General features: G+C 46.2%; 6 protein-coding genes, 1 long non-coding RNA gene and 2 pseudogenes across 10 annotated transcripts; all 9 read right to left on the bottom strand.

Moving 5' to 3' along the window:
• Nucleotides 1–6,024: 6,024 nt before the first annotated feature.
• On the bottom strand, nucleotides 6,025–7,990 carry LOC120655073. The gene is made up of 2 exons (XR_005667290.1): nucleotides 6,837–7,990; nucleotides 6,025–6,282 (listed from the first exon to the last, which is right to left on the bottom strand). It is a non-coding gene; the product is annotated as an uncharacterized LOC120655073 (long non-coding RNA).
• A 50,239-nt stretch (nucleotides 7,991–58,229) lies between these two features.
• On the bottom strand, nucleotides 58,230–62,253 carry LOC120653938 (ABC transporter A family member 12-like). The gene is made up of 13 exons (XM_039931599.1): nucleotides 62,103–62,253; nucleotides 61,829–61,991; nucleotides 61,431–61,556; nucleotides 61,257–61,340; nucleotides 60,897–61,150; nucleotides 60,788–60,863; nucleotides 60,301–60,503; nucleotides 59,931–60,040; nucleotides 59,704–59,788; nucleotides 59,219–59,347; nucleotides 58,993–59,098; nucleotides 58,799–58,887; nucleotides 58,230–58,692 (listed from the first exon to the last, which is right to left on the bottom strand). Exons 1-13 carry the CDS (start codon nucleotides 62,217–62,219, stop codon nucleotides 58,399–58,401), a joined length of 1,836 nt encoding a protein of 611 aa, XP_039787533.1. The 5' UTR covers nucleotides 62,220–62,253; the 3' UTR covers nucleotides 58,230–58,398.
• A 14,398-nt stretch (nucleotides 62,254–76,651) lies between these two features.
• On the bottom strand, nucleotides 76,652–77,427 carry LOC120655072 (ABC transporter A family member 12-like). The gene has a single exon (XM_039932800.1). The coding sequence runs from the start codon at nucleotides 77,342–77,344 to the stop codon at nucleotides 77,036–77,038; it is 309 nt and encodes a 102-aa protein (XP_039788734.1). The 5' UTR covers nucleotides 77,345–77,427; the 3' UTR covers nucleotides 76,652–77,035.
• On the bottom strand, nucleotides 77,376–86,851 carry LOC120653278 (ABC transporter A family member 7-like). Its single transcript, XM_039931048.1, has 9 exons — nucleotides 86,315–86,851; nucleotides 85,915–86,243; nucleotides 85,247–85,447; nucleotides 84,781–84,890; nucleotides 84,542–84,626; nucleotides 77,990–78,118; nucleotides 77,655–77,760; nucleotides 77,438–77,526; nucleotides 77,376–77,393 (listed from the first exon to the last, which is right to left on the bottom strand). Exons 1-9 carry the CDS (start codon nucleotides 86,550–86,552, stop codon nucleotides 77,376–77,378), a joined length of 1,305 nt encoding a protein of 434 aa, XP_039786982.1. The 5' UTR covers nucleotides 86,553–86,851.
• A 2,486-nt stretch (nucleotides 86,852–89,337) lies between these two features.
• On the bottom strand, nucleotides 89,338–101,636 carry LOC120655071 (ABC transporter A family member 10-like). The gene is made up of 18 exons (XM_039932799.1): nucleotides 101,504–101,636; nucleotides 100,910–101,276; nucleotides 100,684–100,769; nucleotides 100,069–100,177; nucleotides 99,677–99,796; nucleotides 99,428–99,591; nucleotides 99,029–99,187; nucleotides 98,720–98,882; nucleotides 97,645–97,770; nucleotides 97,472–97,555; nucleotides 96,996–97,363; nucleotides 96,445–96,645; nucleotides 96,115–96,224; nucleotides 95,923–96,007; nucleotides 90,428–90,556; nucleotides 90,229–90,334; nucleotides 89,902–89,990; nucleotides 89,338–89,819 (listed from the first exon to the last, which is right to left on the bottom strand). The coding sequence occupies exons 1-18, from the start codon at nucleotides 101,561–101,563 to the stop codon at nucleotides 89,523–89,525; spliced, it is 2,823 nt and encodes a 940-aa protein (XP_039788733.1). The 5' UTR covers nucleotides 101,564–101,636; the 3' UTR covers nucleotides 89,338–89,522.
• A 7,116-nt stretch (nucleotides 101,637–108,752) lies between these two features.
• On the bottom strand, nucleotides 108,753–109,517 carry LOC120655070. Its single transcript, XM_039932798.1, has one exon. The coding sequence runs from the start codon at nucleotides 109,251–109,253 to the stop codon at nucleotides 108,861–108,863; it is 393 nt and encodes a 130-aa protein (XP_039788732.1). The 5' UTR covers nucleotides 109,254–109,517; the 3' UTR covers nucleotides 108,753–108,860.
• Nucleotides 109,518–109,817: 300 nt separating this feature from the next.
• On the bottom strand, nucleotides 109,818–115,118 carry LOC120655069 (sterol 3-beta-glucosyltransferase UGT80B1-like). 4 transcript variants are annotated; one of them, XM_039932794.1, is made up of 15 exons: nucleotides 114,960–115,118; nucleotides 114,744–114,815; nucleotides 114,573–114,666; nucleotides 114,331–114,488; nucleotides 114,014–114,084; nucleotides 113,773–113,854; nucleotides 113,132–113,233; nucleotides 112,963–113,018; nucleotides 112,699–112,733; nucleotides 112,380–112,590; nucleotides 111,547–111,768; nucleotides 111,415–111,474; nucleotides 111,267–111,306; nucleotides 110,246–110,467; nucleotides 109,818–110,120 (listed from the first exon to the last, which is right to left on the bottom strand). In XM_039932794.1, exons 1-15 carry the CDS (start codon nucleotides 115,038–115,040, stop codon nucleotides 110,052–110,054), a joined length of 1,575 nt encoding a protein of 524 aa, XP_039788728.1. In that variant the 5' UTR covers nucleotides 115,041–115,118; the 3' UTR covers nucleotides 109,818–110,051. The 4 variants fall into 4 exon arrangements, with proteins under 4 accessions (XP_039788728.1, XP_039788729.1, XP_039788730.1 ...); XM_039932795.1 differs by having other exon boundaries at nucleotides 112,380–112,539; XM_039932796.1 differs by lacking the exon at nucleotides 113,132–113,233.
• Nucleotides 115,119–115,146: 28 nt separating this feature from the next.
• Nucleotides 115,147–122,827, bottom strand: LOC120653277 (annotated as a pseudogene).
• Nucleotides 122,828–124,576: 1,749 nt separating this feature from the next.
• On the bottom strand, nucleotides 124,577–131,063 carry LOC120653276 (annotated as a pseudogene).
• Between the last annotated feature and the right edge of the window lie 12,354 nt (nucleotides 131,064–143,417).

The raw sequence follows: 143,417 nt of genomic DNA, 5'->3' as shown, positions 1-143,417 counted from the left end.
AGATGCATCTGCATCCATCAGCTTCCTTTCCTCCTCAGTCAGTCACACTTGCTCTGACCTGAATCAGCAGGGTAAACTTCTTGTCAGTAATTGCCACTCCAAATAATACTGTACATGTTGGGCAACGTACTAATGAATGTGTTTGTGAACTCTCTTTCTACTGCAGACTGATTTGATTTGCAGTTGCAAAATCCATCATCGCCGGCTGAAGAAGGAGCGAGATCGAAGAGATCATCAGGGAGGGAGAATGAGCAGCGAGAAGACGTCGTGGCCGGAGGTGGTGGGGTGGCCGGCGTCGGCGGCGGTGACGCAGATCAACAGCGACAGGCCCGACGTGGCGATCGAGGTGGTCCCGGCGGGCACCAACGTGGCGCCGGGGTACAAGGCCAACCGCGTCCGCGTCTACTTCGACGCCGGCGACGCCACCGGGCCCGTCCTCTACACCCCATTCATCGGCTAAACTCTATCGGGGAAGGCGTAGAGCAGCAACCTTGCATGCATGTATGCCAGTTTTTGAATAATGTGTCGTTGTTCCGGACGTTTTTTTAAATTGCCGCATGCAACAGTGCAACAATGAAACAGTGCAACTGTATCGATGTTTTCCTTGAGGTTAAAAAACAGTGCAAGTTCCCCAAATAGACTTTGGATGCAGAATAATTAGTGATCTATCAGCACTAGCAGCTGCTAAACATGCATGCGTCAGCTAGCTAACAGCCATATTAGGATTATTAGCCGCACTACCGACGCCAGGGTTTGCTAGAAATTGACGTTGGAAATAATCCTCTGGCTTATGGTCAGGTAATCTTTTGTTGGCCATGATGGATCCCAAAAAAAAAAGTCTGGCTTGTTTCCGGCAGAAAATATTCGGGCCCATGCCATGGTTCCATGGGCATTGTTGGCCCCTTTTTCTTGCTGGGCTAGGACTTTCCGTTCTTTTCCAATGGGAAAATTTAATGAAATAATATTTTGGGATGAGCCCAGCCCAGCACGATTTTTTTCTCCGACCAGGCTTCCTCTGACAAAGTCCAGTCCTACAAGAGCCACAGCACACATGCCTGGGTAAGTGAAAGGATCGTGGCCCAAGAAGGTGTGGTTGAATTGGGACTTTTTTAATTTTCTACCATCCTTAATCTAGACTAGTGTTGCCCAAACCTACAAGTTTGATTCTATCAACTAGAGCACACTATCATCATCAAACTAGGTAGGATAGCACACTAACATTTCATCATCCTTAAGAAAGATCACACTAACAAGTATGCTACCTAGTCAAGAGAGCAAACTAGCAAGTAGTAAATCTAGGCAATGAGAAACCAAACAAGCACAAGAGCAAGCTTTAAAGATATGAAATGCTAGTAATGGAAATGAGAAGGACACGGGACAACCGGATTTTTTCTGTGGTATCGAGGAGTTGACGCTCCCCCCTAATCCACGTTGGAGCACCCACTAAGGGTATCGCTCCCTTGCATCACCAAGAAGCAAGTCTTCACTAAGAATGCTCTTTCTCCATCTCCGGAATGGCGAGCTTCACACCATGTGCATTTACCTTCTCTTGGAGCTCCCACAATCTCCAAGAGCTCACCAAGAGACACCCGATCACCAAAATCGTCTAGGTGCCGTCAAACACCAAGAGTAACAAGCTCTCAAGGCTTCACTTGACCCTCACTGAGATGGCCCTAAGCACTAGCACACTTGCTACTCAAGGAATGATTAATTTCTTCAAGTTGGATCGCTTGCAATCACTAGATCTTCATTCAATGGCTCCAAACACTTCTCTCTTCTTCTCTAGGGTGGCCTCAGGTATTTAATGCATCAAAGGCATAATAAATGAGCCAGGGGGTCAACTTATATAGAGTGGAGAAGCTCCCCTAGTCGCTGGAAACAAACTGCTCAGAAAGTCGTAGCCACCGGATAGACCGAAGGCATAACACCGGTGCATCCGGTCACACTAAACCCAAATAGTAGCCGTTGACAATCTGACACTGTGGCAGTCTGACAATATTGCACCGGTGCATGCTTTCGAGAGGCACCGGTGTAACCGGTGCTGAAGGATTTCTTTCTCTAGCCATTACAGAGCCTCTGAGTAATGCCACTGTGATTGCACCGATGGTCCAAAAACAAGGCACCGGAGTATCCGGTGTAGTAGAAGAGTTCCTGACCCCAAATACATGCTCTCTGAGTAATGACTATGTGTATAGACCGGTGCTGGTCCAAGGAGCACCGGTGTAACCGGTGACACTGTGTTTTTCTTCACCCGACCCTGCTGAACTATCCAGATGCACAGGAGGCATGGCACCGGTGTAACCGGTTGCCATCGGATGGACCAGTGCATGGGCACCGTTGTATCCGGTGCAACTATTTCTGCCTGTTTTCAGCTGAGTTGATTTGGAGTTGATTCTAACTTCTAGCTTTTGTTCTTCCAACTGTTTTGTTGTGTTCTTTTGAGCTGTCTTGGACTGAGTTGAACAAGTGTGCATCGTTTCTAAGGCCATATCAAATTGAGTCAAGATACTAACCTGAGAACCCCTCTTAATAGTACGATCACTAACTTACATCTATAAAAATCAAACTAAATCAAGTGTCCTTCATCTCCTTGTAACACTTGAATCTAGAATGGTCTTTATTCTTGAAAAAAGAGTCCGTGAATCGTTTGATCATGATTTTGAGAGGTCTCCTTTCACATTTCATATGAGACTTAACTTGCAAAGATTATTTCCTTCAAAACACACGTTAGTCGCATACGGTCATCATTAATCACCGAAACTAACCGATTGCATCTACGGGCCTAGATGCGCTTCAATCTCCCCCTTTTTGGTGATTGATGACAACACAAAGTAGAGATAACATAATATGAAATTGAAAGCGCTACAACACATGCAAGAAACGAGATAAGCAGGGAACTAAACAAGCATGCGATTACTAAAATAAAAGCACATATAGAGACATGTCAACACGAGAGCATACACAATATCCAAACGACATGTCTGATACATCCAAAACCATGAAGAGTCCAAAAACACGCCATAATCCCCCTGCTCCCCCTATCTCTACTCCCCCTATCTATCTCCCCCTTTGGCAACAAAACACCAAAAAGCGCGACGATGAAGCGGTCGGGGTCGGGGTCGGCATCCGAGTCGTCAGTGGAGACGGTAGGCGAGATGGTAGTCGTCGTCGGAGGAGCCGAAGATGTGGGTGGAGCTGAAGACGTGGCCGCCTCCGTGACGACACTGGTGGCGTCCGTCAAAGGTGCTGACGAGACGGGAAGGGTGTCCGCCGAAGAAGGACGAACAGCTGTCGGACGGATTGGCTCGAACGTGAGAGTAGTGACTGGCAGAGACTGAGTAGACGGGTGCTGAGGGCCGTGAAGGAACTGCTGCTGTGACTGAAAGAGGGTCCGCTGCTCCTCGGTCATCCCAAACTGCTGTTGTCCTGGAGCTGGAGCTGGGGAAGCAAACACCCCGGTCTGAAGTAGTGGTGACATCGGGTACGAGGCCAAGGGTGTCTGCACGAACCCGCCGATCGGAGGAGGAGGGCCAGACGGGTCGAACTGGAGCTGCTGTGAAGTAGGAAACTGAGGCTCTGGCAGACCTAGGTGGCGGTAAAGTGTCCCAAAGCAGCCAGAGAAGAATGTGGACGACTGCTGCTGCTGCTGGGACTGAAGAAGTAGCTGCTGCCTCAACTCCTGGAAAATAAGCATCTGAGCCTCCGCCTGGCGTGCCTGCTCTGCTAGCAACTGATTCTGTATCTCCCTCTGAGAGCGCTGCTCCTCTGTAACTGCCTGGAGGAGAGCTGCAAGTGTATCTGGCTGAGACACCTGAGTGGCTGAAACTGGTGGAGCAGGAGCTAGACCACGGGAAGTGCCTGCCTCGTCGTCGTGAGCAGCTCGGGGGACGGAAATAGTCGGAGTGTAGTCCTCGTCGTCCTCCGAGTCGTCTGTGTCCACAGCCAAGAACCCGGGCAACTGTGCCTCTGCCTCATCAAAAGCGGCGTCCTCGGCAGTCCTCTCCGCATCTCGAACTCTGCCCTCGGCCACGGCACGCTCGTCCAGAGTCCGCTGTGCCAGACGCTGGCCCCTCGGGCCACATCTGCCGTCTCGAGGTGTAGGTGGTGAGTACTCCTTGAAGCTCGTCCTCGAGTGCTGCAGTTCATCCATATAGGCGTTCTCCCCAAGCTGAGCTAGGATCCAGCTGATCCAGTGTGCGAACTGCTGCTGACGGTGAGCTGTCATCCCGTCATAGATCACCTCCTCTAACTCACAGATAAACAGATCTACAATATCGAACTCTTTGCCTGTCAAGATGTGTATAAGAAGCCACTGCTGCAGAGCTGTGATCCTCTCGTTGTACCCTATCCTGTAAAGCAGACTCCGCCGTAGAGCTAGGTGAATCGACTTGGCGAGTGGCGTGAGTCTGTCTGGTACTCTCGGTGTCCCGGGCAGAAACGGCTTTACGAACAGTCTGCTGGCCTCCTCATTTGGAGGTGGGTACGGCTGGTGAGGGCGACGTGGAGGGTCAATGTCACCGTAAGTCAGGTGGTGTAGAGAGTGGGGCTCGTCGGTGTGTGGCACTCCAAGTAAAGTAGCCAACATCTATCGTGTCAGTGTGCAGTACCTCCCCTGGAACATAAACTCAATGAACTGACGGTCCTCGTCAACAAACAAGGTGGCGTAGAAAATCCGGATCCACTCACGAACATATCTGTCCCTGTCGCTGACTAGTGCTCGCAGTCCAGGATATGCCTCAAAGAACGGGAGTATAGGGACTCCCCCTGCTGACACTCTAAGAGAAACCCAGTGGAGTTTTCTATGCTCGCTGAGCCTGACACCCAACTGACAGTAGGCGTAGTAGAACGCCATCTGTAGCCGTGTGTAGAACCGGCTGTCAACATGCTCCTCTCTCTGCGCTGGAAAAACCAGACCTGACAAGTGACAAAATGAAATCGCCGGATATTGTGCGACGGCGTCCCTCTGAGGTCAATGATATCAATCCAGTAGGACTCTGAGGAGCTATCACCTCCGGGCTGATCCCCAGTATGTGTGTCACCCTGTATCTTTGTGTCACCCTCAGACTACTGCTCGGGCTGATGCTGTGGCTGTGTGCGAGTCCCTCGCCTCTGAGCTGCACCCCCTCGGGTCCGTGGACCACCACGAGGAGGCGGTGAGGGCTGAGCTGTCTCTGTGGGGCGAGTACGCGCTGAGCGGTGTAGCTGTGGTGTGCCCTATGGCTCCCCCTGCCTCTCTGCCTCTGAGTCCCTGATCCGGACTGAGCGCTGCGGCCGATCTGCTGCACCAGCTGCTGCAAGTGCTCGGTCCCACTCGCATTCATCGCGAGATCGCTTCTTCTTTGCCTCAACAACTGCCTTGCCCTTGCCTTTCTTATCTCCTGCCATCTGTCAGAGAATCGATGGAAGATAATAGATTAAGGCGAGAAGTATATAACAATACTAGATCAATACACTACGTGAGAACCTCAAATTTGTAACGGACACGGATGGCCCTTTGGTAACGGGCATAGCACCCATTACCATTATCGCGTTACTAATGACCCATCATCGGTAACGGGCATTTTGCCCGTTACCAATAACAATCATTTGTAATGGGCATTAAGTCAATGCCCATTACCTATAACAGATTATTGGTAACAGACATCAATTACGCCCGTTACCAATAACAGAATATCAGTAACGGACATCAATATGCCCGTTACCAATAACAGTTATAGGTAACGGGCATTATGGTAATGCCCGTTACCTATGTGGAATTAAAAAATAAAAAAAAGAAATCAAAATTTCTTCTATTCTTTTATTACATCCATACATAGTTACATCCAATTACATCCATAGTAACAATTACATCCATACACAGATATATGCAATGTAAATTTACGAAATGATTACACTCAGTCCAGACTTATAATGCAATTATTCCAACAGGAGCAAGAACATAGGTTCTGAAGAGTTTATAATCAAGATAGGTTTACATGACAGAACTAATCATCTCAAAACATGCTTATTTTAAACACATTATTGCAGATAATAAACAAATCTTAGCCAATAAGCATTGATAGCAACAAAAATGTATGACAAATGTAGATAACCATAACTGACCTAACCAAATCAAACAATTCAGAGAAAGTTGAACAGAGACAAGTTTAACTTGCTGCAGAACAGAGCTAAGCCAGCAAGCAACCCAAGTTATAGATATTGCACTGATTGTACTTTTAGCAAACCTCAAGCTAATCTGTAGAATATCAGTTTAACAGTGCAGGGCCTTTCCTTCTTCGGGGCCTGCAACAAGACACGCGAGCACATGAGACACCAGAGCAGATTCCATCAGGTCTTGGGCAAATATGGGGGGAAACTTGGTATGCAGAGAGAGAGAGAGAGAGAGAGAGAGAGAGAGAGAGAGAGAGAGAGAGAGAGAGAGAGAGAGAGAGAGAGAGAGCAGCAAGATTTAACAATCTAAAATACTTATCACTTACCGAAAATGGCCAAACAAAAAGAATTAACAAACTAATGCTCAGGTGAGTACAATCTAAAATACTTAATATCAGGAAAGTTGATTTGATAGCATCGACAAAAAGCATCCAACTATCAATTAACAAACTAATGCTCAGGTGAGTAATGTCGATATTATTAAGAATGTAAGAGTGGAACAACTTTGCCATTAGAATAAAAAGCATCCAACAAGTTCAAATATCAAGTGCAGATTATGAATTTGCTAGGCCAAATATCAATTTACTAGGCTAAATTCAGCAGGTCATGCATACCTCCATGAAATTATGAAATTGGGTGAACATCTTAAACATGAGCTTTACAACGAGTCACTATAGAAAACTAACCTTCCTTAGTCTAGGTGCAGCTTCTCAAGCTCCTTGGCTCTAGCTTCCACCTCCTCACATCTTTCTGCAAGCCACAGCTAGCCAATGATATATAATCAACACATGAAAATAACACAAATTCACTTTAGCAACAAGCAGTTAGATACACATTCATTTTGTCTCTCTTCTCCTCCACCTCTGCTCACCTCAGTGACAAGTCTGCACTCGCCACCACAAAGCTGCATGACAAAAATTTTAGAAACTAGTAAAAGAAAGGCAAATAAAAAAGAATAATCATAATAGTTCCTACAGCACACAAAGACCAAAATGACTATAACTAGACTAAGATCTATAACTATAGCAAGTATAGCACTCAAAGGCACTGACTATAACTATAGCAAGTCCTAACTCGTAACAGCAAGTATATGCCCAGCACAGAAAAAATTCTTTTCCTAACATGATTTTACTTGTAAAAATCGCCACGTGTTGTTGGCAAAAAAGAAGAGAAAAGACATTCTTCAAAGTATTTTCAACATTCTGCTACCAGCTGAATGTGTAAAAGTGAAAAGTGAGGGCAGAGCAGAGATGGATGGCAAGAACAACGATGGATCTGGTCGAGGAAGAAGACGACCTAGGAGCGCGACACGGTGGCGGGCCTTGGCACGGCAGTGTAGAAGGCCATGACGAGCTAGAAGGCTACGCAGAGGCCGTTAGCGTAGACGAGGTACTTGAAGCCGCCGAGGTCGGAGTAGGCGACGGCCATGGCGACGACGTACAACCCCAGAGGCGCCACGCGCAGCAGCTTCTCCACGGGCTGCACCCGCACCGCCGCCGCCTCACCCACCACCAGCTGTTGCTGCTGCACCGCGTCCGCCGCCCCGGCCGCCTTCTCCTCCGCCATCTTAGACATCTATGCCCGACCATCTCTCTCTCACTCTCTCGGCCAAGAGCCCGGTGGCGGCGCCTGAGACCGGCCGGCCCGAGATCCGGCAGTGGCTTGCCGCCCCAGGCCGGCCGCCCCCAGATCCGCCGGCAGACTGCCCGTGTGGCCCCAGATCCGGTGGGGAGGCAGGGCGGGGGAGGGAGGGGGCGGTCGAAGGGGGGAGGAGGATGCCGGCGGAGGCCGCCTTGCAGCGGAAGGGAGGGGGATGCCGGCGGAAGCAGAGGGGAGGGGGCGAGGGTCACGAGGGAGCGAGAGGGAAAGGAAGGTGGAGGGGAATGGTGGGGGGGTGGGGCGCGGATGCGGACAGTCGGAGTAAACTGGAATGAAGTAAATTTTCGGGTCCGGACTACCATCCAGGTAACGGGCTTTTTACGTGGTCCATTACCACTATTATTGGTAACGGACATCGTTAATAACCGTTACTAGTGAGCTCACAATGGTAACGGGCTTTTAATGTGGCCCGTTACCACTGTTACAGTGGTTAGGTTGGGTATGATCTGCTGGGCTTATTTGTAACGTGCATTTACTAAGGTCCGTTACTATTGACAAAGCTTGTAACAGGTTATATGGGCCCGTTACCAATCCTGTGTTAACTATTTTGAGTTTTCACGTAGTGATATCTATGTTGACGGCCCTTAAGTCAGAAATAAAACCGTCAACTCCTGCATCTTTTCATAACTTTCAAACACCAAAAGTAGTTATAGGGCTTAATGCTAACCATTTCCACAAGTTTTGGTGATTCTTGGATTACAGGCACCCACACCCAGAAAAGGGCCAAAACAGATGAAAAACGCAACATAGATGCACAGAATATCCGACGCTGCGTCATACCAACAAGGAGGGCCCACAAACCAGACCAAACCGACCAATCCAGCCCCGGCACCGACCTATCTGACATCAGGACCCACCAAGCAGAGACCCAGCAGAAGGCGGTGGCCAAAGGCAGCCAAGGGGGTTTGGCCGACCCCACATGGCAGTGGACCAGGCTGGGATTTGGTGGGAAGCATGATCTTATCCTCCAGAAGGCGGTTATCCATGTTCCCATATCTGTTGGTGGCGGGAACCGACCTTTGGAGGTATAAAATAAGCCCCACACACCCACTCAAGTTATTCACTCATTCCATCATCATCCATCACTCCATTCACTAGTTGGAGAAGTAGTAGTAGGTCTCCACTTGTATTAGTAGAGTAGAGGGAGTGTGCGGGAGAAGGATCGGAGAAGAGCCGGGCGTGTCGGCCTCTCTTCGTCTTGTACCTCGGCGGGTACGAATCATTTGAGTAAGTATCTGAAGTTCATCTTTTTTTAAGTTCTTGGTCTAGTATTCTTAAGTTACGGGATCATCGTCCGTTCTCGTAACGGTTGCTCTAGTAGAGGGCCCCTGATAAAGACGGGTAACCCTGCGCAATGCTAGAGTAAGTAGTCAAAGGCTTAAGCGTGGTGCTTAGGTCCTAGATTACCTTTCTTTGCCTCGTGCTCCACAGTATTGCGGGGTAGACCGCAGGTGGTGACAGCCCTGTCGGTCCACTACAAAGCTGCTTCGTGGTTAGTGTACTCCCCCCTGTCCGAGTACGGCGTAGAGCCACAAGCCGGAGGACCCTAACAGTACCTGGGTCAGACTGGTGCCCGAAGTAAACAAGTGACAAGCCTAAGTTTACCTTGCCTTGATCTTTAACCTTAGATAAACTACACTACCTGAAGCTTGCCTACCTCTTCTTCTCCTAGGTTAAACTAGCCAGAAGGTCGTTACACATCCGTTCCCTGTGAAATCTCGATACCCTGAATACTCTTCGGCTGAAGTGCTACAACGGTATCTTCCGTGTGCTTGCGGATTACTCTGTGATCGTTAAGAAATACCAACAAGCATTTCTGGCGCCGTTGCCGGGGAACGGTTGCTGTAGTTATCTTCGAACCTAGTTGACCGTGTATCTTTTCTTTTACCTTTTCTTTTATCATATTCTTTTACCATGGAAAACCTTTCTATCCAAAACCTTTCTGCCCCCAAGGGCGAGTTCGTAGAGCCACCACAATCGTCAAAGCCAATCACAGCTTCTAGCTTCGAACTCCGTCCTGGTTTTATAGCCATGGTTCGGGAAAAAACATTCTCAGGAAATGATAACAAAAATCCCTACCACCACCTACGAGAGTTTGAGCAGTTATGCTCATGCTTGTCAATCGCAGGCATGGCACCAGAAACACTTCGGTGGAAGTTGTTTCCCTTCTCTCTCAGTGAGAGGGCGAGGCAATGGTACGCCCATAATGTAGGAAAGGTAAACGGAGAGTGGGAAGAACTACGAGATAGATTCTGTCTTGCGTTCTTTCCCATTTCTCGCATCGCTTCCCTACGAAAAGAAATCCTTGACTTTCGTCAGGATGAGAAGGAATCTTTAGGTGCAGCCTGGGCCAGGTTCTCACAGCTTACACATGCTGGCCCAGACTTATCAATTCCTGACCACGTGTTGCTCCAATACTTTTGGTTAGGGCTTAGCAAGGAATCTGCCCTACAGCTTGACATCTCTGCCGGCGGGTCGTTCACCCATAAAACCACAGCAGAAGGAGAAGCTCTCCTGGATCGTATCCTAGAGAACACATCCTTCACAGAAACCCTTCCGGCAGCGGAATCCTCAAGCCATGAGGAAGTTCCGTTGGTTGATTCCACAAGCCCACCATTAGATCCCATAGGACCAACCACCGAATTTTCCCCTGAACTAGAAACAAAGGAGGAAGAAGAAATTCAACCTCCAGAGTTTCCCTTAAACATCGAGGAAGACGTTTTCTAAAACTTTGGAAATACCTCGATGTATCCACGTGAAAAGAGACCTCTAGTTCCCAGGGACCCAGTAACCCCTATAGACAAAGCTTCTCTACAAGAAGCCATTAAGGGGGTGACAGCTGTCATGAACAGTGAATGGGTACATGAAGGGGAGATGTCAACCAAAGCAATTCGATTACAAACCCCCTTATATACCCTTTCTTGTTTCATCCAAGGAACTACTGTCTCAGCTCATTACAGTCCCACGGTTGGAGCAAACATCATGTCAGCATCCTTTGCGCTTAGCTACCTACTCTGGAGTGGACCTCGCTCCACCATGGAAGGGATCGGAATATTGCACGACGTACCGATCTGGTACGATCAAACAGAGCTTGCCCTAGACTTTCATATTTTCGAAGTCCAAGACTTTGACATTCTGATTGGGCATCCCGTCGAGAAGATGTTCTAAAACATTTCTCCCTTAGGAACACTCGACGTAAAACTTGGGGGTAAGGACATTAGCTTGCCAATCCTCTAGTCAAAAGATTCCATGACCGAACCTACGCCCCAGGAAGAAATAGTTGACAAGGTTGAAGCCATTCTTCCCATAGAAACTCCTGAATCGTCCTTAGAAAACGATGCCGAACTCTTTACTGAAGAAGAGGACGATCAGGATGAAACAATTGAGTTACCCACTCATGAAGAACCGCCTCGTCAACCCATAGAACTAAAACCTCTTCCTTCCGGACTCCACTATGCTTTTCTAAATAACAACACTGAAACCCCTGTCATCATTAGCGACAAGCTATCCGACGAGGAGACGGCAAAATTAATTGCTGTTTTGGAAAAGCATAAGGCCGTGTTCGGCTACTCACTCCAAGACCTTAAGGGGATCAGCCCTGCCCTTTGCACACATCGTATTCCGACAGATTCCACAAAATCACCTTCCCGAGAGCCTCAGCGTAGGCTCAACCATACGATGCGAGAGGTTGTCAAGAAAGAGGTCCTGAAACTCTTGCATGCCGGGATAATCTATTTCGTGCCACACAGTGAGTGGGTTAGCCCAGTCCAGGTAGTACCAAAGAAGGGAGGTATGACGGTCGTTGAAAATAATAAAAACGAGCTAATCCCTCAACGAATCGTCACGGGATGGAGGATGTGCATAGACTACCGAAAACTCAACGCAGCCACAAAGAAGGATCACTTCCCGCTTCCATTCATTGACAAAATATTATAACGGCTAGCAAAGCATTCCTTCTTTTGTTTTCTCGATGGGTATTCGGGTTATCATCAAATTCCCATCCATCCCGACGACTAGAGAAAAACCATGTTTACATGCCCCTACGGAACCTATGCCTATCGTAGGATGTTGTTTGGGCAATGTAACGCTCCTGCATCATTCCAAAGATGCATGATGTCTATCTTTTCAGACATGATTGAGAAAATCATGGAAGTTTTCATGGACGATTTCTCCGTCTATGGAAAAACTTTTGATCATTGTCTTGAAAACTTAGACAGGGTCTTACAAAGATGCCAAGAGAAGGACCTGGTTCTCAATTGGGAGAAATGCCATTTCATGGTCCGTGAAGGCATCGTCCTCGGACACCTAGTGTCCGAAAGAGGAATAGAGGTGGATAAAGCCAAAATTGAATAGCTTCCACCTCCAGTGAATGTTAAGGGCATTCATAGCTTCCTAGGTCATGCGGGGTTCTACAGAAGATTCATTAAGGATTTTTCACAAACTACTAGACCCCTCACAAGCCTGTTAGCTAAAGACGCACCTTTCGAGTTCACCGACGAGTGCTTGAAAGCCTTTAAAACTCTGAAAAAGGCACTCGTCTCGGCTCCGATCATCCAACCTCCAGATTGGAGCCTCCCCTTCGAGATAATGTGTGATGCCAGTGACTTTGCTGTTGGGGCGGTCTTAGGCCAAACCAAAGATAAAAAGCATCACACAATCGCTTATGCAAGCAAGACACTAACAGAAGCCCAACTTAATTATGCAACCACCAAGAAGGAACTCCTGGCAGTTGTCTTTGCTATAGACAAGTTTAGATCTTATTTGGTTGGAGCAAAAGTTATTGTTTATTCTGATCATGCAGTTTTAAAGTACCTGCTCACCAAGAAAGATGCTAAACCACGCTTAATAAGATGGATTCTCTTACTCCAAGAATTTGACCTTGAAATAAAACATAAAAAAAGAGTAGAGAATACTGTTGCAGATCATCTATCGCGTATGCAGGTTACTAACTTGCAGGAACCACCGATAAACGAATTTCTACGCGATGACATGCTACTGAAGGTGACAGACTCTACCCCGTGGTATGCAAATATTGTGAACTTTATGGTTGCAGGATATGTGCCACCAGGGGAGAATAAGAAGAAGCTGATCTACGAGAGCCGTCGACACCTTTGGGATGATCCATACCTATACAGGGTATGCTCAGATGGTCTGCTGAGACGATGCATACCTGTAGCAGAAGCCATACAAATCATCGAGAAATGCCACACTGCAGCATATGGAGGCCACTATGGAGCATTCAGGACGCAAGCAAAAATCTGGCAAAGTGGTTTCTTCTGGCCGACAATGTATGAAGACACAAGATAGTTCATTCGAAGGTGTCGCAGATGCTAGATGCATGGTGGCATAACAACTCGCAATGCAATGCCCCTCACAAATAATCTTCAAGTCGAACTTTTCGATGTGTGGGGTATTGACTTCATGGGACCATTCCCAAAGTCCCAGGATTGCTAGTACATACTGGTGGCAGTAGAGTATGTATCCAAGTGGGTGGAAGCATTACCATGCAGAGCTGCTGACGCCAAACACGCCCGAAAGATGTTCCAAGAAGTCATCTTCCCACGGTTTGGAACTTCGAGAATGGTCATAAGTGACGGAGGGTCACACTTCATTGACAAGACCTTTCGAAACTACCTCAGGGAGTTAGGGGCCAAGCACAACATTGCCACTCCATACCACCCACAAACCAACGGTCAAGCAGAAACATCCAATAAACAAATCAAAAATATCCTGCAAAAGACCGTCAACGAGATGGGGAAGGGTTGGAAGAGTAAGCTGCCTGATGCACTCTGGGCATACAGGACAGCATACAAGTCCCCTATCGGAATGTGCCCATTTCAGCTTGTCTATGGCAAAACATGCCATCTACCAGTGGAACTAGAGCACACAGCCCACTGGGCCATCCGGCAATGGAACATGGATTTAAAGCAAGCCGGAAAGAACCGTCAGATCCAATTGGCAGAGTTGGAAGAATGGAGAGAGAAGGCTTACCATAGTGCCAAGATTTACAAAGACTGAACAAAACGATGGCACGACAAGAGGATCAAGCCGAAGGAATTCAAACCCGGAGATAAGGTACTACTGTTTAATTCAAGGGTTAAGCTCTTCGGCGAAGGAAAACTCCGAAGCAAGTGGAAGGGGCCATACCATCGTCAATGCATCATCACATGGAGCCGTCACACTCCAAGACGACAAAGGTATGTTGTTCAAGGTAAATGGCCAATGCTTAAAAGTTTTTCATACGCCATATAACTCCAGTGACGAGTTTGATGTTATAAATTTAGTAGAATTTGACACATATCAAACTACTCAGCCCCAAAATAAAACCCAAAACCACTTGCATGGGGCCCACCTTGTGCCCCCTGGCCCATGAGACAAAATTGAGAGCCAGAGGGGCCCAAGTGGGGCCGGCCGAACCCCTGGGTCGGCCGACCCCACCTGGCAGCGAAACACTTTCAAATTTCGTATTTGAATCCCCTCAAACGGCAATTTCTCGTTTCCATACGTGCCAGGCTGCAAAAAGGAAATTCTCCTGGTTTTGGCTTTAAAATGACCCTCTCCTTCTCCTTTATTCATCACCTCCTTCTTGATCTTCTTGCTCTCATCCCCTCTACAACTCTGATCATTCCCCATGGCCGGCAAGGCAATCATTCCGTTCAACGAAGCTTCGTCCACATTCGCCCTTGAGGGAGAGCCCTCGCCGGCAAACCTTGCCCTTGCTGTGATGGAAGTCGACCAGGAGGCCGAGCACATTGCCAAGACGCCATTGGCGATCATCCCTGTGCCAGCACCAAAGGGGGAAGCGAGGGGCGCCGACAAGGGGCCGGCCGAACCCCTGGTTCGGCCGAACCAAGCCTGCGACCCCTCGGCCTCCCGTTCGACGCCGCGCACCATCAGGAAGATCTCCGCCAAGAGGGGCAGGTGCCCAGGCTCAGGAGGTTCTGCACGTCCGACGACAGGGATGCTCGCGCCGAAGGACGTCTCCAAGCGCCTCTTCACCGACTCCACCGATGCCGATAGAGGAGGGACAAGAGCACGTTTACTCGCTGTACACTAAGAGTGGGGATGTCATTAGTCATAACTATGTAACTACACCCACGCGCACCACCACGACACCCTCACCCCCACAGCGTTTTCACGTTGTGGGCATTCATACCCCAGGCAGTGGGTACGGGAAGGGGTTGATGCCCGGACTCTCTCCTAAGGATAAAGGAGAGGCTGAGTCCGTAGCATCCTCCCCTAAGGGTGCCAAGTGCGTCGAGACACATCCCCCCTCCTCCGATTACGCGTCCCGGTGGGCAGTATGAGAGCAAGGATGAGTAGGTCCTCAAGGGATCTAAGGTCGCCCAGCTCCTCCGCACAATGATCAAACTGCGTGATGGGAATAAGGAGCTTAGCGACCGCGTGGTGGAGCTCACTTTAGAGCTCAAGTCCATCAAGGACGACTACGACACGCTCCACCGCGGTCTAGGCGTTAAAATAGAACGCCTGGAAAAGCGAGTTGAGAAGGGCAACCTCTAGATTGCACATCACCCTTCACAGTATCCTTTGGGCACATTACCACTTTACTTTCCAGCATTTATTTTCATATATTTCCCTTCGTATGTAATGTGCCCCCAAATTTGACAATTCAATGAAAGATGAACTCCCTGGTTTTCAAACCGGCAGAGTTTTGTTTCCATGTGTTTTTGAATAAGATCGCAGGCAAAAGATTAGTGTGGGGGAGCAGCACGCATCTAACTCAGCACACAACACCGAGACTGGACACACACAAAGAGATCAAGGCCAGAGGAGTCAACCTTGGGCCGGCCGACCCATGGGTTCGGCCGAGCCCAAGGAGGGCCCACCTCGGCCTAGCTTTCTCCTGGACTTCGGTTTGCATCTCTAATCCTGTTTCCCCTATGTTCCAAAATGAAAATCCTGCACAAATAAATATTAAAAAGAACCATGCACTTCATGATAAAATTTGCATACTCTTTATTCCTTGTGTTTACCTCATTCTTGTGAACCAATTCATGATAGGGACCCCATGCTAATATAGTAATTGACTTTTGCGAGATGGTTAAAATCAATGGAACCTAAGTTCTCCCTTGCAAAGTACTTAGAGTTTTCTTTTAAAAATAAAATTCTAATAGCATGGCTCCTCATTTGTTTATAAAATTCCTATCCAAGACCGTATATTTAAAAAACCTTCTACATATACAACCTGTTATCTCTTTGAGCTTTGTCAAATTGTTATGACCCTTTTGAGAGATGCATTTCATATTCCATGATCAAGATCACGTACACTCCACATATTTTACCAACTTCTACACTAGAAGTTGAGCATCTATTCCACAAAATAAAAACTCCATGTTATTCATGGCTTTTCTCTCCAAGATTGAAAGGACATGGGCTGTTAAAAAAAAGAGAAAAAAATGGACGCATGAAGGTCCAAAGTATTCAAAAAAAAAGTGGACACACGAAGGTCCAATGTGTTTCAAAAGAAAGTTAGCCCATGTCCAAAAGAAAGTAAGAGAGAAATAGCTCATGAAAGGAGTTCATATATCCTCCACAAGTTCCACACACTTGCACATCTTGATCAAGGTTTATGACTTGTTTCTCCTCAAGGATCCGGTCTTTGACTTAGCAACACCAGAGGAACAGGTATGTTTTCAACTTTTCCCTACCCTGAGCTCCACATAAGCCTTTTTAGAGGTAGGAAGAAAAGAAGGCATGATCTAACTTGGTGAGGAATCCAAAAAAGAAAAAGAAAAAGAGGGATCCGAGAGTACAAACTAAGGAGCTAAGCTATGTTTTGGTTTTGAAAATATTCAAAAAAAATAACCTAAGTACCTAAGCTTGGGAGAATAAGGAACCTGAAGCTTAAACCGTTCCAAGATTCAATTATCAAGGTAAGCATGGTAGACACTTAAAAAGTTCACAAGTCTGGGAGAAAAACTTGGAATAACTTGTATGCAGGTTTCTTCCAAGGAGTTGCATCCACCTTAGTCTTTGCCTCTTTACTAGAGGAAAGAAGTCCTAAGCAAACCAATGATTTGATTGAGCCTAAATATGTGCTTCTAGGGGATGACATGTGTCACAAAATAATTTGCAAGATAATTTGGACACAAGTGTGAGAGCAAAGTGAGATAGGTGCACTAGAATACCTATGTGTGAGCAAAGTAGGCATATGTGATAAAGGTGAATGTGTGTGCACTAAGAGTGTAGCATGTGTATGTAAAAGATAGATGATTAAGTGTATGACACATGCTAGACATCCATACCATTGCAGATTTGGAAGAAATCGAAGCAATAACAAAGGAATTGCCCTCCAGGCAATAGATCGAACACGTGGTGTGCGCAGATCGGAGTGGAAGAGGAGTGGTGCACGAGCTCAAGCCTGGAACGTCCTGGACGTGTGGAGCGGCGGTTTGTGCGCGGCGGCACTGGAAAGCGGTGGTGGCGCAGTGGAAACGGCGGCGCGCGGCGGAGCAGGGCAGTGCTAGGGTTTGCCGGCGGCGTGGCCTGGGCGGCCAAGTGATGCGAGGCAGCGCTGCGGAGTGGCGGCAGAGGCGCAGTGGTGCGGCGGCACGGCGGAGCGGCGGCGCGTGGGCGAGCGGTGGCATGGTGGAGAAACGGCGGCGGGTGCACGGGTGGCACTCGGGCGGTGGAAAGGAGAAAGCGAACTGGAAATCGTGACTGACGTGCGTGCCCCACGGGAAGAATAAGAGAGACTGGACATGTGGGCCTGCAAAACTTAGGAGCACCGGATGCACCGGTGGGGCAGAAGTGCGAAGCACCGATGCATATGTGACTGGATTTGAATGGATTTGAATCGAGTCAGCACAGAGTGGCACCGGATGAACCGGTCAGGAGGCACTGGTCTATCCGGTGGTCATCGGTGCATCCGTCGGAGTTGTGTACAGAGGCGATGTTTCGGGACTTTTGACAAGACAGTGGCTCTGATTGAACCACAGGCCTGGAGTCGTTGCATCCGAGAGGCACCGGACAGACCAGTGGTTTGTCTGCGGTTTAACTGGTGATACAGGAATTTTCAGCTGAACTGAAAACTCTACTTTTGATCCAATTTCCGAAGAACCAAAGCAATAAACACTTAAATTGGACCATTTTCGAGAGACATCTTCACCCCTCAACCACTCATACTTATAGATGCTCGCAAGCTTTTACATAACATAGGCAAATTAAGAACCAAGCGAGGATAAACACAAGATCCAAGAAATGTATGAGCCATATTGCCTATGAACTTAGAGATTGAGACTTTAAGTTCGCTAGGACATGACTCAATAGGCATGAAAGTGCAACATTGATCTTATCACTCTTATGGAGTTGATATATCATATATGACATGAATATCATTCTCAAAGTGTGATTTGCTCCCTTGTGATGCTACTAGCGTGATGCAATGCAAATGCAAAGCGGGAATTTAAATATGAATGCATGCTATATGACAAGAAGAAGAATGCATTGCATAAATTTAAATCTATCTTGTCAAGTTTGAACCCTCGGCAAGCTTCTTCATGATGAACCTTTCTACATGCCATGAGCGAAACAAGGAACCACCGGCTCATGCAAGACCCATGTTCATCACTATCTTGACAAGGTTAGACAAGCCCCTAGTATGTACATATGAAATGCATCTATATGACAAGGCAATTACATGACGTTAGAAGCATCTAGCACGTTAAGCTCACTTCGCAACCTACAAAAGGTGCTCTCATCTAGAGGTTTTGTGAAGATATCCGCCAATTGATCTTCGGAACGAACACCACAAAGTGTGATATCATTCCTTGCCATGTGATCTCTTAGAAAGTGATGGTGAATATCTATGTGCTTTGTGTGAGAGTGTTGAATCGGGTTATTAGCAATTTTTATGGCACTCTCGTTATCACAAAGGAGCGGGATCCTATCTAATACCACACCATAGTCCAAGAGGCTTTGGTTCATGTAGAGAATTTGAGCACAACAAGCCCCGCGCGGCAATGTATTCCGCCTGTGCGGTTGACAAGGCCACGGAATTTTGTTTCTTTGAAGACCAAGAGACCAAGGAACGCCCTAGCAAGTGGCACCCACCCGATGTGCTCTTGCGATCCACACGACATCCGACAAAGTCCAAATCCGAGTATCCCAAGAGTGTAAAACTAGCGCCTTTGGGATACCACAAGTCTATGCCAGGTGTATGTTTGAGATATCTAAGGATCCGCTTAACGGCACTAAGGTGTGACTCCTTAGGATTTGCTTGAAAGTGAGCGCACATACATACACTAAATATGATATCGGGCCTAGATGCGGTTAGGCAAAGAAGTGACCCAATCATAGAACGATAAAGAGTTTGGTCAACCGATTTACCTCCCTCATCTAAGTCAAGATGTCCATTGGTTGGCATTGGAGTCTTGATCGGCTTGTAATCATCCATCTTGAATTTCTTGAGGATATCTCTTGTATATTTTTCTTGATGGATGAAGGTCCCTTCCTTTAATTGCTTGATTTGAAACCCAATGAAGAAGTTGAGCTCACCGATCATGGACATCTCGAATTCCCTAGCCATCATTTCTCTAAATTCTTTGCAAAGAGTAGGGTTAGTTGAACCAAAAATGATATCATCGACATAAATTTGACATACGAATAGTTCCTCATTGATGATTCTTGTGAACAATGTAGTATCCACCCTCCCGATCTTGAAGCCCTTGCTGAGGAGGAAGTCACGAAGGCGTTCATACCAAGCCCTTGGCGCTTGCTTGAGCCCGTAGAGTGCCTTGTGCAACCTATAAACATGAATAGGATATCTAGGGTCCTCAAACCCGGGAGGTTGTTCAACAAACACTAACTTATTAATAAAGCCATTTAAGAAAGCACTCTTCACATCCATTTGAAAGAGTTTCATATTATGATGTGAAGCATATGCTAAGAGGATATGAATGGCTTCAAGTCTTGCAACGGAGGCAAATATTTCACCAAAGTCCAACCCTTCAACTTGTGCAAAGCCCTTAGCCACAAGTCTTGCCTTGTTTCGAACCACCACACCATGCTCATCTTGTTTGTTGCGGAAGACCCACTTGGTGTCAATGATGTTCTTGCCTTGAGGACGCTCTTCAAGAACCCGGGTGAAGTTGTTGAGCTCTTCTTGCATTGCCATTACCCAATCCGGGTCCTCAAGTGCTTCATCTATATTTGTGGGTTCCAAGCAAGAAACAAACGAGTAATGTTCACAAAAATAGGCATGTTGATGTCTACAAGTTCTTACTCCACCGGAAGGGTCACCCACGACCATGTCAATGGGATGGTTTTTTGAAGTTCTTGTTGGCCTCTCTTGTGATTGAGATGAAGGATCTTCTAGTGGTTCTTGAGCTTGATCTTGGGCTTGTTCACTTGTGATGTGGGTGTCATCAAATGGAAGTTGTTCTTGAACCACTTGTTCATCTTGGACATTTTGAGGAGGATGAGAAGCATCATCTTCTTCATCAGATGACTCATCATGATGATTTGTTGGTGTAGTTACTTCTTCAACCTTGGAGTCATCCTTGGAAGAGGTTTCTACTTGAGTTGATGGATTTGCATTTTCTTCTTCCTCCTCCTTTGGCTTGATTTGTCCAATGGCAATGTTCTTCATAACTTCTCGTAGTGGTTCATCACCTACATCATCACAAGAGAAACCTTCCCCTTGGGAGCCATTAGTCTCATCAAACTCCACATCACAATTTTCTTCAATCATGCGGGTGGCATTATTGAATACTCGATATGCCTTGGAGTTTGATGAATAACCAACAAGAAAATCAACATCACATCTACTTTCAACCTTGCCTAGGTGCTTCCTTTTCTTGAAGATGTAGCATTTGCAACCGAAGACCCGGAAGTAGGAGATGTTGGGCTTTCTCCCAATGAGAAGCTCATAGGGTGTCTTCTTTAGGAAGCGGTGGAGATAAACCCGGTTGGATGCATGGCATGCGGTGTTGATGGCTTCTACCCAAAATCTTTGTGAGATGCTATAGTCATCCAACATTTCTCTTGCAAGAGTGATCAATGTCTTGTTCTTCCTCTCCACCACTCCATTTTGTTGGGGTGTGTATGTTGATGAAAACTCATTTTTGATGCCCAAGTCATTGCAAAGCTCTTCAACAAGTGTATTCCTAAACTCCGTGCCATTGCCACTCCGGACCTTCACAACGCTTGATTCAAATTCATTTTGAGCTTGCTATACAAAAATCTTGAAGATCCCCACCGTCTTGCTTTTGTCCTCTAAAAAGAAAGTCCAAGTATATCTAGAATAATCATCAACAATTACAAGACAATAGAGATTACCGCCAAGACTTTTGTAGGTGGTTGGTCCAAAGAGATCCATGTGTAGTAGCTTCAAGCTTCTTGATGTTGACAAGTATGCCTTCATGGGATGTGATGATGCAAATTGCTTCCCGGCTTGACAAGCACTACACAATTTGTTTTTGTCAAATATAACATCTTTAACACAAACCACCATACCTCGTTTGAAGGCCTTCTTGAGTTGGCTCATCCCAATATGAGCAATGCGGCGATGCCAAAGCCAACCCAAAGAGTTCTTGGTGAAGAGACACGTCGCCAAGCTTGCATCATTAGATGAGAAGTCAACAAGGTAAATGTTACCATGTCGAAATCCTTTGAAGATTAAGATCTTGTCCTTTTTACTTGTCACTACAATCTCTTGATCACTAAAGGTGCATATTAGTCCTAAATCACAAAGTTAAGCTATAGAAAGCAAGTTAAAACTAACCGATTCCACAAGCAAAACATTAGAGATTGATAAATCCTTTGTTATGGCCACCTTACCCAAACCTACCACCTTTTCTTTAGAGTTATCACCAAAGGTGACACGTTCATGATCGCTCACATCTTCATCTAGTGAGGTGAACATCTTTACATAGCCGGTCATATATTGTGTACATCCGCTATCAAGCACCCAATGCTTTCCACTGGCTTTGTAGTTCACCTACACACTAGTGAATCACTTTTGAGGTTTGTGAACCCAAGTAACTTTGGGTCCTTGACATGAGTTACTAAAGCTTTAGGAACCCATATTTGGCGTGGAAGCCTTTTCTTTTCTTGGGTACCAATGAATTTTACCTTAACATTGCCACTTTTAAGTTTTCTTAACAAGAAATGATTATCATTGAATTGTGACTTGTAGTTAGGAGGCAAGGTTGGACGAGGACGATTAGGAATTGGACACTCCCTTGTATGATGCCCGGTAACTTGACAATATTGACAATAGGAGTTAACTTCCTTGGTGAAGCATGCTTTGAGCTCCGGCGACTTTGGACCATTCTCCGGAGGCTTGGGGAAGGATCCAAGTCCATTTGTCCCAAAGTGCCTTGCATTGTGGAAGAGAATTTCCTCGTGCAAGTTTGCTCCCTTTGTCATATTGTACATGCACTTGGTCATACTTTGAAGTTCATTCTCAAGTTCTTTCTCCCTATCATGGTTAGTCTTTGAACAAGTAGGAGAAGTATGATCACAAGTACTAGGGTGAGAGACTACTACAACATCATCACAAGAAGTAGTCATGTTTTCCTTAATGCCATTCTCTTTAATTGCATTTAGTTCTTCATCCATGGCATCAAAGGCAAGGTCAAGTTCTTGATATTTCATGTTCAAATTAGCATAATCAAGCTTAAGTTTCTTGTTTCTTGAGACAAGTGACTTATTAAGCACAACTACTTCATCATGTTTAACAACTAATTCATTGTGCGTAGCAAGTAAGTTTTCATGCTCCTCTATAAGTTGCTTGCTAGAAACAATGCATGTGTCATGAGTTTCAACTACCTCTTTGTTTCTAATAAGCAACTCTTCATGTGAGGCCTTAAGCTTAGCATATTGAATTTCAAGAACTTTGCATTTAGATTTATACTTCTTGATCACTTGTTGGTGCTCATCTAGGATGAATTGCAAGTCATTAGGTGATAGACCATTTTCACTTTCATCACTAGAGGAGTACTCATCATCGCTCACCTTGTTGTTACCTCTTGCCATGAAGCATATGGGTGGTGGAGGTAGAGGTGGCTCATCATCATCATGCATGGTGATTCCCACAATTGTCTTCTTTGGCTCATCATCATTAGAGTCATCACATGAGGTTTCGCCATCGGTCACCCATTCTCCAAGGAAGGCCGTGATATTCTCTTTTCTCTTGAAAGACCTCTTCTTGCTTATGTCTTTCTTCTCATGGATCTTCCTTGAATGCTTGTGTTGATTGCCCTCATCTTCTTGCTTCTTGTTGGGCTTGATTGGTTCGGGGCAATCATAAGAGAGGGGCCCATACTTCCCACAATTATAGCACATCTTGTTGGTGTTGTCTTGATTTCTCCGGATACGGAATTTATTCTTCTTGGGATCATAGTTGTACCCTTTCTTGTTTAGCCTTGACATCATCTTAGTTGTCTTCCTCATGAGAAGAGCTAACTCAATGTCTCTATCCACATCACTTGATTCTTCACTAGCGTCATCATCACTTGAGCTTGGTGAAGGAACCTTGCCCTTGTTCTTCTTCTTTGACTTGTGCTCACTCTTAGCTTTGAGTGCAAGGTCCTTCTTGGCTTGTGGAGGATCAATCTCGCCCAAGAGAAACATCTCATGAGACCGAATCTTGCCAACAACTTCACTCACTTCCAATGTTGAAAGATCCTTCTCATAGAGCAAAGATGTGACAATGTTGTACTTGGGCTTGTGTAATGAGTGGAGGATCTTCCGGATGATGTCACTAGTGGATAAAGGAGAAATTTCAAGAGCGTTAATGTCCTCAACAAGTACATTCAACATAGCATACATTTGTTCAACTAATTCACTAGGAAGCATTTTGAACTCATTGAGCTTCTCTTTAAGCACTTGGTATTTTTCTTCACGGAGCTTTTTAGACCCCACATGAATGGTCTCAAGCTCTTTCCAAACTTCTTGGATGGTTTTCTTGCTATGCACCCTAGCAAAGATTTCTTCACTAATAGCATCAAACAAAGCATTCTTAGCTCTAGCATTGTATTTTGTTTGGTCATCATTCATAACACTAGCAACGGCTTTGTCGGTGACCTCCCAAGCAAGAGGATTAAGAGCCTCAAGGTAACCCGCCATGCGAGCTTTCCAATAGCTATATGTTCTCCCATCGAGCTTGGGTGGTCCACTATTCCCTGGGGCCATTCTCTAGGTTTTTAAGCCTATTAAAAGAGAGCCTAAGCTCTGATACTAAATTGAAAGGATCGTGGCCCAAGAAGGGGGGGTTGAATTGGGACTTTTTCAATTTTCTACCGAGTCCTTAACCTAGACTAGTGTTACCCAAACCTTCAAGTTTGATTCTATCAACTAGAGCACACTATCATCATCAAACTAGGTAGGATAGCACACTAATATATTCATCATCCTTAAGAAAGATCACACTAACAAGTATGCTACCTAGTCAAGAGAGCAAACTAGCAAGTAGTAAATCTAGGCAATGAGAAACCAAACAAGCACAAGAGCAAGCTTTAAAGATATGAAATGCTTGTAATGGAAATGAGAAGGACACGGGCCAACCAGATTTTTTTCCGTGGTATCGAGGAGTTGACGCTCCCCCCTAATCCACGTTGGAGCACCCACTAAGGGTATCGCTCCCTTGCATCACCAAGAAGTAAGTGTTCACTAAGAATGCTCTTTCTCCATCTACGGAATGGCGAGCTTCACACCATGTACAATCACCTTCTCTTGGGGCTCCCACAATCTCCAAGAGCTCACCAAGAGACACCCGATCACCAATATCGTCTAGGTCCCGTCAAACACCAAGAGTAACAAGCTCTCAAGGCTTCACTTGACCCTCACTGAGATGGCCCTAAGCACTAGCACACTTGCTACTCAAGGAATGGTTGATTTCTTCAAGTTGGATCACTTGCAATCACTAGATCTTCATTCAATGACTCCAAACACTTCTCTCTTCTTCTCTAGGGTGGCCTCAGGTATTCAATGCATCAAAGGAATCATAAATGAGTCATGGGGTCGACTTATATAGAGTGGAGAAGCTCCCCTAGCCGTTGGAAACAAACTGCCCAGAAAGTCATAGCCACCTGATAGACCGAAGGCATAACACCGGTGCATCCGGTCACACTAAACCCAAATAGTAGCCGTTGACAATCTGACACTGTGGCAGTCTGACAATATTGCACTGGTGCATGCTTTCGAGAGGCACCAGTGTAACCGGTGCTGAAGGATTTCTTTCTCAAGCCATTACAGAGCCTCTGAGTAATGCCATTGTGATTGCACCGGTGGTACAAAAACAAGGCACCGGTGTATCCGGTGCAGTAGAAGAGTTCCTAACCCCAAATACATCCTCTCTGAGTAATGATTATGTGTATAGACCGGTGCTGGTCCAAGGAGCACCGGTGTAACCGGTGATAGTGTGTTTTTCTTCACCCGACCCTGCTGAATTGTCCGGATGCACCGGAGGCATGGGCACCGGTGTATCCGGTGCAACTATTTCTGCCTGTTTTCAGCTGAGTTGATTTGGAGTTGATTCTAACTTCTAGCTTTTGTTCTTCCAACTATTTTGTTGTGTTCTTTTGAGCTGTCTTGGACTAAGTTGAGCAAGTGTGCATCGTTTCTAAAGCCATATCAACTTGGGTCAAGCTACTAACCCGAGAACCCCTCTTAATAGTACGATCACTAACTTAAATCTATAAAAATCAAACTAAATCAAGTGTCCTTCATCTCCTTGTAACACTTGAATCTTGAATGGTCCTTATTCTTGAAAAAAGGGTCCGTGAATCGTTTGATCATGATTTTTGAGGGGTCTCCTTTCACATTTCATATGAGACTTGACTTGCAAAGATTATTTCTTTCAAAACACACGTTAGTCGCATACGGTCGTCATTAATTACCGAAACTTACCGATTGCATCTACGGGCATAGATGCGGTTTAGTAAGCCCGTAAATAATTCAGATCGCGCGTAGGACCTTGAGGCAGGGGCGGATCCAACGTGGGGGCAGGGGGGCTAGAGCCCCCCTCCCCCATGGATCCAATGGAGCCCCCCAAAGCCCCCCCAAGAATTTTCAACCATGAATGAAGAGGAGGAAGAAGAAAAGAAGGAGGAGGAAGAAGAAAAAGTGAGGAGGGAAGAAGAAGAAGGGAATATTAGCCCCCCTAGATTGAGATTCTAGATCCACCACTGCCTAGAGGTGACATATCGCAGAAAGTTTCCTCCTGCCCTTTCTTCTTTTCTTTTACATCTTTTACCTCTTTCAGCTCATGATTAGCCCAGTAACCTATATACGTGCACATAGTTCGCGCATGTATAGAACTAGGATAGTGGGCGCGCTACGCAGCGCCAAGGGAACGCGCCAGTACACTGGCGAAGCAGCTAGTTTTTAATGTCGGCTTCTATCTTTAGCAGCGAATCAAACAGGAAGCGGTATATATAGTGGAAATCGCAATCAGTGCAAGGGTAGGTTGTACTGTCATGCCAATCCAGGCACGTGCAATATACATTTTACATATGGGAGAACAATTGTCATCAGACAATTGTAGTGAGGCTGTGAGGCACAAATTTGGACATTTGGTGATGGAGTTGCCGCTTAGTCTGATGGAGAAAGGATCGCAAGTTCCATTACATAGCAAGACTTGACACATTAATTTGCATATAGCTTCAATAAATTAGATTTGTTCCGATAACTTAGTTATGTAAAAATGACATAACCCCGTCAGGTGGTCTTACCCTGTTTAGATCACCTAAAACTAAAGTTCAGTCCGGAGTAACTTTAGGTGACTAAACATTAGGTAACTAAACTTCAGTCGATGCTTATTTGGATCCATGCACTAAACTTTAGGTGGGAAACCATCTAAAACACAAAAATAGATGAAACTAAACTTTACTCTGAATTAGATGGGTTCTATGGGCTAATAGACTAAAAAATTTAGTTGGGATGAAACTGATCTTTAGTCCATCTGTCCAGGTTTTTAAGGCGTCGCCCAGTCGTCCAGGCAGGAAAAACTCGTGGTGTCCAAGGCGCCATGATTCCTGTGCGTATGGCGTCCAGAGTCGTCGCCTAGGCGGGTATGGCGTCGATTTTCAGCAAGTCGAGCGCCGCACAGCGATTTGACGAGGGGGGGTGCGCGGAAGAGATTGGCGCGTGCGGGAATCGCGCGAAAGAGATTGGCGCGCGCGGGAATCGCGCGGAAGCTGCGCGCGGGGCAGGGGAATCCGCGCGCCTAACTTCCCGCTGCGACACATCTGGTTGAGGGCGGCGCGGATTCAGAACAAGAGAAGGAAAGAGAGAGGGTGCAGTCCGCCGGCGCTTGGAACAGAGTGGAAGGGTGGATTCAGAGAGAGGGAAGGAGAAACTGAAGGAGAAGAGAGTGGCGGCGCTTGGAATCCTCACCGGCGGCAGGGGCCTCAGCCCAGGGCGCCCTCACCTTGGAATCCCTTCCGCTGCAACCAATCCAGTCCGCCCACATCTAATCCAGGCGCTCATAGGCTTGTTCCCCTTCTGCTCTGTCCTCCACTCCACCTCGTCCTCCCTGTCTGCTCGCTCTTCCTCTGCTCTATTCTTCCTCTGCTCTATGCCTTATGCTTGGTTAGCTTGGACATCGATATACTCTGCTCTGCTGTGCTTCCTGTGGTAGTAGGCAAATAGCACGGGCTGCTCTGCTCCACTGCATGTATTATATAACAAGGTAGCTTTGTGTGACTGTGTGCCTGATGACTGATTCATGTGATTGCACCTTATTGCATTTTGCTTAGTTTTGCTACTTGGTACTCTCAGCTTCAAAATTGACAGTAACAAGGTATGTTTATGCTGCTTCATCCTAGATTAGGATATGAGTATGGCGTCGCCTCGCCACGCGCCTTACTTGCCTAGGCGTCCGGAAGGGGGTGGCTCGCCACGCCTCGCCTTACTGCCTTAAAAACCATGCCATCTGTTTGACTAATGGACAACTTTATATCTAAGTTTTAATTTAGTTCATAGATCCAAACAGGACCAAGACTTTGTATAAACCACATGTCTGCAGCTAGATCTGGATAGTCTTTAGCTAGATAGTTAGTTTTTAGCACCAAAGAAAGAAAAAAGACATTTGAGTTGGCTGCAGTTTGGAAGTCGCAATATTTTGTGGTGGCCTTGGGCCGCAACATGCTGGATTAGCTAGTCCTCCGACACCCCTAATAATGCAGAAAAGAAAGTCTCAAAGCAGATAGAGATTTGCGGGGTGTCATAGCAGGCATTGTATGGAAAAGCAAACGTATGGAATAACAACCTCAAGAAGTTCAGGATTGGCATACCATCAGCACTGTATAGATCCTCTCAGTCTCAACAATATTTTTGCATAGATGTGGAAACAAGAACAAACATGATAGATCCATTACATTTGTGTTCGAGTAGATGTACCTCTGAGACTAATATATCTACCTAGGTATTATTTAGAATCATATATTTAATTCATATGTGGTGCGGATGCATGGGGAAGGATAGAATTTTGCCTTCTTGTAATAATGCCTTCCTCTCACCAATCCCTCACAGGCAGACAACACGCTGAAGATACAACAATGACAAAAGAGAATGCTCATGGAAAGAAAAGAAAATCCGCCCTTAACAGACTTGTAAGAGTGCAAGGTTGTGAAACAATTCTTCCATTTTTTTTTTGCAGTGCCATTCAGCAAAAATAGACAGACTGTTAAATTCTTATCAGCTGAAAAAGCTGAAGCAAATTAAGTCATGAACATAAACCGTTATAATATACACTGAAAAAGAAGGTGCAACGAATTTATTAGCTTGAACGGGCATTTCATCAAATAGCTAAAGTGCAATCGCTAGCCGCAGGTGAAAGACCGGATTGGGTGCTTTAGCCTAAGAGGGGGAGGGGGTGAATTAGGCAACTTAAAAACTTAACCTATGGCTCCAACTAAATTGCATAATATTAAACTAAAACATGCTATCTATATGTGCAACTAAGGTTGTTTTAGTGTGAAACCCCTATCCCAAAAGAGTTTAGCAACCTATAGTCTTTCCTATTAAGAAGCTACTCTATGAAAGTAAAGGCATACAAGAATTGCTAGTATGAAATGCGGAAACATAAAGAGCGGGATAGAGGGAAGCAAACTCTTGACGCGGGTGTTTATCCCGTGGTTCGGTTAGCCACAAAGGCACACCTACATCCACGTTGTTGAAGCACTCACTAAGAGTATCGCTTCTCGGCAATCAAGTCTCTCCCGTGAACTCAATCACGGTCACCTTGATCCCGAAATCCACTAAGGAGCTTCTCCACAAAGGATGGGGGTCTCCACGTCCCCCGCACAAAGATGTCGACGCCGCTCCACACCAAATCGGAGGGTCGTTACGTGCCGGCGAGCCAGCAATGCTCCAAGGGGCCGGCGCACCGAAATCTTCTTTTGGTTCACTAAAGAACCACAACACAAAGGCACAAAGCCTTGGTTGTTCACTCTTTAAAGAGCTAACCTAGCACTAACACTCTCAAATGTGTGCTAAGAACTAAAGATATGGTCAATAAACACTTGGATGGCTTGGAGATGTTCTTGGGTGCGTTTGAGGCTTGTAGCAACTCCAGCAATCTTCAAATGACCAGGAGATCACATATATATAGGCCTCCAAGACCATAGAGCCGTTGCCCACTTTTCTGCGAGGGCACCGGATAGACCGGTGGTAGGGCACCGGTGTATCCGGTCACTCACAGCTCTGCACTATCCGTTGGCCTTCTGACAGCTGACGTGGCTATCACCGGTTAGACCGGTGCCTTGTCTCCGGTTCAACCGGTGCTGCTTCTCTCCCTTGCAACTGTCACGGCATTGCACCGGTGCCTGGCTCCGGTGACCACCGGTGTAACCGGTGCTGAAGAACTTCTCCTCGGCTGCTTGACATGCTCTCTGGTACGTAGCATGGTGCTTGCACCGGTGGTCCAACATGACACCACCGGTGCATCCAGTGCCACTTGATTTGCTGGCACCAGCACTGCACAGTGCTCCGGTGATAGGGCACCGGTGCGTCCGATGCCAACCGGTTAGACCGGTGCAGCATCACCGGTGTATCCGGTGCAACTGAATTCTGTAGAACTCGTCCATTTCTTCATTTCTTTGAGTTCTTTCTTCGTGTTTTGCTTTGCTTGGCCTTTTTACTTCATCCCTGGGATCTATAAATATTTACTTGACAAAACTATTAGTCCCATTGATTGTGTTGTTACTCAATCACCAAAATCACAAAACAATGGCCTAATGGGGCCATTTTCCTTACAGCAGGCAAGGTTACCTCAGACCTGGCAAGAGTGGCCATCTACGGGTCGCGGGTGCAAGGATGGAGCAGGAAGCAGGGCAGTGGCAATTTGCAACTTCATGCTAGCACGACGACAACCTCGATGGCAGCCCAGCGGATGTCGTTTGAGTGGTGACCATCGCCACGTCTAGATAGAACTCGTGTTTGTCCTCGTACGTGGCCTGGCAAGCGTGGGGGGTCAACACGGAGGAAGCTGGATGTGCGGACGGGCGCATAGGAGGGGCATCCCCATGGTCACACTGTAAGCGAGAGGAGGGGGTGCAGCTAGAGCTAGGCGATGGCCAGTGGACGCGCTGGAACTGGCTGGTTCCTCACCGGCGAGCTTCAAAATGCCAGCTTGAGGAATGCACCGCTTGGGAAGCTATTGCAGGTGCCTTTTGCCCATCCACGAATAGGCGTACTAGCCGGTAAACTGGCTGTAACTGCATTGGAGTAGTGTGGCCGCCGAGAGAAGCGCACAAGGAGTTGGTGGCGGGCGGTGGATGTTGTTAGTGTGGGCATGGGGCGAGCACTGAGCAGCGCTCGATTTTTTTGGGAGTGAAGAACGACAGCTGTCGTCATGTCCATTTTGCACCGCGTCAGGCACACGTATCAAGGATGAACCCCTGGACAATGTCAGTTTCACACCGCGTGAAAAAAACGCAAGATCGGCGGGAGGCATGACATATGACAGGTGCTAGGCATTCATTCGTGAACAGTAGCATAGGCCTCCTCATGCTTGGAAAACTTTCAACGATATAGATCTACATATTATGTGCAAATAACCAGATGTCCAAATTAAAATCCGAGTGCACTGTTAACTTTTTTACAACGAGATCTTGAAAATAAGGCCACGCTCGACCATATTTTGGTAAAAAAATTTGGAACTTTTTTTGAAGCGGAACAATTTATTTATTAGGTTGAAACAATTGTTCCCATATCATAATAAATTTATTCTACATTCATAGAAAAACAATGTTCTACCAAGAAAACCATTAAAACATATTCAAGTTTGATCTTATTTCAAGATCTTATCATAAGATACACAATAGTACAATCAGATTTTAATTTGCATATTATTCAAAAAAAATATGGCTTTTTAATGTATGTACATAGATTTTCCCTTATCTTGAGCCGCGTGGGCAGCCCACTTATTCATCTTGTAACTGGATGAATTGTGGTCGCGCGTGTTACTTCCAGTAGCTCCGGTAAGCCGGCTGGTACAAAAATGCTTAGGTCTAGGATTTCCTTAGCTCAACTTAGAAGTTAGAACCAATGGTGGTCAACTCTGGATGATGAGTGATTAACAACGTTGTGTAAATTTGATGTCTCTTGGATCGTGATGTGTAGTCGCAGAATGCGATGTGGCGATCAAACTGATGTGGTGAAGGTCAAACAAAAGGTTCGTGCTGATGAACCAAGGACGGTGAAAGAACGCGTGAGAAGACTTGGACTGAGGGCCACGAGAGTTCGAGTGGAGTCACGGGCGATCCACGTGGTGCACTAAGAGCAAGAGTACATGGACGGATGAAGACGGTGTCGATTGAGTCAAGCGGGATGGAGCCGTCAGAGGCTTGACGGAGACTGGACACACGTCAAAATCGAGGAGGTTGCGTGGCAGCCAAGCGGAGATGGATGGTTTGGGTGGTTTGGGCCTCAAAACCACCAAGCAGACAGGTTTCCCGGTTTGGGTTTCAAAACCGGCGGCGCGTCCGGTGCGGCCGGATGGTGGAGATGCATGGCACGTGGCGCCATTGCGAAGCTTCTGTCGAGGTGAAGTAAAGTCGGGAAGGTGGCGTGTCCGTCTGATGCTTCTACAAAAATTTGGACCATTTTTCCTCTACGTGGGAGTGTATCGTAGTTATTAGCGTAGGGGTATTTTCGTCTTTCGTTAGAGAGCTTATAAAAATATGTATGGCTAGTTGGAGGGTTAATCCTAGTTTCATTTTCTTTTCTCATATTTTCATTATTTTTGAATTAGAGTTTGTGGAGATTTTTTTAGGAATAGAGGTTCTAAACTCCTTGTACTCTTTGAGCTTTGAGATTCAAGCTCTTGCCTTGTGATTTTTGTGTGCCTCTTTTCTTATTCCCGTGTGTTTTCTTTTTACGTATTTTCGGAATATTTTTGGTGCAATTCAGAGTTCTACTCAATTGTTTCATAAAATTCTTCTTGAATCTGATATGTTTGGTAATTGCGAATCCTTTCTTCACTATGTGCCTAACGTTCCGGGGCCTTAGGCTGTATGCACTCGTTATACTCAAAATACATCCTTAAAAAAATATTCCTATCTGGTCATCGAGATTCTCTCCTCTATAGCCAGTTTCTCCACACACATCTATATTCTATATCTCTACTCTATCCGAACAACCAGGATGTGGAGCAAACTTATCAGAATTACTTTATTTTCCTCTCCCCCCTTCTTCCTTTATCCATCCCCCTCCTCCCCTCCCGTCATTCTCTCTCTCCCTCTCTCCCACCTCTCCGCCCTCTCTCCCTCGCTAGTCTCCATGCTCCCCACGGCTTGACATGCCGCTGCCGCCCTCCCTGCTCCCCTCCTCGCGAGCTCACCCGGCCTCCATCCCTCCATGTGCCATCATAGGCCCTGGCGCCCTCCCTCCTCTCTCCTCGGCTCGATGGCGGCGGTGTCCGGATTCGGCCAGAACGGAGCTCGAGCGCAGTGCAGCACCGACTGCGGCTCCATCCGCTCGCGCGCACCAGCCGCCACAGCGGAGGTCGAGCTCGCGCGTGCCGGCCGCGGCGGAGGTTGAGCTCACGCGTCCCGGCCACGGCTCCCTCCGCTCGCGCGTGCGCTAGCCGCGACGGAGGATGTTGAGCTCACGCACGCCGATCGCGGTGGAGAGGTCGAGCTCGCGCACTCCGGCCACGGCTCCCTCCACTCGCGGGCACACCGGCCACGGGGGCGGAGGTCGAGCTTGTGCGCACCAACCGCGGCTCCCTCCGCTCGCGCGCACACCGGCCATGGCGGCGGAGGTCGAGCTTGCGCGCACTGGCCGCGGCTCCCTCCGCTCCGGCATGGATCTAGCCTGATCCATGGCTGCGGCGGCGGTGCTCACCCCACTCCCTTCCTCTTCGGTGTGGATCTAGCCAGCACGACGGCGTGCAAGAGCTCTGACACAGGTCCATGGCCTCCCTCCTCCTCCTTCTCCTCTGTTCACCTCCCTTGCTGGCACGCCCTCCTCCGGCCACGCACGGGCGCCAACTCGCCTTGCCGCCGCGGCGGGAGCTTGCATGTGCTCCGGGCCGAGGGGTAGTGGCGGGGGCGAGGGACCTCTCCCTCCTCCTTCCTACTCGCCGGTGGCCGTCCTGGTGCCGCTCTGGTCCGGTTCCGAGCATGGGCGGGAGAGCCGGGGGTGGTTGGCACTATCGGCCTCGGGATGCGGTAGCGGGTGCCTCGCTCTCCCTTGGGAATAGCGGACGACAGCTCATCCGCAATGATAACGGATGGGCTCCCAGTACCTTCTACGGGCTTTTTTCCAGTAAAGCTGTACTGAAGGACGACGTAGCGTTTCCTTTACCGTGCCCACTGTGGACAGCCTTAGGCGCATGAGCGCCCACCTGCTCAGGCTGTCCGTACTGGTGTTCCTCTATTTCTCTCCTCTAAAAGGAATATTCTTGTCTCGTTATCGAGATTCTCTACTCTATCCCCATTTCTCCTGCACTCGTTCATCCTCTATATCTCTCCTCTATATCCCAGTCATCAACATTTTTTACTCAAATCTAATCTACCCACCTTTTCTATAGTCACTAACGAGTGGGACCCACCCCATCCACTCCATCCCCCAAGTCCACCTCTCTCCTCCCCTGTTTTTCCTCTGTTGGCGAGCGGCCCGATCTCCCTCTCCCGTGCCGTCCTTCCCGGTGGCTCTCCCTGCGCCGGACCTTCCCCGGCGGCCAAGCTTGCCACCGACACCCACGCTCCTCGCCTCCGTGGCCAATCTCGCCACCGCCGCCGCGCTCCATCCTCGCTCGAGCCGCCGTGTCCATGGCCGGCTCGAGGCGACGGCCTGCTCCCGACCTTCCCCGGCGGCCGAGCTCGCCGACTCCGTGGCCGAGCCCTCCGCGGCCGGCGGTGCACAACGCGGATGGCGGCGTGCGCTCGCTCTATGCCCCATCTCTGCTGCCTCCCTGCTCCTCCTCGCCGTGGAGGCCACGAGGTAGCGTGTGGAGGGGGCGCTCTCCCTTCCCTCTCCCGCGCTGGGCCGCGACGGCGCGCACTGGCTGGGCCACGGGAGGAACGCAGTGGCGCACGGCGGCCGGGCACGCGGTGGCACGACGGGCCTTTCCCGCACCCCTCCATCTCCCTTCCCTCTGCGGCGGGCAGCAGGGCAGCAGCCGCGGTGCGACGGCCGGGCCATGACGGCACGTGGTGGCCTGGTCGCGAGACCCGAGGTCTCTTGGCCACACGAGGCGCCACCGAGCAAGGCGGAGGCGCGGCGCATAGCGGCCGGGCGCACGCGGGTGAGGCCGAGGTGGTCGGAGGCAGGCATGGAGGTGGAGGTGCGGCGGATGTCTGGCACTAGCGCGGCTGCGGAGCTCGAGCGAGCGCGGCGACGGCGCGACCAGGCCTGCGTGACACGGTGGCGGCGCCTCCCTCCGTCCCTTCCTCCTCTCTCTGTTGTGTGGTCGAACTCAGATGGTAGCGGAGGCCATGGATATCCCAAAAAGGGACGGAGATGAGCCACTCACACTGGCCGGGAGGCTTCGTAAAGCCCCAGGAGCCTTCGAGAGGTTTGTCTCCCACATTTGCCGCCAGTACATAGGTCACGTACTTGGGTTGGTGAAATCTTATTGGCCAACCACTCGTCTAGACGCTCTTGGACAAGGAGCCAAGGCTGACTGCACGGATGATCAGTTCCGTCAGTATTTGGCGGAAACTTCCAGGGTGGCTGATCAAATTGTAGAGTCCTTGAGTAGGGCTGAATCTCCTTGAACTTTTCTTGTAATTGAGTAAGCGTGTAAGCCAAAAGTACTTCTTGAACAAATGTTGAATATTTGTTGTAAAGTTAAGTACTTGTTAGGATTTATGAAATCCCTTGATGTATCGAGTAATTGTACTCGAGGGTCCTGAGTGTAGGCAGCATCGCGCCACTCAGTTATAATAGTAGATACGATGCATTGTATCCGTAAGTGCCTTGGGAGGCATAGTATTCTCGAATAGGATCGAGTTTGTATGGTTCTGATTTAAAACCATGGTGCTGACCGGTTAGGATTGAATTCCTCAGGATTAACCAAGTGAGAATAGCACTATAGAGGTGTAAAAAGCCATGGCTTTAGTGTAGATTTCCTTTTTGAGGGAAATTCTTTATGAGCACGTAGCTATTATGGACTTTGTTGCCCAATCGGGGGTAGAACTCTTATTGAGTATATAGGAGGTATAAGAAGTTTCTTGATAGATGAGAAGACAAGTAGCTCTCGACAACTACTCAGAGTACTAAGGGAAGACAGGAGTTCTTTTTGCATCTCAAGCAAGCGAGTAGTACCTGCCAAGTACTCGAGGAAAAAAGATTCTGTAACGGAGATTCCCATAGTAAACTAAGCAAGCGGGAAACTTGTGTCAACTTATTTTAGAGTATCAAGAACTTATCTGTACTCCTTAAGGGGTTTTCGTAGTTGACCATTTAGGATAGACCTTGTTTGGTTACCCAAATAGTATGCAGCTGTTTACGAAAATGGCCCAAACTACTCGATCGTATCGAGTAGTACATCCTATTAATGGACTGGATTGATTTCTAGAATAGGACTGCTAGGATTGAACTCCGTCGAGTTAACCAAGACGTGAATATTCTAGAAAACATCCCAAACTTACTCGAGCAGAGCGAGTAAGGTGTCCTATCTGAGGACTGGAGTAACTCTAAGGCAAATCTGTTAGGTACTAACCCCGTCGAGTTGTCCAAGACGAAGGTGCCGAAAGAGTATCCAAGACCTACTCGAGCCAGCGAGTAGGGTGTCCTTTAACCAAGGATTGGAGTAATCCTTAAGACAGAATTGTTAGGTACGAACCCCGTCGGGTTGCCCAAGACGTAAATGTCGAAGGGATATCCAAAGCTTACTCGAGCAATGTGAGTAAGGTGTCCCTTTAACTGGGGACTGGAGTAATCTTTAAGACAGAACTGTTAGGTATGAATCCCGTCGGGTTGCCCAAGACGTAAATGTCAGAAAGATATCCAAAACTTACTCGAGCAAGGCGAGTAAGGTGTCCTTTTAACCAAGGACTGGAGTAACTCTTGGGCAAGTCTGTAAGGTACTAACCCCGTCGGGTTGCCCAGGATGAAGGTGCCAAAAGAGTATCCAAGACCTACTCGAGCAGGGCGAGTAGGGTGTCCTACCGGAGGAATAGAGTGTCTTTTAGGACCGAACTGTTAGGTACGAACCCCGTCGGGTTGCCCAAGACATAAATGTCCAAAAAGCACTCGAGTAAGAACCATAAAAACTACTCGATAGCTGCTATAATACTGAGCAAGACTTTTGAGATGGAGTATTGGTCGTGTGAGCGAGAGCCAAGTAGTCGATATAGGAGAAATCAACTTTATTTGGATTTGTCGAAATTACAATAACTGTAAAGTGACAGACTTTTGACTCTTAAGACCTACCCCTTGCTCGTTGGACGTGAGCAATGGTTTACATGACTGAATAAAACTTATTCAAAGATGGAACTAGTCGATTATGGGGGTCGACTAGATTTGTGGGAGGGTATCCTTTAGGGGAGGTGCCCCAAGGGCCTTGCGGAGTGAGTCACACTGGAAGATCGTGTGAGAACTCTTTGGGTGGATAAAGCACTTGCGTAGCAGTACTTTGTTGATCCTGTTGCCACCCTGAGATGATTCACCCTAGTGTGGGGTACGTGGTTTACCCTAAGGACGGGTACTGGTGGTTGCCGGCTTGTGCTTCTTGAAAGATGCGGAAGCCTTAGGCGGGATGCGGTAATTGGAAGAAGGGTTGTATGCCTCGACTTCCTCTCGTTCCTTTCTCCTTGAGATGATGATATTGCGTGCGTCGCGTCCCACGTTGATCACGCTGCGGAGGTCGCAGTTGGAATAGTCGTAGTTGTCACCTTGTTGTTCTTGTAGGGTGTTAGTGAGGCACTGACGCCTAAACGCCCTCTTCTGGTTGAGCTGGCGACGACGTTCGTAGAGATCTTCTGCTGAATGCTGCTCGTCCAGCTGCACGGTGACGGTCACTGCTGGAGGAGGAGCAGGTAGATCCCCCTTAGTACTAGCTTGGGCTTCTGTGATTGTAGGAGGAGTAGATTCCATGTTGTCGGAAAGGTACTCGTTGTAATCATCAGAATTGCAATCGTCGAGATTGAGACGCTCCGTGGGATCGCCCTCAGGTTCTTCGGCGATACGAACCATGAGGATTTCCCGACAGAGGTCTTGAACTTCTTGGTTTTGTTTCCTTGAGGACGGGTCTAAGGGAGTGCTCTGCTGGTAGGGCAGATCCGCTGGCTGTGAGGCGGAAGCATTGAGATCTTCTACCTTCTTAAGATGCACTGTCCGTCCTTGTGGCGTTGCATATATAACCAAGTTAGGGAGGGAGTCCTGATCGGACTTGAGATTCTTAGCCGAGTTGGACTCGACTTGTTTACTGTACTGGATTAGGTTACCCAGCTGGTCCTCCGGATCGGAAGAGTACTCAGATTCGGAGTCGGTTAGCCCACCGATTTTAGAGTATGTGTGCTTTGGGTGAGCGAGAAGCGGGACGCCCATCTCTACATGGAGGGCGTTCTCGTTCATCCAGTGTAGCCATGATTGAGTAGGAGTCAGCCCCTCAGGCTCCTTGATCCAGGGTTTGTCGTAGATTGAATCACTGGATTATTCTGGAGCTTTGGCTTTTCCCTTTTTAAGCTTGGCCAGTTTCCAAAGAGCATCAGCATGCTTGGTTGGTTTAGCCATAGCAACATGAACAGCTCGACATTGTCTGACCAATCTTCGATATCGTCGAATGGTTCAAAATTCTGGAGACCGTTCATGAAACGATCGAAGTCCTGATCGAATTGTGACTCGACTGGTTTCGGAGTCCGAGTGTGAGCAGGTTTCGGTGAAGGGCTCTGAGGTATCTTGGAGATAGACGGTCCCATCCGAACAAGACCGGGATTTGTCTCACCAGCTCCCCCGCAGATTCCCCCTCCCGCTTTCTGCTCTTTGTTTTGCAGAGTGCTTTCAGCCACCCTAATGCAATCGGAAAGCTTCAAATTCACCCAATCAATCCCTGAGAGCATATCACCCATCCTCTTCTGTGGTGGGTTTAATGCTTCAGGGACCTGCTGCGATGTATATGAGCCAAGAGCAGTTTCTGCAAGTTTGATGCAGCCCTCAATTGACCATGAAACTTGATCTACTCCAGTGAGTAGTCCCGAGTTTTTGATCTTAGGGCATTTGATCGTTTTGAGATGAGTCAAGTATTTTCCAAGAGTTTTGGAAAGATGAGGTTTTTTGGAGTCAGAGTTTGTGTCGAACTTGTCTGAACCAAGAGTTCGGATCGAAGTTGACACATTTTCTGGATTATCCGAGTCGAGTTCGGGTAGAACTCACTTTTCGTCGAGATCCGCAGACTCGCGGATGCCGTCGAGCTGGGAATAGGTTCTTGGCTTAGGCGAATTGGGCGTGACAAGGTGGCTGGAGAAGCCTCCCGTTCCGTCAGCCGTGCATGCCCAGGAACCAAAAATGAGGGTTGTGCCTTCCGGCACGTTGTTGGCGTTGCTTGATCCGGCCATCGAATTTGCTAGTGAACTCACCGAATCCCCTACCTGGCGCGCCAGCTATCGGTGTTTACCGCCAAGCCTGCTCAGGGATACCCTTAGCAGTAAGGTTTGTAGGTAGGGATCGACGGCTCTAGAACTCAATGGTGCAAGGAACACAAAGATTTAGATAGGTTCGGGCCGCGAGTTACGTAATACCCTACGTCTTGTGTGGTGGTTTGTATTGCCTTAGGTGTTGATGATTTGGAGGGGGTCCCTGTCCGCCCTTATATATCTGGGGGAACAGGGTTACATGGAAAGTCCTAGCCGAGTACAGTTGGAGTCCTACTACAACACAATCGGGTAATTTCCTTTGTACTACAGCTAGTTCTACTCCTGTTCGGGTAGTTTTATAAGAGAGGTAAGGTACATCCATGAGCTATCTCTTACTCTATAACATTCTATGCCTATAAGCAGTCCCACTGCCCCGGGTCTGACATCATCCTCATTAGGCTTCTGGCCCTTAAGTGTGTGACCCAATGGGCTCACGCGTGAATAGACATGGCCCAGTACTCCTACTCGCCAATAGTTGATAGCGGTCTCTAGCAAGACGTGTCAACTCCTAAGCACGCGCGAATCATATCTGTCGAGCCGTCACAATCTTATACATGTTGTTCCCTTTGTCTCATGATATTTGGTCTAACTTGAAGCCGACCACTCTTTCTCGATCCTGTGATTCGGAATCCTTGGTTAACTCTTAACCCTAGCATTGCCATGCATTTCTTGATCCGAATCACTCGAGGGGCCCAGAGATATCTCTCTCTCTTGTAGAGAGGGGCAAATCCCATCTTGACCGACTATGTCTCACAACATGCTTCTTGACAGACCCGAAAACCACCTTTATAACTACCCAGTTACGCTGTAGCGTTTGATGGTTCCTAAGTAAGTCGGTTCACATCTTGAGTACATACGACGATCTCAGGTCTTAGGACACAGCCTACATATTGTGTATTGAGAAGTCATCATCTCGTGTTGGGTCAGTTCTGTCTCATGTCTCACATGAACCCACATTATTAGTTTGACATCCCCATGTCCATGACTTGTGAAACGTAGTCAATCAACTAATACATATGCTAGTCTAATATTCATGTGTGTCCTCACATGAACTCCGACTAGGAACATTTTAGAATATCCGTACAAGTAAAGAGTTTCACAAATATTTCACATAAGCGTTAATCAATACAAGTTGTCATCCATGGATATTCAAGGAACACTTTATTAATCATGAATACAAGGAAATATGATTGTCTCTAGGGCATATTTTCAACAGTCTCCCACTTGCACTAGAGTCAATCTAGAATGTATCTAATACCCATTGCTCTTGTGTGCCTCTTATGCTTGGGCTGTGGAAGGGGTTTTGTCAACAGATCTGAAATGTTCAGATCCGTGTGTATTTTGCATATCTTGATCTCACCACGATCGATGAACTCTCGAATGAGATGAAATCGCCACAAAACATGTTTGCTCTTCTGGTGATTCCTTGGCTCCTTGACTTATGCAATAGCTCCACTGTTGTCACAGTAGAGATCCAGCGGGTTAGAGGCATTAGGGAACACACCAAGCTCAATAAGAAACTTCCTTAGCCAAACACCTTCCTTAGCAGCTTCCGAAGTTGCGATGTACTCGGTTTCTGTTGTAGAATCGGCCACTGTCTCCTGCTTGGAACTCTTCCAGCTAACTGCACCACCATTTACTTTGAACACGAAGCCAGACTGAGACTTTGAATCGTCTTTGTCGGTTTGGAAGCTAGCATTAGTGTAACTAGTTACAATGAGATCCTACTCACCTCCATAGACTAGGAACACATCTTTAGTTCTTCTCAAGTACTTGAGGATGTTTTTCATAGCTGTCCAGTGACTCTCACCTGGATCTGACTGGTGCCTGCTCGTAACACTTAGAGCATAAGAAACATCTGCGCATGTACTTATCATTGCATACATGATAGATCCAATTGCTGAGGCATATGGAACTTTGCTCATGTGCTCTCGCTCATCAGTCGTTGTAGGACACTGAGTCTTGCTAAGATGTATGCCATGTGACATAGGTAAGAACCCTTTCTTTGCCTCTTCCATGTTGAACCTCTTCAACACTTTGTCAATGTAAGTATCTTGGCTTAATCATATAAGCCTCTTTGATCTATCTCTATAGATCTTGATGCCCAGTATGTATGCTACTTCTCCTAAATCCTTCATCGAAAAACTATTTTTCAGTGAAGTCTTTACGGACTCAAGCATAGGAATATCATTTCTAATCAATAGTATGTCATTTACATACAGGATTAGAAATGCAACAGAGCTCCCACTTTCCTTCTTGTAAACACAAGCTTCTTCTTCGTTCTTAATGAAGCCAAACCCTTTGACTACTTCATCAAAACGAATATTCCAACTCCGAGATGCTTGCTTTAATCCATAAATGGATTTTTGAAGCTTGTATATCTTTCCAGCATTGGTCGGATCGACAAAACTCTCGGGCTGCATCATATACACGTCCTCGGTCAAATTTCCATTAAGGAAAGTTGTTTTGACATCCATCTGCCATATATTTCATAATCGAAATATGCAACAATAACGAGAATAATCCAAACAGATTCAAGGATCGCTACTGGCGAGAAGGTCTCGTCGTAGTCAACTCCTTGAACTTGTCGAAAACCTTTTGCGACAAGTCGAGCTTTATAGATGTGAACATTTCCATCCATATCTTTCTTCTTCTTATAGATCCATTTGCTCTCTATGGTTCTCACACCATCAGACGAGTCTATCAAGTTCCAAACTTGATTTTCCTTCATGGATTCTATTTCAGATTTCATGGCATCTTGCCATCTCTCAGAGTCAGGGTCTGCCATCGCCTCTGCATATGTCGTAGGCTCATCATTGTCTAACAATAATAATTCCCGTGCTGCGCGGTGCCTTGCTTACCTTCATGGTTGCGGAGGTGCTTCTATTGCCATAGGCATCTCAACTTGTTCAGCTACATTAGCGTCACTTGTAGAGTCTTGACCTATTGGCTCATCTCGAACTTCTTCGAGTTGCACCGTTCTTCCACTTTTCTCTCCTTTGAGAAACTCTTTCTCTAGGAAAACTCGGTTTAGACAAACACTTTGCCCTCAGATCGATTGTAGAAGTAATACCCTAAGGTCTCCTTTGGGTATCCCACGAATATGCACTTATCCAATTTGGGTGCAAGCTTGTCATACTGGAGTCATTTGACAAATGCTTAACAACCCCAAATTTTTAAAAAAGACAAACTGGGAGTCTTGCCAGTCCATATCTAATATGGTGTCTTGTCTACAAATTTTGACGGCACCCTGTTTAGTGTGAAAGCTGCTGTTTCTAGAGCGTAACCCCAAAATGACAATGGTAGGTCTGATTGGCTCATCATTGATCGAACCATGTCCGACAGAGTTCGATTATGTCGCTCGGAAACCCTGTTCCTTTGAGGTGTTCCAGGCGGCATAAGTTGTGGAACAATTCCGCAACTCTTCAAATGATCGCTAAATTCATGACTCAGATATTTGCCCCCACGATCAGATCGCAAGGCTTTAATCTTCTTGCCACGCTAATTTTCAACTTTATTCTGAAATTCTTTGAACTTTTTAAAGGTTTCAGACTTATGCTTCATCAAGTAGACATAACCATATCTACTCAAATTATCAGTAAATGTTATGAAGCATTGGAATCCTCCTCTAGCAGTCGAGCTCATTGGTCCACACACATCAGTATGTATGAGTTCCAGCAAATCCGATGCTCTCTCTGGAAAACCTGTGAACGGCGTCTTGATCATCTTGCCTAGCAAACAAGCTTCGCATGTCTCGTATGATTCAAAATCAAACGAACTTAGAAGTCCATCCTCATGGAGCTTCTTCATGCGTTTCTCGCTTATATGACCGAGATGACAATGCCACATGTAGGTAGGATTCAAATCATATAGCCGAGGCCTTTTAGCACTTATATTATAGACGGGAGAATCATCAAGATTTAAAATAAATAGCCCATTCCTGATGGACGCCAAAGCCACAAACATATTATTCTTAGAGATCACACAACCATTGTTTTCACTCGCAAAAGAATAACCATCCTTCATCAAACATAAAGGAGACACAATGTTTCGACTCAAACTAGGAACAAAATAACAACTATTAAGCTCCAAGACAAATCCTGACGGTAGGTGTAGTTGCATCGTCCTGACGGCCAAAGAAGCAACTCTTGCATTATTGCCGACGCGGAAGTCAACTTTTCCTCTTTCAACGCTTCTACTCTTTGTCATTCCCTGCATCAAATTGCGTATATGAGCAACCGATCCTGTATCAAATACCCAAGAATTAACATAAGAGTCAGCGAGAAATATTTCTGTAATATGAACGACAAGCGTTCCTGAGATGGAAGAACGATTCTTCGGTTTGGCTAGGTACAGCTTGCAGTTCCTCTTCCAGTGTCCTGGCTGGTGACAATGAAAGCACTCCTTGTCTGCAGCTGGTCCAGGTTTCGCATTGGGTGTAGGGTTTGGCTTGGGGTTCGCAACCTTAGCCTTGCCCTTCTTCTTCTTCTTCTTCTTCCAAGAAGAACCTTTCTTCTTGAAAGTAGGCTTATTCTGGACAGCCATCACATGCCCTCCACCTGTGCTTTTCTTGATGTCACTCTCCGCCGTCTTGAGCATGCCGCACAGCTCATTCAAGCCTTTCTCAGCCCCTTGCATGTGGTAGTTCGAGACGAAGTTTCCATAGCTCGGAGCTAAAGAGACAAGAATGAAATCAGTGGCCAACTCTTGGCCAAGTGGGAAGCCCAGCTTCTCCAACCTCTATGTGTAACCAACCATCTTGATTACATGCGGCCCTACTGATGCTCCTTCTGCTAGCTTAGTCTCAGCAAAGGCATTGGACACATTGAACCTTTCAGTCCTGGCCTGAGTCTGGAACATGTCCTGTAGCGCCACGATCATATCGTGCGCCGCATGGTTATTCTCGAACTGCATTTGCAGCTCGGGTTCCATGCAAGCTAGCATGGGACAGCTCACTTCACGGTCGTTATCAACCGCTCTCCTGTAAGCATTCCTCTCAGCAGCAGAGGCATTTGCAGCAGGCTCTTCTAGCAGTGGGTTATCTAGAACATCTTCCTTGTTAGCTGCCCTGAGAACAACTCTCAGGTTGCGGATCCAATCCTCGTAGTTTGTCTCATTCAATTTGTTGCTCTCAAGTACGGAACGTAAAGCAAAAGGTTGGCTTTGATCCATTGATCTACAACAAAATAAATGCAAAATACTAAGACAAAAATATTCATGATGGAGTAAAAGAAACATAATTTACTCCCACTAAAATCAATATCCCTCTTTTGATTCTTAGTGATTCAAGACTCACAACTAACACGTCCACTAGTGAGTTTTTGCATCACCGCTAGAAGACGAGATAGATCGGTAAGCAACTCTTGCTAATCATATCTCATATGACTCTTGTTGTTGGCTGGCATCTCCATGTCTCGCTCCCAACCTTTATGCCCCAAGGTCCTTAACCGTTAAGATGACCTTGTCAAGATAATCAACCCTTTATGCATGCATGTATTCGATACAACCTGTCTAGTCAAGGAAAACCAGTGGCGCCCTAATTTCATAGACTCACCACCAATCGTACAAGACATGGGACAGTGCAAGGTTTAGTTGGTAGGGCATAATTGCTCAAAATTAATGAGGGATTGTTCTACTTCGACTATGACGCACGTAGTAGTAAAACGTCAAGAACGGTAAGCATATAATTGTGAATCAGTATGGCCCTTATTCTCATGGTGATCTCCATCTCCATAGAACTTGTTCGCCATGTAGATCTCCATCTTCATGGAACTTGTTCACCATGTTGATCTCCATCTCCATGTACATGTGCACCATCCTTCATGTGATGAAAACTCCAAGAACTAGAACTTGCTATTACACCTAATAGCTAGTAAATAAAATTACATTCACGACTTGGATCATCATAGGTTGGCACGCAGGACATTACATCAAAAGCAACAATTCATATGGCTCCGACTGAATTGTCATAATCACGACACGCAGGTCACGAAATAATTACACACATGCATCACATACACATAGGTTAAAACACCAAAAACTCTATCTTCCTGGCCGAATTTCGCAAATCTAAATTTCGCGAAAATAGAAAGACTGTTTTGAACCAAGTCTAACTTTTCTGTAGATACAAATCAATATAAAATTCACCTCAATCCGAGTTCGTATGCAAACGTTATGACTGTTTTACTGTAAAACATGCTTTTACAACACAACGGAATTCGCAGTAGATCCAATCTACTGCCCTATGCATCTCATGCATTAGGCTTATGCCCTAAATTTTGATTCGACCAATCACATTGATCTCCAACCGCAGCGACCAGGTTTATGTGTATCACTTAACTCTGATGGCGGAAAACCAACCGGTAGGAGTATGTCGTTGCACAACCTTCGCAACAAGTTTATGAAATTAGGTCATAGATCGATCTGAAACTACGCATATCTCCATATGCATATATCCTAATCTATAACGAGACACCCTGGCTCTGATACCACTGTAGGAATATGGGGTAACAAAAACAAAAATTTCTACCGCATAAACCAGGATTACTACAGTCATAGATCACATGATTACCACTAGACGCGCGGTTGCGGAACTTCTGTAGCGCGTCGGTGTAGTGCAGATGGAAGCCGGCAGTGTAGTTGCATAAACCACCTCACAAACGGCTCGTCCTTGTGCAGCAAGCATAGCACCTCCACAAAATCCACATGTACGAGAAGCGTCGCACTCCGAATTGCTAGATCTGCGAGAACAACTAGGGCTTGATGCACGGAAGAGAGGGCGGCGGCCAGCAAAGGGGGCTAGGGTGGGGGATGGCACCCCCCACTTGCTTATATAGGCCTGGTGGGCGCCCCCTAGATGGGCTCTAGTGGGCCCCACCTTGGGCGCCCTAGGTGGGCTACCCTTGCCCCCACCTTGGCCCCCCCCCCTTGGTGGGTTGCTATGGGCCCCACCGAGGGTCCAACCTTATGGGCCTCTCAAGGCCCATTAGTGCATCAAAGCCCAGTCTAATTTGGATCTCATTCTCATTAGGCATCTGGCCCTTAATTGTGTGACCCTATGGGCTCACGCGTGAATAGACATGGCCCAGTACTCCTACTCGCCAATAGTTGATAGTGGTCTCTAGCAAGACGTGTCAACTCCTAAACACGCGTGAATCATATCTGTCGAGCCATCACAATCTTATACATGTTGTTCCCTTTGCCTCACGATATTTGGTCTAGCTTGAAGCCGACTACTCTTTCTCGATCCTGTGATTCGGAATCCTTGGTTAACTCTTAACCCTAGCATGGCCATGCATTTCTTGATCCGAATCACTCGAGGGGCCTAGAGATATCTCTCTCTTGTAGAGAGGGGCAAATCCCATCTTGACTGACTATGTCTCACAGCATGCTTCTTGACAGACCCGAAAATCATCTTTATAACTACCCAGTTACGGTGTAGCGTTTGAGGGCTCCTAAGTAAGTCGGTTCACATCTTGAGTACATACGACGATCTCAGGTTTTAGGACACAGCGTACATATTGTGTAATGAGAAGTCATCATCTCGTGTTGGGTCAGTTCTGTCTCATGTCTCACATGAATCCGCATTATTAGTTTGACATCCCCATGTCCATGACTTGTGAAACATAGTCAATCAACTAATACATGTGTTAGTCTAATATTTATGTGTGTCCTCACATGAACTCCGATTAGGAACATTTTAGAATATCTATACAAGTAAAGAGTTTCACAAATACTTCGCATAAGCATTAATCAATACAAGTTGTCATCCATAGATATTCAAGGAACACTTTATTAATCATGAATACAAGGAAATATGATTGTCTCTAGGGCACATTTCCAACAGTTTAGCCTCTCTTTCAGTGTAAGTTTTTTTTTGCCGTGCTTTCTGTGTTACTTCCGCTGTGTGTCAAGAATTCCTAATCATTTCTAGGATGAGCGTGTCACCAGTTGACTCGTGTCATCTTGGCAATTAGAAGAGAGGTGGTTTGAGCTGTGAATTGTAGTTAGCTTTTCAAAGAAAAAATTGGGAAGGCTCCCATTCACCCGGTCAAAACTGATGCTGGTGCACTCAACATGCAGTTAAGGACCAGTCAAAGATGGCCCAGCAGTAACAGGGCATGATTCGGATGAGAGGATGATGTCATTAAAAGATCTATGAGTTAGATTGCTTTGAGATATCTTGTAAATATAGTAGATTTAGATATTTCTTTTCCATCAAGTTTGTAAAAGTCGTGTTAAGTTAGGAGTTCTAGCTCAGGTTATAAATAGTAGACTGTAAGGTTTTTGTAAAAAAATAATCAGACAATCAATACAACCTCTTTACAGCGTCACGCCAAACCCTAGGAGTAGGAGTAGAGTAGATGCCGATGTATTCTTCAATGAGCAGGGTTGGACCAGTTAGGTCCGACCTCCTGTTGGCTCGTAAGTCGTAAGTATCATCTTTACCAAATCAAATTAAGCTCTAATTATGGGCTATCGCTGTAGTTTCATTTAGTTTATCTACCGGTTATCGAATTCTTGTAATTGCTTATAGGACTTCTCGGTTAGGTCCGATCTTCTATGAGTTTTTACTATATTTCACTAGTTATCAACATTGACTAGGGATTTATCGACTGCTATCAAACCGCTCCTTTTGCAGATTCAAAATAGCAGATAAATTCATTGATCTTCATTATATATTCATTGATCGGATCATATACCTGGTTGCAGTAGATTATACCGGCCGATTCGTGTAGCTTGGTTTTATCATTTCAGAATGTCTCGGTTAGGTCCGATCTTTGAGTGGTACGATTGAGTTAGATTTGTTAGTGCGATTAGACCTGCTATGGCTTCAGTTTTCAATTGGCTATAATGGCCGATAACAGTCATGAGTTGATAATAGGTTCTTTGTAATTAAATTCATTTGAAAAATTTATTTAGTTTACCATCTGACTATTAGCGCTATCTCGGTTAGGTCCAATCTGATTAATGGTGATGGTAGATTGAGTTTAATGAGTTAGATGGATTTATTTATCATTGAGTTTATTATTAATTCCAGCTATTGGATGAGATTCGGCTTGCTAGCCGATGACCTCCTTGCGTATCGTGCTACTTAGCCAATGCCATTTTAATGGAACTATTCGGGATATCAGCGGATATGTTCACTGTTGGTTACTGATTAAATTTCTTTCCTTTACAGGTCAAATTGACTGGCACACCACGAACCTGAAGAGCAGGATGTGTACTGGAGATACTTAGAGCTCCCAGGCCTTAGCGTATCGTGCTATGCAAGATTCATCTCTCCGAATTTTGTGGTAACACGAACTGACCTTGCTCAGCCAATACGATTCCTTACGTGGAACCTACAAAACCGGTCGAGTCCTTGACTCCTCTTGAGTGCCCGCATTTTTCAAAAATCAATCAAGGAATTAATGGATCTATTATTTTGATGGTAGGCGAAAGGCTCCTTGATAGCAAGGTGGCGTTCAACAGTAAGGTGCTCATGATGACTATGTTAATCTTAAGATTTTCTGACTCAATCTTTCGGAGGTGTCATAGGAAAGTGAGTGTACTGGTAGAGGTGAGTATGTATGTGTGATATAAAGCATACGTAGAACATAATATTAACTAAAGCTAGCAACACCCAAATAAAAATTAGATCCCCCACGTTAATCAAAACCAAAAGATAAACATACTCTTAGCAAAAGTATACTTCAAGAACATATGGTTTATTTGATCTGAGGGAAACAAAGAGATAACATATAATCTAATCTTAACAAATATAATAAATTCATACAACATTAAACAATTCATTTCACCTGGGACGTGCCTTGGACCTACAAACAAAACAAAACAAATTCTTCCATTAATTTGATCATAGCAAAAATACCAATTGTTGGCAGCCAAAATTGGCACTGCCGAAGGCCGACCGGTCTGACCGGTCGGGCCAACTAGTTAGACCGGTCTGGTCCTGTGTAATCCGAATTAGGTTAGATCTGTGTTGTAGAGTCTGAATGTAATCCGATTTGGAAGGGATACGTCCTCCCCGGCCTATAAATATAAAGGCCATGGCCGATTGAGGTCCTTCTACCCAATCAAATCAATCAATCTATTATTTTTCTATTTTTCTCCAAACCCTAGCTTTTCCAACCTTGTGTTGTTCTTTGCTAGTCTCGATGGTGTTCAAGGGAATCTTGGGTGGCCTACCGACCCCAAGACAACCCTAGATCTTCGAGCTCTAACGGGGTCCCTCCCGAGCTTGAGGTTCTAGGTCTCGCGGTGTTTTCTGCGTCCAACCGATCTGACTGGTTGGAGCGACTGGTCTGACCGGTCACCGGAGTTCATCGATGGTGATTTGATCGTTGCGATCCGCGCATTCTAGTGCTTGTGTGTTGACCAGAACTGTGTCAACATACTTTTTGGCGACTCCGCTGGGGACAGATCTGAGTTCATCGGACGCAATGGCCGGTGAGAAGGTTGACCCCATGGTAGATTCAACTCCCATTGACATCAAGTACGAAGACATACCTGAGGAGACCCGCAAGCAATTTGAGGCTGTGTTCCAGAAGGAACATGAGGAAGCCAAGAAGAGATTTCTTGCATGCTTTGGGAAGACTCGGCAAGGCGTGTTTGAGAAGGAGAAGTTCATCATGCCCACATTCGCACCGCCACCGCCGAACCCATCTACTACGGCTACAGCTGCTGCTTCATCTGCTTCCACTCCAAGCGAGGTAAGTTTTACCTTCGATTCCATTAAGCAGTTTGCTGACGCCTTTTTGAGTAGATTCGAACAGTCCCAAAAGCTTACACAAGATATACTTACGGACTTGAGTCTATAGAATAAGGGTAAGAAAATCATTAATGATTATTCCAATTTTACCCTTAATCCTGGTTCTTCAGCCGCACCAACAGAAAATTTTCAGTATGGTATGCGCTGAATTTCTTCGCGGCACAAACACCGCCGCCTGGCTCAGTTCAGCCGTCCAGGGCCGAACCAGTCAGATCGGTCGCTCCAACCGGTCAGACCGGTGCCTCGGCGGGCGGACCGGTCAGACCGATCACTCAGACCAGTCAGAACGGTGCCATGGTGCTCGGTTCTACATCACAGCCACAACTCGCGCCTCTTCCTACTTCGGCTTATTATAGCTTGGAGCAAGAATTGGCGGATTTTGTGCCGCCGTATACTACGAAGTCATACGGTGAACCCCTGTTTCCTCCACCATTGCCCAAAGATGTTTGGGATGATTGGCTTAAGGCCAATCCACAATATGCCGCACAAACGATGTCTACTACTGATTCTGCGACACATCATTTCAGCCAAACATCTACCGGCAACTATGAGGCCGATCTTGCTAGGATGAAGGAAGATCTAGCTGATATGCTTAAAGAAAAACTTGGGTTTGTTGCGGGTATGAGTCGGCTATATCGTAGGCTGTACGTTGATGCTTTTGATTTAATTCCTTATCCCACTGGTTGGCGTGTTGCCGATTTTGTCAAGTTTAGCGGTGATGATAACCGGTCCACTTGGGAGCATATTAGCCAATATATTGCTCAACTTGGGGAAGTTGGTTCTAGCAAGTCTTTGCACATTCGCATGTTTTCTTTGTCTTTGACTGGAACGGCTTTCTCTTGGTTTTCGTCATTAGCCCCTAACTCGATTCGTTCTTGGGACGAATTAGAGCAAAAATTCCACGATCACTTTAATAGTGGGGATAACAAAACTAAGTTGACGATTTTGACATCAGTTAGATAGGGTAGAGATGAATCTATCCATGAGTACTTTAAAAGATTTAAAGATATTAAAAACCGATGCTTTAATTTGTCGCTTTTTGAAAAAGATTTGGTCGATTTGGCTCTTGCGGGTTTACGTTCTAGTTATAGAGAAAAGCTTGATGGTTTGAGTTTTTATTCTATAAATCAACATCAGGCAAGGGCTTTAAATCAAGAAACAAAATTTAAAAAGGAAAATGATACTTACAAGTCCCATCGTTCAAACACTCATATTGTTGAATATGATTCCGATTCATCGGACGATGAGGATAAAGAAGTATATGCCGCTGAGTTTGTTTGGCCCACCTCGGCCAAACCAACTACTTGCACATCTCTCAAGCCGACTCAAAGGAATCGGCAAGAGGAGATGAAATTTACCTTTGATGTGTCCAAGTGCGATCGTATTTTTGATGAATTATTACGACTTGGACATTTAAAGATTACTCATATTATACCGCCGCTTGAGGAGCTAAAGAGGCATGCTTATTTTAAATTTCATAATTCTTCATCTCATGCAACTAATGATTGTAATGTGTTTTGTCAACAGGTACAATCGGCCATAAATGAAGGACGATTGGCCTTTCCGGAGATGAAGATAGATAAAGCTCCGTTCCCAGTTCACACAATTGATCTCAACAATGCAAAGGTGCTAATTCGGCCGGATCAAGCCAAAAGAGCAAAGGGCAAGAATGTGATCATTGGTGATGATAAGCCGTTGACTGTGGATAACAAGATTCTGGCCAGAGAGGTGATTCAGGAGAAGACTCCTGATGGGAAGAAGAACCTGAGGATCGTACTTAAGCCTCGCACGCTCGGAGGGCATGGGGACTCTTCTTCAGGCGACCGGTCTGCTGCTCAGCCGAGACCGGTCAGACCGGTTTCTCCGACCGGTCAGACCAGTCAGACCGGTCCTAGTGGCCAGTCAGACTGCCCTGGTGGTCAGACTGCCCTGGTGGTCAGCCCCGGACGTTCAAGCCTAAACGTCCGGAAGTGGGTACATGGAAGACTAATCAGCCAAAGGTGCAGGGCAAGCTCGCAAATCAGAAGCCTACCATTGGCCAACTGTTAAACAGGTACTCAAAGGCCGTTCGAAACGATCGGCCCCTAAAAAAGAGATCGAGGTCACCTCCGCGTCAAGGCGCACCTTCATCTCCTACGGGAGAATTGAGCAAGCGCAGGGGTGATGTGGTTACCTTGTTCCCTCCTCAGCAGATGCAGCCGATGTATGCTACAATGCCATGGGCTCCACCGGCGTCGGATTCTCAGTTTCCCACATGGGAGAACGAGGGGTTTTGGATGCAATGCTATCCGATGCCGTATCCACCACACTTCCAGGGGGAGGGAAGTTCCAGAGGATCTGTATTTGACAGGTTGAGGCAGTTGATTCACGACCGATTGGGACGGCACCAATCTGGTCAGGGGCAGAACCCCGGACCGGTCAGACTGGTCTACCCCGATCGGTCAGACCGGTCTCAGCAGAGACTGGTCCAATTTCATCATGTGCGCCAAGAGTACCGCATTAAGGAGAAGAAGGACGAACCCGAGCCAATGCAAGTTGATTCTGAGAAGGCTCCAGCTGCTGATGTGGTGCAAGCTAAAGATGGCAAAGATAAAATTCAAGATGTACAAAATGGGCCGATGACCGTTAAGAAATCGGTCAATTCTTCTCAGAAGCTTGTGTTGGCCAATGATCATGAGGCCAGCAGCAGCAACCTCAAGGACCAGGACAAGGAGAAGTACTTCCAGCATAGGTGGTGCCCACTGGGGTTGACACACACAGAAAAGAGGAGGTTGCAGCATCTTCACCGCCAAGAACAGAATGAAAAAGAGGCGGAGAAAATGAGGGATGAGCAGTTCGACAAGTATAGACCAAGGATCCCTCAAGGCAAGGTGTGGCAGGTCAAGGCAGCTGACCAGCCCATAGGACCGGTCGGACCGCTCTAGCCGACCGGTCTGACCGGTGTCCCGGACCGGTCTCACTGCTCGGAGCAACCGTCAGACCGGTTGATCCTGAGCCTGAGCAGAAGGCCGAAGAAAGTGTTCCTACTTCGGCTCCTGGTGCATCAGAGATTCTAGCAACTCCTTCTACAGCAGTGGACGAGGAGTTGGTGGATTATGAGGCTTCTCTGGAATGCACAAGCATGGAGATCATTGTTGTGCGCTTTTCTGACAACTATTGGGCGATTCCGGAGGAGGAAACTGCACATCTGGACTATGAGCCCCGTGAAGCTATATTTCAGAAGCCCAAGGATTCAGATAATCACTTGAAGGCTCTCTACGTGAGGGGGCACATTAACGGGAAGCCAGTTTCTCGTATGCTCGTGGATAGTGGGGCAATTGTGAACTTGATGCCCTATTCATTTTACAAGAAGTTTGGCGGAACAGACGAAGAGCTAATCAAGACGAACGTGACGGTTAGCGGCGTTGGAGGAGGTGATCCCATTGGCGCCAAGGGGGGTGCTTCGATGGAGTTGACCGTCGGCAGCAAGACGGTTGCAACGGCATTCTTCGTCTCCGAGGTGCAAGGTAATTTCAACCTCATACTTGGACGTGATTGGATTCATGCCAATCAGTGTGTACCATCTTCCTTGCACCAATATCTTATTCAATGGATCGGCGATGAAGTCGAGGTTGTGCTTGGTGATACATCCTCTTTCATTGGTGCCGCCGATTCTGAGCTTATTGGTGCGCATGATCACATCAAGTGCTTATCGGGCCTGGACTTGACCGATTATGACTTGATCAGTTGCACCAAAGAAGGTTTTGCGTCTGCAGTCCTAAAGCCGATGGAGAATCGGCTACATTTACTTCTATGATGTAGCAGGGCATCAATACAGAGCCGACCGGTCAGACCGTTACCTCTGACCGGTCAGACCGGCCGACCGGTCAGACCGGCGCATCAGACCAGTCAGACCGGTCCAGCACAAAGTGGCTGCAGCAATGCATTGAGCACTATCGGGACAAGGCGAACGATATGTGCGAGGCTATTGAGGACTTGGGTGACTTAGATAAGTTAGGCCAAGGTTTTACATGGGCTGATCCTTTGGAAAAGGTAGATATTGGAGATGGTTCTATTCCTAGGCTGACTTTTGTAAATGCAAACTTATCGGATGGTTGTAAAGCCGATTTAATAGAGTAATTGAAAGAATATGTCGATTGTTTTGCATGGGAATATTCTGAGATGCCTGGTTTGAGTCGTGATTTGGTTGAGCATCGGCTACCGATTAAGGGTGGTTTTAGACCTTATAAACAACCTTCTAGGTGTTTTAATCCCGTTATGTATGACCGAATAAAAGAAGAAATTAATCTCTTATTAGATGCTGGATTTATTCGGTCTTGTCGTTATGCGGAGTGGATCTCTAATATTGTGCCCTTCGAAAAGAAGGATTCGGGCAAGATTAGAGTATACATTGATTTTAGAGATCTTAATAAAGCTACTCCTAAATATGAATATCCTATGCCTATAGCCGATATGTTGATCAATGAGGCTTCTAGACATCGTGTTATCAGTTTTCTTGATGGTAATGCGGGTTACAATCAAATATTTATTGCAGAAGAAGATACGTCTAAAATGGCCTTTAGATGTCCTGGTTTCGTTGGTTTATTTGAGTGGGTTGTCATGACTTTTGGTTTGAAGAATACTGGTGCTACTTATCAAAGGGCTATAAATTTGATCTTCCATGATTTAATTGGCATTATATTGGAGGTCTATATTGATGATATTGTAATTAAATCGGCCGGCTTGAGTCATCATTTGGCTGATTTAAGACTTGCTCTGGAGAGGATGCATCAATATGGATTGAAGATGAACCCGCTCAAATGTACTTTTGGTGTATCGGCTGGGAAGTTCTTGGATTTCATTATTCATGAGAAGGGCATAGAGATTGATCCAAAAAAAATTGAAGCCATGATGAAAGTGGAGGCTCCTACTTGCAAAGTAAATTACTTGAGAAGGTTTATATCTAATTTGTCTGGAAAGATAGATGCTTTTACTCCTGTTTTTCGGTTAAAAGATGAAGTTGGATTTACTTGGGGGGCAGGACAGCAAGAGGCTTTTGAGAAAATCAAGAAATACTTGTCTTCACCACCGGTTCTTAAGGCGCCTAAGAGAGGTACTCCTTTTAGGCTTTATGTGGCTGTGGAAGACAAGGTTATTGGTGTTGTTTTGACTCAAGAAACCGAAAGAAGAGAGTATATCATCACATATGTTGGCCAACGGCTTATTGATGCGGAAACAAGGTATATATTTATTGAAAAATTATGCTTATCATTATATTATGCTTGTACCAAGTTGAGGCATTATCTTTTATCAAGTACTTGCATAGTTACTTGTCAAGCCGATGTTATTAAGCATATGCTACAAAAGCCGATTTTAAGTGGTAGAATCGGAAAGTGGGCTTATGCGCTTGTTGAGTATGACTTGGCCTATGAGTCTTTGAGAGCTGTTAGAGGCCAAATTGTAGCGGATTTCATTGTTGAACATCAGATTAATGATGAGCATGATTTGGAAGTGGGCAATGTTACTTGAACACCATGAAAGTTGTTCTTTGATGGATTGGCTTGTGATGATGGTCAAGGAATTTGTGTCGTTCTAATCTCTCCGAGTGGTACTATTTTTGAGTTCTCAAATCGATTGGAAGAAGAACGCACAAATAACCAAGTTGAATATGAAGCACTTCTATTTGGCTTGGAATTCTTGGAATCAATGGGCGTTAAACATGTGGAAGTTTAAGGTGATTCACTTCTGGTGGTGCAGCAAGTATCCAAGGTATGCCAATGCTATAATGGATCTTTAAATGCATATGCCTTGATATTATCTCTTGCTTTGATGAATTTGTAATCCGACATATTCCAAGAGATAGTAATAAGAAGGCAAATGCTCTGGCTCAGCAAGCATCTGGCTATGATGTTACTAAAAAATATTTTAACATGAGAAAGTCGATGCGAGGAACAGCCGAGTTACTAGTTCTGGACGAACTGGTCTGACCGGTCAGACTGCTGAAAACAGCGAGTCGGCCGCTACTTCCAATTCTAAAGGGGGAGGCCGAGGTTGCTGATTGGAGGGTGCCTATTGTGACATATTTAAAGGACCCTGGTCATGGCGCGGAGAGGAATATTCGGCATTTGGCATTTAAATACGTTTTGATCGACGATGAGCTTTATCGTCGAACCGCCAAAGAATTACTTCTCAAGTGCTTAGATTCTGATCAGTCCCGTGTTGCTATGGGGGAAGTTCATGAAGGCATCTGTGGTACACATCAATCGGCTCCTAAAATGAAGTGGTTGCTTAGGAGAGCTGGTTTTTATTGGCCAACTATGATGGCAGATTGTTTCAGATACTACAAAGGGTGTGAAGAATGTCAGCGGTTTGGTAACGTTCAGTTGGTACCTGCTGCGTTGTTACATCCTATTATCAAGCCATGGCCGTTCAGAGGTTGGGGATTGGATTTCATTGGTCAGATTAATCCCCCTTCTTCAAAGGAACATCGCTTCGTGTTGGTGGGTACGAATTACTTTACTAAGTGGACTGAAGTAGTTCCTTCGAAGAATATGACACATCGGAAGGTAATTGAGTTTATTACAGAGCATATTATTCATAGATTCGGCATTCCTCAAACTTTGACAATGGATCAAGGTTCATCTTTTATTTCAAAGGAGGTACGTGATTTTGCCTAATCTTAAAAGATTAAGATACTCAATTCATCTCCATACTATGCTCAAGCCAATGGTCAGGCCGAGTCTAGTAATAAGATCTTGATAAAGCTCATCAAGAAGAAAATAGAGGAGAATCTCAGGAGGTGGCATGAGGTTCTATCTGAGGCATTGTGGGCTCATCGTATATCTAGGCATGGTGTTACTAAAATTCCTCCTTTTGAGCTTGTATATGGTCAAGAGCCCATTTTGCCCATTGAGGTAAATCTAGACGCTTATAGATTAGCTTAACAAAATGACCTTTTCGCTGTTGATTACTATAATTTGATGATGAACAATATTGATGAAATAAGTGACAAGCGGTTGCAAGGTTTGAAGGAAATTGGGGTGGCTAGAGCTTATAATAAGAAGGTAAGAGCCAAATCTTTTCAGGTTGGTGAGCTAGTTTGGAAGACAATATTGCCTCTTGGGATAAAGAACAACAAGTTCGGCAAGTGGTCGCCAAGTTGGGAAGGACCGTACAAGATCATCAGGGTTATCTTCAGGAATTCTTATATAGTGGAGACGATGCAAGGTGAGGGTCTTCCAAGGGCTCTTAATGGAAGATACTTGAAGAAATACTACCCCAGTGTGTGGCAAGACGCATGAAGATGAATACGGCCGGTATAAAGTATCGCCCTTAGCGGTATTTTTAGCCTTGAAATTTTTGTGCAAATTTATGTAACTAGGCTACTTCTGGTACTTGCTTTTTAGTTTGCAAAGCTCACTAAAAAGCAGGAGGGGCATATGTTGGCAGTCAAAATTGGCACTGCCGAAGGCCGACCGGTCAGACCGGTCTGGTCCTGTGTAATCCGAATCAGGTTAGATCTGAGTTGTAGAGTCTGTTTGTAACCCGATTTGGAAGGGGTACGTCCTCCCCGGCCTATAAATATAAAGGCCACGGCCGATTGAGGTCCTTCTACCCAATCGAATCAATCAATCTATTATTTTCCTATTTTTCTTCAAACCCTAGCTTTTCCAACCTCGTGATGTTCTTTGCTCGTCTCGACGGTGTTCAAGGACGTCTTGGGTGGCCTGCCGACCCCAAGACAACCCTAGATCTTCGAGCTCCGACGGGGTCCCTCCCGAGCTTGAGGTTCTAGGTCTCGCGGCGTTTTCTGCGTCCAACCGGTCTGACCGGTTGGCGCGACCGGTCTGACCGGTCGCCGGAGTTCATCGCTGGTGATTTGATCGTTGCGATCCGTGCGTTCTAGCGCTTGTGTGTTGACCAGAACTGCATTAACACCAATATATAAACAATAAATTAAAAATATATTCGACTACATCCAACACAAGTATTTTACAAATAGAACAAGTAACAAAATGTACATTTATAGAATTCCTAGATGCCATGTGAAGTAGAGGCGAGAAACAATGGCTTGATATAAGTGGCACTCAACATATTTTTTTAGAGTGACTATAACATCATTTAGTTGTTTTATTTATCAAACATATCTTAGACTTACAAAACATTACACATTGTTCCACTACTTTATTTTGATATGAATGAAGTGATTGCACCATGTGAAACAAAAAAAATAATTAGTATTTGATGTCACAGAAATATCAGAGTCATACTATCAGTTTTTGCATGTCCACTCACGGCCGCGTAAAGAATAATGCTTCAAGGGAACAAAGAGAAGAAAAGAGAGAAATGGCAATGAACACACATGCTAGTCCGAATATCAAAGCGCAGATAAAAACTAAATACAATAAAAATTGAACTTCATGAGTTCACCCTAACAAACTAGGCGCATGTAATGTTTGGATCATTTTATCATATCCAGATCAAACTAACCCGTTGGTTTTGAAAAAAAAAAAACACTGAGTTGTATCACCCGCAACAGCCGTATGCATGGTTAGTTGCTCATAGACCAACCTGGAAATTCTATGTCGGCAAAACCTGGAAATTCCGATGCAATATAAAACATTCGTTCCAAATTTGCACTCCTTATGGAGCATCTCTCCCTGATTGGAATTTCCAACACAGGGCCTCTACACAGAAGTCGAAATATACCCAATGCAATCCAACAAAGTCGAAACTAAATTCATATCAAAGTGTCCACGGACGGTCGAAGTCCGGATAACACCTCTACACAGAGGATATGTCACTTTCTTTGGCAACTTTGACGAAGACATCCTCAAGGGTTGCATCAGAGAGGCCCCAGGCAGCTATATTCAGCCAGCTCTTAGCATGCTCCATAGCCTGAAACACCTGGCTGATCCTCAAACCCTGCTTCGGCATCTCAAACTTCTGTGTCCCCGAGATGTGGTACACTCTGTTCGCCGCAGGGCAGAGTGACCGGACCAGCTGCTCCACCACCTCCTCCTTGCCCGCCGCAGTTGTTACGGTGAGCACATATGTGCCGCCATACTTGGATCTCATCTGGGAAAGCCATGTTGTTGTGGAATAAAATTTAGCACCTACTATAGAGATCAGTGGTCATGTCTGAAAAACAGACTCAAGTGACATGTATACATACAAGGTTTACCTCTTTTGAGTTCCCAATGCACTGGAGGCTCCCGTTTACCATGATTCCTATCCTGTCGCATAGAGCTTCGGCCTCTTCCATCGAATGCACTGAGATTTGAAGGATAGTTATGTCATGTGAAGTTCAAGACGTTAGCTGATGAAAATGCTGCGACTAGGTAAGTGGTGTCTGAAAATATAGGTGGAATGTGATACTTGTGAGAATGATGGCCCTGTTCTGTTTGGCAGACATCACAGCATTCCACAGTGCTCTCCTTGATGATGGATCCAGTCCAGAACTTGGTTCGTCCATGTAAACAACCTAAAAAATGCTCCAAATACATAACCTTTTTCATGAATTCAGAAAAGTACTAATGTTTCTAACTGTACAAGAAACGCACTCTATTTCCTGAATTCTGGTCAGGTGGGTAAATACAAGTACCTTAGGATCACCAATTAGGGATATAGCAACGCTGAGACGACGCTTCATGCCACCACTGTATTCTGCCACACGCTTATCAGCGGCACCACCATCAAATAAGCGTACACTTTTCAGAGATTGTTCTACAGCCTAGAGGGAAGGAATAGTAAGTTCTCTCGAATGCAGGAATAGTAAGATTTGATTTAATTGATATATCGGGCATAAATATAAATGCAATTGATATTATAGCAATGCGAATAGGGGGAACAAAATAGGTCTATCAGAAAAATTTAGAATTGAGATATCCCAAGTGTGGGTGAGCTCAGGACAGACCAATTCTAAAATATACAGATCCTGTAAGACTTTAAACAAGTAATATGAGGAAATGGTAATATGTTGCCTCAGCTTGAAGGGAGTGAATAGCAATGGCAGTAGAATTTATCAACTTCGTCCAAGGAATGTCAAAAACTAAATCAGCATAAAATGAACCTGTTGGCAGACATTACCCTATCTAATGCTGCACATCTCAAATTCTTAAGCCTGCCGTAAAACATCAAATGCTCTCGACCTGTCAGTGTTTCCCATAGCAAGCTGCATGGAGATGATCAACGGAAAGTAGTTATTCACCTTAAACTATACCAGAATATATTTGTTTCAAATCAAAATCATGAAAGTCGTTTTTTTCCCGGAAACAGGTTGAAAGAGGAGGGGGGGGGGGGGGGGGGGTGATTACTCAAATTGTGGACAAACACCAATTCCTGTATAAATCTTGCCCATGTCCAATCGAATGTCCATTCCATCAATATAAGCCGTGCCAGATGTAGGTTTAGTAAATCCAGTCAACTGTGGTCAGTTAGGAGTTAATCAAATGTGATAATGTGATATAGCGATGAAAAATCAAATAAAAAATAGCTAGAACCTTTTGGGACAAAGAGAAAAACATGATGCTTCCTGATTTAAAAATGTGTATAGCAACACTACTACTAAATTGGTCATATTTCCTTGTAAGGAGATATTGCAGAGCTTTAAAAAAAGGAGATATTGCAGTGCGAAACATGCTTTACACAATACCGATTTATGCATCTAAAACTGTTCATACTTACCATGCTAATAAGAGACGTCTTCCCAGCACCATTTGGACCAAGAATTCCAAAACACTGGCCTCGTTGAATAGAAAGTGATAACCCCGTGACAGCAATTTTCTCTGCATTTCCATCTTTACCATGGTACACTTTCTTAAGATTGTTGCATACGATTGAATAACTACTATCTGATTCTTGTAGGAGTTGTTCAACTATCTCCCTCTGAAAAGAAAGAGGGGAAACAAAGATTATTATTTGAAAAATTTAGTGGAAGCACATTCGTGCATGAGTGATTCTTCATAATATTTTTATCTCATATTGTTGTATCACACCATCAACAACATCCAAGTTTGGTGGGAGGGGTTGAGGCATTAGGGGTCAATATAGTTTTCAAAGTATCAAGTTAAAAACATGTAGCTGATAAATTAAGCATAACATAAAAGCATACAAACAAAAAGATTTTGTGCAAAGTACAAGGATACTAGTTATAGATAATATGGAGGTTCACCTCTCAAAACATCTGTCCTGTCCATTTCAACTGAATACTCGGATTCTTGAAGCTGAATAGTCTGCTTTTGAGAAGCCTGAGAATTCCCATCCACGCTTGAATGAGAAACCGATACCATTTTTCTGATTCCATTTATGAGGGTACCGAATTCGTCCAAAAAGAATGTTAACAAAAGGAACGTGACCCACTCAAAAGCCATTATGATGAGAATTTCTTTCATTCCATTTTTGCGATCACTCAAGTCTCCCCACTGTATTCCAGAAAAGTCCGTACGATAAAATGGTGATGGTGGTGGAGAAAACTCATAGATTATGCGGTACAAAGAAAATGGTGGGAAGAACTCCATGAGTGTAGTCCAGCTTCCTAAAACACAGGAAAAGAAGATATTTTTTTCTTAAAAATAATAGTAAGGGTATAAGATATATCAATAATAGACATAGCCAAAATATAGCAATGTTTGGGCACAGACTTGAGAGGGACATATCTTCAAAAATAGGCCTGAATAAATATTCTGCTAAATAGCCAGACCCAATTGTGAAGAGATATCCAGTCACTGCACAAAACAGTTTTACATAATGAAAGTAGATAAGTTGCTGGAACCATCTGACGAAACAGGAATGTGAACACTTGAGTAGAAGCATACCACTAGCAGTCCTGACATTAGAAAAGTATGTTGCCATAAGGAAAGCAAACGAAATTTGCAAGTTCATATAGGCGAAATAGACTAGGAATTGTACCCTGTACTCACTCATTTTGAATAACATTATACCTGGCAACAGAAAGACGAGTAATTATATGCAAAGTAAAATCATAATTCTCATTATTTGAAATGCAGAAATCATCCCTGCTGTATGCTTTGAAGATTTTCCAAGTAAATTTGGCACAAATCTAAAGAAGCTATTAGTTGAAGAAAAAAATCAAACTAAAATTTGTGTCGAATCAATGACGTTGTGCAACCCTGAAAATTTTTACATTAATTTCCTTTTTATTTGGAATATTAATGAAGCACATCTCTTTAAAATATGAAATTTATCATCTTACCAGCCCATGATCCAAAAACAATCAAGAAGAGCATGTACAGTAGTGATAGCAAAAGAAAATAACAATATGATATAGTCCAATATGCCATATCTCCTAGGCCATGCATCTTCATTATAGTTCTTAGCTTCTGTTGTTTCTCGTAGACTAAATTGCTCAGGATGACCTGCCATAGCAACATGTGTTTACATCAGATTTTCCAGTTTAGCTAATGTCTATAAGAAGGAAAAGCGCCAATCTACTAGATGCTCTTATATTATATATAGTAAGGTCATACCGGGAAGAGAAGCATTATCATCCATACAAAAACTACCTTTCCCACTAAGAAAGATATATCAATAGTCATTTCAGGTTGAGCAGCTCTAGGCATGTCTTTAACAAACTCAAATTGCATCTTAGTATCACTGGCCCTTAACTGAAGGTATGCATTTGAGACCTGCAATAGTAGATAGGGCCTCCATAAAAGTAATTAGGACACTGCATAAACATCTCAACAATTTATTCAACAAGAATTTATTTAATAACACAAGGTTTTGATTTAAATTCAAAATGGCACTCTTTTTCCTGGTAGCTCCTTATTACATTTATATAAGGTATACAAGAGGGTTGAGAAAAATGATAGTATGTTGTGCCAAAAATATTTAAACTAGGAAATATTTTTCTAACATAAGGAAAAATTTACCAGATTCAGTAGCCGCGGAACATGATTGGTGAAAATGTTGGAGTAATGGGCTTGGCCCATTACTTCTAAAGCATTAAAAGAATTTAAAGCCCACTATTAATGCTAGGGAATCAATGCTTAATTCCGTACTGGGAATTGAGGAGGATCTCAACCGACTTAAAAGGTGGACTTCGTGTACACCACTTGTGAAGCCGGTAAGAGGAGGATGGTGAACCACGCGCGCGCGCGCTCGCCTCGCCGAGCCGGGCCGGGCCGTGGCCGAGACGAGGCGAGGCGCGGCCGGACGGGCGGTGTGCGTGCGCGTGCGCGTGCGCGGCCGGACGTGACGTGACATGCAGGTGCGGTGCGGTGCGGTGCGATGTGCTGAGATGAGAAGGATGTTTTGCAGTAAAGAGTATTAAAACAGAGGGTTAATGTCGTCAATAATGACCGGACATTGAAGGCTCTTTACGACGTCCAGGTTCGTTGAACCTGAGGCACATTAACTGCCACTCATCAAAGCCATTCATGATGTCCAGGTTCGTTGAACCTGAGGCATATCGTGCCTATATAAACCAGCACCCTCTCCTCTCATCCTCACTCATCTCAAGCACTCATCCAGGTACTCATCTTCAGGAGACCTCTCCCTTCTCCCTCAGCTGCTTTCTGCCTTCCCCACCGCTAGCACTGCGCGCACAGGTCTAGCGAGAGCAGGGCCTCCGAAACCTCTGCTCGCTGAAGGTCCTGCACGGGACGCGGGCAATTAGGTTTTTGGGAAGCATCTTGACGCGACTGCTCGCTCCCTAAACGACTCCTTCGTCTACTTCCCGGCGTAACCGCTCGTGCGAACGACTACTTCGTCTACTTCCCGGCGTAACCGTTCGTGGGACTGCACTGCGAACATTTTCCTGCATCGACATAGTTCGGCTACTTCGAGCAAGACCAGTCGAATAGCATGTCTATTCCAGCTGGTAACGGCGCAACCGGTGCCTCCGGCACTGGTCCCGCCTTGGGGTACTTACTAAACCTACTCTGGTTTAATTCTTTGTTCATGCTTATTAGTGAGAATAACATGAACACATGCACATATCTTGTACACACATTATCACTCATCTATATCATGAAATTGATATTAATATTTGGAATTAAAATATACCGAAAATTGCCTAGATATCTAACAATCCAAAAACCTAATTGTGTTAATTGGCTTTCGGTATCTAGCTTTGCTGCATCAATCAAACCACCACCTTTTGATGGTTCAAATTACAAACGTTGGCAAGAGCGGCTTATACTGTGGTTAACACTATCGAGAGTGATCCATGTGAAAGAGGGTAAGCCTGAACAATTCTCTCCAGAGGAAGGGAGTGCGTTCGATGAGGCTGATATTCTCTTTCGAAGCTTGATCATTAGTGTTCTCGGTGATAACCTGGTGGATTCTTATATCCGGCTGCCAACTGGCAAAGCATTGTGGGATGCTCTTGAGGCTCAATATGGAGTATCTGACGCCGAGAGTGAGTTGTATATCATGGAGCAGTTCCTTGAGTACAGGATGGTCGAAGACCGTTCTGTAGTGGAACAGGCTCATGAAATACATACTCTGGCAAAAGATCTCAAAAATTGCAGCAAAGAGTCCCCATGTGTGTTACCCAATAAGTTTGTGGCCGGAGGTATAATCTCTAAGCTGCCACCTTCTTGGAGGGACTTTGCTACTTCTCTAAAACACAAGAGACAGGAGTTCACAATAGATGGACTCATAGGGACTCTTGATGTTGAGGAGAAGGCGAGAGCAAAGGACATACGTGGGAAAGGAGTTGTTGGTGCTTCAAGTGCCAATCTTGTTCAGAAGAACAACTCCCACAAGAACAAGAAAAAGCCACCGCAGAACCAACCAAAGACTAAGAAGACAACCACTTTTAAGAAGAAGAAGAAGAAGACGGGAGCTTGCTATGTGTGCGCTAGTACGGATCACTTTGCTGCAAAGTGTCCGAACCGCAAAGGCAATGACTCCGCCAACATGGTTATTAGCGAGCCTGGAGGAACTTCGGGGTACGGTAATTTATTACCTACTGTTCTTTCAGTCTTGGTTCACCCGAGTGGTGGGTTGACACTGGTGCTAATATTCATGTTTGTGCTGATGCTTCTTTGTTCTCTTCTTACCAGACCGGCGGGACTTCCTCCTTGCTGATGGGGAACGGATCACATGCGCGTGTTCTTGGTGTTGGTACGGTAAATCTGAAGTTTACTTCGGGGAAGACCGTGCAGCTGAAGAACGTGCAGCATGTCCCCACCATCAAGAAAAATTTAGTCAGCGGCTCTCTACTGTGTAGAGATGGTTTCAAATTAGTCTTTGAGTCCAATAAATGTATCTTGTCTAAGTTTGGTACTTTTGTTGGAAAAGGTTATGAAAGCGGAGGCTTGTTCCGTCTTTCTTTGTCAGATGTTTGTAATAAAATTGCATACAATGTTATTAACGTTGATGAAACAAATGTTTGGCATTCGAGGCTTTGTCACGTTAATTTTGGTTGTATGATGCGCTTAGCTAATTTGAGCTTAATTCCAAAGTTCACTTTTGTCAAAAATTCTAAGTGTCATGTATGTGTTGAATCAAAACAAACTCGTAAGCCTCATAAGACCGCGGAGGCAAGGAGCTTGGCAACCTTAGAATTAATTCATTCCGATTTGTGCGAAATGAATGGAGTGTTGACAAAAGGTGGTAAAAAATATTTCATGACTTTGATTGATGATAGTACTAGATTTTGTTACATCTATTTATTGAAGTCAAAAGATGAAGCTTTACACTACTTTAAAATCTATAAAGCTGAAGTAGAAAACCAACTTGAGAGAAAGATCAAAAGAGTTAGGTCAGATCGTGGTGGCGAGTATTTCTCAAATTTATTTACTTTATTCTGTGAGGAACATGGTATTATTCATGAAAGGACGCCTCCCTATTCACCTCAGTCAAATGGGGTTGCCAAAAGAAAGAACCGCACTCTAACGGATTTGGTTAACGCCATGTTAGATACAGCGGGACTTTCCAAGGAATGGTGGGGTGAGGCTATATTGACTGCATGTCATGTCCTAAACCGTGTTCCTACAAAGAATAAAGAGATAACTCCATTCGAGGAATGGGAGAAGAAAAGGCCAACACTGTCATACTTACGTACATGGGGTTGTTTGGCAAAAGTGAGTGTGCCAATAACCAAGAAACGTAAGCTTGGACCTAAAACTGTGGATTGTATCTTTCTAGGTTATGCTATTCACAGCGTTGGATATAGATTTTTAATAATGAAATCTGGAGTACCTGACATGCATGTTGGTACTATAATGGAGTCCAGAGATGCTATATTTTTTGAAAACATTTTTCCCATGAGAGATGAAACAAGTTCATCTAGGCAAGAGTTCATCGAGGATGATGGCTCTGCTGAGCCGATAGAACACAATGAACATACACTTGTAGAAAATCCTGAGGAGGATAACAATGATGCTCCGAGAAAGAGCAAGAGACAAAGGACTGTAAAGTCTTTTGGTGATGATTTCATTGTATACCTCATAGATGATACACCCAGAATCATTGAAGAGGCATATTCATCTCCTGATGCTGACTATTGGAAGGAAGCAGTAAGGAGTGAGATGGATTCTATTATGTCTAATGGAACCTGGGAGGTCGTTGAATGTCCTTATGGATGTAAACCGGTTGGATGCAAGTGGGTGTTCAAGAAAAAGCTTAGGCCAGATGGTACTATTGAAAAGTACAAGGCTAGGCTTGTGGCCAAAGGTTATACCCAAAAAGAAGGAGAAGATTTCTTTGACACTTATTCACCAGTTGCCCGATTGACCACAATTCGAGTGTTACTTTCCCTGGCAGCCTCTTATGGTCTTCTCGTTCATCAGATGGACGTTAAGACGGCTTTCCTCAATGGAGAGTTAGAAGAGGAGATCTATATGGATCAGCCGGATGGGTTTGTATCAAAGGGTCAAGAAGAAATGGTTTGTAAGTTGTTAAAATCTTTATATGGTCTCAAGCAAGCGCCTAAGCAGTGGCATGAAAAGTTTGATAGAACTTTGATCTCTGCCGACTTTGTTGTGAACGAAGCTGACAGATGTGTGTACTATCGCTATGGTGGGGCTGAAGGAGTGATTTTGTGCTTGTATGTGGATGACATACTGATCTTTGGCACTAGCCTTAATGTGATTAAGGAAGTCAAAGAGTTTTTATCTCAAAATTTTGAGATGAAGGATCTGGGAGAAGCTGATGTTATCCTTAATATAAAACTGGTAAAAGAGATCAATGGTGGGGTGATTCTTACACAGTCTCACTATGTGGAGAAGGTGTTAAGTCGCTTTGGTTATAGCGACTATAAACCTGTCTCAACACCATATGATGCCAGTTTAATTCTTAGAAAGAACAAAAGGATAATGCGAGATCAGCTGAGATATTCTCAGATCATTGGTTCATTAATGTATTTAGCAAGCGCTACAAGACCTGACATCTCGTTTGCTGTAAGCAAACTGAGCCGGTTTGTTTCAAACCCGAGAGATGATCATTGGAAGGCTCTTGAAAGAGTAATGCGCTATCTGAAGGGGACAATGAACTATGGAATTCACTACACCGGGTACCCAAGGGTACTAGAAGGGTATAGTGATTCAAATTGGATTTCTGATGCTGATGAGATAAAGGCCACAAGTGGATATGTGTTTACACTTGGTGGTGGAGCTGTTTCCTGGAAGTCTTGCAAGCAGACCATCTTAACGAGGTCAACTATGGAAGCAGAACTCACAGCATTAGATACCGCCACTGTTGAGGCTGAGTGGCTTCGTGAGCTCCTTATGGACTTGCTGATAGTTGAAAAACCGTTACCGGCAATCCTAATGAACTGTGACAATCAAACGGTAATTGTCAAGGTGAATAGTTCAAAGGATAACATGAAGTCATCTAGACATGTGAAAAGGCGGTTGAAATCTGTCAGAAAATTGAGAAACTCCGGAGTTATAGCCCTGGACTATGTTCAGACGGCTAAAAATCTGGCAGATCAGTTTACAAAGAGTTTTTCACGAAATGTGATAGACAATGCATCTATGGAATTGGGCTTGAGACCCACGTGAGTCATTCTATAATGGAAACCTGTCCTATTTGATCGGAGATCCCGTGAATTAGGATGGTGAAACAAACTAAAGTCTGACTGTGAGAAGAGAACCTTTGTGAAAAGGGCTCATTCCGTGTATAAGGTGCATTTCTCTTCTAATCTGTATGGCAGGTTGGTCTATACCTTAATGTGTGCCAGGTGGTTTCTTTTAAACAAATGAGTTGTTTTCTTGAAACAAAGATGTTGTCCTACAGAACATCTAAAAGGAACACACCTATATGAGTTTGACCACTGGTCATGGTCTATGAGAATTGGGTATTCTCTAGAAACTCATGAAGGGCCTGGAGTATGACTTATAAGCTCCAAACCGCGGGGATGCTTTTGCAGCCTAGTACCAGTGTAGGGCTCTGGTCAAACATGTTTGCACAAAACTGGCAATTCAAGGCATAGTCCATTGCACAGTTGTGAATAAGTGTAGCCTTTGTCCTAGATGGAAGTTCAACTTAACAGTCTCTGTCGAATACTAGTATATCAATGAGGGAATGAGGGTATTTCTAGTGTGGCTTGAATTTCTTGGTGGGGATTGTTGGAGTAATGGTCTTGGCCCATTACTTCTAAAACATTAAAAGAATTTAAAGCCCACTATTAATGCTAGGGAATCAATGCTTAATTCCGTACCGGGAATTGAGGAGGATCTCAACCGACTTAAAAGGTGGACTTCGTGTACACCACTTATGAAGCCGGTAAGAGGAGGACGGTGAACCACACGCGCGAGCGCGCTCGCTCGCCTCGCCGAGCCGGGCCGGGCCATGGCCGTGGCCGAGGCCGAGACGAGGCGAGGCGCGGCGCGGTGCGGCCGGCCGGTGCGGTGCGCGTGCGCATGCGCGTGCGCGGCCGGACGTGACGTGCAGGTGCGGTGCGGTGCGGTGCGACGTGTTGTGCTGAGATGAGAAGGATGTTTTGCAGTAAAGAGTATTAAAACAGAGGGTTAATGTCGTCACTAATGACCGGACATTGAAGGCTCTTTACGACGTCCAGGTTCGTTGAACCTGAGGCACATTAACTGCCGCTCATCAAAGCCATTCATGATGTCCAGGTTCATTGAACCTGAGGCATATCGTGCCTATATAAACCAGCACCCTCTCCTCTCATCCTCACTCATCTCAAGCACTCATCCAGGTACTCCTCTTCAGGAGACCTCTCCCTTCTCCCTCAGCTGCTTTCTGCCTTCCCCACCGCTAGCACTGCGCGCACAGGTCTAGCGAGAGCAGGGCCTCCGGAACCTCTGCTCGCTGAAGGTCCTGCACGGGACGCGAGCAATTAGGTTTTTGGGAAGCGTCTTGACGCGACTGCTGGCTCCCTGAACGACTCCTTCGTCTACTTCCCGGCGTAACCGCTCGTGCGAACGACTACTTCGTCTACTTCCCGGCGTAACCGTTCGTGGGACTGCACTGCGAACATCTTCCTGCATCGACATAGTTCGGCTACTTCGAGCAAGACCAGTCGAATAGCATGTCTATTCCAGCTGGTAACGGCGCAACCGGTGCCTCCGGCACTGGTCCCGCCTTGGGGTACTTACTAAACCTACTCTGGTTTAATTTTTTGTTCATGCTTATTAGTGAGAATAACATGAACACATGCACATATCTTGTACACACATTATCACTCATCTATATCATGAAATTGATATTAATATTTGGAATTAAAATATACCAAAAATTGCCTAGATATCTAACAGAAAATGAAAGTGAAGATAACGGCGACAGTGAAAATTAAGTAGCACCCTTGTATGATGAGTTGTATGAGACAACTGAAAGGATCGTGGCCCAAGAAGGGGGGGTTGAATTGGGACTTTTTCAAAAATCTATCTAGTCCTTAATCTAGACTAGTATTGCTCAATCTACAAATTTGAAACCTAGTCACTAGAGCATGCTAGCACAAGGTCGTTAGGTAGGTAAACACACATGATCATTTTGTCTAAAGGGTTTCACACTACCAAGGTCAAAACTTAAACAAAAGATCACACTACAATGCAAGTTGTCCTAATCAAACTATAAGCAATTAAAAACAAGAATAACAACAAAAAGATTTAATTGCTTGAAATAAAAGTAAGCGACACGAGACAACCGGATTTTTTCCCGTGGTATCGAGGAGTTGACGCTCTCCCCTAATCCACGTTGGAGCACCCACACAAGGGTATAGCTCCCTTGCTTCACCAAAGAGCAAGTGATCACTAAGAATGCTCTTTCTCCATCTCCGGAACGGCGAGCTTCACATCGTGTACAATCTTCTTGTCTTGGGGCTCCCACAAACTCCAAGAGCTCACCAAGAACCTCCCGATCACCAAGACCGGCTAGGTGCCGTCAAACACCAAGAGTAACAAGCTCCTAAGCCTTCACGTGACCTACACTCAGTTGGCCCTAGCTCAAGCACACTTGCTACACTTGCAAATGATGAAATCTTCAAGGTTGAAGCACAAACAATTCACTAGATCTTCTCTCTTTTGCTCAAAGAACTTTCTCTTCTTCTCAAGGGTGGCCTCAGGTATTCAAGGTGTCAAAGGCAACTGAAATAAACCATGGGGTGCCCTTATATAGAGTGGAAAGAGTTACATAGCCGTTGGAAGTCCACTGCAGAAAACCCGTGAGCACCGGAAGAACCGATGGGTGTCAGATTTGAGGCGTCGGTTCAACCGGTCTCTCTGTGTCCAAATTGTAGCCGTTGGGGTTCTGAGACAATATCCAGGCTTGTGTCATTGCACCGGTGCATGCTCCGTAGGGGCATCGGTTCAACCGGTGCTGAAGAGGTTCACTGATCAACTCAAACAAGCTCTCTGGAACATAGGACGTCTAATGCACCGGTGCTTTGATTCTGAAGCGTCGGTTCAACCGGTGCTGAAGAGAAGTTGAAGTCCACTAAAACATGCTCTCTGGAATAAAATACTTCCATTGCACCGGTGCTTATCTTTTGACCATCGGTTCAACCGGTGCTATAGAGTTTTTGACTTGATTCCTGCCTTCATACAGAGAAGATAGACCGACAGGGCATCGGTCCTTCCGCCAAGCATCGGATGCTCCGATGCTAGGGCACCGGTTCAACCGGTGCTGCTGTTTTTCTATGTTTTCAGCTGAATTGACTTGGATTCAAATGTGACTTCGATTGTTTCTTCTTTCAAGCATTGTTTTAACTCCAATTGACCATCTTGGACTGTTTTTGAGCGAGTGTGCAAGATTTCTAAGGCCAACTCAATCGTGGTCAAGCTACTAACATATGAACCCCTCTTAATAGTACGGTCAAGAACTAAAAACTATAAACCCTAGCTAAATCAAGTGTCATTCATCTCCTTGTGACACTTGATACTAGAAAGGTCCTTAATCTTTGAAATTGAGTCCTTGGCACGCATGGTTGTTCCGAATTGAGGGGTCTCTTTTCACATTTCATATGAGACTAATCCAATCATTAATATTTCCTTCAAAACATACGTTAGTCGCATACGGTTGTCATTAATCACCGAAACTTACCATTAGCATCTATCGGCCTAGATGCGCTTCAACAACCAACTTAAATTTGTTGAGGTCTGAGCTCGTGAGGTCATATGCTGTAAACAGAACAATGTAAGTTGCACAATAGAGTGATCAATTTGGGTGCAAAAGCAAACGAGGAGAAGAATGGTAAAACCTGAAGCAATTTTATTGGTTTCCTTATCCTCTTTGTAACGATCTCTGTATAATTCACTGTTCATGACTGATGAATTCTCACGCCAAAGAAATAATCCTTCAATACATTATGCATCTGCTTAAGGCCGATTTAGTTAAGAATAGCTGTTAGTGTTCATCTTATTTCACCAGGTCCTAGTCTGGTCATATTCAGAAAGGGTACAAAATCTTCTCATATTTATAACAAATCATCGAATGTTTATGGAGTGAAAATATCTGGGTAAAATTGTAAGAATCTCACCTTTGGTGAAATTGCCACGACCTGCTTGGATTGGAAAAGAAAGTTTTGAGTTCGTGGTGCAGTTGCTCTGAAGGAAAAAAAAGGTGGCTGTAGTCGTCAAAATTGGAGCCAAGTTCATCAGCACCACTAGACATAATACGCATTGCATTTGTACCCTGATTTTTTTTTAAAAAAAAGTTAGATCAATGAGTGAACAGTTAGCATCACACAAACTAAGCTCAAATTACAAAACCAACCAGCACGAAATCAGCCAAGGTGGAGATGTCGGCTACAAACTTCAACCCATCATCATGCTTGGGGTGCATGTTACTCATGACACCTGCAAGCAAGGACCAGAAACCATGAAATTCAGAACCTGCTACTCACTACTACCAAAATGGCATTGCATGATTGCAAACAAAGAACTCCCAAATTTTACTGAAAAAGATGTACTCGTATACTAACTACATACTCTCTGCAAATGGCTGGTTGGCTCCGGTGACAAGGAACTTCACCGGGGAGTGCTTTGCCCTTCTGATCGACGTATCCGTGAGGTTGGTAGACTTGAAGGAACCGAGCTCGTTCACGAGGTCTGAATCTAGCGGCAGCTGCAGCACCGGGGGCCATTTCGGCGCGATCGGCAGGGGGCACTGGATTGGGCAGTCGAGCCCCCCAACTTTGCTGTCGATCCAACTCTTCGTGCCAGCAGCGCAGTAGCCACAGTCGATCCCGGACCTGTGGGAGCTCCGGTAAGCTATGATCACGAGCAGCTGCGTCCCTCCGAGCAGCAAGCACACGAGGAAGGGGAAGCAGACGAGGCAGCAGTTGGCCCTGCAGTTGCGCCTCTGCAGATTGGCTGTTGGCCTTGCCCTCGAACAAAAACCTCCTTGCCCTCGAACAAAAAAACTCTCACTCACGAACAAAAGACGCAAGGGAAGCACAGCACAGAGAGGTTTGCCGGCGACGAATGCCGCGGAGCCACTGCTCCTGTATCTTAGCTTTCTGTCCGTTCAAATGGACTTCGCAGTCTGGAGTACACGGAGTACAATGGGTTTTTGTAGGCCGGAGAGTCATCTCCTCCGCTCCCGCAGGACCCGCTCAGCCATTCCCAGGGAGCCACTCGCTCGCTCCGGACGTGGCGGCCTTCTCCGCACGGACCGGGCCTACAGCCACTACTCCTAACAACTCCAAGACTCCATCAACACAGCAGCCGGCGCACTTCCGCACGATCTGCGCCTAGACCCGGACGGCAACGACCTTGCCAACTTCTAGGCCCGAGCTCGCCGAACGAGCTGGACACACACGTACGCACGCCAGGAACACACCCATGGCGTGTTTACTCTAACATTGGCAGTGCAGAACATGTCAGAATCAAGCGTCAGACAAGGTGATCGATATCAGTGTTCAGTGAAAAAAGCAGTAGATTTGTAGGCAGCATGGTGAGACAAGAATTTTGGGGGGTTTTCATATGCGACACGGTAAAAAGATCGAATCTTGGCCTCTTGGGACAAAACAGATGAAGCTGCATTCATCGACAGTTTCCTCGAAATTCACAGGATCTAGCAGGCAGTACTGAATCTTCAGAAGCAAGAACCTCGAACAAAAAAAATTCCAGGAAAAGAAGAGTCCACCAGATTCCAGAAACACGGAGAGAGATTTGTCTGACGAGAGGAGTGGATCGAGGACTGGTCACCTGGATCACGAGGTTCTTCCTGAACAGCGCATTGGTCTGCGCGAGGCAGTTGGCAGAACGCATGGCCGCGAGACCCTGTTTGGTTACATGGACTTTTTCATAAGTTCTTGGGACTTTTGGGACTAAAACCCAAACATGGGAGACTTTTTGGGACTAAAAACCTGGTAAGGGCTAAAACTTGAGAAGTCCCTCAAGAGGTGTTTTTTGGGACTTTTAGATCCAGATTCCACTCTACCCTTGCCCCTGGGTCCACCCACCGCGAGTCCAGGCCACCCGTGACCCCCTCCCGATCCACGCCGCTGCGCCACCCACGCAAGGCCGCCGCCTGCACCGCCCGCCTGCAGCGCCACCTGCGCCCCCGCTCCACCCGCCTGCATCTCCACGCCGCCAACAACGCCGCCGCCGCCACCTGCAGATCCCAGCGCCTCCACCATGGACGACTTCGCCCATGGCGCCCGCACGCGCCCCGCGGAGCTCCCTTCCACTCCTTCGCCGGCGGGGCGCGGGGTCAAGGTGGCGGCGCTCCGAGCTCGGCCTGCTCACTCCCCTCCCTCGTTCCAGCGCTGCTCCAGCCGGCCTCGAGTGGATCTACGGCGGCGGAGCTCGGAGGCCATGGCAGCGGCGGCCATGGCGAGCCTCGAGCTCGGGCCGTGGAGGGAGGCGCAGACCAGGGGCATGGCGGCAACTCCTCGCGGTGGCCGCGAGAGGAAGGAGCACGGCGCGGCATGGCTCTGCAGGGAGGGGGTATTTGGAGACCCGCGCGAGCTCCCGGGCCGCGGCCATGGCGAGCCCGATGCGCTGGACTCGCCCGGGATGAGGATGTGGCGGCCTTTGAGCGGGATGCGCGGGGGCGCACCAGGAAGGAGAGCGCGGCGAGGAGGCCGACGGGCAGGAGGAGGAGCGCCGCGGCTATGGCGGCGGGAGGTGGAGTGCGGGGATGGATCGGGGCGGCGGGGTTGAAGAAGTGGGGACTGGGCAAGGGTATTTGTGTCCTTTCACGACTTCATTTAATGTTCTCTAATCTCTTTAGCACCTCAAACCAAACAGGTTGGGACTTTTTGTTTTAGTCCGGAGACTAAAATTAGCTCATGGACTTTTAGGAACCACAGGGCCTCAGTCGCTCCTCCTCCCCTTGCCTGCTGCTCCCTGCTGCACTTGGAATGGGACTATGGGAGCAAGCGTGTGAAGTGTGAACGGCCCGGGGCTACATAAGCAGCAGCAGGGCACGTACAAAAGATGGTCTTGCCCTTGCAGCCCTGGACTCCTGCAAGCAGGAGCGCGTCCTTCCTTTGCTTCGAAGCAAGGGCAGTTTCGGCAACTCGCGGCGCGACGTCACAAGAGCTATAGACAGCGTTCGGCTGGCCTTCATTAGACTGCTCTGGGCTGGAGCCAGTCCAGCCAGCAGCCGCCGGGCTGCCTGGTTCTATAGCAGCTACATGGCTGCTGTAGACTGGAACGGCTGCAGTCCACCAGCCGAACGGCTGCAGCTAATAGCCCAGCCTGAAGAAGCCAATCGGCTGGCTTTTTAGCCAGCCGAACAGAGTGATAGGCGAGGGTGCAGTGGCATTGATTCTACGGGGTGGGTGAGTTTGGCTGTTGTGCGTGGTCAGTTTTAGCAGTCTAGTACCATGCTCGAATTTGGATGGCATTTCATTTCCTTCACGGGAAGCAGAACATCAATTTCAAGGAATCCAATCCCGGAAAAGATTTAGCATTTATTTATTTAAATCGGACTCAAACGATTGAGTTTGGGATGGATGTGGGCCCCACCATTTTAAAAGAAAGTGCACTGTAGCGAAAATGGCCTCTCATACCATATTTCAATATATTGTTTTGGCGATTGATGACACACACAACACTTGGATTAATATGATTGTTAAGATGATCATTCTCAGGCTTTTAGGTTCAAGTGATAACAAAGAGAAGATACAAAAGTTAGGCCCGAAGGGCCGCCTCTACGGGGGTTCCGCTACCCGGTTAGCGGACGGGGGTCGAGGGAGAGCCGCCCCTCGCGGGTCTCAGGGCAGCGACCTGAAAGCTCTTCGGTCGGTAGCACCGGAAGAACCGACGCATGAGCATCGGTGCATCCGATGGTTGTCAGAAGAACCGACGCCATGGTATTTTGGTGCAGAAGGAAATCGAAGTCAAGTCAGCTTATAGGCACCGGATGAACCGATGGTTCAAAAAGGGGCATCGGTGCATTGGGCGTACTGTGTTCCAGAGACGATGCAAGTCGCGCAAAGCCAAGTCTTCAGCACCGGTTGAACCGGTGAAGCATCGGTGCATACCATCGGTGTAATGACGTCAGCTGCCAGGAGTTCCACGGTTACTTCGGGTTATGAGGGACCGGATGAACCGACGCTACCCCAGCTAGAGGCATCGGTTCATCCGATGATACACAGATTTTCTGCTGACCGTTGGAGCAACGACTACAAGACTTTGTGGCCTATATATATGCCTCGCCCCTGCCATTTGAAGATTGCTGGAGTTGCTGGACTTCCCACACATACTCAAGAACACCTCCAAGCCATACAAGAGCATAGTGATCATATCCTTAGCCCTTAGCACACTTTGAGAGTGTTGTGTAAAGGATAGCTCTTAGTGAGTGAGTTTGCAAGACCTAGAACCTTTGTGCTGTGGTTCTTAACTGAACCAAAAGAAGATTTTGGTGCGCCGGCACCTTGGAGCTTTGAAGGCTCGCCGGCAACGTCATCGACCCTCCGACTTGGTGTGGAGCGGCGACGACATCTTTGTGCGGGGGACGTGGAGACCCCCATCCTTTGTGGAGAAGCTCCTTAGTGGAATCCGGGGCCAAGATGACCGTGATTGTGTTCATGGAAAAGACTTGGTGGCCGAGTAGCAATACTCTTAGTGAGTGCTACAACAACGTGGATGTAGGTGTGCCTTTGTGGCTAACCGAACCACAGGATAAACACCCGCGTCAAGAGTTTGCTATCTCCTATCCCGCTCTTTAAGCTTCCGCATTTAATACTTGCAACCTTTGTGCCTTTACTTTCATAGAATAGTTTCCTGTTAGGAAAGGCTATAGGGTGCATAACTCTTTTGGGATAGGGGTTTCACACTAGAACAACCTAGTTGCACATCTAGATAGCTTGAATTAGTTTAAGTTTTGTGCAAACTAGTTGGAGTCATAGATCAAGTTTTTATTAGTACCTAATTCACCCCCTCCCCCTCTTAGGTTAGAGCACCCGATCACTTTCATGCACCTTTTAGGTGGATGGTTCTATCCCTAGGAATTTGTGTGGGCCTTCTTTGCTCCAAAATTGCAATGCATTTGTCTCTCGCTCTGCTCTAATCTAATTTTAGTGGTTGTTTTAGTGTAACTTCATATGAAATGAAATGGGTTTGATACATATATGTATAAATATACAAGATCAAAACAAACTAAGAAATCAGGGATACTGCATTCCCGAATCAGTTTATAGCTAGCTAAAGATGGAAGGAGAAACAATCTTCGGTTGGGTTGTTGAAGCGTGTCGGCCATTGCTGCAGGCTTGCCAATCCTGTGCCAGGCATTGCCATCGTCGTATATATGCTGCTTGTGTCATTGTCGGATTGGCCACAGTGCGTGCGTCCTACAGCTGAAGAACAGGCGCTTGAGGTGCCCAGACTTTTAGTCCAACAATATTCCTCACAAAAAAAAACACATGCTCATCTAAAAAAAAGACATGTTCTTCGGCAGGTATTCCAAGTAATAAGACTTTAGTTTGAATACACCTGGGTAGTCAAAGCAAGGCAAGATTCTTCCGAGAGTCTAAGAAAAGCAAGCATTTAAGCAAAGCAAACACTCCCCAAAGAAATGCCCAATATACTGTCTAATCAGGGCATTTCTCACTCTCCTTGGCAACTTTGATGAAGACATCTTCCAGCGTTGTATCAACCAGGCCCCAGGCGACGATGTTCAGCGATCCCTTTGCCTGCTCCATGGCCCGGAAGACTTCAGAGATCTTCACCCCCTGCTTCGGCATCTCGAACTTCTGCGTCCCCGCGATGTGGTACGTCCTCTTCGCTGTAGGGGAGATCGAGCGGACTAGCTGCTCCACTGCCTCATCCTCACCGGCCGCGGCTGTTACCGTGAACACAAATGTGCCTCCATACTTGGCTTTCAGCTGGTGGAGAAACATTTTGGGGGCATGTTTATATTAGCACCGTAGGTCAGAACTTTGGAAATTTCTGAAAACAGAATCAACTACTGTCTACTGATAGTGCAAGTGTACCTCTTTGGAGGTTCCAGTGCATCGGAGACGACCATATGCGGATATTCCTATCCGGTCGCAAAGAGCTTCAGCCTCTTCCATCGAATGGGCTGAAAATTGAAGGAAAAAAGTTTCACGATTCCATGTGCAGTCATGGTAGCAGATGAAAAATGTTGCGATTAGCCGAGATAGATGAAAGTGGGTTGGTGTCTGAAAAATATAGGCGTGGAAACCTTACTCGTGAGAATTATGGCTCTGTCCTTTTTGGCAAACTTCACAGCATTCCACAAGGCATTCCTTGATGCTGGATCCAATCCTGAACTTGGTTCGTCCAGGTAAACCACCTGCAGCATGCTCCGAATACATAATCTTCAGTTGGGCAAATACCTACTTTTTTCTATCTTTTTTTTAGACAATACTTTCTCTATCTAAAAAAACTCTTTTCTCTATTTTTCAGATTATGTGCAGAAATTTTGTAACATGGCTGTGTGCGGTTCCAGAGGCTGGAGACGCTTCCTTTTTCTAAAAAAAAAACTGTTTCATCGATCATGGACAACTATATTGTACACGTACCTTAGGGTCACCGATTAGAGATATAGCAACGCTAGGGCGACGTTTCATGCCACCGCTGTATTGTGACACAAAAGTATCAGCGACACCACCCTCAAATATCCGCAATACTTTTAGAGACTGTTCTGCAGCCTGGTGGAAAGAAATAGAAAGCTTTGAGCCCTTAAAAAAACATGGACTACCTTTTAAATCACACAGCAGTGCTCCTGCTAGCAATTCAACAGAAAAGAAAAACATGGACTAATAAACGGGCTAGCAGTAACACAAGAATATGTGAGAATTCCCTCTTAGGAAAACAGAGAGCAGTTCGAAATTCTATTTGTAGACTACAGTCGGCTTTTGTACCAACTGTAATTTAGCTTCTATTATATGGTAACACAGATTTACCACAGACGTTTCCAGAAACCTATATCATAGAGGTACTGCAGATGATTCTAAACTGTTGATGATAAGGTAAATCAATCGACCAAATTAATGACGGCAATCATTAGTATATACCTCCAACCCTAGATGGGTGGGTATATATAGAACCTATACATGGGCCTCTAGGTGGGCCTCTATACACATGGGCTCAATATACTCCAACACCCCCCGCAGTCTGAACTATCGGCGCAGCGGTGTTCAAGACTGGACAACAAGAAAGCTAACACCCCCCGCAGTCTGAACAACCGACGCAGCGGTGATCAAGACTGGACAAGATGAGAGTACAAATAGAGTACAAAGGGCAAATACCCCCCTAGCCATAACTAGCCACCGGCTACGTTGAGGCTGGATCGAAACTCCGAGAAGGTCGAGGAGGGCAGTCCCTTGGTGAAGATGTCAGCAAACTGGGAGGTAGTCGGGACATGGAGTACCCGAACATCGCCAATTGCGACTCTGTCGCGCACGAAATGTAGGTCGATCTCCACGTGCTTCGTCCGCTGATGTTGGATGGGGTTGGTGGAGAGATACACGGCGATGACGTTGTCGCAGTAGACGAGCGTACTCTTGGCGAGCGGGCTGTGGAGCTCCGTCAAGAGCTGTCGTAGCCAGGACGGCTCTGCCACGCCGTTAGCGACAGCCCGGTACTCCGCCTCGGCACTGGAGCGGGAGACAACCGGCTGCCGCTTGGACGACCAGGAGACCAGGTTGCCGCCCAGGAAGACGGCATAGCCGGAGGTGGAGCGACGAGTGTCCGGGCAGCCAGTCCAGTCAGCGTCGGTGTAGACCACCAGCTTAGCAGAGGACGAGTGGTGAAGTACCAGGCCGAGGTCCACAGTGCCACGGATGTACCGGAGGAGACGCTTCAGTGCAGCAAGGTGTGACTCCCGGGGACCATGCATATGGAGACAGACCCGCTGAAAAGCGTAGGTGAGGTCCGGCCTGGTGAAGGTGAGGTACTGCAAAGCGCCGGCCAGACTCCGGTAGGCAGTAGGATCAGCCACCGGATCACCCAGATCCGCAGACAGCTTCGCCTGAGTGTCGACTGGAGTGGAGCAGGGCTTGCAATCAGTCATCCCAGCCCGCTCCAGAATATCGAGGGCATACTGCCGCTGGTGAAGGAGAAGACCAGACCATAGTCACAAAGTTCTTGGGTCGACCGGGTCGAGGAACGGGGTCGAGGGTCGAGGGACATCACTTTATAAAATTGTGGTACGAAGGGGGTATATCTCTATGGAACGATAAATTATTATGTGGAACGCGACTCTGATTCATCCGGGTCGATATTTTCGGGTCGATGCGTCTTTAAAAAGACAAAAACTATATATATATGTGCTACTAATGAAGAAACTAATCTGCACAAGCATATAAGAAACATACAAAATAGTACATTTAGATCATACTACACGTACTCAGCTTATTATCTAATAAAAACCACCTCAATCTGCTATCAATAACCTTCTTATCCCAATTAAATCTGTTAGCAATGGGGTTGCGACCCCTCTCAAACCGGGACGCGATCCAACCTTGAATGGGACACTGACCCTCTTCGACCCCGACCCTCGAATCGGAATGGCGTTCCCGGGTCGTGGGACGAGACATCGACCCCGAATTCTGTGACTATGGACCAGACGGACGAGGCTCAACAGTGACGCCCAAGAAGTGGTGGAGCTGACCAAGATCCTTCATAGCGAACTCCTGCTGCAGAGAGGAGATGACACTCTGAAGCAACTGCTGACTGGAAGCTGTGAGCACAATGTCATCGACATATAGCAGTAAATATGCATTCTCATCCCCACAGCGGTAGATGAAGAGAAACGTGTCAGACTTGGCCTCGGTGAACCCCAGTGTCAGCATGAACGTGGCGAACCGAGAGTACCAAACCCGTGGAGCCTGCTTCAGTCCATAGAGAGACTTGTTGAGCCGGCAGACCATATCCAGACGACTCGAGTCCACAAATCCCGCTGGCTGAGAGCAGTAAACAGTCTCTGACAAGGTGCCATGAAGAAACGCATTCTTCACGTCCAGCTGGTGCACAGGCCAAGTGCGCGAGAGCGCAAGTGAGAGGACCGTGCGCACCGTAGCGGGCTTCACGACCGGGCTGAAAGTCTCATCATAGTCCACACCAGGCCGCTGAGTGAGCCCCCGGAGAACCCAGCGAGCCTTGTAGCGCTCCAGTGTGCCGTCAGCTCGACGCTTATGCGTCCAGATCCACTTGCCAGTCACCACATTGCAACCAGATGGACGCGGCACAAGGTCCCACGTCTGGTTGGCAAGAAGAGCCGCATACTCCTCTTCCATCGCGTGACGCCAGTGAGGATCCGCCAAGGCGTCGCGGACAGAGGAGGGTACCGGAGAGACCCGCGGCTCTCCCTCGGTGGCGGAGAGAGTCGCGGCCTGGGACGCCATCCGCCGAGTCACTATGGGATGGATATGCCGAGGATCCCGATGGATGACCGGCGGATGGTACACCTCCGGCTTGGCTCGAGAGGGAGCCAGAGGAGGCGGCGGCGGTGATGGCACCGGTGTCGGCATCGCAGGAACCTCCGGAGCAGGAGGTGGCGCCGGTATCGACGCCGAACGACGCCGGTACACCTGCACCGGCTCAGCGTACCACTGCGGCGCCGGGTTGGGCGCCGAGCGACGCCGGTACACCTGCACCGGCTTAACGTACCGCTCAGGTGCAGGGGAAGGCACCGGGGCCGCGCGTGGCGCAGCGGGAGACACCGGGTCTGTGCGCGGCACGACCGGAGGTCCGGGGGCCGCGCGTGGCGCGACCGCGGGCACCGGGGCCGCGCGTGGCGTGACCGCGGGCACCGGAGCCGCGCTTGGCGCAGCAGGGATCACCGGAAGCGGTGCCGGTGCGCCGGGAAAACCTGTAGGAAAAGGACAGACAGGTAATGGTGGCTGAACCACCGGGTCAGTCGGAAACAGAGACGCCAGCTCGGGATCAGAAGAAGGTGTGGAGGAGGTGGAGTAGGAGAAATCCGACTCGTCGAAGACGACGTGTCGGGAGATCAGAACACGACGAGAGATGAGGTCAAAGCATCGGTACTCCTTGTGGCCAGGGGAGTACCCGAGGAACACAACGAGTCAAGCGGGGCGCCAGCTTGTGAGAAGCGGTGGCGGAGGTGTTAGGGTAACACGCACATCCGAAGACCCGAAGGTGGTCGTAGCGAGGAGGGGTACCGAAAAGAGCGTGGTGTGGAGTGGGAGCAGGAGAAGCAGTGGACGGAAGGCGGTTGAGCAGGTAGGTGGCAGTGTGGAGGCTCTCAGCCCAGAAGCACAGTGGGAGAGAAGCCTGGATCAGAAGGGTGCGCACGACGTCGTTCGTCGTGCGAATCATCCGCTCAGCCTTGCCGTTCTGAGGAGAGGTATATGGACAAGACATACACAGCTGAACACCCCGAGATAGGAACAAAGACCGGGAGGTGGAGTTATCGAACTCCCGCCCGTTGTCACACTGGACGGCCTTAACGGTGAGGCCGAACTGGGTGGACACCCAGGCAAAGAAGTGGAGGAGGGTGGGGAAGGTCTCAGACTTGGCGCGCAAAGGGAAAGTCCAAGAATAATGAGAAAAATCATCAACAATGACCAGATAATATTTATAGCCAGACATGCTGAGTACATGAGATGTCCACAGGTCATAGTGAATGAGATCAAAAACATGCGCAGCATGCGAAGAAGAAAAAGAAAACGGAAGTCTAACCTGACGACCTAACTGGCACGCATGACAGAGGTGCTCAGCAGGAGCCCTAGTACATGGAACATCGGTACTACGGCGGAGCTGAGTCAAAACGTCGCGGCCGGGGTGACCAAGCCGGCGGTACCAGGTGGTGGAAGAAGGCGTCACGGCAAAAGCAGAAGATGAAGAAGCCAAAGGCGACGCAGCGGAAGCAGGAAGCCGAAGAGTGTAAAGGGGCCCGGGCTATCACATCGGAGGAGCGGACGCCGGGAAGCCGAATCCTTCACAGTAAGACCAGAGGAGTCAAATTCAATAGAACATGAGTTGTCAGCAGTAAACTGGCGAATAGAAAGAAGGTTGTGAACCATTTGAGGAGCAATAAGAACATTAGGAAGACAAGGAGCAAAACCCACGGCGGTGACAGAAAGGCAAGACCCATCACCAACCATGATAGAGGAAGGACAAGAGGGGTGTGGGGGTCGGACAGAAGAGAGGATACCAGCATCAAGAGTGGTGGGGAACGAGGCACCCGAGTCGGCGATCCACTCGGTGCTGGTCGGCGGCGTCAGTCCCATGGTGCTGAAGGACTGCGCTAGAGCGGCCTGGTCCCACCCCCCAGGCCAGGTCGGCTGCTGGCTGGGCTGAGCGGGCGGGGTCCAGGATGGCGCGAAGAGTGGAGCAGCGCCAGTGAACATGGCCGCCGGCTGGAGCTGAGGACGAGGCCCCCCTCCCGGACCCTGGAATGGCCACATCGAGATGTGCCCTGACCATGGGTTGCTGAAGGATGGCTAGGGCGTACCTCCAGCTGCAAGGGCAGGAGCGGGAGCCGGAGCCGGTGTCGGCACGCCCCGACGGCCCCCACCGGTACCGGTGCTCCCAGAAGCAGGGCCACCAGTGCCACCACCACCACCAGCCCGTCGCCGGCGATGTCCACGCCCCCCCCCCCCTCCTCCGGTCTGCCCAGCGGGAGCAGCACCAAGGAGGGAGGTGGCAGGAGCAGCGGAGGAGGCCGGTAGAGTAGCAACGAGCGCGGCGGGGGTGGGCGAGGACGATCCGGGCGTGAGACCCCTGGTGATCTCCTCGAGGGAGAGGTCGTCCCGGACCTGCAGGAAGGTAGGGAAGGGCCTCTGGCGGGCGATCCAACCCTTCAGGTGGTCGTAGGTGCTGCTCAGTCCCCGTAGGACATTGAGCACCAAGACCCGATCGGACAACGGATCCCCAAGGTCGTGAAGAGCATCGGCCATGCTCTTCATCCGCCGGCAGCACTCACCGACGGAGAGGTCCCCCTGCACGAAGGTGCGGAAGGTGGCGTCGAGCTGGAGGGCGCGGTACTCGGTGTTGCCGAGGAACTGGCCCTCGAGCGCCACCCAGGCCTGCCGCGCGGTGCCACCATGGACCCTGACGAGGTCCTGAAGATCCAGGGAGATGGTCCCGAAGATCCAAGACATGGCGACGCTGTCGAGGCGCAGCCACGCCACGTCCCGTGCCTCGATCGGCAAGTCGACGAGGACGTGGTCGTCGAGGGCGTAGGGCAAGCAGAACCTGGTCCTGCCAGTGGCTGTAGGAGGAGGACGCGGGGGCGAGGAGGACGGAGACCAGGGCCCTGATGTTCTGGACCCCGGCGGCCTGGAGGTGGAGCTGGGCGACCATGGGGTCGGTCGGGTCGTACCGGGCTCCAGATCCAGCGAGCGGCGCCTAGCGTGAGGAAGAGGTGCCTGGCTCGGTGTCGACGGGAAGCTGGCCGGAGGAGGCGCGGAGGAAGCGCTCCGCCTCGGCGACCTGGAGAGCGGAGGCATCGGCCGCGGCGCGCTCGCGCTCCCAGGCGAGGGCAGCCACGCGGACCCGCTCCTGGGCCGCCGAAGCCTCCGACTTGGCGGCAAGGAGGGCCGCAGTGAGAGCGGCGTCGGCCTGCTGCCCGCGGAGAGCGGCGCATCCGCAGGCGACATCCCGAGCCCGGTCCACGCGGCATCAGAATCGGCGTCGGTGGCGGGCCGCTTGCCCGCGGCGACAGCGGCGCGGTAGGCCACAGCGGCGGCGGCGGGATCCTGCAGCAGCGGCAGTGCGGCCTGCAGGGCGGCCGGATCGGCGCCCGCGGCCTGCAGCAGCTGTGCCGCGGCCCGCAGGACGGCCGGATCGACGGCGGCGCGGTGGGCGGCGGCGGCCTGCGCAGCTTCGGAGCTCCCTCCAGCAGCAGCAACCGCGGCGCGCTCGGCATCCGCGGCGCTCCCGGCGACCACAGGATGTGGCAGTGGTGGCCCAGGGGGCACCGGCCCACGGGGAGGAAAACCAGGGGGCGGTTTAAGTAAATGTCATACACACATTGTTTAAGTAGATAAAGCATAGGGATGGTTGGATGGCAGATGGCACTTCAGCTTGGAAATGGAAGTAGCAGACTCATAAATAATGCCAAAATAAAATATAGTAGAGAGGAACATGTTGCTAGATATTACCTCAACTAATGCTGCACCGTTCAATCTCTTAAGCCTGCCGTAAAACATCAAATGCTCTCGGCCAGTCAGTGTTTCCCACAGCAAACTGCATGTAAAAATATAAAATTGAGTAGTGATCACAAGTTTACAAATATTCAAATTAGACTGTACTGCAATAATATAGTACGAAATCTCGCAAAGAGGTTTATGTCATATTGAAATAAGAGAGAAGAATATTATGAGTGAATATCTGCAATTACTCGAATTGTGGGCAAACACCTATTCTTGTATAAATTTTGCTCATGTCCATTCGTATGTCCAGTCCATCAATATACGCCGTGCCAGATGTAGGTTTAGTAAATCCAGTCAGCTGAGGATAAGAGAATTTGGTAATGTGAAGTAGCAATCAAAAATCATTATTTTTTGCACCTGAACAGAAGTAAGAAACCTTTGCTCAAAAAATTGTTGCCACACATCATGGGTTTTAGTTCTATTTCTACGCGAGTCTTTTGAATTGATGCATTTTGAGCCCTTCTTTAGACAAATGTACGCCTACACTCTTAAAATTGGTCACATTTCTCCAGAAGATATATTTGATTGTTTTATATTTCGATCACCAAGAGGTTAAAAATACTACTGTAGAGAACAAACATAATAATAACATCCTACCTCTCAGGGACTAAAAAAAGGTCAAGAAATTCACATTACAAAATATGACTTACATACCATGCTAATGAGAGAAGTTTTTCCAGCACCATTTGAACCAAGAAGTCCAAAACATTGTCCTCGTTGGATAGCAAATGAGACGCCTTTGACAGCAACTTTCTCTGCATTTCCATCTTTTGGAGGGTACACTTTCCTAATGTTGTCAATTATGATGGAATAGCTACTATCTGGTTGTTGCAAGAATCTATCAACTATCTCTCTCTGAAAAGAAGAAAGAAGGGACACTAAATTATTCATGCAGGTGAAAAATTACCAGTGCCTTTATTTAAATAATATCACACTATGTACAGTATCCAGTTGGGGTAGGGAGTAAAGAGTTAAAAGATCATGTTAAGCATAACAAAAAAAAATACATATTGTTATGTGCCAGATTACCAGAGGAATTTGACCCTTCAAACACATGCTTGCACCTTTATTGAAAGATTGTATTTCTTTCAATAGAAGGGATTACTTGACCCCTAAGGAGCTAATAAACTGAGATTAATCTACTCTTTAGCAATCCATATCTAGAAGACTAGACAGAGTAACTTCCTAATATAGTATGCAACTGACTTAGGGGCACATAACTGCATATTATGGATGTGGGTGAATACTGTCTGCTGCATTCTGTAATCCCCTTCTGCCTATGGCTCACATGACATATACACATATAAAGATTTAGGTCGCACCTCTCTCATAATATCAGTCCTGTCTATTTCAATTGAAGCTTCACTTTGTTGAGGATGTATAGATGGCCTCTGAAGAGCCTGACGGCTTCTCATTCGATTTTGGAGGCAACCAAATTCATCGAAGTATAATGTCAAGAAAAGGAATGTGGCCCACTCAAGTACCATTATGATTACCAAGACTAAAATTCCATTCTCTGGATTACTCAGATCTCCCAGTTGTACACCGGAAAAGTCCGAATAAAATCCCGTTGCTGGGGGTGGAGAGAGCTCATAGATTATGTGGTACAAAGAAAATGGTGGGAAGAACTCCATCAGCGTAATCAAGCTTCCTGAAGGACATGACAATATAATGAATAGAAAGTTTCCGAAACTTATTAGCAAAAGAAGGTTCAGCACAGACTTGAGACAGAGGTATCTTCAACAAAAGGCTTGAACAAATATTCTCCTACAAAGCCAGATCCAATTATGTAGAGATATCCTGTCACTGCACCATGCAGTTCCATGTAATGAGAGTAGATACTTTGTCGCAACCATCTGAACAAAAAAAATGAAAATTCAAGTAGAAGCATACCAGTAGCAGTCGTGACAGTAGTAAAGTATGATGTCATAAGGAAAGCGGATGAAATTTGCAAATTCATGTAAGTGAAATAGATTATGAACTGTAACACGTAGCTATTCGATGCAAATAACTTTATACCTGGAAATAAAAAGACAAGTAAATTAATTTCTGAAGTGAAGTAATTCCACCCAAGATTAAAAGAGCAATTACAGAAGGACCATGATATGTGCTTTGGAAGATATTCTGAGTAAAGTTTTTAAATTCATAAAGCAGATATTATTACGTGAGAAATGAAAGTACACTTAAATTAGTTGACTTTTTTTGGAATTTGTGCAATCATTAGCTTAGGGAGCAATGGAGCTTTTCCGTACAAGTCCGAAAGGTAGCATATTACCTACAAAAGAGCCAAATATAACCAATAAGAGCATATAAATTAGCGATATGAGAAGAAAATAGCAATAGGATATAATCCAGTATGCTATATCCCCTAAGGCATGCATCTTCATGATAGCCCTTAGCTTCTGTTGCTTTTCATAGACTAAACTGCTCAGGATAACCTGCAATTCAAATATATTATTGTTAGAGTATAATGATTAATTGTATGTTGTCCTCTTTTATGTTTCCCTACTGGGTTTTGTGCATATTAACCAACAAAGATGATGAGTGTACAAACAGTGCGGTAGTCATTAGCGGAGGACGAATTAAATCTGATGTATGGCGGGCAACAAATTTGAGCACGTATTATCCATTAGAGTATAAGAAAATAAGGTAGATAGACAAATTTGTAGTGTATTTATATATAAAAAAAACAAGGTATGGCAACCTTGCCATTCTGGTCCTCCGCCACTGGCGGTAGTCAATACTTAATAAGATACAGCTGTTCTATTATGTTGTTTTTCCATGTAAAAAATACTTTAACATTGACATATTCTCCTTGTTAAGTAATTATTGATTTATTGGAAAAGAAAATAATTCCAAAATATAGTGCTTCTAATCTATGGTAAAACAGGTCTTACCGGGAAAAGAAGCATTACAATCCATACAAAAATAAGCTTGCCCACTAGGAAAGACATATCAGGAGGCTTTAGAGGGTGACCATCTCTAGGCATATCTTTAACAAACCCAAACCGCAGCTTAGTATTATTACCCCTCAATTGAAGGTATGCATTTGAGGCCTGCAAAATAGCTATAAGCTCTATAAAACCACAGTTTGCAAGACAAGAAGGAAATGTATAAACTGAAGTTTGGACTTTATTCGAGAGCTTGGCTTCTTATGATACACAAGAGATATGAGCTGGATATTCGATCTCTTCCTAGTTGACAAAAAGATGTTACCAGATTCATTAACCGTGCAACCCGAAGCATGTTTTGTTTATCAGGATTGTATTGGACAATAAAGTTAAACTTCTTGAGGTCTGAGTTTGCGAGATCATATGCTGTAAGAATAAGAATACAGGTTACATAGCCGATTAAGAGATATCAATTTTGGGGACAAAAAGGAACCAATGGAATAGTAAAACCTGAAACAACAGCGTTATTATTCTGCACCCTTTTCCTGGTCTTGTCTTCGTTGTAACCTCTATACAATTCTTTGTTCATGACTTCTGAACTCTCACACCAGTCAAAGAATCCTTGAGTGCATCTTGCATCTGTTCAGATGTTTCAGTTAGAAATAGCTGTTAAGATTCATCTAGTAATGGCACCAGATCTTGTCAAAGTCTAGTCTGTACCTTATTATTAGTAACCAATATGAAACATTTACATTTAGAGAACCAAAAAAAAATGGATGGTGTCATATATTTAAGAGAACAGAGATAGTATTTGCTTTCTCTGTACGTGTAGATGAGTTAAATACCCCACCTTTGGTGGACTTTTCTGGACCGTCCTGAACTTCAAAAGAAAGAGTAGAATTGGGAGTGCACTTGCTCTGAAGGAAATAAAGCGCCCCCATACCAAATGCGGAGTCATAGTTACGAGCACCAAGCCCATTTGCATCTGTTGCCTGCATTTCGAAAGTAACCAGATCTGCTCAGCTGACGAGAACCACACAATGACACGATCACACAACAAGCAATGATGCAACCAACCAGAGCAAAATCGGCCAGGCCGGAGATGTCAGCCGTCAGCTTCGGCGACACGTGTGGCGGGAACATGTTGCCCGTGAGACCTGCAAGAGCATCATCATCAGAGGTTTTGGGGTGCCACTATTTTGCAGCGGGAACAGCACGATGCAGCAGTTGGTCTTGTACGCGCGCTTCTGCAGGAAGTTGCTGAATTATTGATTCGGTGCAGAAAATAAATCGGGATCGGAGATGGCGGAGGGATCGCCGGATCGACAGGTGGGCTGGGAGAGAGACCGCACCTGGATGGCGAGGTTCTTCCTGAAGAGCGCATCGGCCTGGGCATGGAAGTCCGCCGCCCCCGTCATCATGCTTCTGAGCAGGGTCAAATCTGGCAACGTCGTCGACCAACATGATCGGGTTCATAGAGCTAGCTCCATTAGTTCTGGAGGGCCGGGCGTGTTTGCCGGGGGTTCTGTATCTGCATGATCGGGTTCTCGCGAAGTTCAGGGCGCTGGGCGCTGGAATTTGTGTAGCGCAGCGCGTAGCCGACCGGCGCGGCTCGCGGCGACACCGGGCGTGGAACACGCGCCAGAGACACTCCTGCTCGCCACGCGCGCGCGCGCGCTGAACCGTTTCCGCCGCCGCGAACAGTGGCAGACGCTGGATTCATCATACAGTAATTTGGAAAACGTGGCAACTGCTTGTTGATTCAAATTCCTGGGGTTTTTTATAAAAAAAAAAACAAGTTGCGGCCATATGATTTTGATATTTGCATTGTTCTGCTAGTTAAAAGTTGTCTCATAATAACTTTTGAATTCTTCCAGTAGTAAAAAAATTATCGTTCGTATTGTTCTAACAGCATGATTTATTGTTATGCTATATTTAAATCTGCATTTCCCTGGTGAATTATTACCCTGGCTTCAGAAAGTTCAGACACAGCATTTGCCCCAGGGAGCAGAGCAGTCAGGTACTCAGTTCAGGTCAGGTCAGGTCACAGTGGACATGTCACTGTCCTTGGCAACTCTGATGAAGACGTCTTCCAGCGTCGTATCAGCCAGGCCCCAGGCAAGGATGCTCAGCCTGCTCTTCGCATCCTCCATGGCCCGGAACACTTCAGAGATCTTCAACCCCTCCTTCGGCACCTCGAACTTCTGCGTCCCGGAGACGCGGTACACCCTGTTCGCCTCAGGCAAGATGGACCGAACCAGTCTCTCGACCTCCTCCTCCTCGCCCACCGGGGTTGTTACTGTGAGCACACATGAGCCTCCGTACCTGTCTTTCAGCTGAAAATAGGGTGATCATGTCAGGATCTGAGATCAACGGTCCTGTCTGAAAACATGACTAAAGGCATGTGTAAGTGTGTACTTCTTTAGAGCTGCCAATGCACTGCAAGCTGCCGTTGGCAATTATTCCTATCCGGTCGCACAAGACTTCAGCCTCTTCCATCGAGTGTGCTGAAAATACAGAGATTCAAGCATGATGTTGTGATCTTGTGATGTGAACCTCTCAATACATGTGAAAATACAGTGATAAGTCTGAACTCTGAAGGCGAACTAATGTGTTGACTAGGAGAACAGGAACTATTTGGATAGCAGGTAGGATTTAGCTCGAATTTGAACAAAACCATTAGGATTATTGAAGCAAATCCTTAATCCAAAAAGACCCCATTAGAGATGAAGTGAAGAGCTGTACTGGTGAGGATTATTGTCCGTTTCTGTTTGGCAGACTTCACAGCCTTCCATAGGTCTTTCCTAGAAGCTGGATCCAAGCCAGAGCTTGGTTCATCCATATAAACAACCTGCAAAATGTTACAGATATATGTTTTCACATGCACAAATATTGGACTTTTTCATAATTCTGAATCATGATCTCAGTTAACAAATAAAAATACCTTAGGGTCGCCAATTAGAGAGATAGCAACACTGAGGCGACGTTTCATGCCCCCACTGTATTTTCCTACAAGCTTATCAGCCACACCGCCAGCAAACAAACGCACGCTTCTCAAAGACTGTTCAATAGCCTGCAAACAACAAATTGAAGTTGTTTCTGTTAGTCCGTTGTACAGGTTTTGCAACAAGATCACTTTAGTATTCAAAAGTCAGAACACTAAAATGACTCAGAAATTTCTGTCTATATTGGTCAGCTCAGGACAACTCAGTCCATATTAGAGATATGTATAGCTGACTTGTCTTGTACTCTAAGTCTGACTTGTCTTGTACTCTAAGTCTACTTGACTCTTACTTGTACATCAAGCCGTCTCGGCTATATATATGAAATGTCACCCCCCACAATGGGTGTGTGGTGTTTCCCCCTCTCGCTATCTCTCTACATGGTATCAAGAGTCCGGGTCCTAATTCACTGGCTCCCAACCCCTCCGCTGCCCTAATTCCCGTGCGCCGCCACCCGGCCCGCACGGCCACCACCCCACCCGACCGCGCCGCCTCCCTGGCTGCGCCGCCCAGGTGCCGCCTCCCTGGCCGCGCTGCCCTAGGTCGCGCCGCCCCCTGGCCGCGCTGCCCCTACGCCGCGCCGCTTCCCTGGCCGCGCCGCCCCTAGCGCCGATCAATCTGATCCGGCGCCATGTCGACGGATTCATCCACCTCGTCGGCGTCCAGCCCTAGCTCCGGCATCAGCACGACGCCCGGCTCCTCTGACTCCGTCCTCCCGGTCTTCATCAACCCGTACGCCTCCGTCAACGTCAAGACCCACGTCCCCATTGAGCTCGACCTCCGGCTGCCAAACTACAACAAGTGGAACGCCTTCTTCACTGCCATGTGCGGCAAGTTCGGCCTTCTAGGACACATCGACGGCACCATCACGTCCCGTCCGACTGATCCCACCTGGAATCAGCCGGACACTTGTGTGCGCAGCTGGATGTACGGCTCCGTCTCCGATGGGGTTCTTGACCTCGCCATGGCGCCAGATCAGACCGCCCGTGCTCTCTACACGGCCATCCGTGATCTGTTCCAGGCGAACCAGGAGCCGCGTGCCGTCATCCTGAACCAGGAGTTCGCCTCCTTGTCTCAGGGCGACCTTCCCATCGAGGCTTACGCCTCGCAGCTGAAGCAGACTGCCGACGCTCTTCGCGACGTCGGCCACCCCATCCTGGATCGCCAACTGGTGCTCAACCTGCTGAACGGCATCAACCCACACCTCGCCAACACCGCTGACATCATCGCCAACACGAGGCCACTACCGACCTTCACCGAGGCAGTGAACATGCTTCGCCTGAAGGAACTTCGCCTCGCCAATGAAAACAAGGTCGCCTCCAACACTGCCCTTACTGCCTCCACGACGGCAGCCTGCACCTCTATGTCCTGCCGCTCGACGTCCTCGCCTGCTTCGCAGCCCCGCGGCGGCGATGGCAGAGGCAAGGGCAAGGGCAAAGGCAGCAACGGCGGCAGCAGCAACGGCGGCAGCAACAACGGTGGCGGCAACGGCAGCCGCAAGCAGCAGCAACAGCAGACGGGCCAGGGTTCCCAAGGAGGAGCGCGCGGCGGACCCCAGCCCGCCGGCCCATGGGTCTGCTTCAACCCGTGGGCCTGGGGCCCACAGCAACAGTGGCGCCATCCCATGGCGCACTTCACTCAGGCTCACACCGCCTTCGCGCCGCCGCAGGTGTCGACTCCTGCGCCAGCGCCCGCCGGCTACCCTGCACCAGGCCCTTCCATGATGGGCACATGGGACTAGGCGGGTCTCATCGCCGCCCTCAACCAGATGGCGGAGCAGCGCAACAGCCCTTGGGTCCTCGACACTGGAGCGACATCTCATATGTCCTCCAACGACGGTATACTTCTATCCCGTCTTTCCCATTCGCCGTCCTTCATCACAGTCGGCAATGGAAATTCCATACCAATTTCTTGTCGTGGCACTTCCAGTATTCCTATAGCTGATTATCTTTTTCAACTCAATAATGTTCTTATCGCTCCGCATCTTGTTCGTAACCTGTTATCTATTCGACAGCTTACTCGCGATAATAACTGTTCCGTTGAGTTTGACGCTTTTGGCTTCTCTATTAAGGATCTGAAGACCAAGACCGTGATTCTTCGCTGCAATAGTGGCGGGGATCTCTACACCATTCCACCCGCCCACACCAGCTCCTCCGCAGCCGCCTGTCACGTCGCCTCTGCTTCGTCCTCGCTGTGGCACTCACATCTTGGTCATCCTGCACCAGCCGCCATTAGTGAACTTAATAAAATTTCAGCTATTTCATGTAATAATGCAGCACGTGGTCTTTGTCATGCTTGCCAGCTCGGCAAACACATGCGTCTGCCCTTTACTAGTTCACCATCTAGCACTTCTGCCCCCTTTGAACTCGTTCATTGCGATGTCTGGACATCACCGGTGCTTAGCATCTCAGGTTTTAAGTACTATCTTGTGATGATTGATGATTTCGCACATTACTGTTGGGTTTTCCTCTTTGGCATAAATCTGAGGTCCACAGGCATATTGTTGAGTTTGTTGCTTATGCTCATACCCAGTTGAGCTTGTCTGTCAAGTGCTTTCAGGCGGACAACGGCACCGAGTTCATCAACAACGCCACTTCTACCTTCCTTGCTAGTCGCAGTGTCTTGCTTCGCACCTCGTGCCCCTATACCTCCGCACAGAACGGCAAGGCTGAACGGATGTTGTGCACAGTCAACAACATGGTGCGCACCCTCTTGTTTCATGCTTATATGCCTCCCGCCTACTGGATGGAGGCACTGGCGACCGCCGTTTTCCTGCTCAACAGGCGGCCCTCCTCATCCATCTGTAACGGTATACCACATCATCTCCTGCATCGCTCTATGCCAGACTATTCCTCTCTTCGAGTTTTTGGCTGCCTGTGCTACCCAAACCTTAGTGCCACGACACCTCACAAACTAGCTCCATGCTCTTCTGCTTGCGTGTTCATCGGTTATCCCTCCTCCCAAAAGGGCTACCGCTGCCTCGATCTCTCGACCAGACGCATGATCGTCTCCCGTCATGTGATTTTTGATGAGACTAATTTTCTGTTTTCGGCTACAAAGTCATCTGCGGAGGCTCTTGATTTTCTCCTGCAGGATCGTTGTCACGTCTCTCCCTCGCCTCCTGCGACCAGCGAGCCCTCCCAGGCTCCTGTCGCTGGGCGGGATCTGGTCGACCACCTGGAGGATGACCTCGCCATTCTCTGGTGCGGTCCTGTTCTCCTTACTGCGGCAGCCATTGGCGAGCCTCCGCCGGTCCCTAGACCGGCCCCTTCGCCCGCTCCTACGCCGGCCCTGGCCGCCGGTCGTTCACCGGCTCCTGCTCCGAACGCAGCTGCACCCCAGCCGCACCCTGCGGGACGCGAGTTCTGTTTCGTCTACAATCGTCGCCCGCCTCCAGCGCACATCAACGGTCCACTGCCGCCTCGATGATCGTCCACGACTACCTCGCCATCCCCGATCCCTCAGGCGCGGGCTCTCCAGTCCTCGCCCTGGGTGGTTGTTCCGCGCCCGCCCCCGGATCCACCTCGTCATGTTGTGACGAGGGCGCAGACTGGCTCTCTTCTAGGGCCTGCTGATCGTCTGACGTACTCTGCCGTCCACGCCTCTCCACTTCCGGCTAACTACCGGAGTGCCCTCGCCGATCCTAATTGGCGTGCCGCGATGGAGGACGAGTACAAGGCACTGATTGACAATGGCACCTGGAGCCTAGTTCCTCGACCACCTGGTGCCAACGTCGTCTCCGGCAAATGGATCTTCAAGCACAAGTACAACTCCGACGGCTCTCTTGCTCGCCATAAAGCAAGATGGGTCGTTCGCGGGTTCTCACAGCAGTACGGCATCGACTACGACGAGACGTTCAGTCCGGTTGTCAAACCGGCCACTATTCAGGTCGTCCTCCGCATCGCCGCTTCTCGCGCTTGGCCTATACACCAGCTGGACGTGAAGTACGCTTTTCTTCATGGTCATCTGGATGAGACGGTCTACTGCCAGCAGCCGCCCGGCTTCGTCGACCCCACTGCACCTGATCATGTCTGTTTTTTGCAGAAGTCCTTATATGGGCTCAAGCCGGCACCTCGGGCGTGGTACCAGTGTTTCGCCACATACATTCGTGGCCTTGGCTTCGCAGCCTCGGCTACGGATATGTTTCTCTTTGTTTACAAAGAGGGTGCTGCCACTGCTTACTTGCTGCCCTACGTCGACGACATCGTCTTGACGGCGTCCTCGACGGATCTTCTTCGCCAGCTCACAGGGCTACTCCACTCCGAATTCTCCATGACCGATCTCGGGGATCTCCATCACTTCCTCGGGATTTCGGATGGCCTCTTTCTGTCTCAGCGACAGTATGCGGTGGATCTCCTCCAGCGCGCCGGCATGGCCGAGTGTCACTCCACGTCGACACCAGTGGACACTCGTGCCAAGCTGTCGGCCACAGATGGAGCTCCGGTGGCCGACGCCACCTAGTATCGGAGTCTGGCTAGTGCCCTTCAGTACTTGACACTAACGCGCCCCGATCTCGCCTACGCTGTTCAGCAGGTGTGCCTCTTCATGCACGATCCACGGGAGCCTCATCTGGCGTTGCTCAAGCGGATCTTGCGATATGTGAAGGGTACGTTGTCTACTGGCTTGCACATCAGTGCTGGTCCAGTTTCCTCCCTCACTGCATACTCAGATGCAGACTGGGCAGGCTGTCCAGACTCTCAGCAATCTACTTCGGGCTACTGTGTCTTCCTCGGCGACAACCTGGTGTCTTGGTCCTCCAAACGACAGACTACTGTCTCTCGTTCGAGTGCGGAGGCCGAGTATCGTGCTGTGGCGCACGCTGTGGCTGAGACCTACTGGCTTTGGCAGCTTCTTCAGGAGCTTCATGTGCCTCTATCTTCTGCGACGATTGTCTACTGTGATAATGTCAGTGTTGTATACATGACAGCAAATCCAGTACATCATCGGCGCACGAAGCATATAGAGATCGATATTCACTTCGTCCGCGACCAGGTGGCTTTGGGACAGGTTCGTGTGCTACACGTTTCATCGTCTCACCAGTTCGCGGATATTATGACCAAAGACTTGCCTGTACAGTTATTTACTGATTTTAGGTCCAGTCTTTGCGTCCGGGATCCTCCCGCTCAGACTGCGGGCGGGTATTAGAGATATGTATAGCTGACTTGTCTTGTACTCTAAGTCTGACTTGTCTTGTACTCTAAGTCTACTTGACTCTTACTTGTACATCAACCGTCTCGGCTATATATATATGAAAGGTCACCCCCCACAATGGGTGTGTGGTGTTTCCCCCTCTCGCTATCTCTCTACAGTCCAAAATTAGAAGCTGTATATGGAATTGACTGGATGAAGTCAAGTGGTTGACAATGATGGAAATGGAATTCCTCACATCCATGCGAGGAAAAATGTCAAAATAAACAAGCACCGGTTCACAAATCACCTCAGCTAATGCTGTGCCCTTCAATTTCTTAAGCCTGCCATAGAACATCAGATGCTCTCGACCAGTGAGGGTTTCCCAGAGCAAGCTGCATGAGGTGATCCGAGAAAGAGGAAAGTTATCAAAGGCTTGCAACTACATATACTAACCTGGAAAACTAGTTCAGAAACATCTGTGTGAGATAGAAAAGTTTACTCATCCTGTGGACAAACACCAATTCCTGTATAAATTCTGTCCATCTCCAAGCGTATGTCCATCCCTTCAATGTATGCAGTGCCAGATGTAGGTTTACTAAATCCAGTCAGCTGTTGAAATGTTAAGAGTCCTTAAAACTTATAATAGCATAATATAAATGATGGGTAACCTAAATGTACAACAGCTAAAATCTGTTAGCAGAAAATTCTGGAATTCAGTTGCATTATTACGTCAGCATACAAACATGGTTTCTCATATAAATGATGGTTACCATGTGGAGACATGCTTTGTATACCACTTTATTAAATGTAGTCCTATATTTAAAGTTACCATGTTAATAAGAGTGGTCTTCCCAGCGCCGTTTGGACCAAGAACACCGAGACACTGCCCACGTGACATGGAAATTGATATCCCTCTGACTGCAATTTTATCTACATTTCCATCTTGTCCACGGTAGACTTTCTTGAGGTCATCACATATGACTGAATAACCACTACTTGATTCTTGTAGGAGTTGTTCAACTACCTCTCGCTGGAAATAAAGGTGAAAAGGTTAAATTGATATGTTCTCCGCAAAGATAGGAGTATGATTTATATATTAAATATTTTAAGCGGGCATTCTGTTCTTCTAATAAAATTAAAGCAATGCTCTTGCCGTACTTTACAAAAAAGATATATATTTTAAGTTTCCAACATTTAAGCAATTTCCAATCACTCCTGCTTCATAAGGCGACTTGTGATAACCTCTAATAGGACAATATTAACTCTGAAAAATTTCTATCCATGGTAATTTTTGAGGCGGTAGATTAGTGAACGCTGATATCTCAACAAACTCTTGAAGTTGATGAAACTGAGTGTACAGCAGAAGAGAGCAGAGCACACCTCTTTAATAACGTCTGTTCTCTCCATTTCAACAGAAGCTCTGTGTTCTTGAAGCTGTGTGTTCTGCTGCTGAGCAGCTTGAAAACGATTCCCATCTATGCGGGTGCGCACAAGTACTGCTACTTTTCTCATTACATTTTTTAAGGAACCGAAGCGATCCAAATAGAATGCAGATAAAAGGAACAGGAACCATTCAAGTATCATTATGGTTAGCACACCTGCCAATCCATTTTTGGGATCCCTCATGTCTATCCACTGAATCCCGGAGGAGGTCATATATTTTCCAACCAGTACAGATTGTGAGAATTCATAGACAATTCGGTACAAAGAAAATGCAGGTAAAAGTTCCATAAGTGTGATCCAGCTTCCTTGTAATGAAAGAAACACAGATCACACACAACTTTATGGAAAAGAGAAATAAACTTTTAATTGATTTCATTGATATAGAGGTAATGAGCTAGTACAGTAGTACTTACTTGAGAGGGAAACATCCTCAACATATGATCTGAACAAAAATTCTGACAAAAGGCCAGACACAATTATGTACAAATATCCTGTCACTGCATCAAGAGATGCCAAATAATCAGTGTAGATATACTCCATGTTTTCTGATAAAGTGGACATATTGCACACGTTTATGGACACATACCAGTTGCAGTCCTCACACTAGAGAAATATGTTGCCATAAGAAATGCAAATGAAATTTGCAAGTTCATATAAGCAAAATAAAATAAAAACTGCACGCCATAGTTATTCTGACGGAAGAAACTTAAACCTGAAAAGAGAGGTTGGATTACAATTAGTTGTTTCCAATTTGTTGCAGTAACATGAGACTCCTTTCATTTCAAATAAAATATAAAATAAAACATCAAGAAATTGTGGTAACCAAGTCAATAACTAACTGAAACTGGTGTAGTGTAATTGTTCACATGATAGAGTCACTATAAATTCAAGAAATTTTACAATGATTGAAAAAATATAAAATAGTGTAATTGTTACACATGATAGTGTAATTGTTCACATGATAGAGTCACTATAACCCAAGTCAAGAAATTTTATATTTTATAAAATATAAAATAAAACATCAAGAAATTTTACAATGATTGAAAAAATAGGAGCTGTCCATCTGATAAAATCCTACGGTGGTGAAGGTAGGAAGTACCTAGGATAAAGTACATGGTACTTCCAAAATATGGGACCAAATACCAAAAAGTGGGATCAAATACTAATTTAATTTAATTTTTATAAATACTTTCCATAGATCAATGGTTAGAAAAAAGTTTAAGGTAAAAGTACCTGAAAGTACCCATTGGTACATTACAATATATTTTATTTGAAATGAGAGCTTTTTTACAATGATTGTAAAGTACCAATGGGTACTTTCAGGTACTTTTACCTACTTTTTTCTAGCCATTGATCTATGGAAATTATTTATAAAAATTAAATTAAATTAGTATTCGATCCCACATTTTGGAAGTACCAGGTACTTTGTCCTAGGTACTTCCGACCTTCACCACCATAGGATTTTATCAGATGAACGGCTCCTATTTTCAATCATTGTAAAAATTCTCTAAAATAAAACATCAAGAAATTGTGGTAACCAAATCAATAACTAACTGAAACTGGTTTAGTGTAATTGTTTACATGATAGAGTCACTATAAATTCAACCTTAAGTCAATTTTAATGATTGTAAGTGCATTGTTTTAAGAGTAAATTATCATACCAAGGACAGAACCAAATAGCATGAAGGAAAGCACATAAAGCAGCGACAATAGTATAAAATAGCAATACGATATAGTCCAATACGGCAAATCTCCAATGCCATGCATCTTCATCATTATCCTTATCTTATTTTGCCTCTCGTACACGATATTTGTCAAAATTACCTGCAGAGCCAACTCAGTCTTCATGAGCTACGAAAAATATTTATAACTACTATGATTATTTGCCTATAGAAGTGAAAAGAAATATATCAGACTATTCAGATGAAACAGAGATATACAGACGAAAATACACAAAATTTATTTCATACCGGGAAAAAAAGCTCCATAGTCCATACAAATGGCAGTTGTCCTACATATGGAGAGAGATCAAACTGGCCCAAGTGTTTAGCTGCTCTAGGCATTTCTTTGACAAAATCAAATGACATCTTGAGACCATTTCCTCTTAAGTAAAGGTAAGCATTTGAGGCCTGTAAAATTTGAAACTCTATGAAGTACAAAATAATGGTGAAAGCCTAGTTCTCATGAGTTGTTCGAGTAAAATAATGATAAAAAGGGTACCACAAATAATTTGACTTGTGAAGGACATGTGAGTGAGAATTAACAAATTTGTAGAGGACTAAAAGACACAGATAAAATAAAGTGAGGGAAGGTTTTCTAAAGAGAGAGAATTTATTATATTTCTCTCAGTTGAGAAGAGCGATATATACCATATTAGCTAATCGTGGAACACTAGCTGAATGAAGCCTTTCCTCTGATCCTCCTTCATTAATGAAAGGGACAGGGTATTCTATGTCATCATCATAGTTGTTTGATGAGTTATATGAGATGATTAAATTGAAGTTTCCCTGGTCAGAACTTAAGAAGTCATATGCTGCACGTAGATGGACCACTATTAGATGTTAATGAACAGTAGGTTTGCATAATGATGAAAAGCGTAAAGTTGGAAAAGATATAACCTGCAGCAATTTCTTCGGTCTTATTCTTATTATTCCCTTGGTAATAACCTCTATATAATTCATCGTTAATGAGCCACGAACTGTCACGCCAGAGCATTGATCCTTCTGTGCATCGTGCATCTATTCCAGGATTTGGTAAGCACTATAAATAAGTGAAATGCAGTAGCATTATTGAAAAATATGAAGACAGGAAAATTTCTTTTGATTTTATTTATCATTTTGCTATGTACTTAAAGTCCACACTAATCTGAAATATCTATGCCAGAATCAACAATAGCTGATCCACTGTCACTGGAACGTGCAACCTTTAAGCTTTTCCTTAGTTGAACCCAGTGTGTTTATCGTCGGTGAGCAGAGCACTGCAGAATTTGACCTTGCACGGAGAGATTTACCTAGATTCACGATTTCATCGCCAATTTGAAATGGATAAGAAAGCGTCAGGTTTGGGATACACTTGTTCTGAAGGAAGCTTCGCTCATAAAATGTAAATCCATCAAATGCCTGCAAATTTTCAAACACCACACAATGCTCAGACAACAAGTGGCAGCAGTGGTCTATTAATCGGGCTCGAGGAGTTTTTTACCTCCTCGCCCTTTTTTCTAGAAAACACAGGAGATCTGCGCATCTTTGTATTAAGATAGAAGAAAACGGTTCCGAGTTACACTTCGCGCCACAACTTCATGCACTGGCCCACCTTTTGCTAAATTACATAATAAAATCCTCCTCGCCCTAGTGACTCCAGCCACTTAAAGTGTTTTTGGTCTAGTGTTCCCGGTCTTGTTTTTTTGTTTTTGTTTTAAGAGTGAGTCATTTTGTCAGTAAGAAGGGTGGGCTACAAGCCCTTTATATGTGTAACATTCTAAGGTTCTTTATCCCCATTTTCTTCTTAATATATTGATGTCGCAGCTCTTCTCCGTGTTCGAGAAAAAAATGCTCGAACAACAAGGATCGCATTAAGAACCCAAATTCCCAAGATTTGAACAGAGAACCCAAAGTTCAAAACCTACCAGAACAAAATCAGATAACCCGGAAACATTGGCCGACAGGTTCACCAAAGCATTATGAACAGGGAAGAGCATGTAATCCATCACACCTTCAAGGTAAAAAGGGGTTGTTTCCGGTTCAAAAAAAAAAGGTAAAAAGAGGTTAGTATTTCAGAAACTGAGAAACCACTGGCATGCAAAAGCACTAACAGAGACCTTGTGGCTGCACTGGAAGGAACATCACACTTACTTGCCACAAACGACTGGTTGCCGCCGGTCACAAGGAACGTCGCCGCGCACGACCCTCCGGCTCTGCACGACGCGTCCGGGAGGCCGGTGTACGGGAAGAGCTCGTCTCCGACCGCCCGGAACTCCGGCGGCGGGATCTGCAGGAGGGGCGGCCATCTGCGCGCGCGAGGCAACGGGCACTCGTCGGAGCAGCTCAGGCCCCCCATCGCGTTCTCGTCGACGGTGACGTTGCTGCACCCGCAGTCGAAGCGGGTGGGGTACTGCCGCCGCGGCGTCGCGCGGTTGATGGCGATCTGCAGGCCGCCGATGACGGAGCAGAGGAGCAGCGGGAACAGGACCAGGCAGCAGTTGGTCTTGCAGGCGCGCCGCTGGCGGATTGGGAGGTCACAAACTCACAACAGTCAGAATAAAGCTCCGAGATGATGAATGATCTTGGATGAACCAATTTTGAAATTATAATCAGGAACTTCCATCTATGATGAGAGAAAAATTGAATCTTGATGCAACCTCCAAATTCAAACCAAGGCTCAACCAGGTTTTGAAGGTCAGATATGAAAGAATTTCGAAAAGAAACCGGAGATGGAGTCGGGTTCACCTGGATCACAAGGTTTTTCCTGAAGAGAGCATTGGTTTGCTCGAGACGGCTGGCGCCCATCGCGCTTGGAGGGAGAAGCCGAACTCCGGTGAGGAAACTGGCCTTGAGCTTGGCGGGTAATGCTAGCAGTTTTAGCATCCACTGGACCACGACGCGCTGGCATTGTGCAGCCGGCCGGCCGTACGGAATGGCGGTTTTGCCCTTGGGGTTTGTCGTGGCCGTCACGGTCGAGGAAGCACATTCCTCGGTCTTCCCGTACGTGGACCCCTAGTCAAGTCTGAGCGATTTTGTGCAGAACGTCATTGTCAAAACATAAGTTGGAGATAGCAGAGTAGTTTCTGTCGCAAAAAAAAAAGATAAGGATAGGTTTCTGTCACCCCTGGCGACGGACCCGATCCTGTTGACGATCCGGCAACAGGCCAAGTGAACGACGGCAGAGGAAAAAGGAAGGCCCGGCCCAGTTCGCGTGTGATCGGCCCGGAATGGACCCAGTAAGACTTGGCTCCTGCGTGCGCTTATCTAGAACAAAGTTGTAAACAGAATCTTAACTCTCCCGTGCTCGTTCTTCCTTCTTCTTTCTTGATCTCCAAGCCGTAGCCTAACAAACTGGTATCAGATTCACCTCCGATTCTGGATCCTCCTCCTCCTCCTACCCGTCACAACCACTATACCCGATTCCAGAAGAACCTCGGAGCCATTGATCCCAACACCAAACTCATCCTGGATGAATTGAACAAACGCTTCACCGATTTTGATTCCAAGTGGGAGCAGCGTTTCACTGAGTCGGAGTCTCGGCGCGATGTGCGCATCTCCTCCCTGGAGAATGCGGCGCTGGCCTTCGATGCGTGGAAGCCGACGGTGGACGCGGAGTACGCCGCCATGTCTGACTGGAAGCCGCGCCTGGAGGCTTCCGCGGAGGATTTGAAGCTCGAGGTCACCAAGCTTCACAAGGCATGGGATCGTGTTGCTCTGGATCGCCCCCATCCTGGCGCGGGCATCCTAGAGCATCCTACGTCGGCATCAGCATCTCCGTCTGCTGCGACCGGCGCCGACGGACCCGATGGGCACCGTGTTGCACATCGTCACCGGGATCTTGAGTTTGGCAAGGTTTCCACCCATACTCATGTCCCGGTCAAGGGTATGCCCTATCACCACTCCTCTGTTCCTAAACCCCCGCTGCACTCCAACGACTCTGAACCGAGACCGATCCATACTGATCGCGTCAATTTTGGTCGCCTACCCAAACTTCATTTTCCCTCTTTTGATGGCCTTAATCCTAAACTGTGGATTTCTCCATGCGAGAATTACTTCGAGATGTACTATGTTCCTACTGAGATGTGGATCCGGGTCGCGGGTCACTACTGTACTAGATTGGCTTCACGCTGGCTTCAGTCTGTAGAGAAGCGTTTGTCTAGTTTGGAGTGGCAGGATTTTTGTTCCTTGTTACTAGATCGCTTTGGTAGGGATGAGCATGATCAGTTGATCCGCCAGCTTTTACATATTAGGCAGACTGGTACAGTCCCAGAGTATGTTACTCAGTTTGCTGAATTAATTGATCAATTAGCTGCTTACGAGTCTAATGCTGATCCTAGACACTACACGATGAAATTCATTGATGGCGTTCCGAGATACGCTCTACTGTCTTTTTACAGCACCCAAAAGACCTCGATACTGCCTACTCTTTGGCTGCTTTGCAGGAGGAAGTCATGGATTTCTCGCGTGGCAAAGATACAAGGAAATCTGGTTATTCTTTTCCAGTTGCTGCTGCCAAGAGTGCACATCCTTTACCTCCACCACCTCAGTATGACAAGATCAAGTCTGCTGCTCCTTCTGACAGTTTGGGTTCACCTCTGTCCAAGAATCAGACTGAAGCAGAAAAATTAGCTGCACTGAAAGCTTACAGAAGAGCCATGGGGCAATGTTTCAAGTGTGGTGACAAATGGTCTCAGGCTCACAAGTGTTCTCCTACTGTTCAACTTCATGTTGTTCAGGAAATCTGGGAGTTGTTCCAACTCAGTATGGATGATGCTGTCTCACAAGATCAGGCTGAGCTATGTATGGTCCTTTCACCTGAAGCCATCTCTGGTCAGGTAACACCCAAGACTCTCAAGATTTTTGGTTCTGTGCAAGTTGACTCAGGCAGTACACATACATTTATTAGCACTGCTCTGGCATCCAAACTGCATGGGTCCACTTCTGTATCTGCTCCTGTTACTATTCAGGTTGCTAATGGCCAACAGTTGGTCTGCCAAACCGAGTTTGTGAATGTGCCTTGGTCTGTGCAGAGCTATACCTTTCACTCTACTCTGAAAGTTTTACCATTGCAATACTATGACATGATTGTTGGTATGGAATGGTTGGAAAAATTCTCACCTATGCAGATACATTGGTCTAAAAAATGGTTGATTCTACCTTACAACAATTCTCTGATCAGACTCCAGAGTGAATTACCATTATGCTCTGCACCAGAAGTCACTATGCTTGAGGTCTGTGTCATATCAGCCGAACAGGATTCAGTGGAGATCCCTCCCCCTATTCAAGCACTGTTGACCAAATATCATACTGTCTTTGAAGAACCAATTGGGCTTCCTCCTTCTAGAGCTTGTGACCATGCAATTCCTCTTACTTCTGGAGCTCAACCTTTTGCCATCTGACCATACAGGTATTCACCTGCACTTAAAACAGAAATTGAAGACCAAGTGTCCAAGATGCTAAAAGAGGGGATTATTAGACCCAGCTGTAGTCCATTCTCTTCTTCTGTAGTCATGACAAAGAAAAAGGATGGTACCTGGTGTTTTTGTGTGGACTATAGGTTCTTGAATGCTCTCACCATCAAAAGCAAGTTCCCTCTACCAATCATAGATGAATTTCTAGATGAACTAGCCTAATCCAGTTGGTTTACCAAGCTTGATCTCAGGTCTGGGTTCCATCAGATCTTACTAAAGGCTGGGGAAGAGTACAAAACAGCCTTTACCACTCATTTTGGACAGTATGAATTCTTAGTTATGCCATTTGGAGTTACTGGAGGACCTGGCACATTTCAGTTTGCCATGAACGCCACTCTTTCACCTCTTTCACCTCTTCTCAGAAAATGTGCATTGGTGTTTCTTGATGATATTCTTATCTACAGCTCCACTTGGGAGGATCATTTGGCTCGTATAGAAGCTGTTTTACAACTGCTGCACCAAGATGGCTGCCTAGTAAGTGCACTTTTGCTCAGAGAACCATTGCTTACTTGGGCCACATTATTTCTGCTGAGGGGGTTGCTACTGACCCTTCCAAGATATCGGCTATTCAAGCTTGGCCAACACCCACTACTGTCAAAGAACTTAGGAGCTTTCTGGGCCTTACTGGGTATTATAGAAAGTTTGTCAGACATTATGGCATCATTAGCAAGCCTCTTACCAATCTCTTGAGAAAGGATTCCATCTTTGTCTGGACTTCTGACACTGAGAAATCATTCCAGGCTCTTAAAACTGCTCTGATGACAGCTCCTGTTCTGGCTCTTCCAAATTTTTTTGTGCCTTTCACCATAGAAACTGATGCTTGTGGTGTTGGTATTGGAGCAGTACTCTCTCAAAATGGCCACCCCCTGGCTTATGTTAGCAAGGCCTTGGGTCCTAAAACCATAGGTTTATCCACCTATGAAAAAGAATACATGGCTATCCTTTTGGCTGTTGAGCAGTGGAGATCATATCTTCAGCATTCAGAGTTTACTATATACACAGATCAAAAGTCCTTGGCCCATGAAAGTTATCGGGTGCTCTAGCCTAAGAGGGGGAGGGGGTGAATTAGGCACTAATAAAAACTTAGACATATGGCTCCAACTAGTTTGCACAAAACTTAAACTAAAACATGCTATCTAGATGTGCAACTAGGTTGTTCAAGTGTAAAACCCCTATCCCAAAAGAGTTTAGCAACCTATAGCCTTTCCTATTAAGAAACTATTCTATGAAAGTAAAGGCACACAAATTGCTAGTATGAAATGCGGAAGCTTAAGGAGCGGGATAGGAGATAGCAAACTCTTGACGCGGGTGTTTATCCCGTGGTTCGGTTAGCCACAAAGGCACACCTACATCCACGTTGTTGTAGCACTCACTAAGAGTATTGCTACTCGGCCACCAAGTCTCTTCCGTGAACACAATCACGGTCACCTTGGCCCCGGGTTCCACTAAGGAGCTTCTCCACAAAGGATGGGGGTCTCCACGTCCCCCGCACAAAGATGTTGTCGCCGCTCCACACCAAGTCGGAGGGTCGATGACGTTGCCGGCGAGCTTCACGCTCCAAGGTGCCGGCGCACCAAGCTCTTGACTTGGTTCGCTAATGAACCACAGCACAAAGGCTTGAAGCCTTGCAATCTCACTCACTAAGAGCTAATCCTATACACAACACTTCTCAAAGTGTGCTAAGGGCTAAGGATGTGATCTTGATGCTTTTGTATGGCTTGGAGATGTTCTTGGGTGTGTGTGGGATGTCCAGCAACTCCAGCAATCTTCAAATGGCCGGGGTGAGACGTATATATAGGCCACCAAGTCTTGTAGCCGTTGCTCCAACGGTCAGCTGAAAATCTGCGTACCACCGGAAGAACCGATGCCTCTTGGCGGGGTAGCGTCGGTTCATCCGGTCACTCTAAGCCACGGAGTAGCCGTTGAACTTCTGACTGCTGCTACAGTGACCACCGGTTGAACCGATGCAATGCACCGATGCCTCGTCGGTTCAACCGGTGCTGAAGGATCTTTTTCTGAACGCTGACGTCATTACACCGGTGGTATGCACCGAGCACCGTCGGTTGAACCGGTGCTGAAGAAACTTCTTCTGGGCTCTTGACATCGTCTCTGGAACATAGGACGGCCAATGCACCGATGCCCTTTCTTGGACCGTCGGTTCAACCGGTGCCTAAATGCTGACTTGGCTTCGATTCCATCCTGCACCAAACATCATGGCGTCGGTTCTTCCGATTACCACCGGATGCTCCGATGCCCATGGCGTTGGATCTTCCGGTGCTCCTGATCCGAAGAGCTTTCAGGGCGCTGCCCTGAGACCCGCGAGGGGCGGCTCCCCCTCGACCCCCGTCCGCTAACCGGGTAGCGGAATCCCCGTAGGGATGGCCCTTCGGGCCTTGCTACGCCTATCTTCTCTTTCTCTTTGTCATCACTTGAACCTAAAAGTCTGAGAATGGTCATCTTAACAATCATATTAGTCCAAGTGTTGTGTTGTCATTTGATCACCAAAATCACTCGAAATGGCATCAATGGTGCCATGTTCGTTACAGCCCAATTGGATACTCAACATCTCCATACAGCTTAGCAGCAGAAGGTTTTCACTAAACTTCTTGGTTTTCAGTATAAAGTTGTTTATAAAAAAGGTGTGGAAAATTGTGCTGCTGATGCTCTCTCTAGACACCCAGCACCTCCTACTCAGCTCATGCATATTTCTTCTGTTTTTCCACAATGGCTCACATCTGTGGTGGACTCTTATTCTGCTCACTCTCAAGCTCAAGAACTCCTCCAACAGTTAAGTCTGTCCACTCACCCAGTCGGCCATTACTCTCTCCATCAGGGTGTGATCAAATATAAGAACATGATATGGTTGGGTGCTAGTTCTGATCTCCAGTCACAGGTTTATCAAGCCTTACACGCCAGTGCAGTCGGTGGCCATTCTGGGTTTCCTGTGACTTATGCCAGGGTGTCTCAACTATTTTATTGGCCCAACATGAAGACTATGATTAAAGATTGGGTTCAAGCTTGCCACATTTGTAACCAAGCTAAACCTGACAGACAGAAATATCCTGGGTTGCTGCAACCCTTACCCATACCAGATCAAGCATGGCAAATGATCACAATGGACTTTATAGAAGGGTTACCTCGTTCTAACAGATACAATTGTATCTTGGCGGTGGTGGACAGATTTTCCAAATATGCCCATTTTATCCCTCTCTCACATCCTTTCACAGCATTGACTGTTGCTCATGCTTTCATGGACCATATTTACAAACTACATGGTATGCCCTTCTCTATTGTGACTGATCGTGATAGGATCTTTACCAGTCATCTCTGGCAGGAATTATTCAAGTTGTCTGGCACCAAACTGAAAATGAGTTCAGCTTATCATCCCCAATCCGATGGCCAGACAGAGCATGTGAATCAATGCTTGGAAACTTATCTGCGTTGCTTTGTCCATGCCTGCCCTTCCCAGTGGTCCTCTTGGCTCTCCTTGTTGAATATTGGTATAATACATGCTACCACTCTTCCATCCAGATCACACCATTCAAAGCTCTGTATGGTTATGATCCCAACCATTTTGGCATTGTTCCAGTTCAGGACATCACTGTACCTGACTTGTCTGAATGGCTTCAACATCGCAATTTCATGAATCAACTGCTGAAGCAACATTTGTCCAGAGCTCAACATCGTATGAAAAAACAAGCTGACCAGAATCGCAGTGAGAGGTCCTTCCAAGTAGGGGATATGGTCTATCTTAAGTTGCAGCCTTATGTTCAGACGTCAGTTCATCACAGATCAAACAACAAGTTATCCTTTAAGTTCTTTGGGCCATATGAAATCGTGGCCAAAATGGGTGCTGTGGCGTACAAGTTGAAGCTGCCTCCAACAAGTGCAATTCATCCTGTTTTCCATGTTTCTCAGTTGAAGCTGGCTCCTGGCAAAGGCCATTCTGTAAGTGCTGCACTACCTCCTATGGACACTAATCTGCAGATCCCTGCTCGCGTTCTCCAGTGCCGAATGATCAACCGGGGCACGACTCATGTGTTCCAAGTGCTCATCCATTGGTCTCACTTACCGGAGGATCTCGCTACGGACTCGATCCCGTTGACGATCCGGCAACAGGCCAAGTGAACGACGGTAGAGGAAAAAGGAAGGCCCGGCCCAGTTCGCGTGTGACCGGCCCGGAATGGACCCAGTAAGACTTGGCTCCTGCGCGAGCTTATCTAGAGCCCGTGCTCCTGCCTGGACGATCATGAACAAAGTTGTAAACAGAATCTTAACTCTCTAATTTGTCCTCTGCCGTCTCATCCTTCTCCCGTGCTCGTTCTTCCTTCTTCTTTCTTGATCTCCAAGCCGTAGCCTAACAGTTTCAGGTTCATATTTTCATTGTATTCATTTGACATCACTACCTTAAGACTTGTTTGTTGTTTCATTGTATCCCTTCTTGGTACACTAGGTATGCCAAACTTAAACTCAAGAACACAAATTCCACATGGCAGCTGGGTTTATTTTGCCACCAATGCGTGGACAGATTATGAGGAACGTCCATATATAAAGAAAACGGAGCACACGAATTTCACGACACGTGTGTACAGGCGCCGTCGCGTCTCACGTTGGCCGCCTCCCTCTGCTCCTCACCAGCCGAGCGCCGCCGGCACGGCGCGGCCGGGGCGGGCGGGCGCGACGAGGTTGCCGGCGGGGTCGTAGTTGATGACGCCGGAGAAGTCCGGGAGCTGGCACTTGCCGCCCATGAGGATGCCCTTCTGCCAGACGCACGGCGACGCCTCGCCGTCGCCGGGCTGCACCTGGTGCACGGCCGCGATCACGGGCTCCGTGCGCCGCCGGCTCACGCTCGCCAGCGCGCGCCGCAGCCGCGCCGCGCCGGGCGCCGAGTGCGACGCGCACAGCGCCAGCGCCAGCGCGCACACCGCCAGGAACGCCGCCACCGCCGTGGCGCCGGGGTGGTGGCCGCCGCCGGACGCCGCCGCGGCGATCGCGTGTAGGTGCAGCGCGAGGTGGCGCGCCATGGTTGCGTCCCGTAATCCCGGAAGTGTTTTTCTGATTGATCGGGTGAGCTGACTGCTGAGATGGTGAATGCTGCTGAATTCTGCTGCGTTGGAGCGCTCTGGCTTTGATTAATCATGAATATATAGGGGCAAGCCATTGAAGCCTGATTTCCCGGGCTTCTAACTGTGGAGCAGTTTACTTGCTCTGCCTGTGAAGAGCTGCGGTGCAGGGACTTGGGAGTTGGGAGTTGGTGGAGAAGCCAGAGAGTGGTTTGCTAGCTCTGCAAGTTCCAACTTCCCCAGGTCTCGAGTCCTAACCGAACCATTCTGCCTCTCAAAGCTCTGCACAATTCAGCTCTTAGTTTCTGGAAGTAATTGCAAGCTTTGAAAAATTCTTAAAAATTTGACTGCAAACAAGTATTGCAAGGCATTTCCTTGTTACAATTAAGGGTTAAAAATACATCAGTCTGGATTAGTTGACCCAATGAGATAGACCATCAATTCTGCTGTGACAGTGAAGCATCACTGGGTCAGGAATAGCATAGTAATTTGTGGCTGTTTGCCTTTTATTTTCTGATGAACTTCGAAAACCTGCAGAGAGTCATGCAGTTGCTTCATGCTTCATCACGTTATTATTTCGTTTCCAATCAAGAAACGTACTAGGAATCAAGCTTTTTCTCCAAAACTCTGGCACTAGGAACGCGTGCGCTGCTTTCATATAGCACACAAATTGATTAGACATAAACGCAAATTTAGTAATTTTACTTTTACATGCATCTGGATCTGGTGCTGCTCTGTACTATGTCACACAGTTATAAGTTACACCTCAGGTTGATCCTGAACCAACACTCTATCCTTCAAGTTCCTCAGGGCTTCTCCAATCCCGTCCTAGCCACAATAGCAAAGTAAAAAATAGTAAGTTTTCAACTTCTTTAACAAGACAAAATAAATGTTGGCTGATATGGCTATATATAATTGATCAATGGTCATAAAGTTCCATTGCGACAATGCACCTCAAAAGAAAGCCTATCGGCAATTCTTGTTGCCTGAGCTTTAATTTCTGGTAACAACGCTGATTTGATGGCTCCACGTAGCATCTCTGCAGCATTGTGAATGCTCGAGGGGTCATCATTATCTGGGATTAGATGTTGTCTTTGTAGGGGTGCAGGCGCCACTCCTAACCAGTGTAGCCTCTCTGCCCAGTAAAATTGGTCCAGCAGGAAAGGGCATACTACCTGCATGTCAGGATTGTTCAGTACAATGAGCACATCAAAAAGCAAACAGCAATATCATTGAACAAATGAACGGTCAACAAAATGCAGAATCTGGAAAATGTCATATAAATTAGCATCAGAACTTCAGTTTTTGGTATAAGATTAGCACGCATGATGCTTCTCTTGGAAACAACATTGAATGTTGCATGCTGAAGAATTTTTAACTACTTCCATTTCAAAGATAAAAGAGCCCAAAAACTAATGCCAGCTGCTTTCTATATCAGAACTTTCAGTGCCTGGAATAAGGAAAATTTGATGTAGTAGGTGCATCAGAGCCCTGATTAGGAAATCAACACTCCTAGGACAATGCAAGGTTCCAATATTTTAAATTTTAATGGCCCATTACATATAAGAAGGGTAAGATCGTTCTTCATGATAAGATGGGTACAAATTGTTCTTCATGATAAAGGGTGAAACAGTGTTGGTGTATCAGAGAATTGGCATGCATTTCAGAAAACAGATGCCATCATGATGATGGCTTGCAGAAGGTAAAACAATTTTTTATTTTAAACTTAAATATACCAGTCCCAAGTCCCCAGCAGAACAATCATGCTTTTTGGTTGTGTGCCCAGCACATGGCATGGTTGAGAACTAACAAATGACATTGCATAGACTATTAGCTGTCACAACTCAGCATGGCCAAGAATGAATGAACTGTACAGGCACATCTAAGTATCACCAGTGTAGCACAAGAAAAAGAAAAGAGCAGCAGAAAAACAAAGCATCAAATATGGTGAAGCTACATAGAAAATGTTGTCACCTGTGGGATTCCAGCAAGTAGTGCTGCAGCTGTAGATCCACTGTTGTGAAAACAGAAAAAACATTAAAAAAATTGTTGTGGAAGTAGCACTACCATTTAAGCTTGTGAATCAGACACTTGGACACAGAAAATTGTGATCTCTGTTTACCTGCCAGCATGGTGAATAGCAGCTGCACATCTAGGAAAGAGCCAGCTGTATGGTACTGATCTGAAAGGCGATATCACTTACCAACAATTTCAAAAGGCATGAAAACATATGAAGTCACTCTAGTATACTCACCCGGAAAAGCAGAAAAGTCGACCGTTAAAAAGGAGAATGCTATCATCACTTAGAGAAGATGCCTCTGCCTCACTTGATTCGGTTACCGAAGAAGCAATAGACCGGATTGCAGAATCCAATGGCTGGTATCCAGACGAGATAAGTATGAATCTGTAGTCCGTCGACTCTATGGCAGCTTTAAGCACCATAAGAAATGCTTTAGGATTTCTAAGAAAACCCATGCTGCAGCAGATTGGTACCATGAAAGGAAATTTGTAAGAAAAATTTGAATAAAACCCCGTGCTTTAGGATTTCTAAGAAAATTTAGAAAGTAAAATGGAAAATAATAATTCCTAAAAATTAAAAACATTTAATGTAAGGTTAACCTAGAACAACATGTTCTGCAAAGTGCAAAGCCATGTCCAAAACTTTCTATTAACAGCCATATGTACAAGGAAAATGAGGCAAGAGGAGCTTATCAACTTTGGTTATAAATAATCTACTTTTTTTTTCTTATATGCCACTTGAAAAGACTAGCTTATGGGTTGGTTGGTCCTACAGTTCTATTCTATGCCACACCTGACACCCCAGAGGATTTTCTGTGCATTGATTGTTTTTTCATGCATGTGTGTATGCATGGTGGACCCTTTGAAATAGCTGTACTGAAATGGTCAGGTCAAAATAACAATATGTAATTTTAATGTTTAAAAATAATATTTGTGAATGAAAAATAGCTTGATGAGTATAATCATAATTTCAATCTGTATGTATTGGAGATTCATTGCAATGCACAGGAAGCAGGCTAATAACAGAAAAAGTTAATGATACAAACGCATATCCGACGAGAAACACACCTACCAATGGAACTTAATCCTACAAATATAGGCCTTGATGAATAGGAATTCCCCACGAGGAAGTGTTCCATGGAAGAATGTTTTGCACACATAACACTCCCAAGTGAAAAATTCATATTTCTAGACAACTCCATGCATTTGTCACAAGAAAATTGCCAAGCTGTAGGAAGAAACCAAAAGCCACAAGCATGAGCACTTGATGGCCAATATCCTGTCATGGCATTACGTAGATATTATTGAAATTAGATACATAAAGAACTGAATAAGTATAAACATCTAAAAGCATTTCAAGCAGATGTGGGAGGCTATCAGACCTCACCTGGGCACTCCACAATTTCTTTGCTGAAACCATACCTGAATAAAAAACCAAGCAAAATGCTATATCATCCATCCAGTATAGACAATTACAAGAATTGTTTGTTAAAGTTCAATTATCTACCATCAATCAATCACAAACAAAATTCCATTTTAAAGTTTCCCATTTTAAGTACCTCAAAGATTATAACAAGCGAAGGTGGATTAAGTTCCTTATTGTCTTATAAGGCATAGGCTTCATACTTATCATCAAGGGTATGGTACTTACAGCAACAATGGTGACTCCTCCCGCACATGCCACAAAGGAAGATTAGTTACTGGATCCTGCAGTTACCAACAAAAACAAAGAAGCTGACTTCAGTAAAGTTCCAGTGATTTAAACAGGATCACAAACATACAAAAATGATCATAAATTCATAATAGATAGTTCTACCCACTGTGAAAGGAATAGGGCTAAGGTTTAAATAATTGCTTCTCCACGATCCCCAACTTTCTGTAAAGAGTGCCCACATCCAGTGGATAATGTCTGTCCAGCAGACCTGCCATTGTTTTACAATATCAATTTATTTTTCTCCTGTCAATACTTTAGGGACATAGAAAATTGTTCGCACATTTCAGGCATTACAATATAAGAATACCCAATGCCTAGGCTGGAGAGCTAGTCATAGAACAGAAATGGCACAACCCATGAGGATAGAAAACCGGATGAGGGATGACTAATAAGTGCTTGCTGTCAACAGGATGAATTGGTATATTGTATACTCTTCTACAACAATGGGCACCATTGAAACAACAACAACATCAACAACATAGCCTTTTTTTTTCCAAGCAAGTTGGGGTAGACTAATGGGCACCATTGAAAATTAAGAAAAAATAATAGTCATGAAACTATGTCTCCAAAAGATGAGTCAATGTATCCACACGCCGCGGCAGAATGTCTCCAGAGTATCCACACGCTGTGGCAGATAAGTTAAATAGAGTATCAAATTTAAAAACTGTTTGCAAGCTCTGAAACTGGCCAACCAAAGAGAAGAGAGATTCTAGAGGTAAAACATTGTTACGAGGGATCATTCTGTACCGTATTTGCGGGAGCTTCTTGGAAGTACTTGTACAGTAGAGGAAAATTATGTTTAAATTGGCGCTGGAATGATGAAGGAGCACTGAAAAAAAAATCAGGTACCAGCATATAAAATTAATGAAAATAAGGCCACTAAAATTATTGAAACATATATAAAGACCAGTATAAGATTAGATAATCCTCTAATGAAATAATTTAAACAGCATCTATGTGAAATTGAAATCAGTGAATCTCAGTTTACCTATATGGAAGAAAATAAGGAGCAGCAATGATGCACTTAACTTGGAATAATTCTGCAATGTGCCAGCCTTCCTAAATCATGAGATGGTTCATATTATGACAGCATCAATGCATATTGTTGCTGAATTAGGTTAATTTCGATGGTTCTGAATTCCTATGTATCAAACTGGTTGCTTATTTTGTCATGGAAATGTCAACTGAAAAAATCCACATTATTCAATGTGCGTTATGCAAAACTTTTAATTGAACAGAATATTTTGAATGTCATGATACAAGTTCCAACTGATACATGAATAAAGATATTACTTAATTACTTACCAAAGCAAAGAAATTGATAACAACAAAATCCCCATTAGTGCTTGGATCATCCCCAAACACCTCTTCCACAGAAGACAAACATTCTTTCCTATGCTCCATCTGAATGATCATTTTCCGTGACGAGAAGGACTCATCCTCATGATTTGATTGAGAACCACCTAAGAAAAATGGTAGCATGAACAATCATCTTTTTTCAGGAAATAACTAGACCTAATGTGATCAATTAACCTCCTGGAACTTACCTGAGATATTCTCAACCTTTTCGGCGGCAAGGACAGGTGGGCTTGACACAGGAATGTATCTGACGTTGCTGGCTGCTAGATGTGCTGACAAGCTCTGCACCAAGTCCATTACATTAGTCACATGAAGTAAACCCAAGTTCGAAAACAGTTCCCCTTTTGCAAGCTTCTTACCCGGTGCGCGGAATGGGTGATGAACACCACAGCATACTGCTGTTGGTCACGCGCAAAAGCGGCAGCAAGCGCCTACAGATAGCAAAAGCAAACGGAATCAAATGGAAAGTACAGCGCTGCAAACCGATTCGATTCCATTCGATGGGCTTTATTCAGAGCAGTATCGCCTCCCGAAGTCAGCTGAGGGAGGAGGGAGGGGAGGAGATAGACTCATACTGCCACAGGGAAGACGTCGCCTCGGGTGCCGAAGGCCATGAAGACGGCGCGAGGCCGGCCGCCGCCGCCGCCGCCAGCCATCGTCGGGGACCTCGCGCGTGTTCCTGTCTTCCGGAGGTAGGTGATGCGGAGCCAGCGAGATGGGCCGGCGGTAGGCAAGCGCGGGGATATGGGCCGGCAGCGTGGGCTACTGATGGGCCGAATCTGCACGACACCTCGTTTTCGATATCCATCGCCGCGCGCCGCCGGTGCGGCAGCGACGCCGCCGCCCTCCTGTTCCCGGCCGGCGTGCATCGCAACTCGACATGGCTCGTCGTGCACGCGCGCGCCCCTCCAGGAGATGCAGAGCATCATCATCCAACCCAAAGTAATTCTCACCGGATTCGTCGCTCGACACGTCACTGGATGAGGAACACTGATCCTTCGCCGCGTAGATGCCTTCGAGCGCCATCTCCACCTGCCTCATCGTCGGGCGCCCCGCGCTTGCAAGCTTCACGCACATCGCTGCTAGGAGAGCAATGTCGATGACCTCCCCACCTCCCTCCCTGGCGACCTGGGGATCCAGTATGCCAGCTAAGTTGTGCTCTGACAGTAGAGTTCCAAAATAATTTACAAGGCCGTAACCCTCCGAGGATCTGTATGACACGGGCTTCTTTCTGGTAAGCAGCTCTATGAGAACAACACCGAAGCTATAAACATCACTTTTCTCGGTAAGATGTCCTGTGCTGTAGTACATGGGGTCCAGATACCCATATGTTCCTTGGACAGTTGTATTCAGACCTGTTTGATCAATTGGCACGTATCTTGAAGCTCCAAAATCTGACAACTTCACGGTTAAATTGTCGTCGAGAAGTATATTAGGAGACTTGATATCCCTATGGATTACTGGCGTTGAAACCAAAGAGTGTAGATATGCGAGCGCCCTAGCCATTTCAACTGCAATCCTCAATCTATTTTTCCAAGATATTGATACTGAACCTTCAACATGAAGATGGTTGTGTAGAGTGCCATTAGAAATGAACTCGTAAACAAGCAAAGGAACTTCTGTCTCAAGGCAGCACCCAAACAGTTTCACAATATTTCTATGGTTTATCTGGGAAAGGATAGCAACCTCGTTTATGAAGTCGTCGATCTCCTTTTGTATCACAATCTTTGACTTCTTAATTGCTACGACGTGTAGACTTGATAAAATTCCCTTATATACTATACCATGTCCTCCACCACCAAGCTCGCGAGATTTGTCAAATTTGTTGGTGGCTTTCTCTAGCTCTTCCAAAGTAAGAATCATTCTCTATGTTATATCTGTCCTATGGCATACTAATTGTTGTAGTAATTGTCCACGGTTTTGCTCGAAGAACATTTCTCTTAGCCTTTTTTTTCCTTCGTTCCTTAATCTTACGAGTTACATATGTGGTGCCTAGGACTGTAAAGAGAAAGATTGCAGCACTTACGACTCCTAGGCCAATAGTGCTTAGATGACCTACACACAATACAGTTGTCAGCTATCGAACACATATAAAATGCGCTATGAAGTGCTTCATATTTAAGTATGTATCCGTAAACATATTTAATTTGACTAAGATCACATCATTTAGAGACTTAGCTGTCAATAAAACTTAAAATGTACATGCCATGTCTCAGCTTCCTAGGCCAAAGTTGTTACTGTGTGGTGTGTTCAATATTACATATATAGTTATAGATCTTTTATTTTGGACTGGTGATTACATGAGTCAGATGGGAGGTATAGAAAGTATAGAGATATTTATTAGGAAAAGTTCATTTTGCTACCCTGAACCAAAATCCACTTTGTCTTTTTGACCTCTAATCAAAATTTCATCTCAATTTACTCTCTTAAGCTATTTCAATCGGTTCAATCTACCTCTTATTGAGATTTTCCTTTTTTTCATTTCTCTGCATACAAGTTGAAAAAATTAGCAAAAAGGGCAAATGGACAATATATTTTGGCAGAAACATCTTATGAATTTTTCAAAATTTATTAAGAATTTTCATGATTATTTATATGGTTAGGAGCATATAACTCTAAATTAATCCTAAATATAAAAAAATGCATGAACATCAATGATGTAAACTCTTGAAATATGTCCCAACATAATATATTGTGTCATCTATCTTCTCATAAATTCTGAACTTAACATTCAACTTGAAGTGGGGAAATGAACAAAATATAAATCTCAATAAATGACCAATTGAAATAGCTTAGACCTGTTTGTTGGAGATTATTGAAAACAGTGACCTTGGAAATGGTGTACCATCTTAAATTTATTTATTTATTGCAAAACACTGTACAGACACGCTCATATATACTGTATGATGTATATTATTTGCATGCAACCTAATAATACCATCCTATTGGAAGTCAGGGGAACATATGCAAATTTAAATGTTTTTATATTCTGACTTAGGGAGGAAGTTGTGAGCTTAGTACTAGTTACCTGAGTGTTGTCCATATGCATCACTTGTTGGTTTTATGCAGCCATTTGGACTGTATGGGTCGCCAATACCGTCCGCACATTTGCATAAGTATTTGCCAGGTAAATTTGTACATAGTCCATAGCACTTATCTGGAATCTGGCAGTCGTCAATATCTGATAATAAGCATGCACACGTTTAACTCATAAATTAAGCTTTTAATTTATAGTGCGGGCATACGAGAGCAGATGCCATGGTATGCATGAAGCGAAAACGAAATAATTAAGGAAGAATTCCTCACATCCCATTGGTTAAGTAAATTCTAAATATATTATAATAAGAAATTATTAAAAGAAACCACCACGTTCGCCGAGCCGAGAGGATCTAGAAATTCCCACGTTAATCTAGAAATTGTTAAAATCTAATGGTCCAAATTATAAATTATGAAAGAGTCCATATCAAATATAATTAATAAATAGTTAATTTCGAAAATTAAAAAATAATGGCAAAAGAGCTGATGTCAAATATGATTAGTAAATAGATAAATTCAAAATTAGAAAAATAAAAATAGGACTTAACCGAGTCCATGTTGAATACAATTAGTAAATAGATAAATTAGCGATCATAAAAGTAAGAAATTAGTACTTGATGAAAAAGAATTACTATTAGTAAACTGCTAAATTTGAAACTAAAATATAAAATTAGCAGTCGATCAAATAGTCCAAATCAAATATAGCTAATAAGGGAATGTTAAAAAGTTGAAGAAATTAAAGCATAGCTAATAAGGGAATGTTAAAAAATTGAAGAAATTAAAGCATTAGATTCTACGAAGATCTAATGGCCTGGTCTAAACTAACTCAGGAGTCCATATCAAATTAGAAATAGTGACTAAGAAGCAAATTAGAAAGAAAAATTGGAGGGGAGGTTTAGTTCACGATATCGATGGACTACACTTGCATCGAGATTTTTATATCAAATATGATTAATAAATAGTTAATTTTAAAATTAAAAAAAATAAAAATTAGGACATGGCAAAAGAGTCCATGCCAATTATGATTAGTAAATAGATAAGTTCAAAATTAGAAAAATAAAAAATAGGACTTAACCAAAGAGTTCATGCCGAATACAATCAATAGATAGCTAAATTAGGGATCATAAAAATAATAAAATTAGTACTATTTTTTAGGGTATAAGAAAAAAATAAGAAAATTAGTATTTGATGAAAAAGAGTTACTATTAGTAAATAGATAAATTTGAAACTACAATTATAAAAATTAGTAGTCACCAAAGGGACCAAATCAAATAAAGCACATAAGGGATACTACTAGAATAATCTTTTCCAAGGCGGTTAACAAATATTTTTAGAGGCGGGCAAGCGCAACTGCATCTGAGCAAATGCCTCTGTAAATGAAACATTATCATAGGCGGTTGCATGCCCGCCTCTGTTAATTGAACAGAAAAAACAAAAAAAGGATGAGCCTGCCGAGCCCATCTGTGCTGCCCGCCGTCGGCTCCAGCCGCCCGCAGCGGTCTCCGTGGCTCGCCGCCGCCGCCGTGTGCCGCTCGTGCCACCGCCGCGTGACGCCACTGGGGCTGCCGCTCACGCCAGCGGCGCCGCTCGAGCCGCCACCACTCGTGTTGCCGCTGTGGCCGCCTCTCGCCGCGCGGAGCCACTCCCTCCTCTCCGCTCCTTCCCGCCTGGATCTGCGCGCAGCGGCCGGCGGCGGGCCTCGAGCTCCGCCGCGGGGCGGGCGGGCTGCTCCCTGCCTGGATCCACAAGCGGCGGCCATGGAGTCAAGCAGGCACGGGAGGGGATGGAGGGAGGGAGAGAGAGCGGTGCGGGAGGGGAGGGAGGAAGGGAGGGAGAGAGAAAGAGTGCAGAGAGTTAGGGTTTGGCTCTCTTTCGGGGCTCATGTGGATTTTTATTGGGCCGGTCTATTAACTGAGGCGGACTCATACAAATGAACCGTCTCAGAAAATAGGAGTATTAATAGAGGCAGTTATTTTAATGGTGACCACATCGGTTAATCGATTTTGAGAGGCGGTTTCTTTGACCGCTTTAGTTAATAAGAAATGACCACCTCGGTTAATGCTAGGCATTATCAGTGGCAGTTATTTTTTTGCCCACCTCAATGGGGTTAATGCTTTTTTGTATTAGTGGGAGTGTTAAAAGAAGCCATCATATTCGCTAAAAGGGTCTATAAATTCTCACGTTAACCTAAAGAAACAGAAGAATTACAACATTAGATTTTATAAAGATCTAATGGTCTAAAATAACTCAAGAGTCCATATCAATTTAGAAATAGTGACTAAGAAGAAGCAAATTAGGAAGAAAAATAGGAGGGGAGGTCTAGTTCACGATGTCGATGAATTACACTTGCATCGAGATTGTGATGACTTGCGAGAAAATTAACTTGCTCAAAGTGTGGAAAAGAAGATAGTTCGTTCGTGTAATTGTTGAGAACGACACCGGGAACTCAAAAAATACACAAAAGCCGGATTGAATGTGATAAAGAACAATAGTGGGAGAATATGAAGGTTGTCTGGTTCAGGATGTCCAAGAGGCATAGAGCTAAACATGCCCAAAAAAAAAGTGCAAGACAATATAAAAGAGCATACATTAGTCTATGATGTCCATGGATCTGATGTGCACCAAGACCTTTGATCGTCGATGAAAAAGTTTGGATTGCTCAGGACACAAGAAAGAAGATGGTAGATTTGATGTAATTGTTTAGAAAGACAACGGGAGAAGAACAACTCAAAAGAACCTGCACATGTACCTCACCACTATGATAAAAATAAGAAAACTTCTCAGAGAAAAAAGATAAATTTTAATTATTTATTACTAGAAACCAGACTAGCCGCGTTATTAGCGTAGGCCATGCGTCATGCTAGTTTCTTATTTGCCACCGTCAATGACTGATAGCATATGAGGGGTTAGTTACACTACAACAAAAACGATTTGTAAGAACACTCCAAATTTTTTTAGAGACGGATCAAAATTTAGCCCGCTGCTACAAATAGTGCGGAGTTACTGTAGCATCTGACCCGCCCATAAAAATTCATTTTTAGGGGCGGGTGAGGGGTTGATCTGCCCCTAAAAATTCCATTTGTAGGGGCGGATTACCCCCTCACCCGCCCCTAAAGAGTTTGAACGCCAGGAGCGGGTAGCATTAAAAAATTTTGCTAAGCGCGGCGGGAGCGGACGGCCACATCTGCTGGCCTTATCTTCTTCTATCTCTCCTCTCCCTCTCCTGACCTTATCTTCTTCTATCTCACTCCCCCCCTCTCTCTCCCTCCTTCCTCTTTCTTCCAGAATCCAGAGAGCCCACGCCCGGCCATGGGCCTCCTGCGGGCGGCAGGAGTGGATGGTGAACGCGACGGCCAGCGGGCACGGCGGCCGGCGGGGGCAGCAGCCTTCGGGAGGCGGCGGCGCGCGGGGCGCGCAACTCGGCATGGCGGACGGCGGTGCGTGCAGCGGGCGGCGGCACGAACGGCCTTCGAGAGGCGGCGGATCTGGTGGCGGGCGGCGGCGTGAGCGGCCTTCAGGAGGAGGCGGCGGCGCGCACGGCAGCCGGCCGGCCTTCGGGAGGCTGCTGGCGAGCGGCTGCTGGCGGGCGGCGGCACGTGCGGCATGCGGCTGCTGGCTTGACTTTGTTTTTATTTTTTTAATCGATTACTAGGGGCGGGTGATGAGATGACCCGTCTCTTGAAATCAATTTCTAGGGACGGGTGATGGGTGACCCGCCTTCGAAAATTGATTTCTAGGGACGGGTGACGTATCCGCCCCTAAAAATGCTATTTCACCCGTCCCTACAAATCTTTTATGTAGTAGTGTTAGAAGTTTTGTCGGTGGCGTATAAGAAAATTGCTCAATAATTAAAATACCTTGGCATCCATCAGGAAGGTAAGGGTTGCCCGAGTAACCATCCCAGCATCTGCAAACGTAGCCGTGGGAGGTGTCTCGACGGATGCTCGTGCAGGTGCTGTAGCTGCTATGGCATTCGGTGGATCCCAGGTCGATGGAGCACGTCGCGTTCCCGTAAGGCGAGCTGTTTATCCCGTCCAGCGCGCCGGATGGGACGATCCATGCCAGCACCGCCGGGACCGTCCTGCTCGCTGCCGCGGCCGCCGTGTTGGGACTGATCAAGGCCATCAGCCTCTCACTCACAAACTCTCTGCACTAATGCAAGGAAGCACTCCTTGCTAACTTTTCTCGGTGGAACACAGGGACACACAAGAAGAGTTTTGCCGCACTGCACACTAGTGCTTTTCTCTTTTTTTCACCACCCACTTAACACAATGATTACAGAGGTTTAAATAGCACTCTCACACACACACACCACGTCCGGCCACACGACTCGGCCAGGCACTCCGTGATCTCACCACTACCTACATGCAAGCCACTACTTGCATGCCGATCACCACTAACACATGCAGGCAATCATTAGCTAGTTGATCCACTTTTCACGTCACTTGCATGTTCACTTGACTTAGCCGCACCTCCAAGCCACCATGCACCAGCATGCAGTCACTAACATAAGATCGCGGCGCTAACCAAACTAACTCATGCATGCACCTGCTAACACACTAACAGGACACGACTAATGACTCACAAAAAGAATAAACATCAAGATTATCTCTAACACGCCGCCTTGCTGGCAACGTAACTAGCGTTGTTGCCATCCACCAACCACCCTTCCTCGGCGATGATCACCGAGAAATTGTCCTGATTCGGCCAGGGGTCTCCGAGGGCCTTCAACCTCACGTCGTAGGACGCGATGCCGTTGGGGATGGGCGCTTGGCAACAGCCGATGCCAGAGCACTTGTTGTGGCATCGGTGGCTGGCTTGCTCCGGCGACGACGACGGCCACCACGGCTCCGCCGGCGGGTCCCGGCCGGGGTAGCCGTCTGCCGTGGAGCAGACGGAGCCGCAGCTGTTTATGACCCACCAGCTGCTTCCCGCGACTAGCAGCTCCATGAAGACGTTGCACCCCGAGAGGATGAGCTCGTTGTTCCTCGGCGACAGGACGTAGGGGCCGCCGCCGACGAGGCCCCACGCCGGGCCGCCCCACGTTCCGTTGGCTATCGATATCTCACGCGCCAAGTCGGCCGCGATCGACCTAGTATTGTTCATGGCCATGCCTGGGCCGTGGACGCGCACCGTGGAGTTGTGGAGGGAGATGCCCACGACCTGGAGGCCGCCGCCGCCGCCGAGCGAGAGCCGCGGCGGCGCGTGGCTGGTGTCGCAGGTGAGGTCGAACCCTTGCAGGTAGCACCCGGGGCCGATGCCGAAAGGGTACGGGACGGTCACCTCCCCGCAGCTGGTCGGGCAGCCCAATCGTCGACTCAGCAACCACCGCTACCGCCGAGAGCAAGAGCTGCGAAGACAACAGCGCCCCCGCCGCCGCGGCCAGAAGGTACGCTTGCTCGCGCATGGCCTCAGCCCTCAAGGCTAAGTACGCACAGTGACTGGGGGTTTGGACTTTTGGTAGCTGCTGGAGTGTGCTGGTGGTGGACGAATGCATATCTGTCCTATTTCAGGTATGCTTCGAGGAAATGCGGCTGAGACGGGCTGAGCGCAGCGGACGGGCAAACCCATGCAAACCACGGAGATGGTAATTCATTGATGTCACCGTCCATGGATTGTAAGGATCTGAAATTTAATGAATTAATGATGCAAGCTGCATATATGCATGGCCAGTTGTGTAGTTGTTAGCAAAATACTCCCTTCATTCCAAATTGTAGATCGTTTTGGTAAATCTATATACATAAATTTTACTATACACCTAGATAAACTATATATCTAGTTACATAGCAAAAATTATATATGTATCTAGATTTGCCAAAACGACCAAAAACTTGAAACGGAGGGAGTACTATAGACCTGCCCAGCATGACGATACGCTAGAAGAAACACAAAGAGGTGGAATTACTGATGGGTGGATCGAGCGTCAAATCTATAAATCGAGCGCGACTAGGCTCGTGCACGCCGCAAAAGGATGCCACCATGCTCTTGTTCGTCTTTCTCCTTGAGGCAGCGGCGGTCAGAATTCGGGCCCTTGGGGGGTGGGCATTGGGGGGGGTGTGTTCGATGGTCACCGGTGATCTTAGAAGAGGGGATGGGGTAGGGAAGTTTGGCGGCAGAGGCGGATTGCGAGGGCAGCGTGGAGACTGTTGGTCGCCGGAGGTCGGGGGATAACCGATGGGTCAGGACTATATGGGGGGAGCTCGACATCGCCAAAGGTGGGTGTCTGAGGCGGCGACGCCGCCCCGATGATGACCGTGGCTGGCGCGGTGGCGCTTCAGCGATTGGATGAGTTCCGATTGTAGCTGTGATGAATAGACGCCCCGATCTAATCAAGCACCTTGATGGCATTATTTTAGATAAAGGATGAGACATCCGGCCTCTACGACTAAAGACGTACACAGCCCAATTATTGCAGATAGTTCCAAACACAAAAGAGCAAAATCAGTCTAAAAACAGATAAGAACTAAAGCAAATGATAAATGTGGTTCCACCCTCCATTAGCAAGCTCCAAAGCAATCATCTCTATGTTCTAGCTCAACGAGGAGAGCGTGTTCTTGGCTTGCTCATCACGCTGCAACTGCGACCAGAAACGTAACCAGTACGTCCCCTGACGATGACCTGCAAAATCGAGTTAACTTTGATTTTGTAAAAATAATATCATTTCTACAGCGCCAAATAGTCCAGAACAGCAGCGACCCCAATCCAAATCAATTTTCTAATCTTTTTATTCGGATTAGAAAGCCAGGAACCAAACATATGGCGAATAGAAATAGGTTGAGATAAACCAGTAGCAAAAAAGATTACCCTCCAAACCATTCTCGCATAAGGGCAGTGTAGAAAGAGATGTTTGATAGTCTCATTACTGTTACATCCACAACATTTTTTACTTCCTTTCCAGTTTTTCTTAGCGAGATTATCCTTTGTTAAAACCACACCCCTTTGTAAATACCAAAGAAATATCTTAATCTTAAGAGAGATCTTTAGTTTCCAGATCATCTTTTGTTGAAAAGGTGGCTGATTATTAATAAGATGCAGATAATATGATCGAACAGTGTACAACCCAGATTTGGTCAAGTTCCATCTAAAAGTATCTGACCCGTCCACCAACTCAACATTAACGATCTGTGCTACCAGGTTTTGCCATTCCACAAGTTTATTATCCACCAAAGCCCTCCTGAAAGAAATATTGAGGGGTCAAGAAGCCATAACATGAGCCACAGAAGCATGTGGATCTCGAGCAATATTATAAATTGATGGATATTTAACTTTGAATGACAAGTCACATGCCCAAGATCGTCCCAGAACCTAGTTTGGCACCCATCTTTAATAATAAAGGAGCCATTCGCCAGCACCTTATCTTTAATCTTCATCAGCCCCCTCCAAAAATGGGAGTCGTAAGGTTTGGCTTTCACTTGAGTGAGAGACTTGGATCTTAGATACTTATTAGTAAGTAAAGTTTGCCACATGCCAGTAGTATTTAGCAAATTTACCAACCACTTAGCCAATAAACATTTATTCTGCAATTGTAAATCTAAGATTCCTAGTCCCCCTTGATCCTTTGGGCGACACAAGATGTCACATTTTTCAAGTCTAAATTTATGTTTCTCCGAGGAACCTTGCTAAAAAAATCTTTATTTGAAATGGTCAAGATTTTTTAGTACCCCCTTGGGGATTTCAAAGAAGGACATCATAAACAAGAGAAGGCTGCTAAGTACTGAATTTAGTAAAACTAGACGTCCACCGTAAGATTGGTACTTAGCTTTCCAACAGGTGAGTTTTTTTTTCAAAGCGCTCCTCAATTTTACTCCATTTTGAATTAAGGAGTTGTCTATGGTGCATAGGAATTCCCAAATACCTGAACGGGTATTCCTATGCATTGCAACCAAAGAGATCAGTATAAATGTCCTCCATCTCTTTAGCTGCACCATAACAGAAGATTTCACTCTTGTGGAAGTTGATCTTTAACCTAGATAATTTCTCGAAAGCACACAACAAAAGTTTGAGATTTTTTGATTGTTCTAAGTCATGATCAATAAAAATGATGGTGTCATCAGCATATTGTAGAATTAATAGACCATCATCTATAAGATGAGGGATGACACCTCTTATTTGACCATCGGCTTTTGCTCTCTTAATTAGGAGAGCCAGCATATCAGCAACGATGTTAAATAAGATGGGTGACATTAGATGTCATCATTAACCTTGATACCCACACTCCCACTGGTCACCATTCCTTCAATCCATCTACACCATTTAGGAGAGAAACTTTTTATGCGTAGAGTTTGTTGAAAGAAAGATCATTTAACTTTATCATAGGTCTTCTCAAAGTCTATTTTAAGAATGACCCCATCTCTCTTTTTTGTATGAAGTTCATGGATAGTTTCATGTAGAATTACTACTCCTTCCATGATATTACTACCTGGCATAAAGACAGTATCCACTGTTTGAGCTACTTTATTCAACCTATTTGTGCCAACTTTGGTAAAAAAATTTAAAGCTTACATTAAGAACACAAATTGGTCTGTATTGTTGAATCTTAGTAGCTTTCTGAGTTTTAGGGATTAGTGTAATTATCCCAAAATTCAAACTAAAGAGGTTAAGATCCTCGTTAAAGAAATCCGAGAAAAGAGCCATAAGGTTATCCTTAATTAATCCCCAGAAAACTTGGTAAAATTCTGCTGGGAAACCATCAGGACCCAGGGCTTTATTATGTTCCATCTGGAACACTGCCTCCCTTACTTCAGCTTCCGTGAACTCACTAACGATCACGTCGTTTTCCTCTTGAGATACTTGTGGAATATCAGAAATTTGATTTTCCACCAATGTAATCTCCGAAACATCTAGAGTCTCAAAGAGGTTATTATAAAACTGAGTAATATGGCTTTTGAGCTGGTCATCTCCAACAACAACACCTTGATCATTTTCAAGTTTATAAATATGTTGCTTTCGATGCTTCCCATTGGCCACTAGATGGAAGAATCTTGTATTATCGTCTCCCTCTAGTAGAGTTTTCACCTTGGCTCTCTCGTACCATTTTATCTCTTCCTCTCTCAAAATAAGAACTAATTTCCTGATCGGAAAGAGGAACACTCTCAGCCTTCTTATCAAGATTTTCTAAGAGCTCTAAGAGCTTCTTCTTCTCCTTCCTATAATTTCCTGCTATATATTTGGCCCAGTTTTTGAGATGTTGTCTGAGCCTACGTAACTTATTCTGCCATCGCTCTAAGGGCGTACGTCCAATGGTTTCCGATTGCCAAATCTTTGCAACCATGTCATAGAAACCATCTCGAATTAACCAGCCTCTTTCTAATTTAAAGTGACGTTGGTCAGTTTGGTGAGTGGACGCCCCTGTGTTTAACACCAACGAGGTATGGGCAGAAATGTCTCTGTCTCTAGGTTCAACTGTTGACAGCAGGAACTTATCCTCCCAATCTGTACTAACCAAAATTCTATCAAGTTTCACAAAAAATGGATTGTCCCCATGACCTGCCCAAGTATATTGGCGGCCTGACATCACAATTTCTTTGAGATCTAGAGACTCAATCACAGCATTAAATAAATTGGGCCATTTAAAGTCAAACACTCCGGAACTCTTATCCTCCGGTCTTCTCATAATATTAAAATCACCCCCAATTAGATAAGGGAGGGATTCCTTTGAGAAAGTGTTTGCCGGTTCACATAAAAAAGCTTGTTTGTTTTGATGTTGTGCTGGTCCATAGACTGTATATAACACAAATTTGAAGCCATCATTTTTGCATCTGAGGGTAAATTTAACATAAAAATCACCCTCAACAATGGCTCCAATATCAAAAACATTCAAGTCAACCCCAAGCAAGATGCCCCCAGATCTACCATGTGGTGCCATACTATGCCAAAGAAAATATCGGCCGGCACAAAGGTTTTTTAGAATATGATCCGGGAAGTCATCTCGACCGGTCTTGGAAAGAACTATGAAATTAATTTGCTCTTCCTTAACCAAATCTGCCAAAAGTCTGTGTTTAGCCAAGTCTATAAGACCTCTGCTATTCCAGAAGGCCCCTTGCATTTGATCACGATTTTAGAAGGGGTTTTTGGCTTTTTAGGGATCTTGCCAGTTTTAAGATTTTTGGCAGCGCTAGACTTTTTCTTTCGATGGACAGGAGATAGGTCAATAATGTGATCATACTCCTGGTCCTGCATGTTCTCATTTAGATCACCACCTACATGGCTGAGAACTGCATCAAGTCTGGCATCCCTTTCATCTTCACTTTCGTCTTGTAATTTCTTAGAATTTAAATTACTTTTTTTTTGTTTTTAGCAGCAACTACCATTTCATCAACCTCTAGATTTTTTATACCAACAACAGAAGCTTTCACCACAACATCGCTAGATCATAGATTGTTGCCAACCCTACCAAGGTTTGAAGTAATCTACGAATTAGAAAAGGTGGTAAAAGAATTACCGGGAGATTCAAGGTTCCTTTTAGCAGCCATTCACGTCGTCTTCTCCAAAGTGTGATCATGAGCCTTTGCCTTGGATCGGGAGCTTCTGCAAATGTTGTTTTTCTTGCCATCCTCATCCACTGTCACCTTCATAGCCTTATTCCCACCCTTGGCCTTTGGCCTGGTGGACAGCTTCACGGACGGCACCGGCGGCTCTTGTGGAACACAAGGCACTGCTGGTGCTGCGGCATCAACAGCAACCCCCGAAACCCCCCCTGCAGACACAAGGTTCGTACTGGCCTGAAGCTCGGCAGAGATTAGGGACGAGGATGAGCCCACCTGCGGCTCGGTGGCTCCAAACACCTGCGAAGTAGGTGCCAAGAGGGGTTCCTTTCCCCTGGCCTCGCAACCCTCTGGCAAATCCAGCGGCAGCAGCCCCGCCTCGACAACGGAGGGCTGTGCGATCCCAGAGGAAAGGGAGGACGGCACAGTCGGCGGTATAGGAGCAACCACATCTGATGTCACATGGACCACCATCTCCGGCCTGGAATAGGTCGTCGCTGCAGTCACTGGCGCCAGCACCTGAGGCAGTGCACCCTCCAACTCGGCCGCCGAAGCTTGAGCAGGAGCCGGCACAGTCGGCGCCCCCACCAAAGGAAGCGGTTGGAGAACCACCTCAGTTTGGTGGCTCCCAGAAGAAGCAACAGCTTGTGAAGAAATTAGATTATTAAAAGTTGCACGTTCTTCTTCTGTTAAAGGAGAATACGACTTGTTAGCCATCCCACCATCCTTCTCCAACAACACCTTAATGCTAATTTCATCGAATAACTGCTCACAAGCCTTGTCAATCACCTCCTCAATTAAAGCTGCCTGATGATGTGCAGGAAAACCCGCAGCTACTGTAGAATCTGCAGGTGGGTTCTCATTTTGCTCGAACTCCGGTGGGATAGTGGTATGATCAGCATCCTCCATCTGCAGATCACCATTGTCATCCAATACATTGTCGCCATCGGGCGCATCATCGTCCAACAAGTCATCAGCATCTGGGTTAAAAGAATCATCTCGTACCACATCATCTGCTTTAAAATACACCTGATAGATGCTCCTATTGACACAAATATCCGCCTGTGTGGGAATCTCGTTAACATCTAAGACCGCCACCAGAATGCATACCTCTCCTGTTAAGCGAAGGTGATTAATCTCCACCTTTTGAGTGGCACCTACCACAGACCCCACCGCCCACAAGGGAAGAAAAGAACGGAGAGCATAGGGAACATTTGTTACAAAAATCCACACTTGATCAAGGACCTTGATTGGTTTAATATCATCATCAAATTTCTCGAAAAGCAAGACTCCTTCCTTGTTTTTGGTGGTGATATTTCGAATAGCCACCAAACGATCCAATTCCTCTTTGCAAGGTCTTATCATCGCGTGGTTGCACCGCCCATTGCCATTGCACCGGAAGGATCCTAGCCAGCTCAGATTGAAGAAGCTCTGCAGAAACATTACCCTCCTCAATCGTGACCAAAGCCGCTACTGCTGACATGGGGGGAGCGACCAAGTGTTGCTTTTGAGCAGCTTGAATCTGAAAGAAACCAACCCCATCCTCGGCTGCGCCACAATATACAACCGTTGGCTTAGGCCCTCAGAGTTGCGGGCACTTGTTTGTATAATGTTCTTACGAACAGATTGTGCACTGTAGGACATGAGCCGTTTCTTCCTTTCTCTTCAGCTTCTGCTTGCCCTGCGCTGGTTCGGCCACAGCAGGCTCCTGAGCCAGAGGGTCTACAGCACCCCCGCTCCCATGACCATGAGGCTACACTATTCCTTGACCACCATGACCAGTGGGCCAAGCCCCCTGTCCAGCTGTGGCAGCACGATTGCCTCCTGATCCACCACCCCTGGGCACAGCAGATGCAGCGCCGGCAGGGACAGCATCACCACGGCCAGCCCCCGTCGGAGACGGGCCGCCTCATTGTCCACTTGAATTGGACTAGGAGCCCCGCCCCCAAGGAGGACGACCAGCTTTCGGTCCCCTGCCCCAAAGACCACGACCCCTACCACCGTGCACCCGGGTGCCTTGACCGCCGGCCTTCGTCACAGCGGCGTACGAATGTGAGATCGTCAAATTGGGAATCACAGGCTGGACTAACCTCCGAATAGGTTTCCCGCGATTGTCAAAAGCTGGACTCTTTTGTGGGCTGGGCCCCTTCAATTGGCCCGGAGAGTCAGATTTGGGATTTGAAAATTGAACCGGCGTAGAAAGTGGATTGGTGATCTGTTTGCCTTGAACGGTGCTGGGGCTCGGCCGGCTGGCATGCAATGCCGGCAGCAGGAAATCCTCCAGCGTTCTCCAGGGAGAATTGCGCGGAGGCGGCAACTGACCTCGCCAAATCCTCTTCCACGGCGGAAGAGAGCACCTTGGAGCTGACGAAACAGCCTTCGATGTGAAAGAATCGGCTTAGAAACCACCGGCCAAGGTACCGGTGTCGTAGCCAATCGCTTCTCCGGCACCTTAGAAAGTGGTGCAGGTACGGCAGAAAACAGTTGGCCTTTGATCGCCAACTCGTTAGCAACTCCAAGAAAATCACACTCAGACTCTAAATCGGAATCAGAGTCCCAAAACTTCCCTGATCTAGTCGCCATCTTTGACTCGTGGAGCAGACTGGTCTCGTCCCTTGCCAAACGAACTTTGCGAAAATCCTCCGCTGGATCGACAACCGGAATTGTTTCCTTCGCCGTGATCTGGCAAAATGCCTTGCGAGTAGAAGGAGCGATCACCACTCGTGGCATGGGAAGGGGCCACCGAAACTCTCATCACATCACTCAGCACGTAGTAGTCGAAGCCACCCATCGCCGCCAGCGGCGACGCCGAGGTGGCCGGCGTCAGCAGCATGCCGAGGAGCAGCACGGCGAAGCAGCTTCTCTCGAGACCATCCTTGGCCCGCAATTGTTCGTCTGCCTTGATGGCATTTAAGGTGTCTAATTTCAAGATTTGAGTATATTTTTACCCAAATTATGTATTTGGAAAAGAAACCGCAAATACTGCCACCCATATAAAGATATCTAGATCAATAGATATTCTCGTCTCAAATACATGTGATGGGGATCAGAACGGACACGACCGAGGGATGTCGACCGAAGATTACGAAGTCACCTTTGGTCATTAACACCCCGACATGGAGAACGATTACCTATTTCTGTCTGCATGACAGAAAGCATCCTGCGAATGATCGAAGGTGATGGACCTTCAGAGAAGGTCGGGAAGCCCAGTGCGTCACGCTGGCCTCGTGGAGCTGCGACCGGAAGTTCCCGAGTAAACACGATGAAATAGCGTCACGACGGGTCGACGAAGGTCACTAAAGGTACACCCGAAGGTGGCGGTGATGTAAAGAAAGAAGCTCCAAAGACAAATGTAACGAATATTGGTGATCGAGTGACAACGCAATCAATGGGACTAGTTTTCAATGGGACTAACGAGTTTGCAAGATCGTATTTGTAAGATTCTTTAGGTCCCTTGGATAGAGTCCAAGCAATATCCGAGACGTCCAATGCACCGTCGAGACGAGACGTCCAATGCACCGTCGAGACGAGACGTCCAACCCACCGTAGAGATATAAAGTCGCAGTGAAAAAGCAAAGCAGAAAAACATAGTCCGATCGAATAATCCGACAACCCTAGGGTCGGACTATCTGGGCAAAGCAGCAGGATTATCTGATGAGTTGAATACCTGGTCAGACTTTGTCTCGGGCTATTCTTCAGAGAGTATGTTTCCTAGGGCTGAATTTCTCCTTCAGGGTCGGATGATCTGACGCAGTCAAAAGAGCCCGTCGGATTAAGACTCGGATCATTCTCCAGAGAGCGATTTTTTCAGGATGGAATTTACTCTTCACGCTCGGATGATCCGAAGTTGTGTCAGTAGACCGTCGGACTAATGATCAGTGGCAATAATCAGTGACCATTGTTTGAAATTCAAATGTGGCAGTTGCATCGGATGATCCGACGCATCAACTCAAAGACCGTCAGACTAAGGGGTCGGACAATGACATCAGCAAATGATTTAAATCTTAACGGCCAGGGTGGAATTCACAGTGGGGTCGAATGATCCGACGCCCTTCTCAGAGCACCGTCGGATTATCCGACGCCTGCTCAGAAAAAGGCAGTAACGGCTCTAAACAGCTAGATTAATTGGAGGGCTATATATATGGGTTCCCCCGGACATTTGATGCTTGTTGGAGTTCAGAGAGATCCTAGACACATTGAAGAACATCTTCAAGCCAACCAAAGAGCAAATTGATCACATTCTTAGGTTTAGTGCTAGTTTAGCTCATGAGTGTGTGAGTGAGCAAGGTTGTGTGCCTTGTGCTTTGTTTCTAGGAGAGAACCAACTCTTGTACTTGGTGTGCCGGCCATCCTTGGAGTCTTGGTGGCTCGCCGGCAACATCCTCGACCCTCCGGCTTGGTGTGGAGCGGCGACGACATCTTTGTGCGGGGGACGTGGAGACCCCTGTAGGATCAAGAACACCGACTAGAGGAGGGGTGAATAGGCAGTTTAAAACTAAAAACACAAACACTAGAGAAATTTAATTAGTAACAAAAGAAAGTCCTATGTCATGTAACTACTATCTCTAGTTTGGGTTTGCAACCTAGGGTGACAAGATACAATTCAAGCTCTAGTAAAGCAAGTTGCTCAAAGTAAATGCAAGAATTGAAATGAGCAAGAGAAATAATGTAAGGATCACCGGGGTGTCCGACCCTAGAGGGGGAGGGGGTGAATAGGGTCGCTAATCGCTTTTTAACCTAGGGCTCAAACTACTTGCATAAGATAAACCTAACACATCCTATACATGCTAGTTATGACTAAGGTTTATCTTTACTATTCTCTACTTACCCCAAAATACTTGCAACCTATAGCCAATCCTAAACAAACTATCTAGGAAAGTAAAGGTACGCAAGATAAAGTAAATGCGGAAACGTAATATGGTAAGTAAAGAGGTAAGTGCAAGAGGGATGCAAACTCCCGAGTAGACACGGTCATGTAACGTGGTTCGGCACAAACGCCTACGTCCACGGGACACCGAGGCTCTTCCGATCACATCTTGCACTACACCACCAAGGCGATGCCGGCAAGCAAAGGCAAGTGCCCACAAGACACTAAGTCTCGTGCACCGCCACCGTCTCTCTCGGTCACCCGGCCGAAATCCACTACGGAGCTTCTCCACCAAGGAGGGGGTCTCCTCTTCCCCCGCACAAAGTGTCGTTGCCTCTCCACACCAAGTCGGAGGGTCACACGACGGATCACAAGATGCTTGCCGCAGCAAGGCTTTCACTCAAGCTAGTTCTCTCAAGAACTAAGCCTAAACAAGCACTAAGCACTTTCACAAGTGTGCTTAAGCCTATATGATGTACAATGAAGCTCTATGGTGGTTGGAGATGATCTTTGGCTCTTGTATACTTCCTTGGTCTCTAGCACTCTCAAATGAGCCGTGGGGTGGCATATATATAGCCCACACACCCCAAACTAGCCGTTGGAAAAAGGCTGACAAAAACTGCTATCATCGGTTAAACCGATGCTCCCGTTTTTATCATCACCGGTTTAACCGGTGAGCGCATTTTCCAACTATCTGTTATACTTCAACGGCTACCTCAATCGACCGACGTAATCAACCGATGCAGCGTCGGTTTAACTGGTGAGTGTAGTTGCTGAAAAACTAACTCTCTGGACAACTGCACCGACGTTCACCAATATCTAATCGTCGGTTTAACCGGTGTATAGAATTTCCTCTGTCTTCATCTGTCAATGCACCGACGTATGCAATTTCTTTAGCGTCGGTTAATCCGGTGTAAAACCCTAGCCCGCAGACCTTCTCTGTGATTGCACCGGTGAGTTCATTTTGCCCTACGTCGGTTTAACCGATGATAGGAAAATGCCTCAATTCTTGTCTCTTGGACCGAAGAGCTTTGTCATCACTTGAACCTAAAAGCCTGAGAATAGTTTTCTTAACAATCATATTAATCCAAGTGTTGTGTTGTCTATATCAATCACCAAAACATTATATTGAAATATGGCATGAGAGGTCATTTTCGCTACAAATAACCGAGCTTGACACTAGAGTTTATCCCGTGGTGTCGATGACTTGCTGGTCACCCCTAATCCACGTTGAGGTGAATTCCAAGAATCAACCGCTCCTCTATCAAGAACTCTCTTGATCTTGAGCCGGCTTGAATCAAGAAACCGCTCCACACCTCGATTCCACTAGAGTTGCTCTTCACCACTCTGGTGAGGTGAGCACAAGACCTCTCACAACCGAAATCGGGGCTCCTCAACAATCTCCTTGGAGGTGCTCCACGAAATCCTCTTCTCCAAGCCGTCTAGGGAGCGGCAACTCCCAAGAGTAACAAGTCGATGACACTTGCTTGAAGATTCCTAAGTGCCACAAAGCTCAAACACTTGATGCAAAGCACTAGGATGCTCTCACACTCTCAAATATACAACCACTAAGCAAGAATGTGTGAGAGAGGGATGGCTCAGCTCTAATGTGTCAAGAAAGTGATCCAAATGGCCAAGAGAGACTCCCAATAGCCGAGCATTGGGTATATATAGACATCCCCTCAAAAACTAGCAGTTACACTCTTTTCTGCGAAATCGCGGACTATCCGCGGTTCAAAAACTGAACTGTCTGCCGTTATAAACCAGTGAGTCAGAGTGAAATGATTGTGTGTCAGAACTAGCCGTTGGAGCTCTGGTGGACCATCCGCGCCCCAGGGGTGGACCTCCGCGGTTATAAGTTCCACACCACCAGAGAAAAAAAACATCTCTGGTACATTTTGAAAAAGACCAGCGGACCGTCCGCGCCATAGGGGCGGACCGTCCGCCGTTCAACCTTGAAATCCACCAGAGACCAAAACGTCTCTGGTACAAATATTAAATGGCAGGCGGACCATCCGCACCCTAGGGGCAGACCGCCCGCCGTTCAAACCTTCAGCCCAACCAGAGATGCATCATATCTGGTACAATTTTGAGTTAGAGTGGCGGACCGTCCGCGCGCTTGGGCCGGACCGCCCGCCCTTCATTTTTTCAGCTCCACCAGAGGCAAACAACCTCTCTAGTACAATTTCAAAATGTATGGCGGTCTATCCGCCCCTCTGGGCCAGACTGTCCGCCCTTAGACAGTCAGCACACAAACTCTTTGATATTTTTCAACTCTTTTCGAAACGATGTTAGTCCTCATGCATGCATCTAGACAATTTGAGCAAAATGGTACTAAAGACCCATCAAGCACGAGTACATGACCCCTCTTGATAGTACGGGTATCTATCCAACAAATCCGGTCATTTCTCATCCACTAATCGCCTTATGACTGGTAAAATGCAAAAGCCCTATTTGATACCTTTTCCTTGAGCCCGAGCTTTGCACATCTTCTCCAAAACTCCATACGATCACAATCAATCCCTTTTCAACCGTGGATCAACCTATGCTCATTTTCTCAAATGAAATTGTTAATCCACAAACTGTTGTCATTAATTACCAAAACTCGAATTAGGGGCCTAGATGCTTTCAACTCCCACCCTTCTTGGTGAAGCTCTTTAGTGGAACCCGGGGCCAAGGTGACCGTGATTGTGTTCATGGAAGAGACTTGGTGGCCGAGAATCAATACTCTTTGTGAGTGCTTCAACAATGTGGATGTAGGTGTGCCTTTGTGGCTAACCGAACAACGAGATAAATCCTCGTGTCAAAGAGTTTGCTTTCTCTCATCCCTCCTTTAAGCTTCCGCATTTCATATTGCAACTTGTGTGCCTTTACTTTCATATAGTAGAATCTTGATAGGATTTGCCATAGGTTACATAAATATTTTGGGATGAGAGTTTTCACACTAGAATAATACTAGTTGCACATCTAGATAGTATGACTTAGTTTATTTTATGTGCAAATAATTGGAGATTGAGGTTACGGTTTTTAGTTTGCCTAATTCACCCCCTCGCCCTCTTAGGCTAAGATCATCTGATTCCTTTCAACGAAGATCACCTTAGTGTTAATCAGGATGGAAATGGGCCGACCCGGCCCTGACCTTGAACCTGGCCCTATAGCCTCAGGGCCAATTTGTGAGGCCATGGGTCGCCCCAATCTATAATTTGCATGTGGCCTCGTTGACCCAATAGATATAATGGGTCGACCCATTTAATATACCATATATAGTAAATATTGCAACAATAGTCATCCAAATTCCAATGAAGATGTAACTGACACATAATAATATTTAGTTCAGTTGTTAATCATCATCAGTGAATGTTATTACGGCAACAATCAGGATGGTATGATACATAAATAAATTTTCATTCAGATTTTTTCACTACTAATGCTGAATGTTACTGAATCGCTAGCTGCATGGATATTCCTCCTGCTCTATGAGGTTGCCTCTACAACCTCCTCACCTACATATTCATCAGTACATCAGAGCAGAGAATTCTCATATACATAAAATTGTGTTTCCAGCGCACTGTAAAGGTGATAATTCCAAGAGGAAATTCCCATGGAGCTTGTATAAAGAATAGGCACGTTTAGAAAGAAAAATAGGCACGTCTGGGGACCAAAAGGAACAAGATACTCCTGCCCAAGAAATGAGTACTGTAATAGACATCAAGAGGAACATGTTGTTTCGATTCAAATCATTAGAGATTCTTTTCATGTGTGCGGAAAGCTCCTGCCCAAGTGACGAGATCCTTCTATATGGAGTAAGCCTGAAGAATGAAGGCTCAAGGAGAAGTCTCATCCAACGGTAAAGTGAATGCGCACAACAAACAGTGCCGTACTTTTGAACCAAACAGTTCAAGAACAGGGAGCGCAGCCGCCGCCGCGGACACCTCGGTTGCCTCCATGCTTTCTCCCGTGCGATAGATGAAACTGGAGATCAGGTGGAATTTGATGTTGTTGTTTTGGGTCGACCCATCATATCCATTGGGTCAGTAGACTCCGGCTGACCCATATTTGATTTGAGGCCGGCCCATGTGGCCCATTGGCTTTGCTTTCGTGAGTCGGGCTAACTACCCAATGGGTCGACCCGGCCCGCTCCCATGTTGAGTGTTAATATGTGAAATGTGATCATGTATAGGTAGACAACTTGTACACTCCAACTTTGAGAAATGGCCGCTTGCCCAAATATTTCTTGAATACAGTGGGTAGGTAGGCAGGGGCGGAGCTACGTTGGTGGTAGGGGGTGCCCGGGCACCCACACCGAAACAAAAACTCAGTGTTAATCATCAAATTTTCACCTTATAAATTAGAGAGCTAGCAGCAGAACCATGAACAGGGCACCCTCTCGATTCAACTCTAGCTTCGCCCTTGTAGGTAGGAGTGTACCGAAAATCATCTAACTGCATGTGGCATAAAGATAACTAATGCTAATCCAACCCCGATCCAAGTTATATAATTAAAATGAGAGCCTGGTTTAGATGCAAAATTCAAAATTTCAAAACTATCACATCAACGTATGCGGCACATGCATGGAGTATTAAATTTAGATGAAATAAAAAACTAATTGCATAGTTTGCTTGTAAATTACGAAATGATTCTAATGAGCCTAATTAGACCATGATTAGATGCTAAATTGTTATAATAATTACTACAATAAACATGTGCTAATGATGAATTCACTACTAGAAAACGGGCCATCGGTCCAGGCCAAAGGTACCAGCTGCTGTTGCAGCCGGTACCGATTTATTATAGTTATATGCATTATCAATTATATAAATATATTGTTATGCATTGATAGTATGAATGAACTATTTGTACAGTACAATGATGTATATAAATGTATTGTGGACCCAGATGAGTCGGCAATGGATGTACATGGCCGACCGGCGTTCAAAGGAGTTCATGGATGGCGTGCATGAATTCATAGAAGCGGCCGAGAAACACAAGTATGGCGGTTTCGTTCATTGTCCATGCAAATTCTGTAAGAATGAGAAGGATTACTCATCATCAAGAACCATCCATAGTCACTTGTTCAATAGTGGTTTCATGCCGAACTACTATGTTTGGACCAAGCATGGCGAAAGAGGAAATGTGCTGGATAATAATGTAGAAGAAGAGGACAGGATTTCTGACTTTGCAGCCAATTATAATTCCTTTTTCAGTGACACTGCAATGGGTGAGCCTGAAGAAGATACTGAAGGATACGTTATTGAAGATGATCTTGGTCAGATGCTGCGCGAAGCTGAGGAAGGTTGCGAAACAAAAAAAGAATCGAGAGATCTGAAGCGTATGTTGGAGGACTACAGAACATTGTTGTACCCTGATTGCAAACAAGACCAAAAGAAGTTGGGTATGACATTGGAATTGTTGCAATGGAAGGCATCAAATGGTTTGTCTGACAAGGGATTCGAGGAGTTGCTGAAACTTATAAAAAACTTACTCCCTGAGGGTAACACCTTGCCGGCGACAACATACGAGGCAAAAAAAGTTATTTGTCCTTTAGGATTAGAGGCACAGAAGATACATGCTTGTCCTAATGACTGCATCCTATATCGAGGTGAGTATGAAAAATTGGATTCATGCCCTGTATGCAACGCATGCCGGTATAAGATCCCTCGAGATGATCCAGGAGACGTTGAGGGGATGCGTGTCAAGAAGAGGGTGCCTGCCAAGGTGATGTGGTATTTCCCACTAATACCACGTCTGAAACGTTTGTTCATTAACAAAACGAATGCTAAATTGATGCGATGGCACAAAGAAGAACGTAAGCAAGACAATATGTTGAGACACCCCGCTGATGGGTCGCAGTGGAGAAAAGTGGACAGAACATTCCCAACATTTGCAAATGATGCGAGGAATATAAGGTTCGGCTTAAGTACGGATGGCATGAATCCTTTCGGTGAGCAGAGCAGTGGCCATAGTACCTTGCCTGTGACACTCTGTATATACAACCTTCCTCCCTGGTTGTGTATGAAGTGGAAATTCATTATGATGCCCGTGCTTATCCCCGGACCGAAGCAACCCGGTAACGATATAGATGTGTATCTGAAACCACTGATTGAGGATCTTCTATTGTTGTGGAAAGAGGAGGGTGTTCGTATTTGGGATGCACATGTAGAGGATCATTTTAACCTTCGTGCATTGCTTTTCGTAACCACCAACGATTGGCCAGCACTAAGTAACCTCTCCGGACAATCCAATAAGGGTTATAGGGCATGCACCCATTGTTTAGAAGAAATCGATAGCACGTACCTCAAGCACTGTAGGAAGATCGTGTATATAGGGCATGCACCCACTGTAGGAGGAAGCATGCTCACTACGATGGAAAGGCAGATCATCGTACCAAGCCTAGGCACCGTTGTGGGAAAATGGTGTTTGAAATGGTCAAAGATATAAAAGTAGTATTCGAAAAAGGATCCGACAGCAGATCAGTGCAGAGTGATGACGGACGAGCACCTATGTGGAAGAAGAAGAGTATTTTTTGGGAGTTACCTTATTGGGAAGTCTTAGACGTCCACCACGCAATTGATGTGATGCACCTAACAAAAAATCTTCGTGTGAACCTTCTAGGCTTCCTTGGTGTCTATGGTAAGCCAAAGGATACATTGGAAGCGCAGCAAGATCTTCAACGTATGAAACAATGGGCCGCCCTACATCTAGAAAAAAGGGATAAAGGACGTCATTATCTAGGTCATGCGTGCTACACTCTTAGTAAGGAAGAGAAGCAAAGTATGTTCGATTGTTTGAACAGTATCAAGGTCCCATCAGGCTACTCTTCGAATATAAAGAGGCTACTGAACTTGAAAGAGAAGAAATTCGCACACGTAAAGTCCCATGACTGTCACATGTTGATGACGCAATTGATTCCAGTTGCACTTAGAGGTATTATACCAGCTAATGTTCGAGCAACAATTATAAAGCTATGCGCCTTTCTCAACATAATTTCTCAGAAGACAATCGATCCATCGAGTTTAAGCAGGCTACAAGAGGATGTTGTTCAAAGTTTAGTCAGTCTTGAAATGATATTTCCTCCATCATTCTTCAATATTATGACGCATCTTCTAGTTCACCTGGTCAAAGAGATTGGTATTCTCGGTCCTGTTTTCCTTCATAATATGTTCTCTTTTGAACGATACTTTGCAGTCCTAAAGAAATACGTTCGTAATCGGGCTCGTCCAGAAGGAAGCATTGCGAAGGGTTACATCACAGAGGAGGTCATTGAGTTTTGTGTTGACTATGTGGAAGAACTCTGCCCAATTGGGATTCCAGTATCACGTCATGAGGGGCGGCTGATTGGAAAGGGCACACTTGGAAGAAAATCAGTAATGCCACAGATCATGCCACGTTGAGCAAAGCACATCTCACAGTTCTGCAACAATCAGCGTTGGTGGCTCCATACATGGAGGAGCACATGCAAATTGTGCGAAGCATATACCCTTTGAAGTCTGAGACATGGATTACAAAACATCATAACGATACATTCACCACCTGGTTGCAGAAGGACGTCATGGCCAACAATCAAATTCATGAGCAGCTAGCTTGGCTGGCCAGGGGTCTGGCAAATTCAATCCTGATGTACCAAGGATATGAAATTAATGGTTACACATTTTATACAAGAGCCCAAGATAACAAGAGCACCAATCAAAATAGCGGTGTCCGTATAGATGCCACCGACTCTAGTGGCCAAACAAACTCATATTTTGGTTACATTGAAGAGATATGGGAACTCGACTATGGGCCGTTGAAAATACCTCTATTTCGTTGTCAATGGGTTAAACTCACAGGAAAAGGTGTCGATATCGACGAGTACGGAATGACAACGGTAGACCACAAAGAGCTTGGCTATCGAGACGAACCATTCGTCCTAGCTAAAGATGTCACTCAAGTTTTCTATGTGCAGGACATATCTAGCAAACCGAGAAAGGACAAGTCCAGGAATAAATCAAGATTTGTAGGTGCTGGAGATGAGCCAAAGCGCCATATTGTTCTGGCAGGAAAAAGGAAAATTGTGGGAGTCGACGATGTCACAGATGAAGAAGAATACAATAAAGTTGAAGATATGACTCCGTTCGCAGTAGAGGTTGACACAAGTATTCTTTTAGCCGAATAGGAGGCTCCGTACGCACGTCATGGTCATAATGAAGGGACTATTGTAAAGCGAACCATCGTTAATATTCCCTTAGTTGAATGATTATGTCTTGTAATATTTTCTGTGAACATTATTAGATTTCTTATGCAATGAATTGATTTATTAGACAATTAAATGATTTATTATGCAATTATTTGATTTATTATGATTTATTATGCAATTAAAATAATTAGTTATGCACCTAAATGATTTATTATGTAGTAATTAAAATTATTGTGCATTTAAATGATTTATTATGTAGTAATTAAAATTATTGTGCATTTAAATAATTTATTATTGTGCACCTAAAACCATAGTTAATATTCCCTTAGTTGAATGATTATGTCTTGTAATATTTTTCGTGAATATTATCAAATTTATTAGGCAATTAAATGATTTACTAGGCATATATCAGATTTATTATTCAATTAACTAATTTATTAGATGATTAAATGATTAATTAGACAATTAATATAATTATTGGGTAATTAAATGATTTACTAGGCATATATCAAATTTATTAGGGAATTAAATAATTTATTAGGTAGTTAATAAATTTATTAAGCAACTAACAAATTTATTAGACAATTATTTAAATTATTAGATAATTAACAGATTTTCTAGGCAATTATCAGATTTATTTTGCAAATATCAGATTTATTATGAATTATGAGGCAATTAATAGATTTACAAGAGAAAAAGAAATGGGAAAAGAAAAGAGAACCATTGGTACCGGTTGGATACCTTAGGGTCCTATTTGGGATTTAGGTAAAAAAAAAGTGGGGCGTCGCGCGGGAGTCGAACCGTGTCCGCGGAGCCCAAATTACCGAGCGTTGCCATTGAGATACTGAGGAGTTTCTTTCAAATTGGATCAAAGAGGTTATAAAATTAAAGTTCAAAGAGCCTTAGGTACCGATTTTTGGAAAACCACCCGGTACCTTAGAGCTTTTCATTTCCCGCCCGTTGGAGTCCTAAGGCACCGTGTACACGGAGAACCGGTACCTTAGGCTTTTCAATGGTACCGGGTGGATCTTCAACCGGTACCTTAGGGCTTCCTTAGGTACCGGTTGTTCTTTTCACCCGGTACCTTAGGCTCTCCCTTTAATCGAGGGACACGCCGGTTGTTCTTCTTCCTCCCCTGCTCTCGTCGCGATTGCCGTCGGCCACCCTCTCCGATCGTCCGTCTCGCCGCCGCCGCCCCGTCCCGCCTCCCTGCACGCCGCCGCCCCAGCAAGCCTCTCTGCGCGCTGCCGCCTCCCATTGGCCCGGCCCGCGCCGTCCTCCGTGGCCGCGCCTCCTCCTCTGTGCCCGCGCCGGCGCCTCTGTCGTCGTCCTCGACTCCGGCCTCCGTCGCCACGCCACGTCGTCGTCCCACGCCGACGCCAGCGCCCCCGGTCGCCGCCGCCCTCCATCTCCGCGCACTTCTCAACCTCGATGCCACGCGCGGCGCCCCTTTACCTGCAGCACGCCCCCCTCCCCCTCCTGCGTAAGGAATTTATCAGGCACACACTGTCTAATACACTCTAACAGACACACACACTCACTAACACACACAGACACACACACACTCTCTCTCTAACACACACACTCTCTCTAACACACACAGACACACACACTCTCTCTCTAACACACACACAAACACACCCTAACACACACTCTCACTAACACACACAGACACACACACTTACTAACTCTCTCTCTCTTTCTGTCCCTCTAACATGAGACCGGCATGTATGTATATATCCTATCTATATCCGCAGTTATCATTGGATTTTACTCATACTTTTCGTAGATACCAGCAATCTTATAGTTTTTGACTCAATGAGAAATCCAAAGTCCGCAATCCAACATATCCTAGACCCCCTAAACAGATAAGTTCAGTTTGCACAATCAAATCTTTTTTCTGTTAATAACAATTCCTGAATATCAAAGTTAACTTTGAGCGCAGGGTTTGGAAAATTTTTGTGAAAAATAACAAAGGACGTGGTCAATGGAGGCCCGAACTGAACGTTAACATGGATTATCCGGTATGTTGATTCATAAAGATTTGTCTAGTTAAGTATATAATCCCAAATTATTCTAAATTGAGTAATTTATTTGTTTCTCCTTAAGTGTGAGAGACAACAAGGAACTGATTTGTGCGGGTACTACGTATGCGACTACTTGCACATCATGACTCCATGCGGGAAGGCTACTGATGAAGACACGAGAGTACGTCCAAACCGTTTACTAGCATATTTCATAATTGTACTAACGCACATGATGTTAATCTTTTTTTTCTAAATGATAGATGTCTCAAATGGGGATGAATGTTACTCTACTGATCGGATCATCGCCGTGTGCGAGCAGCTCGCCGGATTCATTTTGAACGAGATCTTGGATCCTAGAGGCGAGTTCTACCACGACGGTCACATCCATAGAGGACTTCCATCGACCTCCTGAGGGGACCAGTAGTTGGACTACAAACATGACTTGT

Source organism: Panicum virgatum, chromosome 1N (assembly GCF_016808335.1).
Source record: "Panicum virgatum strain AP13 chromosome 1N, P.virgatum_v5, whole genome shotgun sequence".
Lineage (NCBI taxonomy): Eukaryota > Viridiplantae > Streptophyta > Magnoliopsida > Poales > Poaceae > Panicum > Panicum virgatum.
This window is presented reverse-complemented; position numbering and strand designations above follow the sequence as displayed.

Coding starts and splice junctions, on each gene's coding strand:
- LOC120655071 (XM_039932799.1), bottom strand. CDS start 101,563: ATGGGCGCCAGCCGTCTCGAGCAAACCAATGCTCTCTTCAGGAAAAAC. Junction 97,556..97,644: donor TAGTGTGAGGACTGCAACTG/GTATGTGTCCAT, acceptor CTCTTGATGCAG/TGACAGGATATTTGTACATA. Junction 89,991..90,228: donor ACGGACAATAATCCTCACCA/GTACAGCTCTTC, acceptor CTGTATTTTCAG/CACACTCGATGGAAGAGGCT.
- LOC120653938 (XM_039931599.1), bottom strand. CDS start 62,219: ATGCAATTTGAGTTTGTTAAAGACATGCCTAGAGCTGCTCAACCTGAA. Junction 59,789..59,930: donor GGTGTTTGTCCACAATTTGA/GTAATCACCCCC, acceptor ATCTCCATGCAG/CTTGCTATGGGAAACACTGA. Junction 59,348..59,703: donor GATGTGCAGCATTAGATAGG/GTAATGTCTGCC, acceptor CCTTCCCTCTAG/GCTGTAGAACAATCTCTGAA.
- LOC120653278 (XM_039931048.1), bottom strand. CDS start 86,552: ATGAATTTGCAAATTTCATCCGCTTTCCTTATGACATCATACTTTACT. Junction 84,627..84,780: donor GGTGTTTGCCCACAATTCGA/GTAATTGCAGAT, acceptor TTTTACATGCAG/TTTGCTGTGGGAAACACTGA. Junction 77,527..77,654: donor CAGAGCCATAATTCTCACGA/GTAAGGTTTCCA, acceptor TTCAATTTTCAG/CCCATTCGATGGAAGAGGCT.
- LOC120655070 (XM_039932798.1), bottom strand. CDS start 109,253: ATGGCGCGCCACCTCGCGCTGCACCTACACGCGATCGCCGCGGCGGCG.
- LOC120655069 (XM_039932794.1), bottom strand. CDS start 115,040: ATGGCTGGCGGCGGCGGCGGCGGCCGGCCTCGCGCCGTCTTCATGGCC. Junction 113,855..114,013: donor CCTTATTTTCTTCCATATAG/GTAAACTGAGAT, acceptor TTTTTTTTTCAG/TGCTCCTTCATCATTCCAGC. Junction 112,734..112,962: donor GAGGAGTCACCATTGTTGCT/GTAAGTACCATA, acceptor TTTTTTATTCAG/GTATGGTTTCAGCAAAGAAA.
- LOC120655072 (XM_039932800.1), bottom strand. CDS start 77,344: ATGTTTCTCCACCAGCTGAAAGCCAAGTATGGAGGCACATTTGTGTTC.